Source organism: Pelodiscus sinensis, chromosome 30, assembly GCF_052426305.1.
Source record: "Pelodiscus sinensis isolate ZL-2025 chromosome 30, ASM5242630v1, whole genome shotgun sequence".
Taxonomy (NCBI): Eukaryota; Metazoa; Chordata; order Testudines; family Trionychidae; genus Pelodiscus; species Pelodiscus sinensis.
Window position 1 is genome coordinate 4,935,819 of NC_143081.1, and position 117,176 is coordinate 5,052,994.

The 117,176-nt window shown below is 52.5% G+C and overlaps 5 protein-coding genes and 1 non-coding gene across 6 annotated transcripts; 4 read left to right on the top strand and 2 right to left on the bottom strand.

The window, feature by feature from the left end:
* Window positions 1–1,171: 1,171 nt before the first annotated feature.
* Window positions 1,172–1,335, bottom strand: LOC149521029 (U1 spliceosomal RNA). The gene has a single exon (XR_016348130.1). It is a non-coding gene; the product is annotated as a U1 spliceosomal RNA (small nuclear RNA).
* An 18,951-nt stretch (window positions 1,336–20,286) lies between these two features.
* LOC149521030 (olfactory receptor 10A7-like) lies at window positions 20,287–21,228 on the bottom strand. Its single transcript, XM_089774195.1, has one exon. It carries the CDS (start codon window positions 21,226–21,228, stop codon window positions 20,287–20,289), a length of 942 nt encoding a protein of 313 aa, XP_089630321.1.
* Window positions 21,229–32,012: 10,784 nt separating this feature from the next.
* LOC142821243 (olfactory receptor 10A7-like) lies at window positions 32,013–32,984 on the top strand. Its single transcript, XM_075912087.2, has one exon. It carries the CDS (start codon window positions 32,013–32,015, stop codon window positions 32,982–32,984), a length of 972 nt encoding a protein of 323 aa, XP_075768202.2.
* Window positions 32,985–48,898: 15,914 nt separating this feature from the next.
* LOC149521031 (alpha-1B-glycoprotein-like) lies at window positions 48,899–88,519 on the top strand. Its single transcript, XM_089774196.1, has 11 exons — window positions 48,899–48,915; window positions 49,173–49,264; window positions 49,401–49,439; window positions 50,743–50,835; window positions 51,772–52,065; window positions 52,682–53,004; window positions 59,126–59,132; window positions 63,374–63,715; window positions 75,447–75,776; window positions 87,280–87,621; window positions 88,425–88,519. Exons 1-11 carry the CDS (start codon window positions 48,899–48,901, stop codon window positions 88,517–88,519), a joined length of 1,974 nt encoding a protein of 657 aa, XP_089630322.1.
* On the top strand, window positions 71,421–75,031 carry LOC149521032 (osteoclast-associated immunoglobulin-like receptor). Its single transcript, XM_089774120.1, has 5 exons — window positions 71,421–71,460; window positions 72,683–72,721; window positions 73,376–73,672; window positions 74,522–74,815; window positions 75,000–75,031. Exons 1-5 carry the CDS (start codon window positions 71,421–71,423, stop codon window positions 75,029–75,031), a joined length of 702 nt encoding a protein of 233 aa, XP_089630246.1.
* An 11,081-nt stretch (window positions 88,520–99,600) lies between the features above and the next one.
* Window positions 99,601–111,428, top strand: LOC149521033 (immunoglobulin superfamily member 1-like). Its single transcript, XM_089774197.1, has 7 exons — window positions 99,601–99,616; window positions 101,516–101,803; window positions 104,280–104,585; window positions 106,960–107,289; window positions 107,838–107,939; window positions 109,172–109,293; window positions 111,207–111,428. Exons 1-7 carry the CDS (start codon window positions 99,601–99,603, stop codon window positions 111,426–111,428), a joined length of 1,386 nt encoding a protein of 461 aa, XP_089630323.1.
* The last annotated feature ends 5,748 nt before the right edge of the window (window positions 111,429–117,176 follow it).

Here is a 117,176-nt window from a genome sequence, read left to right on the forward strand (position 1 = left end):
GGCTCCCCAGAGGGGCTTTAGAAGTCGGAGAGTTCGGGTTAGTGGCAGCTGAACAGAGTCAGGGACATTCGCGTGACAGGTTAGGAGAGAGACAAGGTCACTTCTGCAACATTAGCAACCAGGGGCGCCGATTTCCTACTTGCCGTGTGTGTGCTGGGAAGAATGTGCAGCAGCATCTGCCCTCCTCCCCCCACCCCGCCCGCACACAGAGCCGGAGGGATGGACACGGGCTGGGCGTTGGGAAGGGCCACGGGGCGAGAGGACGTAAATAGTCTGTGCTGGAGAGGAAACAAAACCCTCATTTGCATAGCGCGCGCGGCATTCAAAGCAGGGGTCGGTTCGTTCGCTCTTTAGTGCCCAGAGATGTGATGGAGAAACCAGGGACTCTCTGGGAAACGAGCCACAGGTGCCCCAAACCGGGAGATTCCTAAGCGCGTGTCCTTGCAATGACAGGGGGACATGGACATGCGGTTACTTCCCCGCACAGGAAGCAAAGGCGGCGCCCGGAGCGGGATTTGAACCCACGGCTGAGTTCGGAGACCAGAACACCCATGAGGGGACAGAGAGACCCTGGAGTGGGCCGCTTTGTTAGATCACTCCGCGGCCTGACAGCGGCCCGGGCAGTTTCTTTCGACATTCGTTTTCCTAAATGTCTGCGTTACTCGGGGGTGGCCAACATCCAAGCCAGGCCCAGAGCTGAGTGCGGGTGGGGAGCTTGCAGCTTGGACCAGAACTTCCCAGAGGGTAGGAGTACCACGCGGTTTCAGACCATTGTCCTACCGACAAGAGGAATACAAAGGAACAGAAACAAGCAACGAGCCCAACCCAGCAGGGAAATAAATTGATGATGCTTTACAGGGATGATAAACTGAATCTCGAGTGCAAGTTTCAAAGCGGAGAAAACACAACCCCCAGCATGAGACAGTGCCCCGCTTTACAGATTCCGACAGGGTTAGCTTTTGGGGAAATCTATCTCACAGTATTTATCTGCATGGCTACGTCTACACTGGCCCCTTTTACAAAAGGAGCATGCTAATTTTAAACTTTGTAATAGTGAAATCCGGGGGGGATTTAAATATCCCCCACATGCATGCAGAATAGATAAGAACCGTTTCTCTCGATTTAATCCTGTATTCCTGAAACAACATTATCTGTTTTTCAACAACAATACCAGGGGAAAGCGCGCACGCAGTTCCCCACTACCACAAATTGTGCAGTCGAGTTTCCTCTACTTGAGGAAATCGCAGGGGTCAGCTCACCCGTAGTGCAATAGATGGGCCTCTTCCTGGGAAAACCACCTTCCTGATCGTGATATTTCCCCTGCCAGGTAAGTATAAAGTCTTGTCTCGGAGCCCCCGCCAAGCCTGAAGCGCCCCGAACTCTCACATCACGGTGGCTCCCACTTCCACCTCCAAACAACCCCGCCGGCACCGCTTCCCGCTACTGTCAGCTGCCCCTCCCCTGACCCCAGACCCCACCCAGAGCCCCGCTTGCAAATTAGGGCCCCTCTCGTCAGCCCGCGCCCACTCCCACAGTGCTCCGCTCGCGCACACATCTGCATACGTGCACACGCGGCTCCGCCCCTCCGGATGGGCCACGCCCCTGACTGCCCTTGGTCTACACTCTCCCCTGTCCAGCCAGACCCGGCTCTTCAGCTGCTCAGCGCCCGATAGACAGAGCCCAGGACCCTCTCTCAAGTGTTCCCCCAGGGGTGGTGGGTTAAGGGAAAGTAGCAGGGCCGGGGACAAAGGGGCGCAGCAGGAGAGGGTGCACCTGGCAACATGCCCCGGCGCTCACTGTCACCGGCGGGGAAGCCACGTGGACACAGGCTTCCCACCGGTGTGGTCCTCTCCCCCTCCCCGGTACGAACCAGCAGGGGAGCAGATGGAGCCGGGGGCGTGTTGCTGTGCTGCTCCCGCCGCGGCCAGTGAGTGGTGGCGGGAGGGGGGAGGTGCTACGGGTGCCAGGCCCATCCTGCAATTACCGGGCCGCTCAGGGATTCGGGGCCTGGCACCCGCAGCACCTCCCCCCTCCCGCCACCACTCACTGGCTGCTGTCGGGTCCCTTGCTGCCCGGTGCTCAGGTACTCGGGCCCTGCCCCCTTGCCCATCCTGCCAGGGTACTGGGGCCCTGTGCCCCTTGTGGCCCCCACACTCCATCCACATTCCCTGTAGAATAGTGATAGAAATGTAGCCGTGTTAGTCTGGGGTAGTTGAAGCAAAATGCAGGACAATGTAGCACTTTAAAGACTAACAAGATGGTTTATTAGATGATGAGCTTTCGTGGGCTGAGGAAGTGGGTCTGGCCCACGAAAGCTCATCATCTAATAAACCATCTTGTTAGTCTTTAAAGTGCTACATTGTCCTGCATTTTGCTTCATCCACATTCCCGTCTCTCTGAACCCCGCATTTCTGGCCTTCCCCGCAGATCCTAGGAGCTCCCGGGAAATCGCATCGCCCCGGGTTGGTAAATAATCCGCTCGCCCCGCGTTCTAACAGCACGTGCTGCAGAGGGCGGCGGGAGACACGTTTTGGCGCCACCTGCCGGGCCAGCCCCGCAGTCTGAGCGACGCTGGTTTCAGCCGGGCTCTGTGGGAGACCGGGCCAGGCCCGATGCGCACGGCGGAGCGTCTCAGTCAGACCCTCCGTGCGGGGCCCTGCTCCGAGACAGGGGATTGGGCTCCGCGGAGCTTGACTCGCCTCCTTTCCCTTCTCCTCCTCACCCCCCTCGGCCAGTGTCTCCCCGCTTCTGATGCGGACTGAGTGTGACCGGGCCCCAGTGATCCCAGACAACGCGCCTCCCATTTTTGTACCAGCCCCGCTGCGCTCTGTGTCCCTGTGTCCTGGGCACCTGGGAACATAGATCGGTTATAAATATTGGTGCCAACAGAAGCGGAAATTAATAATTCTCCACCTCTGCCGTTTTTCAGAAGAAAATACCGTCAAAAGCCGCGACCGCCAAAACGACAAGGAGCAAAACATTCATTGTCCCTGGTGCTGGCGAGAAAGTTTTTTCTGGGATTGGCTGGTCACCGCCCAGACCCAAGGGGCTGCGAATTGTCCCACCGGGTGCAGCCAGGGCAGAGGGAGGGAGAGATTTAAGCAGGACACTGAGCCCCTCATTTGCATAACACCCCTCATGAGAGAGACACGCTGCTCCTATCAGGGATCTGACTGACGCTCCCCAGGGCTTCGGGTGCAGGAGTCAGACTGCCCCGGCCTAGGTGTCTGTGCACTGCCGGGCACAGGGAAGTGGGAGCCTCCTGACACTTTCAGACACTGGGAGGCAGGAGCAGCTCCTCACAGTGCCTGTGTGATAGAGGTCTATAAAATCATGCATGGTGTGGTGGATAAAGACAAAATATTCATTAGTTTCCATAATATGAGGACTAGAGGACACCAGATGAAATTAATGGGTAGCAGGTTTAAAACTAATAAGCGAAGATTCTTCTTCACACAGCGCATAGTCAACCTGTGGAACTCCTTGCCACAGGAGGCTGTGAAGGCTAGGACCATAACAGAGTTTAAAGAGAAGTTAGATAATTTCATGGAGGTTACAGGCTATTAGCAAGGGGGTAGGAATGGTGTCCCTGGCCTCTGTGTGTCAGAGGCTGGAGATGAATGGCAAGGGACAAATCACTTGATCATTGTCTTCAGTCCACCCCCTCCGGGGCACCTGGTATTGGTCACTGTTGGCAGACAGGCTCCTGGGCTAGATGGACCTTTGATCTGACCCAGTACGGCCATTCTTATGTGTTTCCTCACATAGGATTGAGGGGCTGGTGATTCTCACATGATGGGGGGAAGGATAGTTATCCCTGGTGCCCATCCTCAGAGCGGCCAGGCAGCGCCGGACAGTGGCTCAGTGGCCGGGGAGGAGCCGTGTCTCAGGGCATCACCTTTCCCTGCTTGTAAAATTCCCTCTTCGCCCTGAATAGCGGGCACCAGGAAACGCCTTGAGCCCCGCGGTAACTGGCTCTGCTGCCCCCTCGCCCCTGCTTCTCCCTTTGGCACAGCCTGGCTCCGAGAGGAAGTCAGCAGCTCCCGCTCTGAGCAGCGCCATGCGCTATGGAAAGGCGGGTGGAGAGAGGGTCTGTCCTGTGTTACTGACTCATGGAGAAACCCCCAAGCTGTCGCTAGTATTTGTTCCACTCCAAGGGCGATTCACAGGGCGATGCACCAGTGCGCGTCAGGGGATCCCGCTCTGTTCTCTGCGTCTCTCAGGAACGGTCCCCGCAAGCCACAACGCGAGCCTCGGTTTTATGTCTCTCCTGCGCGCTGCGCTCTCGAACCCTGTCTCCTGGATCCGTGCGCACTGGGCGGGGAGTGTTTCTATTCCCGACAGAACTTGATGCGGGGGCGGTTCTAGGAATTGATTCATTCAGGGTGAAAACTCAGACGACTCCAATTGCTCTTGCGCTAAGTAATTAGAAACTCGTTTGAACAGAGACTGGAGAGTCAGAGACTGTCCTAGACCCGGGGCGATAGAGAGACTCGCTTTCTGCCTCTCATACCGGGTACATATTACCCGCGAGGCACCTGGAGGATTTCGGTTCTTGCAGGCTGCAGGCTTTGAGGATCCTGCTGGTATGACGGATGTAGGCATGCCAGGAGGCGGTCTGGTGTCAGATTCCCCTTGTAAGGTTGCAGTATGTGAACTTTCAACACGTTAATTCAACGTGAGTGGGTAGATACAGGTACCGTCCCTCTCAGGAGTGTCCTCTTCTGAAAGTTCAAATATGGGACCTCTACCCTTGTGGGTCTAGCCCCAAGCACTGATTGCAAGCCCCAGGCAGTTGTCTGTACGCCTGCTCTGGGCTCCTACTGGAATTCAAACCGATAGCCGTCATTCCTGCAAACAAAGGAGGAGCCGAAGAAATGGGACATTGAGTTCTGGGACTCCAGTTATTTCGCCTCTTCCCTGTTCGAGCCCCCCCACCACTTGTCCCTGATGTGACCCAAACTCAACCGCTACTGATTATTGACGTTTGGATATTGGTTATTGATTTTGGATTGGAGGCACGGCTGTCACTAGGTAGGCAGTTAGGTGGCTCTATTGACTTTCTAGGGGGGAACTTGGCGCCCAAATCCCCTAGAGATCTTGGCAAATCTCCGCCTGATATTCCCAAGGACAAGGGGCTCCATTTCTCGAGAGGTTTTGGCCGCTGCTTTCCCCCCATAACCACAAGCTGGAAGAAGGGTTAGTGCCTTTTTATATAGGCCCGGAGAGCTTTGATGGCAGCGCTGGAGATCAGTCGCTTTGGGACGGCAGGAGCATAACTTCGAATTGGCCCTGGCCTGCCATCCCCATTTTGAAGGTGACCTGACTCAATGCGGATTCTATCCCAGATTCGAGCAAAATTCACTGAGCCCCCTATTCATGTCTCTGATGTGTCAGAACCAATGATTCACCGCCCGGATGAAATCGGCCAGAGCGTCGTGTCTGCCAAACCCTCCAGAGGGGCCTTGGGCTCTGCCTTGGTGCTGACGGGGAAGGGGGCGGAGCGGTCGGACCCTCCCTGGGACAATCCAGCCCTGGGCGCTGGGGGCGGGAATTCCCGGAGCCTGTGCCCAGGGTCAGTCTGCGGGAAGAAACGCTTCGTGCTCCCTTGTAGCTATGCCCCTTTGGTGCGCGTGGGAACCATTTCGCTCTTTTCCCTAAAGTTTCATGTAACTTGGCCGTTTCTTTTGGCCTCCTGTGAGGCACCGGGGGCAGGAGGTTTGTTTATTCGTTGTTTGAAGACAGTTTCCAGGCTTGTCCCTGGCCCTGCACCGCACAAACCGCATCTTTCTCCCAGTTCAGAGTGGGGGGCGTATTCAGGACACTAAACAGTTTATTCATGACGTCAGAATTTCCCCATCCTGACCTGCCTACGCTCTCCTGCGCCCCAGGCTGGGCTACTTTGCGCGTGTCTCTGCTGCCCCCGTGCGGCAGACGCGGGAAGTTCCGCAGCTCTGGTTTGTGTACGAGCAGCCGCAGGGATCGTGTCGCTGTGTGTCTCGCACAGTAATAGCGGGCGGTGTCCTCGGGCTTCAGGCCGGTCAGTTGCAGGTGCAGCAGGTTGTTGGGGTTGTCCCTGGAGATGGTGACTCGGCCTTGAACAGCCGGGGAATACCACTGGCTCGACCCAGCTGCGTTAATCGCAGCAACCCAGTGCAGCCCCTTCCCGGGAGCCTGCCGGACCCAGACCATCCAGTAGCTGCTGAAAGTGAAGCCGGAGGCTTTGCAGGAGAGGCGCAGAGAGTCTCCGGGCTTCTTCACATCCCCTCCGGACTCCACCAGCTGCACCTGGGACCGGGCACCTGGGAACACAGACAGGTTACAAATCACTGCAATGTCAGAGCCAACAGTGTGATGTCCCGTCCCCCCCTCCCCCCACTGCCGTTACTGGGCTAAAATACCTTCTAAAGCCGCTACAGTGAAAAGCAAATGGAGCCAAAGTCCCATTTTTCCTGTTATTGGAGGAAAAGTTCCCAGGGGACTGGCTGGTAACTGTGACAGGGCTGCGGATTGTCTGCCCGTGTGGAGTCTGGGCAGCGAGCGGGAGCATTTAAATAGCAACCCCTCACCCCTCTTTGCATATCCCCTCCTTATAACACAAACTCTGACCGTGGAAGACAGACAGCCCGGACTGTGTTTGTGCAGCGCCAGGCTCGGAGCGATGGGGGCCCCAGTGCGCCTGTGAGAAGGAAACACAAACAGCTCCCCGGAAGTCTCTGGATCCCTCAGAGGGGACATTCGGGGCCCGGTCACAGTCCCGTGGTTTAGCGGCGGGAGACTCCGAGATGCGGGAAGAGATTTGCCACGAGATGCAGAAAATTGTGTTTTAAATCTGATGTGAAATGAAAGAATGAAAATTGACCCATAAGGAAGAAGAAATATGAGCAAGGCGGAGGCAACTCTCAGCTCTACAGCCCCCAGCCCACCCTGCCGGGCTTTGGAAGCTCGGTCCCTGGGGTCAGTGACTGGGGGAGGGGCAGTTCACCCTCTCGCTGGGGAGCGCAGATAACCTGGGGCCGCTGGTCAAGATCGGGGGTTTCAGTCCCCATCCGCATTCTGCCCGGCAGTGCCCGGCTCCAGACAGAGCTATCCCCCGGCCGGCTGGTGTCACGCGCGTGGCCATGGAGCTGATTTCCGGGTTATTTGGCCTCCTCTCCCATCCCAGCCCCTGGGCAGCGGGTCGGTGCGGCTCTGAGCCGGCGCAGGGATGTTCGCCTGGGGACTGGGAGGTGGGAGATTAAGCTGGAGGGACGCGGAGGCGCGTGCGCCGAATCGCTGGGTAAACTGACTTGGAACCGGCCGCGCGATCTCCGCTTCGCCCCCTGCGCGGACACTGCAGGTTCGAGGCTCTTCTGACTCCACGTGGCGATCGGACCCCGGGTCTGTGACCCTGCTCCCAGCAGAACCCGCCTGTCAACTTTCCCGGGCAGTCAAAGTCCGCGGCTCCGTCACGCGGCATCTCAGTGCTGGGCCGAGTCCTTCCCAGCGCACAAGAGAGCCCCGGACCCCTTCACAGCCCCCACAGCTGGGTCCCTTAGTGCTCAGAAAGTCCGTCCCATTTGTCTCCTGCGCCCATCCATCGTGCCCTTAAGTAGAACCACTGACAGCGGTCGGGGAAGCAAACGGGGCAGTTGTCAGGGGCCTGATCGATTTAAACGAGACCGAGGTTTCCAGCCCCTGCCACGACTCTCCCAACCATCCATCCCTGTAGTGGGGGTGGTGTCTGCTCTGTAACCGGGGTCCCCCTGCGCTGGGATGGGAGATTCTCACTGACTCTCCCACATGTGTATTAACCCAGACACCTAAGCTCAGCCTCCCAGGAAGAGAGACAAAGGGGGGAAGGCGGAGACCAACACCTGGCTGAGGGGCAGGGCCTGGGGGGGCAGTGTCTGTCTGGGAAGCATGGAGAGGACAGGCTAAGCTGGGGGCCAGTGGTGATGGACCCCTGACCCAAGGGGCCTGAGACGTCCTGACCCTGTGGCCTGCTCTATGCTGTGCTGTACCCTGGAAAAGCAATAAACCCCTCTTTATTCTGCTGGCTGGTGGAGACTGTTCTGGCTGCTACGGGGGTGCAGGATCGGGGAAACCCCAACTTGCCCTCACACCCATACACATCCATCCATCAGTCTGCCCATCCATCCATCCATCCATCCATCCAGACTTTCCTATTAAAAGCATGAGCAGAAAGATTTTATTAACAGACAGAAACCCACCTAGTCTGCTTAAATTAGTAACAGAAGCCTAGAATACGCCAAGTCCCCACTCTCTGTACAGTGGACAGATGCGCTGCCTCTCCCTCGCATGCCGATGGCTGGGTTTTTGCAGTGGGATGTAGCGCTGTGCGGCTGTAATATTTATTTGCAGCACAATAATACGTGGCGCTGTCTGCAGTGCTCAGAGCGCTCAGCACCAGATAATCCTCATTTCTGGACGTGTCCCGGGACACGAGCAATCGGTTTTGGAATGACGGCGAAATGTGCGAACTACCCGCTCCGTTAATATGTCCCATCCATTCCAGCTGGCCCGGCCGTGCCCCACGGATACACGCCCAGTCATAGGAGTCAGTGATGGGGACACGGGCAACAGCGCAGGTCAGCCGGAGAGACCCTGAGGGTTTCAGAACCTGCTGTCCGGGCTGGGTCAGTTGCAGCTGAGAAACGGCACCTGGGGAGAAAGGGAGAAGGAGAATTTAGAGCGCAGGCAACTCTCTCTCTATATATATACACACACACACACACACACACGGCGTTAGACAAATCTCTGCATTCCGCTGCCTCCCAGCACAACTCACAGGGCCACAGCAGGAGGAGAAGGGAAAGGACCGAAGCTTTCCTCATTCTCCGCGGGAGGACGTTACAGGAACTGAGCCTCCCAGACAGTTTGCGGACGGACCAAAACCTCTGGGAGTTTCTGTATAAACAAGACCCCAGGTGGCTGATTTGCATGAAGTATCCGCTCTTCAGGGGCAGGAACGAAAACAGCCCGGTCGCTATTGTGTCGCTACATCCCCGCCCTTCTGCGCTTTTGGACAAAGGCTTTCAAAGCGCTGGGTTGTGCAATGCCAGGCCTTGCGTAGCGCTGCTGCAGGGTGACAAGGAGACTAAGGGGGTTGCTTCCTGTCTGTCCTGGCACCACGGTCCGCATCGCAGCCCAGAAGTGGCCAGCAGCAGGGACACTTGTGCTGTGCAATGATCACTGGGGAAAGCGACCGTGTTACACTGCAGAGTGACCACAGGCGGGTGGCTGCAACAGGAAGAGAGTGTCCATCTGGTGCCAGCACCCTCCACACTGCTGGCCACCCGCCATGGGTAATGAGTGGGCCCTCTGCTCAAAACTCTCCCTACTGGTCTCTGGCTGTAACATTAGAAGGGCCAGGCTGGGTCAGACCAAGGGTCCATCTTGCCCAGTGTCCTGTCTAATGACAGTGGCCAATGCCAGGTGCCCCAGAGGGAGTGAAGGCAACAAGTAACCACCACATGATCCCTCTCCTGTCATCCATTTCCAGACAAACAGAGGCTAGGGACACCAGTCCTACTCATCCTGGCAAACAGCCGTTGATGGACCTAACCTGCATGAATTTATCTAGGTCTTTTTGAAACCTTTTAAAGTCCTGGACTGTGTGTCTTGGGCAGTGATACAGGCCCATGTCTTCCGCCTTCAGGCCGGTCATTTGCAGGCTCAGCAGGCTGTTGGGATTGTCTCTGGAGATGGTGTGAATCGCCCTTAGGCTGCTTGGGAATAACGTATAGTTGATGCACTGGGCCACTAATGTAAGCGACCCACTCCAGCCCCTTCCCGGGAGCGTGTCAGACCCAGTGTAAGCCGTAGTCTGGGAAGGTGAAGCCGGAGGCTTTGAAGGAGAGGCGCAGAGAGTCTCCGGGCTTCCTCACATCCCCTCTGGACTCCACCAGCTGCGCCTGGGACCCGGCACTTGGGAACACAGACCTGTTATACATATTGGTGTCAGCACAAGGAGAATTGAATATGCTTCCACATCTGTCGTTATTCAGAGGACGAAAATACCTTGCAAAGTCGCAACAGACAAAATTTCTGGGAGCAAAAACGTCATTGTCACTGGTGCTGGAAGGGAAAGTTCTCAGGGGACTGGCTGATCGCTGCCCAGACCCAGGGGGCTGCAAATTGTCCTTGCGGGTGCTGCCTGGGCAGAGACAGGGACAGATTTAAAGAGGACACTGACTCCCATATTTGCATACCCTGGCTTATAAGAGACACGCGCTGTTCCAGTCAATGATCTGACTGATTCGCCCTAGAGCTCCCGGTGCAGGGGTCAGAGTGCCCCAGCCTGGGTGTCTGTGCAGCACCAGGTACGGGGTCCTGGGATCCTCCTGACAGTGTGACGACGCGTTGGGGTCCCCCATCTCCTGCACCCCGAAATGGCACAAACAGACTGCACCAGCCAGTAGAATGGAGATGGTTTATTGCTTCTCCACGATACAGCACAGCACAGATGTAATCTAGTTACAGGAACTGGGGGCTAAGAGGCCTCAGTGCCCCCCTTGAGATAGGGGAGTCCCAGCCCCCTCCCCAGTTCCTTCTCCCCTGCTTTCCAGCCAGGAACTAACTAACTCTCCTCCAGCCCTGCCCCCCAGCCAGGGCAGCATTCCACCTTCCTTTGTTCCTCTCCATGGGGGTCAGCTGGCCAAACCAGTTGGGATACCCTCTTTGCATAGTGACTCATCGCTTGTCTGCTCCGTGGAACTACAGACAGCAGCCAGAGAGTTAGCAGGTTACCCCCCACTACGTCACACTCCCACATTTGCATACCCCGGCTTATAAGAGACACGCGCTACTCCTGTCAATGATCTGACTGATTCGCCCTAGAGCTCCTGGTGCAGGGGTCAGAGTGCCCCGGCCTGGGTGTCTGTGCAGCGCCGGTACGGGGTCCTGGGATCCTCCTGACACTTTTGGACCTCTAGAGGGAATGAAGCCGGCAGTGACTGTGTTTCCTCACACAGGGATTGAGAGACTGGCTGTTGTCAGGTGTTACGGGAGCCAACGGCCTGGCTCCCAAAGCCCTTTTGGAAGAGCATCAATCTATGTACCAGCAGGGGGCTCTTCTCTGCGTTACAGCGCCACCTGCTGATAAACAAACACGCGGCACTTTCCCTGCAAGAGATCTTGCTAGATTCGATTAAGTCATTTTTCTTTCTTTCTTTTTATCTTTTCACCAGTGCGATCCCATATGAACTGAGTGAGGAGTCCGGGAATTTTCCCTCCTCCCCTGTCTTCCTTCTTTTGGCCAGAGTCTAACCCCGCTTTGACGAGAGGTGTGAAAGGCTCGAGTGAAAACAGAGGTGCCCCTTTACCGCCATCTAGCGGAAAAGGTTAGGGGTGATCTGCTGCTTATCCAGACAGATACTTGATAGCGTTAGAGGCTTGAAAGTCTGTGCTGCCTTCGCTTCCCCTTTTTGTACGGTCCCTGCGTTGCTCTGTGTCACTGTGTCTGGCGCAGTAATAGGTGGCGGTGTCAGCAGCTGTCAGCGAGCGGAGCTGCAGCGAGAACTGGTTCTTGGAAGAGTCAAGGGAGATGGTGACCCGGCTCTGGAAGGATGGGCTGTAGTCTGTGTTCCACTTGGAACTGCTGTAATATCCCCGCCCCAGCCATTCCAGCCCTGTCCCAGGGGGCTGCCGGATCCAGCTCCAACCGTAACCGCTGGTGATGGTGTAACCCGAGACAGCGCAGGTCAGGGTGAGGGTCTCTCCGGGCTTCACCGCGCCCGGCCCGGACTGGACCAGCTGGATTTGGGACCGGACACCTGAAAGACACGAACCGTTACAGTTAAATCCTCAGCTCGCTCCCTGGGGCTTTGATCATCCCCCGGGTTTCCCCTCCCGACTCACAGGGCGAGAGGGCGAGTAACAGCAGCAGCGACACCGCGGGGTCCATCCTGGGAAACGGAGCAACGAGAAGGAGGAAAAACTGAAACTCGCTTCAGCCCCTGGGCAGGCGGGTCCCGGGGAACCCAGGGGCTGCGATTTAACCCGGGCCCTGGCGGGAGATTTGCATAAAGTCCGACACCCCGGTACCGCCCTAGGAAAGGGGCGGAGAGCGCAGGAGTCTTAGCGCTTCTGCTCCGCTGCGGCCTTGTGGCTGGGTCACAGGACAGGGAAATGAACAAGCGACCAGAGACCGCTGCGGGCTCCGGCCCTTTTCTTTCTTTCTTTCTTTCTTTCTTTCTTTCTTTCTTTCTTTCTTTCTTTCTTTCTTTCTTTCTTTCTTTCAAGCTTGGGTTCCTCCCTTTTTCCTCTGGCAAGAACCCACAAGTCAGCAGTTGTGAAATCCTCATTTCTTTAATTTTTTTATGACCTGCCTCCCTTATCTATTATTTATCTGTATGGCCTCTGGCTGACTCTTTAATTGTTTCTGCCTCCTGCATAACGGATTTGCTGGATGTAGGACAATTAAGGCGGTGGGATATTATTGGTTAGATAACTATATTATAATATGTGAGGACTGGTCAGTTCATTTCAGGACCATGATTGGTTAAGTTATAGCTGAGGATATTACAGTTTGCATTGGGGGCAAGCAGGAAGTAATTTGGGAAAACAAAAACAGGAACATGGAGTCATGGTTGCTGGAAGCCAACCCGGTGAACATCGAATTCTCTGCACCTTTTGGCTTCTGCTGTGGCGGGTCTCTGTTTCCATGAGAAGAACCAGAGTGTGGGAGGCACCAGCCCTCTAACAACACACCTGCAATTGTAGTGTAGACATAGCAAGTGAGTGCGAAGTAACTCCCGGCTAAGTAGAACTGGAGTGAGCCAGCTCTGGTGATTAACTGAAGGGCTGAGCCTCTTCAGAACCCAAGTTCAGAACTGTCCCACCTGGCTCCCAATCTGCCCGCGGCTCTAGGGGCCAGTATCTAGTAAGGTGCAATCAGAACCGAGACAGTGTCAGTAAAGGCCAATCTCTAAAACGCTCCTCCCGATGTTCCGCCCTCCCATCCTCCCCACCGAGCACTAAGGACTCGCACAAACACACTGAACAGGGACAGTCCCCAGGGCCCCCAGGCTATTAAAATGGCCCCGGGGCCCGGCAACTGCGGAGTAACTGCAGTCGGAAGCCATTGGACGCCTTGAAATTGCCCAGGCGAGCCGCAGGCATGAGCGTGTGGGCGGTGGGTGGAGCCCCCTTGGAAGAGACCAGCCCCCTCTCCAGTCCTTCCACCGCACCCTCTCCCCGTGGCCAGAACTGCCCCCTTCAATCAAAGCTACAAGCATCCCCCCGCCCCGAGCAGAGGCCCCCAGCATACCCCTCCCCCACCAGAGGTGCCCCGGGCCAGAGGCAGCTGCGCCTCCGCTCCCCTCCCCACACCCAGCCTGCTCTGGTGATAAGAGTCTTCACCTTCAGCAGCTATGACATGGGCTAGGTCCCACCGGCTCCAGTGACCCCCAATACTGAGCAGTGGTACCATGTGCTGCTCCTTACGTGTCACAGCGAGAATAGAACCAACGACTCCCCCCGCCCGGGTGAAACGGGCCCGAGCGCTGCGGCTGCCAAACCCTCCGAGGGTCCCTGGGCGCTGCCCTTGTGCTGGCGGGGAAGGGGGCGGAGCGGTCGGACCCTCCCTGGGACAATCCAGCCCTGGGCGCTGGGGCGGGAATTCCCGGAGCCTGTGCCCAGGGTCAGTCTGTGGGAAGAAACGCTTCGTGCTCCCGCGTGACACTTTGCTGCCCCCTTGTGGCTCTGCCCCTTTGGTGAGGGTGGGAACCATTTCACTCCCTTTCCCTTTAAGGTTCATGTGACTATTTATTTTCCCCCAGACCCTACATCTGAGCCTGTCATACACTGGAACCCCCTGCCCTGAGCCCCTCACATACCACAAACCAATTTTCTGAACCCTCACATCCTAAAGCCCAGTGTGTGTAGCTCTGTTTAGCGTGTGACACAGTCGTTTATTAGCTCAGACATTTAGTCTCATTGGCCCTTATGGGGGAGGGGTTCTGCCCCTCCCTTACATGACCTGTGCAAAGCTCAGAGAAAACAGCAGCACTTGGGTGCCTGGTGAAGCTGGGTGGGGGGCGGGAAGGCAGGACATGACTCTGCTCTGTAGCTGGGGATTCAAAGGGGCTGAGACTTTTTGGCTTTGTCTAGACTGGCAAGCTTTTCTGCAAAATCATGTGATTTTGCAGAAAACTTGCCATCTGTCTACACTGGCCGCTTGAATTTCCGGAAAAGCACTGACGATCTCCTGTAAAATCATCAGTGCTTTTCCAGAAATACTATGCTGCTCCCGTTCGGGCAAAAGTCTGTTTCCGAAAGACTTTTGCACAAAAGGGCCAGTGTAGACAGCATAGTACTGTTTTCTGCAAAAAATCCCAGATCGTGAAAATGGCGATTGGGGCTTTTTTGCAGAAAAGCACGTCTAGATTGGCCACAGATGCTTTTCCACAAAAAGTGCTTTTGCGGAAAAGTATCCTGCCAATCTAGACACGATTTTTCCAAAAATGCTTTTAACAGAAATTTTTTTGGTTAAAAGCATTTTTGGAAAATCATGCCAGTGTAGACGTAGCCTTTGTGTGTGCAGTGTTTTGGGGTTTTTTTCCCCTCAACAAAAAATCCTGGCTGCCAGGGCCCCATCAAAACTGTTCAAATTGGGCCCCTGCACTTCCTAAAGCTGACTCTGTCCCAGGTTTCCCCCTCCCCTCTCCCACCCTCTCTCCTTTCCTGCCCTCTTCCCCCAGTCTCACCAGAGTTCATCTCCCCCCCCCCCCCAGTTTTGTTAAATAAAGAGAGTATGTGTTCATGAAAAGATGTGTACTTTATTTGACATCAGGAAGGGGGACGTGAGGGAGGAATGAGGCACAAGCACTCAGTGCAGGAGACCAGGGGGCTCTCAGTGCTCCTCAGGGTGGAAGCTCTCCTGCAGGGCTTTCTGGATACTGACAGACTCCCAATGGACCTCCCAGATGGCAGCCTGCAGAAAGTGCAGCCAGGCTCACAGCAGCAAGTCCATGAGTAGCATCAGAGTGCCCAGGGGCAGTTCCGGCTCCATGTTGCAGACTGTGGTGTCCTGAGTGAGGGCAACCAGAGCAGGAAGAGACAAAATGCTTTGCTGTCCCTCACTGAGGTAGGCAAGCAAGCAGGGAAGCCTGAGAATCGCCTGTGGGGGGGAGGGTCCCTTTAAGCACAGGCCTCAGATAGCCTCAGGCGGCAGCCACACAAAGTAAGTCCTGACCTGATGCCCTGCTGGACCTGGCTCTGGCTGGCCTTAAATGCAATTCAGCATCCACTCAGTGCGGACGTGCTATTTCGAAATGCATTTTGTGTGTAGACGAGTTATTTTGAACTAACTTATTTCAAATTAACTATTTTGAAATAAGATATTTTGAAATAACACTGTAGTGTAGCCAGACCCTGAGGCAGTGTTTCTCAAACTGAGAGTCACCGTCCAAGGCAACTTACAGGGGGGTCACAGCTGGATCCATTTTTTTTCTTGCATTTGTGTCTCCCTGGCATCTCCAGACAGTTCAGTATTTGCGGCTCCATCGGGTCAATTTTTCCCTGCCGTGTCTGGCGGGGGCAGGGGATTGAGGAGCACCGCAGAGTCTAGTGAAGGGGGGGCAGGAGGGGGCCGTTGCTGGGCTCCATGCTAGGGGGGTGCTGGGCTGGGTGGGAGTGGAGCACGTGCTGCTCTAGCCCTGACCAGTAGAGACTGACAGCTGCCACCTGATGCCTCCCCTACCAGCTGCGAGATGAGGCAGTTGGTCTGGGAGGCAGGAGCAGCCCCTTTTAAAAGTACGATTCTTCCTCCCTGCCTGGCTCTGCAGGAGGGAGATTTGATAGAGCGGGGCTCCTGATGCTGAGAATGCCTGCCTCAGGGGGAGAGGGGAGTGCACTGGGATGGGGGGGCACTAGGTGGACCTCAGTCTGAGGCAGTGAGGGGTGCACTGGGATGGGGAGGTGCTAGGAGGGTCTGGGTCTGAGACAGTGGGAGTGAACTGGGATGGGGGGCACTAAGGGGGCCTCTCTCAGGGGGAGGGGTGTGTGCATTGGTGATTAGTGTGCAGTCCCAAACAACTTTTTTGCTCCTACCCCCCCTCTTTTTTTTTTTTTTGCTTAACAGCTTTGAAGCAGTGAGGGAGGGGGTGGGGGATTTGAACCCAGGTCTCCTTATAAACGCCAGAGCACCCACTTCAGGGAAAGAAAAAGTCTTGAGGCTGGTGCTCTGTCTCTCAGTCCTAGTTTTCCTAATATTGGAGTTGCTGCTCTTGCTCGGGGAGGTGGTGGTGGCGGGGGTCTTCCCCTTCGAGCCCCTCCCAGCCATTGCACAGCGCCGCCAATGGACACACAGTCACCAGCCGTACAGCAGTAAGGTGCTTTGTGGTGAGCAGCAAGGAAATGGGCCGAGGGCGGGGCCAGTCGAACGGGGGGACCCAGGCGGGTGTGACGCAGCATCGCGTTGATCTGTCTCCTGGCGGGGGGGTTCCAGAGTCCGGCTGGACACGGAACGTCCCGCTGCTGGTTCCTCTGCCCGCCGGCCAATGGGCAGCTGGGAAATCGCTGAAGGGCGGGGTCTGTCTGTGTCTGTCACACACCGTATGACAGGACATGAGAACAGGCACGCAGCGTGGAACTTTCCCTACCGGGTCCGACCGCCAGGGCCGGATTAAAAAGGGTAAAAAGACCCGGAGTGACCGATCCCCCTTTAGAACCGCGTACCCCGAACGGCTCGGAGTCAGGTCCCGCAGGCTGCACTCCCCACCGTGGGGCCAGACCTACACAAGCTCAGCCATGTCCCAGCGCACAGCAGCTCCCCTTGTCACGCCCACTGCCTGCTTCACCCAGCAGCCGAGCCCCGACAGGCTACAGTCAATTCCCTGCGAGGCGGCTGCGGGTTCTGCAGCCTGGGTTTTTGTAGGAGCGTCAATAGGTTTCGTGTCGCTGTGTATATAGCGCAGTAATAGCGGGCGGTGTCCTCGGGCTTCAGGCCGGTCATTTGCAGGTGCAGCAGGTTGTTGGGATTGTCCCTGGAGATGGTGAATCGGCCTTTCACGGCATCAAGGTAGTTTATAGTACCCCCGCTGCCACTGATATCAGCGAGCCACTCCAGCCCCTTCCCCGGAGCCTGCCTAACCCAGCTCATGTAGTAATCGCTGAAGGTGAAGCCGGAGGCTTTGCAGGAGAGGCGCAGAGATTCTCCGGGCTTCTTCACATCCCCTCCGGACTCCACCAGCTGCACCTGGGACCGGGCACCTGGGAACAAAGGCGCGACAGAAGCATTAATATCAAACATGCAAAACAAAATCTCCGTCCCTCTCTCCAGCGTATTTAGCTAGAAAATACCTGGCAAAGCTGCCACCACGAACACTAAATAGACCCAAAATTTCATGTTCCCAGTTGCTGAGGGGCAGAGCTGGCTGGTAACTGCACAGACACCGGGGGCTGCGGGGTGTCTCTCTGGGTGCAGCCTAGGCAGAGAGAGACCATTTTAAGCAGGCGTCTGTCACCGCTATTTGCATATTCCCCGCCTTATCAGAGACACAAACACCTTCCCTGAACGAGCCGAGTCACTGCCATGGACTCTCCGGCAGGAGTCTCCGTCCCCCTCCCGGTGTGTTTGTGCAGCGCCTGGCACAGCGCGGGGGGTCCCGATGGGCTCTTACAGCTCTGGGGAGACACCGAGAAATGACGTCACTTAGCTCGTCATGAATGTCTAGGGGTTCCTGGGGATCGGCTGTGGTGAAGGGAAATATTTTCCCAGGCGTTAGTGGGTTTCGGTTCATTTGGGGGGGGGGGGCTGGATCCGTGTTTGTTGTGACCCCGGAGGTGCGAACATTTCCCCTCTCGGGTCAGGTTCGGCGGGATTTGCAGCTCCAGGCCAGGGGGCTCAGGGCGGTTTAGTGAGATTTCTGCTTCTTTACGCCGCTTGGGACACGCGAGCCCCAGTTCGCACCGTGTCTGTAACTCCCCCCCGATCGCTTCCCGCTGCGCTCGGTGAGTTCGATGCGGTGAGTAGCCCAAGCCGCTGGCCCATTTCTGGCCGCTCACCCGGACTGGGATGCGCAGCCGCAGCGAGGCACCTGCGTTGTCCCGATCGCACTCCCCCTCACTGGGGAACCCACATTTCTACCCCGGCTCCTTTCTCCGCGACTCTCCCAACGCCTGCCCCGTGCGGACCGCGACTCACCAGCGCCCCCTGCCAGAGAATTTCTCCCCCGCAGCCGTAGGCGGGTTTTGTCCGGGCGCAGGTAGGAATCAGCGATCAGTCTTCAGGAGTGAGGGGTCAGCGAGTCTGGGACTGTCCCTGCTCCCCCCCCCCCTTCGACCCCCAGTCAGTGTCTGCTCAGCCAGGCCCTGGGGGCAATGGCCCCGGCTCACACGCCGGGCGGTATCAGCCCGGGGAAGGGCGGTGTCTGACGGCGCTTTGCTGCCAGAAGCGTTTTCCAACCCACGTGGCATTTCTGCTCCTGAAATCACTAGTTCCTCCTCCCTTGGGACTGGAATCTCCGCGGGGGACGTGGTGGGACGGGGCAGCGGGGCAGCGCCGGGCTCCCTCGGGCACCTTTGAGATTCCAGGCCTAATTCACTCGGGGAAATCCAGCGTTCTCCGCCTCCCTGAGCCCCCTAGATACCAAGGGGCGGAATCAATCCCGGAGCCGGGCCCGATATGGGACGGAGCCTCCCCCGTTCCCTGCCCGGCTCGGCTCCCCCGGAATTCTGCAGGCGCCCGAGCGCACCTGGAACCGACATTTGCCAGGAAACGTTCCCCGGGCACCGACCCGGACACAGAGACGTGCCCCTGCCCGTCGATTGCAAAGTATCTGGCAAGCGGGGCGGGCCACTTGCTAATTCCCTGTTGGGTTCATTCCTCCTGACGCACCTGCCATTGGCCGCTGCCGGCAAACAGGACTGTGGGCTAGAAGGACCTCGGGTCTGACCCAACGTGGCCACTCCTATGGTTGCAGCTCTGGGCAGGGGATGGCGTTCCAGTCACTTGTCGGAGAAATGATAAAGGAACTCCCAGATACATCAACAGCTCAGGGGCCAGTGTGTCGGCCTTATAGGCCGAGAGTTGTGAGTTTAAAGCCTCGGGGACAGCGTCTACTTTTAAGTGCACCTAGATCCGTAGTGTGCAACACGCTCATCACTAATCTCTCTTTGGCTGCTTGAGTGTGGCTAGGTCGCAAGTTCAGAATTCGCTGGACACCGCGGATCTAGACGGTGCTTGGTCCTGCCGTGAGGGCAGAGGACTGGGCTTGAGGATCTTTGCAGGGCCCTTCCAGTTCCAGTGTTCGAGTCTATGGGTCCCGCTCCAACCTGGCGAGGCGAACACCTCCTGCGGCAGAGGGACGCTGGACTGGCGGCTGCTCCTCCCTGGGGCTGGTAACGCCAGACCGGTTCTCCACGCGGTTAGTTTCAGTCCAGCCTTTCCTAGGCTCCCTCTCGCTGTGTGTATCCGGCGAAGCTATACAGGGCGGTGTCTGCGGGTATCAAGGACACTGCCGCACGGTCACTGCTGCCCCCAGGCGGCGCAAGGCGGAGGTGCAGGCTGGGTTCTTGTAGAATCTCTACTAGGTTCTGTGTCGCTGTGTGTGCGGAACAGTAATAGCGGGAGTTGTTCTCCGCTTTCCCTTACGCAGCCCGTTCTGCAGCTATTCCATTTTTACCTACGCAACCCGCAGGGCCAGAATCTTAGAACCCTTAACTGAGTACTGAGCACAGATGTAGTTGCCTCATCTCAAAAATGATCTCTCGGCATTAGGAAAGGTAAAGAAAAGGGCAACACAACTGAGGAGGGGCTTGGAATGGGTCCCATGTGAGGAGAGATTAAAAAGACTAGGACTTTTCATCTTAGAAAAGAGGAGACTAAGGGGAGATATGACAGAGGTCTATAAAATCATGACTGCTGTGGAAAAAGCAAATAAAGAAAAGTTATTTACTTATTCCCTAAATATAAGAACTAGGGGTCACCAAATGAAATCAATAGGCAGCAGATTAAAACAAAGAAAAGGAAGTTTTTCTTCATTCAGCACACAGTCAAGCTCTGGAACTCCTTGCTAGAGGATGTGGTGAAGTGTAGGACTTTAATAGGGTTCAAAAAAGAGCTAGTAAAATTCATGGAGGTTAGGTCCATGAATGGCTATTAGCCAGAATGGGTAGGAATGGTGTGCCTAGTCTCTGTCTGGAAATGGGTGAGAGAGGAAGGATCAGTGAGGATTACCTCTTGTGTACTCTCCCTCTGGGGCACCTTGTACTGGCCACTTTTTTGCAGACAAGATACTGGGCTAGATGGACATTAGATTTGATCCAATGTGGATGTTCTTATGTTCTTAATTCTCTGCAAGCTTTGCACAGGGCCTCTTGGACCTCTCTGTTTCTCAGGGCGTAGATGAGTGGATTGACCAGGGGCGTCAGGACGGTGTAGGAGACTGAGAGAACTTTCTTGAAGTCGCTCAGGAGGTTGGTGGTTGGGAACATGTAGACAATCATGAGAGCTCCATAGTAAATGCTCACCACGATGAGGTGGGAGGAGCAGGTGGAAAAGGCCTTTTGCCTCCCAATCGTAGAGCGGATTCTGAGGATGGTCCTGAGAATGCAGATGTAGGACCCCAAGGTGAGTACGAAGGGGACGAGTAAGACAATCAAGGCGACTGTGAATGCCAATGTGTCCACCAGGACAGGGTCATTGCAGGAGAGTTTTACAAGGGGAATAAGGTCACAAAAGAAATGGTCGATAACGTTGGGGCCACAGAAAGTTAACTGGGACATTGGCACTGTGGTTATACAACAAGCAAGCAAGCCGCCTATCCAAGATCCCATGGCAAGCTGGAGGCAAGACCTGCCACTCATCCGGGGTGCATAGTGCAGTGGGCTGCATATGGCTAGATACCGGTCGTAGGACATCACTGTTAGGAGGACGCATTCTGAGGCTCCCAGAGCACCAAAGAAGTAAAATTGTGTGAGACACCCAGTGAAGGAAATTGTCCAGTCCCCAGTCAGTAGCCCGGCCAGCAGCTGGAGCAGAAGTGCGGAGCTGTAACAGATCTCCAAGCAGGACAAGTTGCCCAGGAAGAAGTACATGGGGGTGTGGAGGTGTCGATCAGTCACAACCAACACTATGACAACAACGTTTCCAGCCATGGTCACCAGGTAGATCACGAGAAAGAGCAAGAAGAGAGGAACCTGCAGGCCAGGAAGATCCCCAAATCCCAGGAGGATAAATTCTGTGACAGACGTTTGGTTTCCTTGTTCCTGGCTTGCCATGGGGTGTGTCTGTGGGACAGAAACAGGGTCACTGGGAGCAATAACTAACATTCATTGCAATATGGCAGCCTGTGATGCTGGATTTGGACAGGGGGTACAGACTTCCTGACGGATGTGACAGACGCTGGTTCAGACAGTCACTCCGGTCACTGCCTGGTGGCTAAAAGCTGAAGGAGAGAGGGGGAGCTGGGCCAGGAGGGAATATTTGACAGGGAGCTCCAGCAGAGAAACCAACCAAGCAAACAGGCCTGGGACTTGTAAGAGCCGGGTGAGGAGCTTCCCTTTGGCCTGGCACCCAGTTCTCCTCCTCATCCGGTCCTTGGATCTCTCGCAAAGCCTAGGTGTGACTCAGCTCTGGGGAACTCATGGACACATGCAAATAAGGCCAAAGAGGGTGGGGGAGAGTCAGGAGTGCTGCCCAATCTTGCATAACTTGTACAGGACAGCGAGACCAGGGCAATTGGACCTGAAACAACCTGGTCCTAGTGCATCCCACTTTTATAAGAACAATTCCAGAGACATCCGGAAAACTATTAATTAAGCACTTTTGCAATATTTTGGCCCAGCAAAATGTATCCTAAATATTGACATAATAGGTATCGTACACGATATGCAGTTGATTGGTAGTTATGACTAGAATCACCAAGTCTCGCTTTGCTGTAAATTGGGTTTAGTAAGGAGAATGATGGGAGGGAAGAAGCAGGAATGACCCACAGGTTTTGCTTTTGCTGTAACTAGAAATACTGGAGCCCTTCCCCATACCCAGCATTCAAAGGAACCCCGACCTCCTGCCTGGTACTGTAGGTAGCATACGGATGAAGTACAACCAAACTAGGCTTAATTATTGTATGTTCATCTCCACCTTGAATGTGCAAGCGGGTGTGGTTGTCCTATCCCAAAAAATCTACACTAAGTATGGAAAAGGTGCCGAGGGGGCAATAAAACACGAGGGGCTTGGAAACAGTTTCAAAAGCGGGGAGAAGAAAAACATCGAAATTGTGCAGTTATGGATGGTCTGTGAAATCATGAATGATCATCGACTGCAAGGGTGGGGACTAAAACGGGGCCATTTCACCAGGGTTAGCCCCTGCTGGGCTGCCGCCGCCATATTTACCTGCACCTCCCCTGGTCCTGGAGATCGCAGCTCCCAGTGGCCAGAAATGGTGATCCGTGGCCAATGGATGCTGTGCTCCCCGTACCTGAGGCGGTGCAGGTAGATATGGTGGGGCCGGGGCCTACAGGGGTTAACCCCCAGGGACCGAACCCAGCCACAGGCCAGTATTTGCCCACCTCTGCCCCAGGAACACGTCCAGCCTTGATTTAAATCTCAGCAGAGCAGGAGAATCCCCCACAGGACTGGGCGGGTTATTCGGATGGCTCACTCCCCTCAGTATCAACACTGGGAACCTTTGCTCCAGTCTCTGTTGTTCTAGCTTCCACTTCCAGCCATTTCATCACGTGACATTTCGGTTTGCTGGACCCAGCTCTATGTTCCCCGGGTAGGTACCTACAGGCCAGGATCAAATTACCCAGCCAGCTTCTCCTTGCCAAGAGGAGCGTATGGAGACTGTTACTGCAAGGAAACTTCCCAGAGCTTCAGCCACTCTTGTGGCTCATTTCTGAACACGCCTTAATTTCTCAGTAGCTTCTTTCAGATGGGCACCGCAAAACGGGACGTGGGATTTCCGCATGTGCCAAACACAAGGGAGAAAGGACACCTCTTCTCCTAGTAACTATTCCCCTGATTTAACAGCCAAGAAAGCAGTCAGCCTGTTAGGTCACAGCGTGACCCCCGCACCTGCTGGGTGTGGTTCATTGTCCCATGTAGTGGCACCGACACCACCTACTGTGAGTGAGAGAGAATGAGCTCGCTCTACAGCCTCAGCGGGGACCCAGCTGTTGTTTTGCTCAAGCAGTAGCGGTTATGAACCTTTTTCGGTCCACACACCCCTTGGTCTTAGCTAAACACATCACCTATCCCGCTGGGTGATAATATTTTTTATAACTAAATTCAATACATTACCTATAGTTGAACATACGTGAACATCATGTACCCCCTGACTGGGCTTCATGCGCCCCTTGGGGGTCCATAGACCCCAGGTTCAAAACCCCCACAGTAGAGCCTCATGCCCAGGTTCAGTTCTGCCTGTCGGAGGCTCATGTTCTGCTGGTTTTTCACCAGGACCCTGGAGATTTTTTTTCAAACTCACTTTTCCTGAAGACTCATCCTAGAACATCTCACACAAAACACTTTCAAATGCCCCATTGCCGCTCATGCGCTTTACACGGAACAATATTTTTCAGCATTTCAAGGCTGGCAAACCTTTCCATGAAAATATATTCAGAATCCCACCATGATAGATGTAGAGAATAAAATATTTTATCAGTGACAAGAAACCTGTTTAATACAACCACTATGTGTGACCTCAGAAACTCTGAAGCTTTTAATGATTCCAAATTTATTCTAAAAGATGTACTTTCATTGTATCAGGAAAATACAATGTGTAAAAATATCAGTGCCCTACAGCTACCCCTCTCGGACTGCCTTTCATTTTTTCTGCCCCCAAATTAGTTGCCAAATAAAGATTGAATCTTCTCTCAGCATCACATAAACCATACCACTGTATGGTAATTTCACAACTCAACCCACAATTTGGATTTTAAATAGAGGATATATTCAAGAAAGACATCCAGACTCAATGTAAACAGTTCATATGACGGCATATTTACCACCTCTTTCATCCCAACCCTAACTCAATTGTTAACAACTCCCACTCTTTAAAACATGCACCTTACCTCTTGTTTCAATGTGTCTAACTTCAGTTTCCAACCAGGGGATTTTTTTTTTGCTAGATGAAGCAGTTTTGAACTCTCAGAAATCTGTTCCCCGCAAAGTCTTCTCTCCGCCTGTTCTTAAATAATCTGTTTGGATTGAACTTCACTGCTACATTTTTTCCTCCGCCTTTCTGTATTCCTTGCTAAATTCTTTTTCTATTTCTCTTTAATTGAGCAACAACATCAACACAGCAGCCAAAGTGCCACTTACGTGTGCCTTGTAGTGACAGACTCAAGGAACTCAATCCATTCCGAAATGTCTTGGTTGCTCGTACGTAGCACCTACATCAGGAGTAAATTGGCTCTTCTAACAGAGACATTCAAAAATGCCGCACTGAATGGTGGTTGAAAGAAGACAAATTCACACTAGACATAAGATGCACGTTTTAACATTGAAGATAATTAACAATTTACAGAGGATTGTGATAGATTCCTCATAATGGACTGCTTTTAAATTAAAAGTGGATTTTTTTCTAAAAGTTCTGCTGTAGGAGTTTTTTTCCAGTGAAGTGTTACACAGGATTTCAGCCTAGAGATCAAAACGGTCCCTTCTTGTCCATGAAATTGTGAGCCATGGAACATCAAAGCGTAGGAATAGGTCTGCATAGTTATACAGATCTCACCTTTTCAGACTGGCTGTGATTCAGATGCTGTAATCAAAAATTAAGTAAATGCCTCTCTTATTTTCCAAATTACTCTCTGTCAGTCTTTGTTGCTCTACCTATCATGTTGCCTCTGCCCATCTGGGAAATAAACTTTGCCTGCATCCGTTCTATAAATACGTTTTTTAAAGTGGGATGGTTTCATCTGGGCTCTGCCAATACCAGTGGGAAATTACAAATGGAAAAAGTTTCCTAGGACTTGTTGAGCTATGTAAACAAATTGAACAGAAAAATGGTCATCTTCTTTAAGGATCACATTTTCAAAAAAACCTAAAGAAATTATGTACAAACCTCCCATGGAATTCAGATGCTCAAATCCCATAGGAATCTTTGGAAATCCCACTCTGTAATTTGAAAACAGACGTCGGTGATTAATTATTTTTTTTTAATTTCTCACTTTTTTATTTTTTTTTCATTATTTTTCCCCCCATCAAAGTTTGGAAGAATGTTCTGAGAACACACTGGAAAATATTTCCCTTCAACAGTCACCAATTCGTTATCCATTTTGCAAGCACTTCTATGGATTGCATTCTTAAGCACACAAACTGTAGGAGTTGTAGCAAATGAGTGTGTGTCAGGGTACCTGTGTGAATGAAGGTGTTCAGTGACCTCGCAAGTGAAAAATATATTTGAGGTTGAAATTAATTTACCTTCCTGAAAGCAAAAGTAAAAAAAAAAAACTTGCAAAACTCTTCTTAGATCAAATTCACCCCTGAAATGCATTGCTTCAAGTTTTACTGTTTTGAGAAACAACAGTCAGTTTCACACATACTGAATAGGAAATGACTCAAAAGTAATGGACCACAAGCCAAATATGAGCCAGCAGTGTTACATGGCAAACATGATTCTGCGATGCATGAACATAAGTGTTGTGAGCAAGACACAAGAAGTCATTCTTCCGCTCTACACTGCACTGAGACAAATTGTTCTCCTTGGCCTCTGATGATAGGACAAGAAGCAATGGGCTTAAACGGCAGCAAGGAAGGTTTAGGTTGGACATTAGTAAAAATGTCTTAATTGTCAGGTTGGTTAAACACTGGAATAAGTTGCCTAGGGAGGCTGTGGAATCCCCATCTCTGGAGATATTTAAGAGCAAGTTAGACAGACACGTGTCAGGGACTGTCTAGAATGTACTGGGTCCTGCTGTGAGGGCAGGGGACTGGACTCAGATGACCTCTCGAGGTCCCTTCCAGTGCTAGAGTTCTATGAAGAAGGGGTTGGTGCGAGGACAGTGGAACAGCCTGGGACAAGACTCTCCCAACATGTAAACCAGTGTTTAATTAGGAACTGAACTATTTTTCTGCATCAGGGGAAGCAAAAGAGACAATTAGCCAAGGCACATGGAAGGCAAGTGCCTCTATGCAAGTCCCGCTGGGCATTGTTAGCTCCAAAGCTCTGGAGACAAAACCAGTCAGCGGGGGAAAGGCTGGCGCTGGGCAGTCATGAAAAGTGTGAAGACATCAGAGGATACAAACTTCAGGATACGCTGAGTGGGGTCCCAGTGGGCCAGGCTGGGATTGCTCTGCTGGGGCAAATGGCAAAGAAGGGGGCAGACAGTCCCCCAAACTGTCAGTCTGATATTTAGATTGTCCAAACGGGGGAGCGAAAAGCTTCTGCAGGACTTTGCTGGTACCCAGGAGCCAGAAACACAGTTCCCTTAAATCAGTGCTGACCAACCAGTCCATGGGGATCTACCAGTAGATCCTGGAGCCTCTGGCAGGGGATCCCGACTGGTTTGGCCAGGAAGCTCTCAAGTGCTGGCACTAAAATTGCTCGTCCACCCACTGTCGTGCTGCTCCTGCCCTCTGCCTTGGAGCGCTCCCTTGGGAGCCTCCTGCTTGCTGGGCAGGGTGTGGGAGGGGGAAGAGGAAAGGAGCTGATGTCAGGGTGTCCCTCCTCCCCCCTCTCTGTGTGGGGTCAGGAGAAGGGGATGGCGGGAGCTTGGCAATGCAAATCTCTGCCACGCTCACAGTCTGTGTCTCTGTCATTTCTCTCTCACACACACACAGACACAGACACTGCCCTTCCCTCTCGTCTCTGGTCCCATCATGTATGGGGGGGGAGGGGAGAGGGGAGGTTACCACTTTCACTGCTTGCAAAGTGGGTTAGTTTGGGTTTGACTGGGCTGTGCAGACATCACTTTCATTTCTCTGGGTTGTTTAAATGTGACTCTGAGCAGTGAGCTCTAAAATGCCAAACCTGCCACGTCTGGAGTCATTATCCCCGTGGTAACTGCTGCTCCTGGGTGTGGCTGGCATGTCCCTGCAGCCGCTGAGAGGCAGAGCAGGGAGTCGCCACACGCTGTCATTGCCTGCGGACACCACTCCTGCAGCTCCCATTGATCAATATCAGGGAGCTGTGGCATCAGTGTCTGTAGCCCAGGGGCAGCACCTCAAACCATGGAGCCCTGCTGTAATTGCCAGCTGCTTTGAGGCGTGAGTCTGCCGTGGCTCTGCTGCTCCATCCCTGGGCCAGCTGTCCCCAGCCGTTCCCAGGCTATGTCTACACTGGTGGGTTCTTGCACAAGAACACGTCCACACTGCCATGTGCTTTTGAGGAAGAACATCCATGGCAGTGTGGATGCTCACTTGTGCAAGAAAGCTCTGATGGCCATTTTACCCATAGGGATTTCTCGCACAAGAAACCCCTGCCACGCGTCCACACAGCCCTCTTGCACAAGAGCTCTTACACTTGTTAGAACAGAGTGTAGCTCTTGCGCAAGAAGCCCTCTCTTCCCACACTTGAAGCTATATCTAAACCTGTGGGTTCTTGCAAAAGAAGAGCCGTTCTTCTGCAGAGTATCCACACTGCCCACCCACTGTTGTGCAAGAAGATTTACACTACGGCTTAGTAAAAGACGACCTCTTGCACAAGAGCTATGCTCTTTTCTTACAAGTGTAAGTTTTCTTGCGCAAGAAGGCAGTGTGGCTGCACAGCAGGGGTTTCTTCACAAGAAAGCCCTATGGCTAAAATGGCCATCAGAGCTTTCTTCTGCAAGGGTATGTCTACACTAGCCCCCTAGTTCGAATTAGGGAGTCTAATGTAGGCATTCGAAGTTGCAAATGAAGCCCGGGATTTTAATATCTCGGGCTTGATTTGCATCTTCCCATCTGGTTGCCATTTTTCAATCCCCCTAGTCCAAATTAACTACCCACGATTACACACGGCAGTGAAACATTAACTTGAACTAAGTCCTTAGTTCGAGTTAACTGTTACACTTCCTGGAATGAGGTCATCCATGTGTAGCCCCTGACAATAGAGGCTAGAGACACCTTCCCTGCCTATTCTGTATAAGAGCCAATGATGGACCAATCCTCCATGAATTTATGTAGCTCTTTTTTTCAACCCTGTTAAAGTCCTGAGCTTCACACCATCCTCTGGCAAGGAGTTCCACAAGTTGACTGTGCCTTGCATGCAGAAAAACTTCTCTTTGCTTGTTTTAAACCTGCTGCCTATTAATGTCATTTGATAGCCCCTAGTTCAAGTGCAAAAAATTCTTTGGGAGTTAGTTCCCCAGCGCGTTACAGCCCAGTGGCCAATACCAGGGTGACAGAACAGGAGCTGCAGACTCGGTCTGGCAGATCCAACTTCCCCGCAAGAAACTTCGACAGAGCTGGGCGAACAGGGCCAGGGCCACAGGTTTCTTTTCTCACTTCTCAGGCAGGCTCCTGAGCTCAGGCCCCGCTCGGGCGCTGTGCTGAGGTGTGCCAGGAAAAACTCCCCTTTCCTACAGATCATGGGAAGCGAGTTTCATTCCTCAGCCATTAACCATTCAGCTGCAGAGTTGCCACTTGACTTCGAAGTGACTCATGGACACTGACACTGTCACAGCCAATTCTTGCCCGGTCACAGCCCCTTGGGGTTTTGGAACCAAGAGCATAAAGCAGGGACAGAAACCACCTGGGGACATCACTGACCTCCAGCGAGGTACAGAGACCCCCAGAGCAGCACAGTCACTAGCGAGCAACCAGCCGGCCTGTCAAGCGCTGCTGTGTCGGACATGGCTCCATTCGCCACCTCTGGTGACAGGCTCTAATGACCATTTATACCCCGTTCTCATCTGCCTTTAGTGGCTGAATGTGGATGATGTAGCCTAGAAGTTTCCTGTCCCTTCCCAGCTCAGTATCATCGTCTGTGGGGACATTTTCACACACACTTCAGTGAATCTCGAAAGGAGTCGGTTGAATTTCAGCGAGGCAGAGACTGCTCAGCCCTAGCGATGAAGCCCCTTTGAAAATGGGATCCAGGCTCCCCAGTCACTTAGATGTTCATTAAAATGACACCTAAACTGAGCTGTTACTGACGCTGACAGGACAGGGACCTGGGTGTTTCTTTCTAAGGGCATCTGGAGGTTTCCAGACGGGGGAAGCTCAGCGAACCATGCTTAGATTGTCAAACCTGCTTAAGGGAATTGGATGAGAACTTTGTGCCTAAACCACTTAGGCAGCTCTGACAAACTCAGCCACACAACGTGTTTCTGGAAATCGGGTGTCATTTCTTGAGAGCCAGCGCAGCCTTCGCCCGCCACAGAGGGATTTGCTTTAGGGTTCAAAGTTTCTCTCCTCTCTGGGATTTTGCTTTTGAGACTAGAAGTTTGCACCTGCCGGTATCATCCAGAAACAGACCAAACACCAACCTCCCTCGCCGGTGACGTTCCCCGTGGGACTGGTACCTGGGGAGGCGGCCCCTGACCGCAGCAGGCTATACAGCGCAGCGGAGAAGATTTTCCACAATTGCCGTAGGGCTGAGGCGTGGGGCGCTTCACCCGGAGAGGGCGAAGGAGCCTCGGTCGCTGCTCTGGGCTCTGATGTTCCATTGACCGGGCCCGGGGCTCAGGCAAACGCGCCGGGCAGAGCAGATGGGCGGAGGAACCTGCCTCTGGCCCTGAGACGCTGCGTGCAGAAGTGAGAGCCGGGATCCCGTTGCTGCCCGACCTGCCTTGGAGGTAAATCAGCCGTTTCCTCCCGGCTCCCTGCCGCTCCAGGGTTGTGGAGCAACGTGGGTTTGGTAGGACACTAGTGGAGGCGGGGTGGATGGGGCTACGGGCGCTGGTCTCTAACAGTTCCCCGCCCCCAAAGGCGAGGATTTCAGATCACCAAAGAGCTTTCAGCTCACAATTTCCCTCGCTCCCATCACCCTGGTATCTGGGCTCCGCACTCTCTGGAACGTGTCTCTCCTGCCCCATCCCCCTGAGGTGCTACGAGACCAGTTTGGCAGATGGGCACACGGCGTGTAGAGGGATCGATCTCTGGAGGAGTTTGGGCAGCTACTGGTGTGAAATCAATGGGTGCATGGTATCTCCCCCACTCTGGCATTGAGCCCCATTCTGAGACAGTGATGGAGCCTTGCTAATGGGCCCAGTGAATCCTAGAGAGAGCTGGGAGCAAAGATGGGACGGGATTCATAGAATCACAGGAGACTATAAATGAAAGGGACCTAGAGAGGTCATCGAATCCAGTCCCCTGCCCTCATGGCAGGACCCAGTACCGTCTAGACCACCCCTGAGAGACATTTATCTAACCTGCTCTTAAAGAACCCCAAAGATGGAGATTCCACAACCTTCCTAGGCAAGATACTGCAGTGTTTAAGCACCTTGATAGTTAGGGAGTTTTTCCTAATGTCCAACCTAAACCTCCCTTGTCCAGTTTAAGCCTGTTCTTCTTGTCCTATCCTCACAGACCAAGGAGAAAAAATTTTCTCCCTCCTCCCTGTGAAATCCTTTTAGATAGCTGAAAACTGCTCTCATGACCCCTCTCAGTCTTCACCTTTCCAAACTAAAGAAGCCCAATTCTTTGAGTCTTCCCTCATAGCTCCTGTTGTCTAGACCTTTCATCATTCTTGTTGCTCTTCCCTTGACCCTCTCCAATTTCTCCACATCTTTCTTGAAATGTGGTGCCCAGAACTGGACACAATTCTCCAACTGAGGCCTCACCAGGGCAGAGTAGAGCAGAAGAATGATCTCTCGTGTCTTGCTTGCAACACTCCTGTTAATGACTCCCAGCATCATGTTTGCTTTTTCTGCAACAGCATCACACTGTTGACTCATATTTAGCTTGTGGTCCACTATGACCCCTACATGGCTTTTTGCAGGACTCCTTCCTAGACAGTCGTTTCCCATTCTGAATCTGTGAAATGGATTATTTCATCCCAAGTGGAATACATTTCATTTGTCCTTATTAAACTTCATCCTATTTACCTCAGACCATTTCTCCAGTTCATCCAAATCATTTTCAATTATGACCCTATCCTCCACAGCAGTTGCAACCCCTCCCAGTTTCATAGCATCCGGCGGGGAGGTAAAACACTGACAAGAGAAATGCCAGCCCTTGACCCACGCAGCCTCCCTCCTTGCCCCTCCCAAGGGGGACCAAAGGGGTGGGACACAGACCCTGACTCACCTCCCCCCCCAATGGAACATGATTTCTAGGAGGTGCCATCGGGGTGTGCACGGTGGGTGTCTCTGTGTCTGTGGAGGAGAAGGGTGGAGTGGGAAGGGGTTGGTAATCGGGGAATGGGGCACTGGAAATAGGGGAATGAGGAACAGAGACCCAGGCAGGGCTCTGCATGATTGGAGCCTGGGTACAGAGCAGAGGGACAGGGGAGCCCATTGGTGTGTGTGGCTGGGGGTTACAAGAAGGGGTCTGTTGGGTGAATAGCTGTAGTTGGGGAGAGGGAAACTGTTGGCCCACAGAGATACACCCGACAGGTGGGCATGGCGTGGGAATCCACCTGCTTGGACACTGGCCCCAAAACAAGTCTCACTATCTGCACTTCAGACTGTGCCCTGCTGCTTTCTGCCTAAAGGGGCAGAACCAGGGTGAAGGGAAGCCCCTCACACGAGCCCTTATGGGTCCCAGGACCGCTTGCTTGGTTTATTTCTCTGCTGGAGCGTCCTGTGAAATATCCCCTCCTGGCCCATCTCCCCAGTGGAGCGGCCCCTCCCTCATTCAGCTTTTAGCCACCAGGCAGTGATGGGAGTGACTGTCTGATCTGGAGTCTGGCACATCTGTCAGGGGGTCTGTACTCCCTGTCTGAGCCCAAGGCCACAGGATTTGAGTGCCTGGTGCCAGCTTTCAAGACGCTCCACAGGGTGCAGAGACACGGTCTGTTTCACCTGGGCTCTGCTCAGAAATCGGGAGACGGCGATTCCCTTCCCCACCCTCCATTCCCCACTTGGCTGCTGTGCCAGGGCTGGCAGCGGGAGGCAATGAAGACAAGGCTGCCATATTACAATGAATGTTAGTTACTGCTCACAGTGTCCCTCTTTGTGCCCCACAGACACACCCCATGGCAAGCCAGGGACAAGGGAACCAAACCTCCATCACAGAATTCATCCTCCTGGGATTCGGGGATCTTCCTGGCCTGCAGGTTCCTCTCTTCCTGCTCTTTCTCGTGATCTACCTGATGACCATGGCTGGGAACATCCTTATCCTGGCGCTGGTTGTGGCCCATCGGCACCTCCACACCCCCATGTACTTCTTCCTGGGCAACTTGTCCTGCTTGGAGATCTGCTACAGCTCCACCCTCCTGCCTCAGCTTCTAGCCGGGCTCCTGACTGGGGACTGGACAATTTCCTTCACTGGGTGTCTCACACAATATTATTTCTTCAGTGCTCTGCTGGTCACAGAATGCCTCCTCCTATCGGTGATGTCCTACGACAGGTATCTAGCCATATGCAACCCGCTGCACTACACAGCCCAGATGAGTGGCAGGTCTTGTCTCCAGCTTGCCGGGGGATCATGGACAGGTGGATTCCTTGCTTGTAGTATAAGCACAGTGTCAATAACCCAGTTAACCTTCTGTGGCCCCAACACTATCGACCATTTCCTTTGTGACTTTATTCCCCTTGTAAAACTCTCCTGCAATGACCCTCTGCTGATGGACACGTTGGCGTTCTCAATGTGCTTGATTTTCTCACTGGTCCCCTTCCTGCTCACCTCGGTGTCCTACATCTGCATCATCAGCACCATCCTCAGAATCCCCTCCAGCACCGGGAGGCAAAAGGCCTTTTCCACCTGCTCCTCCCACCTCATCGTGGTGAGTGTTTACTATGGAGCGCTCCTGATTGCCTACATGTTCCCGACCACCGACCTCCCGAGCGATTTCAAGAAAGTTCTTTCAGTCTCCTACACCGTCCTGACGCCCCTGGTCAATCCACTCATCTACGCCCTGAGAAACAGGGAGGTCCAGGAGGCCCTGTGCAAAACTTGCAGGGAATTAAGGTTTCCAAGATATTGGCCCATTGGGTTGCTTAGGTGACAATGGAATAGCTGCAGCATGGGCGGGGTTAGGGCCAGTATCAAAGCCGACCAAATAGAAGGTTTTATTTCCACTCCCATCTGTGAGCTTCTTGCCCTGCCCTTGTAGAGTCACAGTCTAGTGAGCAACGGGGGTGCAGGGACCTTTTCCAAACCCTTGCTCCGTTATAGTTAGGACCAATGGCCAATGCTACTGGGGAAGTACCAGCAGGCTGCAAGGGACATGAACTGGTGGCTCTGTGAAATGAAAAGAGCTGGAGAGATTGAGCCCAGAGAGAGGTGCAGGTGTCGGTCGCATGCTCTGTGCCTTGGGCCAGCTCTGCACCGAGAGCCAGCAGGGAGCATGTGACCGGTCCAATAAGACACTGACCAGGGGTAGCCAACCCGTTTGAGACGAAGAGCCACAATAGCAGTGGAGACAGTGTGAAGAGCGGGGACAAAGTTGTTGAGAAATAAAACAAACCACAACCACGTGGCGGGGGGAAATAGATGTTGGTACTTCCATCCCAGCGCACGGCTTCTCTCTCTTTTTTTTTTTTTTTGGTTAACAACTTTTCCCCAGGGTCTTTTTTGGGGAGAAGGGGGGGGGGGCGGGGAAGGGAGCTCAACGACTTTGTGCTGGCCTTTCATGCTGTCGCCACTGCTATTGTACCTCACAAAAAATGCACTGGGAAGGGATGAGAGGTGCCAGCTCTGGGAGGGAATCTGGATGCAGGAGGAAGGAGAGAAGAGGATGCTGGCTCAAGGGGTCCCAGGCTGCACAGTTTTGGTGTCAGAGGGTGGGTTGGGGTTGTGTGCAAGCTGCAGGCTTGTAGCAGTGAAGGTGCAGGAGTTTGGGCTGGGGTACATGAGGGGCTCAGGGCAGCGAGGCTGGGCAGGGACGGATGAGGGTTTTGCGGGGCCCAGGATGGCACAATTTTGCAGGGCCCCCCCTTTGGAGAAAAAACAGAAAAAAGGCATCAAATGTGCAAATTGAAGCTATTTGCATATTAAATGTGAATTGAGTAAATGTGATAGAATCTTAAATGTACTTGGATAATTTTTGTTTTAATGATATTGTAATTCATTCTTAAACACAATTCTGCATTAATAATTAAACACTTTCAGTTGTATTTAAATCTACTATAGCTGTCTAGCTCTTTTGGCAGCACATTCTTCAATTATGTCAGTAAAATCCATTTCTTTACACAGGTCTTTTTCAATCGATATAATCGAAAGATCTACAATACGCTCCTGGCTCGCAGTAGATTCTCTTTGGCTGCCCATGGCTGGTATTTGCCAGGCAGTGTTGGGTGTTCGGCAGCCAGGCAGCATTGGGACTTACTGGAGCCAGATGGAGTGTGGGTGTTGAGACTGGGGGGGGGGGGCAGGGGGCGTATGGGTGTTGGGGTTTGGGGGGCAGGCAGCATTGGGTGTTGGGGGGAGGCAGTATGTGGCTGTTGGGACTTGGGGGGCCAGGCAGCATTAGGTGTTGGGATTTGGGGGGGATAGGCAGCGTGTGGCTGTTGGGACTTGGGGGGCAGGCAGTATTAGGTGTTGGGATTTGGGGGGGATAGGCAGCCTGTGGGTGTTGGGACTTGGGGGGGCAGGCAGTGTGTGGGCACTCGGGTTGGGGGGCAGGCAGGGTGTCGCTACATGGAGGATGGCGCACAGATGGGCCATAGGGAGGACCAGTGGGCAGGGGTTTCTGATGCATCAGACAGGCCAAAATGACCATTTCAGCCTATTGAACAGCTCCTGGCTGGGTGGGGGCAGCTGGCAACTTCCCCTGCTCCCAGGGACAGGGGGGGAGGAGGTGGCGCTGTCTGTGGAGCTGGGTTGCGCTGCACCCATGAGTGGGGGGAGGTGGGGACTGGTGACAGGAGACGGGGATATTTCCTTTGTTTAAAAAATGAATTTTAGAGGCAAAATGTGTTTGGATACATGTTTGTTATGTGTCCTTCACATTTAAGGTAGCTTTATTTCATACAAAATTAAATGCTGGTTTTGTTTATTTTAAATAGAATTTCCCTCCAGACAGAAGTAGATGCAAATCATATGTTTTAAAAAAAGTAGGCACCACTTAGCAAATAATAAATGAGGTAAAACAGGAAATATTAGGAAAATATTTTAAAAGTATAATTTAAATGATTAATTACTCATTTAAACCTAGGTTTCCTGTTTGCCAGTTTAAATCATGATGAAAATTAGAGATTAAAATCAAAGCTATTTAAATCAATCCACCCTGCTTCCGAGGCTGTTTTGTCCGTTCCTGAAGGAAAAAGCACCGGGCCGCTCTCATGGAATAGGTCCTAGGCTAGTGAGGTTTTGTTGTGTGGTGCCTGTCTTGTTCTGGACAGTTGAGCTGGGGAGTTGAAACAAAAGTTCTCTTAATCCCTTTGAACTGTTTCATTGTAGAGTGAGGCTGATTCTTGTCCCTGGACACCAAGAGTCGGACAGTTTATGTGTTGGGGATGGAGTCTGAGTGATTATAAGACTTCTAATAAAATCCCTTTGCAGAGTGCGGAGTGGGACTCGGCCTCCAGCACTAGGTGATGTGAGCAGTTGCCTGCTTTGAAAGTCTGTAACTGACTTGCTGTGGATGAACCTGCCACAGCTCCCATTGTCCTCATGTGGGGAGTCCCTGGTGCTCCCCTAGGAGATGAAAATGCTCCGGGGTTTGCGCTGCCCCTCTGAAGCGTGTGCCCCACCCTCTAGGAAGCTGCACAAGCTGCATTTGTGTGTGCACCCTCCCCGGACAAAAAAAGGGGGCGGGGGCAAAACATTTTTTGCTTGGGGTGGCAGAAAACCTAGAGGTGGCCCTGATGCTAAGCAGGGTGCTTTCGGAATCAGGTCTTTATCCCATGCCTCGCCTTGCCCACCAGCCCCTCCCAGAACGATTCCAATGCCCCCCCCCCCTTCCCTAGAACCCCCAGCCTGAGGACCGCCCCATTGGCCTGCGGGCGGCGCTGGGCTAAGTGACGTCATAAAGGACTCGGGCGGGGCTTTTTCTCTCCTGGGAAAGTCTGTGGGATTGTGGGAAGGGACAATTCCTTTCTGAAACCTGCAGAGACGGCTCATGGGGCTAGGAGAGGCCGGGCGGAGAGTCCAGCCTGCCGGGTGAACTCCGGCAAGTCATTTCTCCGAGCCTCAGTTTCCCCTTCTGTAGGACGGGGCATGTCGGGAAAGTGCTGTGACACCCACTGACGCAAAGATACATTTATGAATAAACAACAGCAACGCTGGCAACTCCCGGGGTCGTTCTCTCAGTCACCTGTAGGGAAGATGCACCAGGGATGAGTCTCCAGTGCGGTTGTTTTGGACACATTTGCGGGGGGAGGGAGAATTAATTTAGTCTTTACAGATGGAAGTAATGACGAGCCAGCCACGAGCAGACGAAAAATTCAGAAATGCGCGTTTCGAAACCCGGGTTCCCAAACCCTGCAGAAGGGTCACGGAGCGATTCGCTATCAGCTTCACAGAGCCCCGCTGCCAACGGCTGGGTCCTGAGCGGTGTGACAGCGCTGTTCTCTCCCGCAGCGTTTCTCAACCTTTATTTATAGCGCGCCCCCTTTTCAAAAGAACAGTGGAAGTTCCCCCAGAACCTACAGTTTTCAGACACATTTTTTGTATCATTGTAACACATTTGTTTAAACCGCTTAATGCCATGTTTGGGTAGAAAAAGTACAAACAGAATAAAGTGTTTTAGAAATGAATTAAAAACAATCAGTTTTCTCCAAATTTCAGTTGTGTTGAATTACCCCCAGACTGCTCTCAAGTACCCCTAATGGTACTCGTACCACTGGTTGAGAAACGCTGCTCTAGTGCCTAACTAGAAAGCCCGAGCGACAGGGGCTCTATTCCAGCTGGGGAAGGGCTGCTTCTGTCTGGCACAGCTGTTCTCTTCCGCCCGGGAGAGGGAGGCAGATACGCCCGGGTGGAAAATATTCTTTCTTTTCATTGAGAGGGAGGTCGGTTCGGGAAATCTCTTTGCTCTGAGCTCATTTGGCCTCGCTGCGCTACTCAGAATCCGCTTCCCCTTTTTGTGCGAGTCCCTGCTGGGCTCTGTGTCACTGTGTCTCCTGGCGCAGTAATAGGTGCCGCTGTCTCCAGCTTCCAGGCTTCTCATTTCCAAATACACCTCGCCCTTGGAGGTGTCCCGGGAGATGCTCAAGCGGCTTTTCAGCGAGTCCTGGTAGTACTTGTCCTCATCCCAATCCATCTGGCACAGCCACTCCAGGCCTTTCCCCGGGGGCTGTCGGATCCAGCCCACTCCATACCAGGTAGTGGTGAGAGAGAATCCGGACACGGAGCAGGTGAGGCTCAGGGTCTGCGAAGGCTTCACCTGGGCGGCTCCGGGCTGCCGCAGTGTCACCTGGGAGCGGCCACCTGCAAAGAGCCAGGAGAAACCTCAGCCAGAGCGCGGGGCGCGGCGGGCTCCGCGGGGCAGAGACAGCTCGCGCCGAGGCACTTACCTGGCGCCAGGGCACAGAGCAGGAGAGACGGGAGCAGGAATTTCATCTCCCCGCTGGGCAGCCGGACAGACACAGGCACCGAGACCCGGAGGGAGCGACACGGGCTGGGCGTTGGGAGGGGTTGCGGGACGAGAGGGCAGAAATAGTCTGTGCTGGAGGGGAAACAAACCCCTCATTTGCATAGCGCGCGCGGCATGCAAAGCAGGGGCCGGTTCGTTCGCTCTTTAGTGCCCAGAGATGCGGCCCCAGCGAGCGGCTCGTGCGGTTCACACGCGTCACCAGCGAGGTGTCGCCTAGAAACCGAACCCGAGTCCACAGCCCCGTTGTGCTCGGCGCTGCACAGACCCGCAGTCACAGCGAGCCCGGCCCTTGGGAAGGGGCCACATCCCTCACCCTGAGGTGTCTGTGAGGGGCCTGCGCACGTGGGTGAGCCAGCGGGAGGGACACGGTTTATTATTATTCTAGTTATTGTTACTAGAAATCTCTGCTGGGATCTACTAGTCTGAGCTGCTGCTCCGCACGGGTCACGTGAGCATTGCTGAGTACAGAGCATGCTGGTTTGTGTGGACAAAGCACCGGGCTCGGACTCAGGAGATTTAGATGCGGATCCTGGCTTTGTCCCTCCTGCTGGGTGACGGCGGGCAAATCCCTTCAGCTCCGGGTACCTCAGTTTCCCCACCTGTGAAGCACGATATAACAGAACTGACCTCTCCTTACAAAGAGCTTCCCAGTGCGGTGAGAAGCAGGTACCAGGGCTGATAGGAACATACACGAGTCAGGGGTTCGTCCAGGGACTCACGGGTAAGGTAAACATGTCATGTGACTTCCGGTCGTTGCTTCAGACCAGCGGAGCGCAAATACTGGCCCGCGGTCCTGATTCGGTCTGCCAGGATCAGCCCCTAGCGTGCACCCCTGTGACATACTGGGGGGGTACCTTGCTGGTGGCTATGCTGGGCAGTGGGCTGTGGGTGCCCTCCACTGGCTGCTGTCTGTAGGGCAGGCGATGAGTCATTATGCAAAGGGGGCTCCAAACCAGTTTGACCAGCTACCTCTCAGGGAGAGAAACAAACAAAGGAAGGTGGAAAGCCGGCCCTGGCTGGGGGGGCAGGTCTGGAAGAGAGTTAGTTTCTGTCTGGGTGCATGGAGGAGACACCCTAGGGAAAGGGAGGTTGCAGCAACCAGAAGCATCTGCACAAGGAGCCCAGAGACTAGTGCTAGTGTAGGAGTCACAATAAGAAATAGCCCAGGGACTATCTATTGCCCCTACCACTATTGCTCCAGCCACTGGGCCACGCTGCTCTGCAGCCAGGCGTTGTCCCATTGAGTCTGTCCACTCAGCAACGCCACCCTGAGGCTAAGGGAAGCCAGATTGACTTATCCACGGGACTACCACACCCTTAGCTCACTCCAAAAGGCGATGACCTGCACTTGCCATGTGACTACTAAAAAAAATGGTGAAGAAAACACTAAGCCAAGTGGGGTAGAAAGAAAATTAAATGAAGACAGAACGGCTCGGTTGATTCTCTCTGGAACACACTAGATCTCACTTTCCTCCCAGATCTTGGAGCAGGACTAACCAAGTGTTTTGTCGTGTGATGGTCCATTTCTCTCATGTCCGCTGGACTCTTTTTCTGTGCAGGAAATAGCCCCTCTTCTGGCAAACTCATATTTAACCGTCGGCCAGGGTCTCTCCAGATTGTGTGGGCATTGACAGTGTCAGAGCAAACACTTACCCATCATGCTACCACATGTGACATGCGCATTACCAGTGAGATTACTGCAGGTGTCAACACACCCACATTTCCTAGAGTTTAAACATTACAGACACCCTTGTATAGTGTTAATCTGCCAGTTATGAACTTGTACATCCACCTTCCCTTGTCTAGGGCTGACTTGTATATCACCTGCCCCCATGGAATATTTCCAGCTCACAAAGAACTCTTTCTACACAGCCTGTACATAGTTCATGTGGTGATATCTATGGTGCCCATTTTTATAGGGTATCTGATGCTGGTTGGTGCCATATTTTGATAACAGTGACTTGAGTGAGCCCCTTCCAGAGTGATGTATAAGTGATGTTGGGGTATTAAAGGGTGAAGAATGCAGATGGCTGGAGGAGGTGAAGATGCAGGGAGATGCAAACACTGTTTCCCCTCCTTATTTGGCTGCCTTGTGGGTGGGCTTTGTCTCCTCCTTGCTGTACAGCACTGCAGCAGGCTGGGCTCTGTTTTTCGACTGGCTTGTGTGAGTGTCTTTGGCGGAGAACTCGATGTGTGTGTAGGTGACCTCTGAGCACCGGTGGGGGAGGACAGAGAAATGGTGAGGGGGAGGGGTGGATGGACACTCAATGCTTGAATGGTGGAGTGGAGAACTCAGCTATAAAATCAGAGCTAACCGGGACAGAGGAGGACAGGAGTGACATGATCTGAGAAAAAATGGGAGAATTGCCCTGAAATCAGTGATGGGACATTCAGGGAAGGGAAATGTGCAGCTCGTAGGATGGAAGAAACAATGCAAGACAGCTGTACCAAAGCAGGCATAACTGGCATGGCCTTAGGGCCACAGAAAAGGAGTTCTATGGGAGCACACACTGTATTTGGGTCAATAGAACATTTCTGCTCATGATAAAAATTACATATAAACAGGTGTGTTGTTGTTAGGACAGTCGAGATAATCACCCCTCTCTGTTCGGCACAGGTGAGGATGCATCCGTGTCCAATTCTGGGCATCTTACTTCAAGAAAGCTGGGCACAAACTGCAAACATTGCAGAGGAGAGCAACCAAGGTTCAGACATTTAGGGAATAAGACCTTTGAGGAAAGGAGGCGCGTGTGGGGCCTGGAGAGTAAAGAGATGAAAAGGCTGAGGACATGGTTGCCATATTCTCAGATGAGGTTGTAACCAGGATTAGGGTCAGTTTTTTCTCAATGTCCACTGAAGGCAGGACAAGATAATAAAGGACTTAATCTGTGGTAAGGGAGGTTTGGATTAGATATTAGGAAAAACTTTCTAACTCTAAGTGTTGTTAAGCTCTGGGACAGGCGACTTAGAGGGGTTGGAGAATCTCCATAGCTGGAGGTTCCTAGGAAGGGCTGAACAAACGCTGAGATGGCCTGTGTTTAAGTAATCCTGCTTCAGCACAGCGCAATGGACGAGGAGATTTCTGGACCTCTCAGCCCTGCCCTACGTGTCTGTGAGTCTATTGTGGTTCAGAGTGATGGGGAAGGGGTGACCAAATCTCAGCCCTTTCTCCTGCCTGAATAAACCCTGGGTAGCTTCCCCGTGGGGCTGTTCTCTGCCTGCCCGGCCCAGATGGGAAGCTGCATCTCAGGACTTGGCACAAGATTCCAGCTGGGCAGTCTCAAGGCAGCTGGACTGTGCTGGGGGATTGAATCTCTAAATCCATTCCTGTTACCTGTTCCACCTGCTCCACCCCAGCACCCGGGGCTTTGGGTCCCTTATTGTGACAGCCACGATTCACGTTCCTGGCGTGTTCTCTGGGCACAGATCCCTCGGTGCTTGTCAAAGGCTTTGGAACTAAAACAGAATCAGAGGAGAATGGAGCTCAAGTAGGGAGCAGCAGGAGGGAATGACTCCACCAATGGGTGACCCTGAGAAAGCAGAATCTAAACTCAGCTCTGTGTCTGTTTTCAGAATGTGCGTGAATCCTCGGCTTCTACCAGGGCACAGGGTGAAAACAGACAGAAATTGTCTCTGCATTTAAATACACATTGCTCCAGCAGAGAGTCATGAAGATACCTGAAAGTTTAAAATTATTTTACTCCTCCCTTAACCTTAACTCTAACCGCAGCCAATGACCATGGCACTCATCACTCACCACAGTGCTATTGTCTAGCCCTGTCCTGTGGCCACAACCCCAATCACTCACCCAAACAATCTGGAGAAGAAGTTGGGCCCAGAGACCAGAGTTCTTGCTTGGAACAAGGAGAAATTCAGATTCTCTGCTCTGCCCTCCACTTCCTGTGTGAGCCTGGACCCCAAGGGTGCATCTAGACTACATTTCTCTTTCGAAAGAGGAATGCAAATGAGGGAAATTGAAAATGCTTATTTACAAATCTTGCACTTCATTTGCATAATCACGTCCCATCGCTTTTTCGGATGAGATTTTTTTGAACCCCGCCCTGCATTCTAGATGGGGTTCTTTCAAAAGAAAACCCCTTTTTCAAAAGAAACCTTAGTCATGAAAAAATGAGGTTTACAGGGTTCTTTCAAAAAAGGGGTTATTTTCTAGACTGCATTCTTTTTTTGAAAATATCTTTTCCAAAAAAGCGATCAGAACAGATTATGCAATCGGAGCGCAAGATTTGTAAATCAGCGCTTCATTTGCATTTTTGATTTCCCTCATTTGCATTCCTCTTTCAAAAGATGAATGTAGTCCAGACACACCCCAAGGGAATTTGGCATGAAGGGGTTTAATCGGGAAGGCGAAAGTACAACTGAAGTTGCAGCTAGTAAAAGATGTGAGGGACGAGGAGGGTTTCTATAGGTATGTAAGCAACAAGGAGGAAGTCAGGGAAAATGTGGGGCCCCTACTGATTTGGGAAGGCAACCTAGTGACAGATGAAGTGGGAAAAGCTGAAATCCTAATTTTTTTTGCCTCTGTCTTCACAGACAAGGTTGGCTTACGCTGAAATGAGATCTAGGGCGAGAAACTCTCATTTGTAACAACATCTCTGAGTGCACTAGGCCTCCTTTGTGTGTGTTTGTTATATTTTAGCTCAGTATCTTACTTGGACCTGCCTGGTATCAGCCACAACTACTTAAATCCCTCTTTTTATACTTAATAAAATCACTTTTGTTTATTATCAAAGCCGGTGTAAATAATTGTTCCCTAGGGGGAAACAGCAACTGTGAGTATGTCCCCTTCATTGATGAATGAAGCCGACTTCATGAGTTTTTTCTGGGTAAAACAGATATACAGAGTAAGGCGGATTTATGGTGGTGTGGTAGTTTGTGGTTGTTAGTGGTTTAAAACTATTTACACCAATTACTATAGTCTCAGGGGGGCTGCCGTGTTCGTCTGCAACTTTAAAAACAAGGCCCAGCCCTGTAGCACCTTAGAGACTAACAAATGTATAAATAGCATCATGAGCTCCTGTGGGCAAAACCCACTTCCTCAAACTCTGCTCCCCTGAGGAAGTGGGTTGTGGCCATGAAAGCTCATGATGCGAAACGTGTATTAGTGAGTCTCTAGGTGCGGCAGCAGGACGTGTTGTTTTTAAAGAACAGTTATTGACTTGACCACATTGAAGGAGCTGATGGGAGGTCCCAGCCCCCAGCCACATTTCACCCTCCTCTTCTCTTCCCACGGCTGTAGCAGAGCAGAGCAGCCAGGGCTCCAGCTGGAGGCAAGAGGCTGCCTGTGGGCAGCAGGATACCCTGGGTGCTGAGTGGGGCTGTGCAGGCAAGAGACAAAGCAAAGGGAGGGAAGGGGACATGGGGACAGCTGGCAGCGCTGGGACAGGCTCTGGGACCACAGATTACACCCATTATGCTGTAATTTCAGTGGGCACAGAGAACAGTAGATCACCATCCTCTTCATACTATTGGCTTAGGAGATGGCCAGCATGTCCCCCCTCAGCCATGTCACCTCCAGACTGAACATACTCTCCTCTGGACCCGCCCCAATGTGCCCCCATGTGTCTACACAACTGGACACACCCCTGCAGCTGTGGCCTCACCAGTGCAGAGTAGAGCAGGACCATTATCTCCCTGGTCTCTTCTCGTTCATACACCAAGAATGCCAGTAACCTCCTTCTCGGCAGCAGCATCCATGCCCCCTCCCTCCCACCATTGCTCCTTCCTCCCCCAGCAGGGCTCAGAAATCACCTCTGTGCTCTTAGCTCTCCCGGCCTCACAGGCCCCACGACCCAGTCGAAACACAAAGCCAAGCCTGCTGAAGATGAGCACGTGATGTACAGCGAGGTGGTGACAACCCGCAGCCAGAAAGCAGCTAAATAAGAGGGGAATCCCCCTCTCTGCTCCTCTGCATCTTCTCCCCTCCTCAGACATTCACATCCTGAACCCTGCAAACCCCAACAGCCCTTGTATGGCATGTAGCAAAGGGCTCACCCAAGTCACTGCTGTCAGACTTTTTAGCCAACCAGCATCTTGGTAGGTATCATGGAAAAACTGGCACCATCATGGTCATGAATATGACTGTGTGATGTGTGCCTGGGTTGTGTACACAGGGCTGTGCATGTACCTGGAAATATGCTCTGAAGATTCTTGAGAGGCAACCCAGCCTGATTCACATGAATGTGGATTTATGAGTTTATGGGGATCAAGTGAACTGGCAGCTAAGAAACACGACATGGCTTGTGTGCTGCTTTCACTTCTGAGACCAGCGCTTGCCTCGGCTGCGGGGACTAGCTAAGAACTGAAGCCTCATAACTGGAGACTAGGCCAAGTCCCCTGGGTGTTAGTTTTGCTCTATGTCAGTATTCAACTTATAAGAATGTGTTTAATGTTTAGAGTCTGCAAAATGTGTGTATGTGGCTGCCTGCAATAAACTCACTGATCATGTCCATACCCCGTGTTATCAGGTGATATTTAAGTGTTGTTTGTTTAACTGTAAACACCCACACAGTCCAGAGAGAAGCGTGACCAAGTGAGAAATACGAGTTTGCCACAGGAAGTGCGGCCAGGTGTGAAAAACAAGTTCACCACAGGAGGGGTCATTTCCTGCCCAGTGAATAAAGACCCTAGACAGCAGGCAAACAATTGTGAAACATCAGAGGACAAAACACTTGGCTGTTTGCTCTCCAGACCCATGAGCTGGAGATGAGCAGGTAGCTTGTCCCGTCCTCCTGGTCTCTGTGGAAAAGGAATAAAAATCCCGGACAAGAAGAAACTAGTTTTAAGCTGTTTGAATTCTGAAGGGCTCGAGACTCTGAACTGAAGGCTGAGATCACCAGGGCTGCCTCCTCTTTCTGCCCAGAGAGAGTTTTGATTAGACAAAAGTCTCTGTCGCTCCTCAGAGTCAGGTGGTGACTCATTGCTGTAGATTTGTTTGCCTATTTTAACCCGCAGATCACTCGCTTATTCCTTTCTCCTAGTTAATAAACCATTAGAGGGTTTCTCACAGCTCTGGCCACTGGTGTGATCTTTGTAGGATCTAGGGAACCAAATGATCTGGGGGTGTGTCTAGATTAGATGGCTCCGTCAATGGAGCCATGTAGATTACAAAAGCGACGAGGAGTCCTGTGGCACCTTATAGACTAACTGAAGTGTAGGAGCATAAGCTTTCGTGGGCAAAGACCCACTTCGTCAGTGGGTCTTTGCCCACGAAAGCTTATGCTCCTACACTTCAGTTAGTCTATAAGGTGCCACAGGACTCCTCGTCGCTTTTGCAGATTCAGACTAACACGGCTACCCCTCTGATGTAGATTACAGTCGTAGGCATAGGGATATGCCTTAAATTTAAATTTAAATGGATTCAGTTAAATTTAAATGGCTGGCGCGCTGTGCTGATCAGCTGTTTGTCGGCTCAGCGCACTAGTCTGGACACTCCCCCTTTGACATCAAAGGCATTTCTCAACCTCCCCGTTATGCGTCGTGGGATGAGGTTTATCAGGAAGGTCGACAAATGCCTTTGATGTCGACAGGGGAGTGTCCAGACTAGCGCGCTGAGCTGACAAACAGCTGATCGGCACAGCGCACCAGCCATTTAAATTTAAATGAAGCAGCGATTATTTAAATCGCTGCTTCATTTCCCTATGCCCAGTAAACACGTCTACATGGTTCCATTGATGGAGCCATGTAGTCTAGACATACCCTAAGTGACTGGTGTTTAGGGCCTGGAAGCAACCAACACGTGATGTGATTTTTGGTGTCAGTGACCAATGTCCCAAGTTCCTGTGTGTCTGGGGCAAGATGGACTAGGGAGCCGAAAGGGAATAGCGGTGACTCCATGATTAGGCTGTTACAATGACCCAGGAGTTCACATTTTGATCCTGGCTTCGAGAAATCTCCTAGAACCCAGCAGTAGTTCGGGCCAGTGTCTGCCCTGGCTGTGAGAGTTGCTCTGAGGTTAGGACCCATGGCCATGAGCCGCTTCAGACAGTGTAAAACGCCCACAGTAGCACATTTGCATGTAAGGCAAAGGGCCTGTGATGAATGGGAGGGACACTGCCCTGTTCTGGGCAGCCCAGTCATTTGGTAACTTGAATTGCCTGTAAGGGTTAAACCCACACACAGAGGTGGAGCCGATTGAGTCAGCAGGAGGCCAGGCTGACTCACAGCAAGCCCCAAGTCCACAGCCTGAATGGCTGGATGGCTGCTAATTAGCAGTTCAGGGCCAGGCAGTAAACCAACCATTAACGAGTGGTCCGGCCGGCTGCCCCACAGATCAGGAGCACAGGTCCTGAATCAGGCAAACCCACAACTGAACACTGAGACTGTGGCCCTAGGGCTTCACCACCGTTCAGTGCAGGGATGGACACTGGTTTATCTGAATTGTATGGTCACCCAGCAAGCAGCTCAGCACTTGGAACAGGGGATGATGTTCCCGAGTGAGAGCCTCAGAGAGCTCCAAGTGATCTCCTAGGGAGAGCACCTGCTCTCTAGAGTGAGTTTCTCACACGCAGCCATGAATGGGAGCCGACACACGGGGATTTTCCAGGCTGATGCTAGTGACCAATGCCCCACCCCCGCCACTGCTGTGTTTGCTCCACAATAACCACGTCCCTGGGTTTGCCTGGGGCCCCTTTAGGTTTTACTTTCACTTTCTCCACATCTGGCTCAGACAGAATGTGAACCTGAGCTCCCGGGGCCAGTGTCAATAGGAGAAATGGTCCAACCCCTGCCCTGGGCCGTGTCCAGTCCCGCTCCTCAGACCCGCTAGACCCCAGTGTGTCTGGGAGACACCTCCCAGCTGGACTGTCTGCCACTGGGAGCACTTGACTGTCTGTGTTTGGGATCCGCAGCATTGAGCAAAGTGTTTGTTTCCCCTTATTCATGACAGAATTTCCCGGGGGGATGCACCGTTTGGGCCCGGGGTTGATCCACTCTCCACACCTGGTTTCACAGGCAGCTTTAATTTTCAGAGGAAGTTGGACCCTCTTGGATGGGATCTGTTCTAGCTCCATTCACTGGTACGTAGCACACGGGAAACCCCTTCTGGTGAATCCGACTCTGGCTGGTGCTGTCACAGTGTCTCCTGCCTGCATGTCTGGGGAGCATGTTCTGCAGTGAACTCTCCTGCACGGAGCCTTTTCTCTTTTCACACATTGTTAATACCACACGTGGGTCTGTCTCTGGCCAAGGCTCCATCTGTTCACCAAGAGTTTTCTTCACTCGGTGCTTTATGCTCCATGATGCCATGAGATGTTCGCAGGCCTTTAGAAAATGGCGTCTCTCCCGGGTTCGTTCCTTTTTGACTTGCTATTTTCTTCAAATTTAGTCAGTGTCTGACTTCCTGCTTTCACTGTGATCACACTTAAAATTGTTGTAAATGACCAAAGCTTTCTGCCTCCGACATTTTGTCTCCTCTGTCCCTGTGAGTGATAAATTCAATTCAAATACATGTAGGATTTGGGTTTTTTCCCCCGTTGTCTGCTGCATTGTCTGACAGTGTCAGACCTGATGGAGGCTGCACATTTAGCTTTTTTGTGGTCAAGCTATTTGTGTTCACCCAGCACATGCACAAGTATGATGCATGGGAGCAGTACTACCTATTCTAGACATTTGGTAAATGAAATGGCCTGCAAAGGGTTAAACCAAGAGACAGGGGATATCCAGGGAGCCAGGAGAAAGAATGGCAAGACAGTGAGAGATTTGAATAGAAAACCGTGTTCCTCCTGCTTTAGTTTTTATGTGAATTCAGAGCCGGAGCTGGGCTAATGGACTAAGCCAGGAGTTTTCTGCAATGTCAATGTCTAAGGAAAGGCTGAACCTTGGAACTGCAGATGTGAGTAGAAATGGGAATGCTGAGTAAGACACAACCATGTTACTTTCTAATTGTGTGGTGTGGGTCATCTTCTCTGTGCTTATCCTATGTGACCTCGGATCCTGATTTCAAGGGAAGCAATATCTGGATTTAAACTTCCTTTTTTCAGTTGCCCTATAACACACAGCAAACAAATTGTCTTCTTTGTTTTGTCACTAAAATCACCATTTAAGGACTGTGATCTGATTCCTGTGTCCTAGAAGGCAGGGGGGGTCTGTGTGAACATGACTGAAATGGACGGTCAGCTATTAAGAAATGACTCTTTGATTTCATGATCCCTTTTAGTTCTATTCTTCTATGAGCTTATGAAACAGAATGGAGGTTTTAACACAAGACACTAGAGAGCATCTGTGGTGACCTGCTGGGCCTGGGTTCTCCACCCCCAGCATCCAGCGCACATCTCTAAACACCTCTATTCCCTTAGGAGGGACAGTCTGCATTTTAATCTTCCATAAACACACGCAGTGACCCTCTGGTGAAGCTTGTGGCTTATTCTGGGTCTTGGAGCTGGCAGTGGGAGGCTTCTTCTTCCTCGTCAATATCCTCATCTTCCTCATTGCCCACTGCTGCTCCTAGAGCCGGGGAATTGTCTAGTTCTGTGAAGGGCCCTTCATTCTGTGCCTGGGATTCTCCCCACAAGGTGACCCCTTTGGGCTAGAAACGCCGGTTTCAGCCTGGAGGAGGAGACCCAGGTCTGAGAAACAGCCACAGGATCCAAAGGGGCTTTGGGCACCACCAGCACTTCAGTGAGCAACTAAAATGCAGCCGCATCCTGGGAGGGTTACGGCCGCCGTGTCACAGCCCTGTGGTCATTGTGCTCTTGAAGATGGAGCTTTTGAGCTGGGTCACATTAAAGACTGTCCCTGGGGGGGGAACCACCCTCCTCCCCCGCACCCAAAGGCCAGTAAACTAACCTCTGGTCAGCACAACTCTCCATCCCTCCCTGGGCTCCATAATCTGCAGCCCCATTGACACTCGCCTGGGCTCTGCAGGTCGTCAGCTGGTCCTGAACAGGCCAATGACTCCGAGGACTTTCTCCCAAACTCAGCAGCACTTCTCCTCCATCTGCTGGAGGATCCCGTCCACCTTTCCTGGGACTGGACCCAGGGTGCTGTGGTGAGAAGCTGAGATCTTAGATGCCTCTGAGCTTCCTTAGATGCGTTTGTACCTTGGATTCTTACCCAGGGCCCTGCACAGGTCCTCTCTTCTCAACCCTTTCCCAGTCAGGCTCCATCTCCAGCTGGGTATGGCCTGGACTCCAGCTCCTGTTCCCCAGTGTGGGGTCAGTCCCATGCCACGGGGTCAGGGTTTGGGGACTGGAAACCCGCCCGAGCCCCGTCACTCGCTGTCTGTGCCAAAGTTCCCTGCAGCCCAGCAGAACTTCCCAATGTTATTTTTAAACACACGGCAGGGCCCCAGCTGGATCTGGGCCTGGCTGGAGAGTTGTCACCAACCCCCCGCTGGGGTCAGTGTGTTGTGTCTCCTGCAGTCGATGGGGCCTGGTAGAAGGTAGAGTAACTCAGCTGAGTTTCTTTTACCCCCAGCTGCATTCCTGACCCAACCCCAGAGCTGTCAGTCACTAGGGGCTGCTGGTTTAGCTCCTCCCCCAGTATCAGAAGTGGAAAATCGGCAGCCGTCCCCCACACGCCCTGCGCAGCGAGCACCGAATTCGGTTACGCTGCCGAGCAAAGTGGTGACCACACCTGAGGCTGTGACTTCCTCTGCCTGCGTCAGAGGCGAGGGTCCCATCCCCCCCCCCCCCACAGCCAGACGGGGCCAGTAGCTGAGCTGAGAACCCAGCTCCCAGCCCAGAGTGACCGGCTCAGCATGGTGCTGCCTCTGCTCCTGCCCCTGCTGGGTAAGTGCCCCCCTCGGCCCCCGGCCCTTCTGTGTGTCTGTCTGGAGACTCCCCTTCTCTGCCCACATCTCTCCCCTCTCCTGCACCCTCAGCCCCTCCCCAGAGCTCTCACCCCCTCTCTGCTCTTCTCCTCCAGCCTCTCTCCAGAGTCTCCCCAGGCCGGTGACCCCCGCAGGTAATGACGCCTCCTGACCCTGCTGAGATGCTCACGGTGGGCTGGGAGGATTCAGTCCATGGGGGGTGGGGATCCCCTGCCCTACACATGAGGCTGATTAAATGGTAGGGAAGGGGGATTCCCAGGTGCCCCCATGTCATCCCCGGGGGGGTCCAGCAGCCCCGTTCACAGGTGTCACCCATTGAAACTGCAGCTGCAGCTCCAGTCCAGAGCCACGTCCATGGAGCAGAAGAGCAACCACAGCTGATGCCTACTTAGGGCACCAGTTTGGGGCTGTGTGTGTGGGGATCCCTCTGCCCCAGCTCTCGGCTCCCGCAGAGGGCTCAGGGCCAGGAGCACAGACCCAGCACCATAACTCAGGACAGGAAAAGCAGGCTTTGCTGAGACCCCAGGGAAGAGGCGGTGAGAGGAACAACTCACCCTCCCTACCCCATGTCTGGCCAGCCCTTCTCGCTTCTCTGCAGCACCTTCTAGCTACTGCTGGCTGGCCTGGGGTTGAAGCACTGGCAGAAACCACCCTGCTCCTTTTGGCCTCCTGCTTCCCCCAGAGTGTGGGATCTGGAGCTGCACTGGTGGGTGAAGGCCCCTCCCAACCTGCCCTCACCCCTCCCCTGGATGGAGAGGGGGCAGGCTGGGGATACTGGGACACATGAAGGAACCTTCCCAGCCAGGTCCTCTCCTGCCGCCCCTTGTCTCTGCTGGGACAGGCCAATTGTGTCCTGATTGCTCCTTGGCACCATCCCCTTCACAGCTCATCTGTCCCCGGGAGGGGGGAGCAACAGGTTGGGGGGAGGGCAGTGTCATTGGGAGTCGCAGGATGTGGGGTGCAGGAGTGATGATGCAGAGACTGGGGGGAGGAATTTGCCCAGCTGTGCAGAAGGCAGGTCCATGTTCTAGGAGAGACTCCAGGAGCTGAGCCTGTTCAGCGTCACAAAGGGAAGGTTTTGGGGGGACTGAATCCTTGCCCAGAAGTTCCTACATGGGGAATAGACACATGACAATGGAGGGTTCTTCAGGTGACGAGACAGTGATTGTACATAACCGGGTTTCTGGGAGCGGGATCGCCACAAATTCCAGCTGGGAATGAACTTCGGGTTTTCATCATCGGGGGAGAAGTAATGGGACATGAGAGAGACAGAATCAGGCCGTAGTTTATTTGCTGTGGGGTATTTCCCAGTGTGGGGGTAGGTGCTGGGCAATGAGCTGCGGCTGGTTTCTGTTTATATTTTCCTCTCACTTCTCATTTTCCCTTGATTGCATCCTGGCCTCTCCCTCTGCACTGACCCCTCTGCCTCTGTTCTAGATCTCCTGCCACCTCCTACCCTCATGACGAGAGCCACGAACCAAGCGTATCCCCCCGGGGAGCTGGTGAGGCTCATATGCTCCCCACCACACGGTGAGCAGGCTGGAGGATACAGATTCTCCTTTCGAAAAGGGCAGCAGCACCTCCTCATCCCCTCTGCAGAGCCCTGGCTGCATTTCCCAGCTGAGAGGGTATGGGCTGGGTCCTACACTTGTGCGTACTGGAGACAGGATCCCAAAGGAGCAAAGTCATCTCAGAGCAGCAACTCCATCTCCCTCACAGTGACAGGTGAGCCCCTTTCCTGCTGTTGGGTGGGTGGGTCACTGGGAATCTCAGGCTCATCCCAACACATCAGCTTTGGCCCCTGCTTGGATCAGGGCCCCTCCTTGCCAGGGGGCACTGCTGCAGGGAAGCTCACAGCACTGGACGCTGAGCTGGGCACTGTCAGGGAGACCCTGAATGAACATTGAGCTGCCTGGATTTTCCATTGTGACTAGTGTCAGGAGAGGGATTGGTCACTGTCCTGTTCCCCACCCCACTGCTGGCACCAACACCCCAGCTGGTGAATGGGCGAGATCCCAGCAGTGGTAAAGAGGATGGAGCTTCCCTGGAGTCACTGGGCCAGGTCCCAGCTGGAGTGTGGGAAGCTGCCATGGGGGTCACAGAGCCCTTAGTGCTGGGTATCCTGCCCTTTTCCTTCTGGGGGCAGCTCCCTCACACCCCAACCTCCTCTGTGCAAGCCCCTTTGCCCCAGCCCCTGCAGGCTGAGCTGGCCTGAGCAGGAGATGCCCCTCAGTTCTCAAGCAGGGAAGGTTGGTCCCACTGGATTCCCAGCAGGGAGATCTCTGCTGCACAGTGTTTGCATGGCCCAGCAGGGACGTGGTTCCTGGGCACGGGTCTGGCTCTGGCTCGGTCTGTGTCCAGGATCCCTTCTTCCTCTTTTGGCCTTCACTGGTCCTTCCCCTGCCGCTGTGGCCCCGGCCTCCCAAGTAGGAACCATCCCCTTCCCTGACCCCTTCTCTTTTCCAGCCCCCGAGCTCACAGTGTCCCCACAGCAACCTGTCTACATCACTGGGGAAGCCGTGACCCTGACGTGCTCAGCTGCCGGGGCACCTACTGTTTCTGGGATCCGGTTCTTCAGGTATGGCCAGAAAATCCACTCCAAGGAGCTCCAGTCCCCTCAGGACAGTTACAACCATCCCCTGCAGCTGTCGGGTCTGTCTGGGTCACAGGCCGGAGTGTACAGCTGTGAATTCTGGAAGACACTGTCTGGGCGAGAGCTCCTATCAGAGACAAGCAGCCCCATCAACATCACAGTGACAGGTGAGTCCCCCTTTCTCCTGCTGTTTGCTGGCGCCGGGGCAGGGAATCTTCTCATGATGCCCAGGATGAGATGCTGAGCTCAGCACAGGCCCGCTTCTCCCCCCCCCCTCCCGCCCAGCCCTGTCAGCTGTTTCTATTTAGCCCAGTTGTAGTGGAAGGAACATTCACTGGTTCAGAACAGGAACTGTAGAGACACAGTCAGGTGTGGGAGTGAAACCTGCAGGTCCAGATGCGAGGGGCAGGGAGAGCCCTGCCTGGGGAATGGTCCCTTCACCTCCTGAGGGGAGCCAATCAGACAGGGAGTTGCCGTGTCCCCAGACAGGAGGATGAAGCTCAGTGTCCTGCCGCCCTGAAGTGCAGGAGCCACCGTGTGAAATTAGGAGCTTTGTCAAAATTCCTCCATCCCAGCAACCCCCATTGTGTGTGAAGGGGCAATTCCCATCCCTAGCCCGGCCCTCGCTCATGTCTGTGGGGAGCCCCCCAGCATCCTGAGGTGAACCAAGAGCTCTGGGGAGAGAGTCCAAGTCAGCTCTGAATGCACTGAACTGTGGGCACCATCTTCACTTTCTCCCCTGTCCTGCCCCTGCTGATCCCTCCCCTTTCCTGCTCCCCACAGATCCCCCTCCCCAGCCAGTGCTGAGTGTGGATCCCCCGTCTGGAGCGGTGAGTGAAGGGCTCCCCCTGCTCCTCACCTGCACGGCCCCAGGGGACACCGGCGAGAGGAGGTTTCATTTCTACAAGGATGGAGTTGAGTTTGTCCCCAGGGATGCAGGGTCTGAGATCAGCACCATGGAGCCCGGCTCCCGCTCTGTGAAGGGCTCTGTGCTCAGCATCCCACGGGCCAGTCCCAATGACAGCGGGGAATTCACCTGCGGGTACGAGGACAACGTGAGTGGGAGGTGGGTCCTGTCCCTCAGGAGCCAGGCTGTGAATGTCACCGTGAATGCCACCAGGACAGGTGAGGTACCCCTAATACCTTAATTGAGCTGAGCTTGTTATTCCCATGGGAAGAAACCCATCCCCAGGAGCTCTGCTGGGAGAGGGAGGCTGGTTGGGGTAACATGGAGATAGAAAAGATATTGGAGGTGAAATTCCCTTCCCCCTGCTTTCTCTGTCCTTAACACTTCAATGGCCCAAGTCCCTCAGCACCTCCCTATGCCCTAAATGGACTGAGCCCTCCCCCATTCCCATTTGCGGAAGCAGAAAGGAGGAAGCACGTTTCACAGGGGCTTGTGCCACCGCAGGGAATTGAACCTCCCTTGTCAATCCCGTAACAACTGGATTTTCCTTCCCCCTCTGGGGCAGGCTGGTACAGATGGAATGTGCCATTTACAATGCAGTGGGGGGGGGGGGGGGTTCACCGGAATTATTTTGGAAGGGCAGGTCCCTGCATCACCAGGAATGTCCCAGTGCCAGGTGAGGCAGCCCATGGCTTGCTGGCCTCTACCTAGATAAATTCCCCTTCTCACCCAGCACATTTTCCAGTGGAGCAACCAGCACCCAGGCCCAATGGCTGAGCCTGAACAGGGCAGGGTACAGGGCAGGCAGCCAATAGTGGAACGGACACTAATGAGGGGTGAATGAGGGTCAGTGTCCCCCACTCTGAGAAGGGCTGTGGGTGGGTTTCATGTCCCAGATTGGGGCTGCTGAGATTGGGAGGGCGGCTTATCACGAGTGCTAGAAGCACAGACACACGGACACCATGCGCGTCCCATCAGCAGTGATGTTCACCGGCTGGTTCCACTCCGGATTCTCTCTCCACAGCTCGCAGCTTCCTCTGGCTCCGGGAGCTGGCCGTGGGCGGCTCCTTCTGCCTCATCAACGGCCTCATCTTCCTCGTCTCCTGCTGCTCCTCCTAGATCCCAGTTCCTGGTTTGTTCTGCGCAGGGTCCCTTCCTTTTGTGCCAGGAATTGTCCCCACAAGGAGACCCCTTCAGGCTGCACTTGCTCCCTTTCAATTCCAGCCTGGAGGGGGAGATGCTGTTGGGAAGCGCTGGAGTGAGAGCTGAGAAACATCCACAGGATCTGCAAGGGCTTTAGCACGGTCACCAGTTCCGGAATCAACCAAAATGCAGCTGTGTCTAGAGTGGGGCACGGCTACATATTCATCGGGGTAGCACCCTCGTGCACAGAGTCTGCTTGCTCAGTGAGAACTCCTGCACCCCTGTCTTCACCCCCTACACACAGACACAACGCCATGGGCACCCTCTGCCTTGTGCGGTATCACAGGACTCGACCCCGGCTCTGGCCAATGACATCACTGTGCACTATAGGAGGCAGTGCCACAGGCGGAGAGCCGGCTGCCCTCTGTACTTCTGTTTTATCATCTGTATCGGAACTGAGGGGAACCAGGCTGCCCGGGGTTAGAACACCAATGGGGCAGGATGCAAGGGTCCCCCTCCCCCGCAATGCTCATATTGATCTAAATATGCATCACTCCCAGACGCTTTGGGCAACATACCCCCTGTAACCGATCCAGTTTAGTGTCACACCCGGCTGGGTCTGTGCCTCTCACTTTGGTGCATGAATCATTCCCATGTGGCAGGTTGGAGCTGTGCGGTTTGGGATTGTCTCTGGTTTGAAATGGGCAAATGAGAGCCAGCAATTCTTCTCCTCTGGCAACCCTAATGGCCAGATGATCAAGTTAATGGCTTGTGAAAACCTCTCAGAGGGGTCGCCGTGTGAATCTGTAACTTGGAACACAAGGCCTGCTCCTGTAGGGTATGTCTACGCTACAGCACTAATTCGAACTAAGCTCATTTGAATTAGTGCATGTAGACCTAAAAACTAATTCGAATTAGCGTTTTGCTAATTCGAACTAGCATGTCCACATTGAGACGAAAGTTAAGGCTGAACCGAAGTTAAGGCTGGCCGGAAGCAGTGCCGGCAGGGCATCGGGTTAGGACTTAGAGTGTGGAGCTGCTGCCTCAGGCTAGCCGAGGGCTGTGCTTAAAGGGACCCGACCCCCACCCCGGACAGACAGTTCTCAGGGGTTCCCTGCTTGTTTGTCTACCTCAATGAGGGACAGCAAAGCAGTCCTGACTTGGAGTGCCCTGAATGCCCACACTCGGCACATCACAGCACTCGGCCATCAGCCCGGCTGCACTTGCCGCAGGCTGCCATCTGGGGGGGGGGGGGGGGGGTCAATCGGGGGGCTGTCAGGATCCAGGAGTCCCTGCAGGAGAGCTTCCACCCCAAGGAGCCCACAGAGCCTCCCCAGTCCTCCCCATTGGGGGCTCATGCCCCATTCCTCCCTCACCTCCTTCCACTTACCCCTCCCTAGCCCCCCTTCCTGATGTACAAAATAAAGGACACGTGTGTTCAAAAATAGAAACTCTCTTTATTTAACAAAACTGGGGGATGGGGAATTAACCTCTGGGGAGACTGGGAAAAGGAGGTGGGAGAGGGGAAGAGAGAGGGTGGGAGAGGGGAGGTGGAAATCTGGGACGAGGGAGCTGGAAGGGGGAAGCCAGGGGAAGAAGAAGGAAGGGAAGTATCAGCCTATGGTATGCCGTATCTTCAGTACTGTGTACAGATGTGGTCTCCTCACCTCAAAAGAGATATTTTGACCTTGGAAAGGGTTCAGAAAAGGACAACTAAAATGATGAGGGGTTTGGAACAGATCCCATATGAAGATAGTCTAAAGAGACTGGGACTTTTCAGCTTAGAAAATAGGAGGCTGACGGGGGATAGAGGTCTATAAAAGCATGAGTGGTGTGGAGAGGGTGAATAAAGAAAAGTTCTTCATTAGTTCCCATAATAGAAGGACTAGAGGACACCAAATGAAATTAATGGGCAGTAGGTTTAAAACTAATAAGTGAAAGTTCTTCTTCACCCAGCACATAGTCAACCTGTGGAACTCCTTGCCACAGGAGGCTGTGAAGGCTAGGACTATAATAGAGTTTAAAGAGAAGTGAGATAAATTCATGGAGGTTGGGTCCATGGAGTGCTATTAGCCAGGGGGTAGGAACGGTTTGTGGAAGGCTGGAGATGGATGGCACGAGACAAACTGCTTGATCATTGTCTTCAGTCCATCCCCTGCAGGGTACCTGGTGCAGGCCACTGTCGGCAGACAGGATATTGGGCTAGATGGACCTTTGGTCTGACCCAGTACGGCCGTTCTTATGTTCTTATGTTCTAAACTCAGGGCTCAGAGTCCGGGGTCTCACTGGACTAACTTGATTTTCATGCAAACTTGCTCCTGGGTTCACATGTGGCCTTTGGTGGCCAGGCTGGCAGCTATCCAGTTAATTAAGTTAATTCGAAATAGCACTGTAGTGCAGACATACCCTGAGAGAATTTCCCAAGGGGATCGCTGTGTTTGGGCCCAGGCAGTGACCCACAACTTCCACAGAACTGTCTGCACCTGGGTTCACAGGCCGTGTCAGTTTCACAGGAAGTGGCACCCTTTTGGATTGGATCTATTCCAGATGCATTCACGGGTACGTAGCACACGGAAAACCCCTTCTGGCGAATGCAACTCTTGGGCTTCTGCTGTCACAGCGTCTGCCACCCTGCACGTCTGGGGAGCATGTTCTGAACTGAAATCTCTTTCTTGGAGCCGTTTCTCTTTTCACACGTCGTTAATACCCCACACGGGTCTGTCTCCGAGCAGAGACTCTGTCTGCTCACAACAAGTTTTCTTCATTCTCTGCTTTATTGCTCCATGACGCCATCAGGTGTCTCGCCTTAGAAGAGGGCGTCTCTCAAGGGCTCATTCCTTTCTGACTTGCCATTTTCTTCACATTTAGTCAGTATCTGACTTCCTGCTTTCACTTTCATCACACTTAAAATTGTTATAAATGACCAAAGCTTTTTGCCCCCCAACATTTTGTCTCCTCTGTCTGTAAGAAATTAATTCAATTCACATTCATGTCAGATTTGTTTTTTCAATTCTCTATTCCACTCCCTGATACTGTCAGATTGGATGGAGGTTGCACTTTTAGCTTTTTTGTGCTCACACAGACCATGCACAAGTGTGATGGATGGGAGCGGTACTGCTGTATTTAAGACACTTTAGACATCCAGTTATTGTAATTGTCTGTAAAGAGTTAAACCAAGAGACAGGAATATCCAGGGGGCCAGGAGAGACAAGGCTGAGAGAGTAAGAGATCTGCATAGAAAACCGTGTTCCTTCCGCTTTAGTTCTTGTGTGAGTTCAGGGCAGGAGCTGGGCAAGAGATGGACTAAGTCAGGATTTTTCTGCACTATCTGTGCCTAAGGCAAGACGAATCTTGGAACTACAGGTGCATGTAGAACAGGGGAAGTTCAGTTAGACGCAACCATTTTGTTTTTATTTTGTGGTGTGGTTCAACTCCTCTCTGCTTAGCCCATGTGACCCCTGATACCAACTGAATGAATCTGTCCTTTCAATCTGCCTTTTTTGAGTTGCTCTGTAACACGTAGCAATCAAGTCTGTCTTCTTGTTTTGTTATTAAAACACCTTTTAAGGACTATGATCTGATTCCTGTGTCCTAGACGGCAGGGGGTTCTGTGCGATTGTGCCTGAAACGGAAGGTCGGCTGTTAAGAAATTACACTTTGATTTCATAATCTCTCCTGAGGAAGATTTAAAGAACTTGGGGTTACCCCACAGGAAGAAGTTCTCAAGTGAGTCATCTCAAGGGGTTTTGCATTTGGCTGATTGGAACTTACCCCACACAAGTTCAGGGGATCTGTGACCTTACAGGACAGTAACTGAAGCTTTAGTAGCAGGGAATTTTAGGTCTCTTGTGGGCCCGCAACTTCTGCATTCGAAGTGCCAGAGCAGGGAGCAGCCTGGACAAGAAGCCTTTGCTCTTCTCAGTTTGCATCCTCCATTTCAGTGGCAAACCCTGGAGTTAGTTCCACAGAGCTGTCAGTTTTCTTCTCATTCTCTGCTTCTGACACCCTGTCATGATCTCAGGGTTCATTCAGTAACAAACCAGCCAGTAAATAAATGGCCAGGGAGGTTTTGGAATCTCCATCCCTGGGGATAGTTAAGAGCAGGTTAGACAGACATCCATCACGGATGATGTCAATTGTGCTTGTCCTGCCATGGGGGCTGGGGATGGAACTTAAGGTCACTTTCTTCTATGAGGTTATGAAAGTGAATGGAGGTTTTAACACAAGACACTAGACAGCATCGGGGGTGATTTCCTGGGCAAAGCTACCCTGGGTTCTCCACCCCAGCATCCAGGGCACCTCTCTTACCTCCTCTGTTCTCTGAGAAGGGAGCATCTCTACATTTTAATGTTCCATAAACACACTCAGTCACCCTCTCTTGCACCTCGTGGGTTATTCAGGGTCTTGGATCTGGCAGTGGGAGGCTACTTCTTCCTCATCGATATCCTCATCTTCCTCATCGTCCATTGCTAGTTCTGTGAAGGGCCCTTCATTCTGTGCCTTGGATTCTCCCCACAACGTGACCCCTTTGAGCTAGAAATACCGGTCTCAGGTCTGAGGAAAATCCATAGGGTCGGACGGGGCTTTGGACACCATCAACACTTTAGTGATCAACTGAAATGCATCTAAAATGCAGCCGTGTCCAGGGAGAGAAACACCTGCTGTGTCACAGCCCCCACCTCCGTCAGGTGGCCCCCTGTCCTGCTCCTCTCACCCCCAGCTCCATCTCCAGCTGTACATGGCCCAGCCTCCAGCTTCTGTTCCCCAGAGCGGGGTCAGTCCCATCCCACAGGGTCATGGTTTGGGACCTGGAAACCTGCCCCAGTCCCGTCACTCACCGTCTGTGCCAAAGTTCCCTGCAGCCCAGCAGAACTTCCCAGTGCGATTTTCAAACACACGGCAGGGCCCCAGCTGGATCTGGGCCTGGCTGGAGAGTTGTCGCCAATCCCCCGCTGGGGTCAGTGTGTTGTGTCTCCTGCAGTCGATGGGGCCTGGTAGAGGCTAGAGTAACTCGGCTGAGTTTCCTTTACCCCAGTTGAATCCCTGGCCCAACCCCAGAGCTGTCAGTCACTAGGGGTTGCTGGTTTAGCTCCTCCCCCAGTATCAGCAGTGGAAAATTGGCAGCCGTCCCCCCCACGCCCTGCGCAGTGAACACCGAATTCAGTTACGCCGCCGAGCTGAGCGGTGACCACACCTGAGGCTGTGACTTCCTCTGCCTGCATCAGAGGGGAGGGTCCCATCCCCCTGCACCAGACGGGTCCAGTAGCTGAGCTGAGAACCCAGCTCCCAGGTCAGAGCGACCGGCTCAGCATGGTGCTGCCTCTGCTCCTGCCTCTGCTGGGTAAGTGCCCCCCTCAGCTCCCAGCCCTTCTGTGTGTCTGTCTGGAGACTCCCCTTCACTCCCCACGTTTCTCCTTCCCCTGCTCCCCCTGCCCCTCCCCAGAGCTCTCACCCCCTCTCTGCTCTTCTCCTCCAGCCTCGCTCCAGAGTCTCCCCAGGCCGGTGACCCCCGCAGGTAACGACGTCTCCTGGCCTTGCTGAGATGCTTGTGGTGGGTTGGGAGGACTCAGTCAGTGGGGGTGGGGCTCCCCTACCTCCCACATTGGGGGTGGTTGAAATTGCAGGGAAGGGGGATTCCCAGGGCCCCCCGTGTCACCCCTTGGGTGGTTCCAGCTGCCCATTCACAGGAGTCTCCCATGGACCCTGCAGCTGCAGCTCCAGTCCAGAGCCATGTCCATGGGGCAGAAGAGCAGGCCCAGATAATGGCTCCTTGGGGCATCTCTTTGGTGGGTCCCTGCGCAGGCCGTAGGGGAGAAGCTGCCCCTGCACCATGGGTGTTTCCCAGCATCAATATGGGAACTTCAGCAGAGACAGCGAGGGCTGGACGGGCTGTGGAGACTGAGCTCCCAGCTCCCCATGGCACTGAGCGCCCCTAGGCAAGGCCCATCAGTGTGGGGCCATGTGTGGGGGTCTATCTCCCCCAGATCTGCGACCCCACAGAGGGCTCAGGGCCAGGGGCACAGACCCAGCACCACCAGCCAGGACACTCAAAGCAGGTTTGCAGAGACCCCAGAGAAGACGTGGTCAGTGGAAAAACTCCCCCCTCCCTTCCCCATGTCCGGCCAACCCTTCTCACTTCTCTGCAGCGACTCTGGGGGGTCTGGGGTTGAAGCATTGGCAGAAACCACCCTGCCCCTCTCGGCCTCCTGCTTCCCCCAGAGTGTGGGATCTGGAGCTGCACTGGTGGGTGAAGGATCCTCCCAACCTGCCCTCCCCCCTTCCCGGGATAGAGAGGGGGCAGCCTGTGGACACTGAGACACATGAAGGAACCTTCCCACCCAGCTCTGCTCCTGACACCCCTTGTCTCTGCTGGGACAGGCCCGTTGAGTCCTGATTGTTCTTTGGCACAATCCCCTTCCCAGCTCCTCTGTTCTCGGGAGGGTAGAGCAGCAGGTTGGGGGGCAGGGCAGGGACACTGGGAGGCCACTGAGCATAGAGCAGCAAGTTGTGGGGTGCAGGGGTGAAGATGGGGGAAGGAATTTGCCCAGCTGTGCAGAAGGCAGGTCCATGTTCTAGGAGAGACTCCAGGAGCTGAGCCTGTTCAGTGTCACAAAGGAAAGGGGGGGGAGGGGACTGAATCCTTGCCCAGAAGTTCCGACGTGGGGAACAGACACGCGACAATGGAGGGTTCTGCAGGAGACCAGGCAGTGATTCTACACGATCCAGTCCCTGGGAGCAGGAGCTCCACAAATTCCAGCTGGCAGTGAAGTTCGGGGTTTCATCATCGAAGAAGTAATGGGACAGGAGAGAGAATCAGGCCGTGGGTTATTTGCGTTGGGGTATTTCCCAGCATGGGGGCAGGTGCTGGGCAGTGAGATGCGGCTGGTTTGTGTTTATATTTCTCCTCTCACTTCTCATTTTCTCTTGATTGCACCCTGGCCTGTCCCTCTGCGCTGACCCCTCTGCCTCTGCTCTAGATCTCCTGCCACCTCCTACCCTCACAAGGAGAGCCACTTACAAGGCGTATCCCCCCGGGGAGCTGGTGAGGCTCATGTGCTCCCCACCGCACGGTGAGCAGGCTGGGGGATACAGATTCTCCTTTCGAAAAGGGCCGCAGGTACTCCTCATCCCCACTGCAGAGCCCTGGCTGCAATTCCCAGCGGAGAGGGGACGGGCTGGGTCCTACACCTGTGCGTACTGGAGACAGGATCCCGAAGGAGCAAAGTCATCTCAGTGGAGCAACTCCATCTCCCTCACAGTGACAGGTGAGCCCCTTTCCTGCTGTTTGGTGGGTGGGTCACTGGGAATCTCAGGCCCATCCCAACACATCAGCTTTGCCCCCTGGCTCTGTTCAGGGCCCCTCCTTTGCATCTCAAACACTCCACAGTGGGCTTAGGGTCTCAGCTTATCCTCAGAGACTGGGCAATGCGGTGTGGGAACACACAGCATTGGTGTTCTGGGGGCACTGCTGCAGGGAAGCTCACAGCACTGGACTCTGAGCTGAGCACTGTCTGGGAGACCTTCTATGAATCTTGAGCCCTGCAGCTGCCTGGCTTGTCAGTCGTGATTAGTGTCAGGAGAGGGATTGGTCACTGTCCTGTTCCCCACCCCACTGCTGGCACCAATACCCCAGTGGGTGAATGGGCGAGATGCCAGCAGGGGTCAAAGGGCTGGAGGTTCCCTGAAGTCACTGGGCCAGGACCCAGCTGGAGTGTGGGAGCTCCCCTGGGGCACCCAGGGCTCTGCAGCATATGGCTGCCTCTGCTCTTAGTGCCGGGTGTCCTGCCCTGTGTCTGCTAGGGGCAGCTCCCTGACACCCCCAGCGTAAGCTGCACAATCCCAACCCCACCCCCTGCAGCCTGAGCTGTCCCAGGCAGGATCTGCCCCCTCAGGTACCAGGCAAGGCAGGCAGGTCCCCTGGGTTCCCAGCAGGAAGATCTCTGTGGCTCAGTGTTTGCATGTCCTGGCGGGGATGTAGCTCCTGAGAAAATAGCTGGGGCTGGCTGGGGTCTGTGTCCTTCCTCTGCCCTTCACTGGCTCTTCCTTTGCATCTTTCACCGGATAGGAACCATCTCCCCCCACTGACCCCCTTGTCTTTTCCAGCCCCCAACCTCACTGTGTCCCCGCAGCAACCTCTCTACATTGCTGGGGAAAATGTGACCCTCACGTGCTCAGCTGCTGGGGTGTCCAGCGTGTCTGGGATCCGGTTCTTCAAGGACAGCCACAAAATCCACTCCATGGAATTACCCTTCCCTCGAGACAGCTACACTGACTCCCTGCAGCTGTCGGGTCTGTCTGGGTCACACACTGGAGTGTACAGCTGTGAATTCTGGAAGACAGTGTCTGGGCGAGAGCTCCTCTCGGAGACAAGCACCCCCATCAACATCACAGTGACAGGTGAGTCCCCCTTTCTCCTGCCTTTTACTTGCCCCATGGCAGGGTATCTTCTCATGACGTGCAGAATGAGACCCAGGCTATGTCTAGGTTGCACACCTTTTTCGACTCAGGCTTTGTGGACAGATAGGGTGCGTCCAGACTACAGGCTTTTGTTGACAGAAGCTTTGTCAACAGATATGGTCGACAAAGCTCCTGTCAACAAAGAAGGTCTAGACTACATCCAGTTCTGTCGACAAAGCAAGCCGCATTGTCGACATGACAGTGTAGGCACAAAGGACAGTGTAGATGCAATAAAGCCTTCTGTCGACAGAACTCTGTTTGCAAAAGGCGTTATTCCTCAGAGAATGAGGTTTACAGAAGTTGACATAACTGCTGAGTTCTGTCGACGTTATGTTGATAGAACTCAATAGCAGTGTAGACGCAGGGATAGTTTTGTCCACAAAACCCTGTAGTCTAGGCACACGCCCACCAGACTGGCCACTCAGATCCACACAGGGAGACTCAGGTCAATTTGAATCCCCCAGTAATATCACTCCCTGGCTCCTAGTAGGTTTGTGGGGAGTTGTTGATGCTACTTTGGGGATCAGAGGCTCCTAGCCCAGAGAAACTTTAAATTCATTCAAGGACCAGCTGCAACTGATGACAAGCCTCCCCTTTGGTCAGTTTAGTGGGGTGCCAGGAGTGGCTGGAGGAAGATGCAGAGCTGGAGAACAAGGAACTCTAGAGGCACTGTCAGGATCAGGAGGGAAAACCTGCAGATCCAGGAGCAAGGGGCTGTGCCTTGGGAATGGTCCATTTGGGTCCCAAACTTCTGAGGGTGAAGGTCCCCCTTATCTGAAGGAAGTAATCCCCACCCCGTCCTGGATCTCACTCATTTCTCTGGGGAGCCCCCCAGCACCCTGAACTGTAGCAAGAGGCTCTGGAGACAGAGTCCAGGTTATCTCAGAGCACACGGAATTTTGGGCACCATCTTCACTTTCTCCGCTGCCCTGTCCCTGCTGATCCTTCCCCTTTGCCGCTCCCCACAGATCCCCCTCCCCAGCCAGTGCTGAGTGTGGCTCCCCCGTCTGGAGCGGTGAGCGAAGGGCTCCCCCTGCTCCTCACCTGCACGGCCCCAGGGGACACCGGCGAGAGGAGGTTTCATTTCTACAAGGACGGAGTTGAGTTTGTCCCCAGGGACGCAGGGTCTGAGATCAGCATCATGGAGCCCGGCTCCCGCTCTGTGAAGGGCTCTGTGCTCAGCATCCCACGGGCCAGTCCCAGTGACAGCGGGGAATTCACCTGCGGGTACGAGGACAACGTGAGTGGGAGGTGGGTCCCGTCCCTCAAGAGCCAGGCTGTGAACGTCATCGTGAATGTCACTGGGACAGGTGAGATGCCCCTCAATCCTTCATTCTACTCTTGTGTTGTTCCCCTGAACTTGGGAGCTCATCTGGGAATGGGAGATCAGAGGAAGTGACAGATGCCAAATAAAGATAGAAAACAAAGTAGAGGTTAAAATCGACATCTCCCCTGCACAACCTGCCCTTTCTCGCTGTGATACTTTGATGGCCCAAGTGTCTGAGCATCTCACAATATTTTTCATGGATTTAATCACCTCCCCTGATGCCTATTGTAGCAATGAGAAATGGAGGCAAGGAAAGAGAAATTGTCCTAAGGGATTTGTGGTACATCCAGGAATTTAAGCCACCTAACCAATGCTCAAGGCCAGCCCCATAACCACTGGACCTTCCTTCCCCTTTTCAGTATGACGAGAAGAATGGTACAACTAGACTGCGCTATAGACAAAAGTGGAGGGTTGTCATAATGTTGTCTGAGTCCCAGACTTGTTCTATGGTGGTCCAGCTGTTCTCATTTGTCCTCTCCCCCATTTCCTTGTCTCCTGCATAAACAGACTCAGACCTAACCCAGGATATTCTGCTGAAAACAGGAGGGGTCTTGCTCCCAGGTGGAGCCCTGGCTGCTCTGATCTGCTACTGCCATAGGAAGAACAAAGGTGAGTGAAAGGGAGCTGGGTGCTGTGACCTCCCAGCTGCTCCCTCGATGGTGTGTAGCCAATGCTGTAACTATTTTGTCATGATCAGTGTAAATAGTTTTGAACCACCAACATCCACAAACTACAGTACCATGAGGTGGGTATGGAGACCAACTCAAACATGCCTGGCTTAGGGTATATTTTGTTCTAAGTGACGCACCAAAGCAGAAGAAGAAGATGCCATTCTAAAGCTCTTAGTAGCTTTTCAAACATGAATTGGTCCCTGTTTGGTTTCTATAGCTCATGATGCCCAATAAGCAGCTCTGTGGCTGTTTGATTAAAGATAAATGACCCTCACATGACACTAGTCAGTCAGGAAAGACGGGAAAACCTGTAACCTCTGTGACCCGAGAGAATTTCTGGCACTTTCTTTCACTTCCCATTCGCTCCCCAAATCCATCCCACAGATACTGCTTGAAAGACAGAAAATCATTTCTCACGTCCTGATTCTATGTTGAAGTGGGAAGGGCTAGGCATTGCCACAGTATCTGTGTATCCCCACAAAGAACTGGATCCATTTCATGGGACGAGAGTGAGGTGTGAGAGCCACAACATTAACAGGACTGAGGTGGCCAATTCCCCAGAGGTCCAAGCTCACATGGGAAGTGGGGACACAGCAGAGAATCTGAGCTTCCCCTTGTACCAAGCAAGAACTCTGGTCTCCAGGCCCAATTCCTTCTCGGGTTGTTCGAGTGAGTTGTTGGAGTTGTGGCCACCAGGCCGGGTCATGGCTATGCAATAGCACTGCGGTGAGAGAGGAGCATTAAGATCATTGGCTGTGGTTGGTGATAATGTAAAGGGAGGAGTAAAATGATGTAAAACTTTCAGGAATCTTCATGACTCTGGACTGCAGAAATACACACACATACAGAGACAGTTTTAGGTGTTTTCACCCAGTGCTCTGGTGGAAGCCGCAGACTCACACACATACTGAAATAAGTATCAGAGGGGTACATGCATCTGACGAAGTGGGTCTTTGCCCACGAAAGCTTATGCTCCTACACTTCAGTTAGTCTATAAGGTGCCACAGGACTCCTCGTCACATACTGAAATAAACAGCCACAAAGCTGAGTTTGGGTTCTGCTTTCTCAGGGTCACACACTGGTGGAGTCATTCCCTCTTGCTGCTCCCCACTTCAGCTCCGTTCTCCTCTGATTCTGTTTTAGTTCCAAAGTCTTTGAAAAGCACCAAGGGATCTGCGCCCAGAGAACACGCCAGAAACGGGAATCCCAGTCGTCACAAGAAGAGACCCAAAGCCCCGGGTGCAGGAGTGGAGCCAGCAGGACAGGTAACGGGACTGGATTGAGAGATTCAACCTCCCAGCACTATCCAGCTGCCTTAAAACTGCTCGACCAGAGTCTTGTGCCCAGTCCTGAGATACAGCTCCCTGTCTGGGAGGGGGGGAGGGCAGGCAGAGAAGAGCCCCAAAGGGAAGCAGCCCCAGAGTATGTTCAGGCAGGAGAAAAGGCTGAGATACGGTCGTCCCTTCCCCATCACTCTAAACTTCCACTGACTCACAGAAACGTAGGGCAGGGCCAAGACAGCAAGTCGACGGGTACGTCTAGACTACAGGGTTTTGTCGACAGAAGTTTTGTCGACAGATACTGTCGACAAAGCTTCTGTCAACAAAGAGCGTCTAGACTACATTCAGTTCTGTCGACAAAGAGCGTCTAGACTACATTCAGTTCTGTCGACAAAGCAAGCTGCTTTGTTGACAAAACCCTGTAGTCTAGACGCAACCCTACAGGCAATAACACCTTCTGTTGACAGAACTCTGTTGACAGAAGGTGTTATGCCTCGTAAAATGAGGTTTACCAGCATCGACAAAACTGCTGAGTTCTGTCGACGTTATGTTGACAGAACTCAGCGGTAGTGTAGATGCAGGTATAGTTTTGTCGACAAAAGTCCACTTTTGTCGACAAAACTCTGTAGTCTAGACACACCCTTCTGAGTGTTACCTGCTGTGCTGAGGTAGGATTAGTTACAACTTCAGTGGACACTGAGAACAGCCGGTCACCGTCCTGTTTGTAACATTGTCTCAGAAGGGTTGTTCTGTTCTCAGCTTTCTCAGCTCCTGACGGAACAGGCTCCATTTGTGCACCTGTCACATGGGTCATATTGTATAAACATCTGGTCAGTTTCGTTGCTTTCCTCTGGGCTCTTTGCAGTGTGTTCCCATCTTTCTTGAAGTACGATGCCCAGACCTGGGCAGGGGCTCCCCTTGAGTCCTCACCAGTGTTAAATTGTGAGGGAGAATTCTCTCAGCTGCCTGACACGCAACACTGCTGCTCATTCAGCCCACAGCAACGTGAGACTTTTTCTCACCAGCAACTTTCTCTTGAACCAAAGGCCGTTTCAGCTCTTTTTCCGCAGTGCTCCAATTTTTACACCCACCTTTAATTTTTTCCTTCCTACATGTTGTTCTTTGCACCTCCCTAAATTCCACCCCACTGATTTCAGGGCAATTCTCCAGTTTTTAAACATCATTTTCATTCTATCGTCCAATGTCCTTGTAACCCCCGATTTCATAGAGATCCTTCCCAGTGCATCATTCAGGCACTCAGTGCCCAGGTACCCCTCCCCCTCACTGTTTCTCTGTCCTTTCCCACCAGGGCTCAGAGGTCACCTATGCGCACTTCGAGTTCTCGGCCTCGGACGCTCACACAAGTCAGTGGAAGAACAGAGCCCAGCCTGCTGCAGAGGCGCATGTGCTGTACAGCGAGGTGGTGACAAAGCCCACCCGGAAGGCAGCTAGATAAGGAAGGAGTCACTGTCTGCATCTCCCTGCATCTCTTCCCCCTCCCATGGGCACCAATATCCTTAACCCTTTATACCCCAACAGCCCTTGTGAGCCATGTGGCAAGGACAAGCCCAAGTCACTGTTGTCACAATATGGAGCTGTCATGTCAGGGATCATGTGACCCTGGTGCTGACTGTCCCTGTGTGTTGTGTGTATGGGGTGTGCAGACAGAGTTGTACGGGTGCACAAGATGTGTATATATTTGTGTCTCCACTGATAATGGCCACACCCCATGTTTTAAGGTTATTTTTAAGTGTTTGCTCTGACACTGTGAACACCCACAGAACTGCGGGATGATGTGTGAAGTACAGTGCTAGTTTGACACAGGAAGGGTGATTTCCTGCCCAGTGTAGGAAGGACCCAGACAGCCGTCAAACAATTGTGCAACTTCAGTGAAGAAAACACGTCACCAATTGCTACCCCGACTCATGAAATGGACACAAACATGTGAACTTGTCACTGCCTCTTGCCCCTGGGGGGGGAGGGATTCCCATACACAGCCGGGCCTAAAATTGGTGTCACCTTCTTTGACACGACAATGAATGGGAGCCTGGAATTGGGGTTTTTAAGGCTGATGCTAGTTACCAATGCCCCATCCCTGCCACTGCTGTGTGTGTTGCACAGTAACCAGGTCCCTGTGTTTGTCTGGGGCCCTTTTAGGTTTTACTTTTGGTTTCTCCTCATCTTGCTCAGACAGAATGTGCAGCTCAGCTCCCGGGGCCAGTGTCCGTGGGAGAAGTAGGGTCCGTAACCAGGGCGAGGCGAGCGAGGCACTCGCTGAGGGATCACGGAAAAATAACTCAGAAAACTACTTATTTGAAGACAGCTCCACTTCCCTCCCCCGCCCATTAGCATCCACTGGCCCACAGTTTACATGTCAGGCTGCACGTTGCTGCTCCGTGACGCAACAGTCACCAGCTCTGGCGGCCGCCCAGCACTTCAGCTGCTTCCGAGCACCGGCTCAGCCATGCCAAGTGATGCCTAAAGATGCCCTAGGGAATTCCCAGGCACAGGGCCAGGGAGAAGAGGCTGAGATTGCCCTGCACAGGGGCAGAGGTGCAGAGGGGGAGGTGGGGGTGTCAGGCTGGGATCCAGGACTCCTGCATCTTGTCTCATCTCTGCTATGGGAGTGGTATTTTATAATTATATGTATATATGAATAAAAGGATTGTTTATGCAGATCTCATAACTATAATAAATAAACATTATGTTGCTGTTGCTGTTGTTGTTATTATTATTAATAATATATTCCCCCCGATCCATGAAATAACTACCATGAAATTATACATGTGGGGGGGGGGGCAATTTTATATTCTTGCCTCAGGCGCACAATTAGCTAGTAACAGTACTGGGGAGAAATGTTCCAGTCCCTGCCATAGGCCGGGTCCAGTCCCAGTCCTCAGGCCTGCTCGATCCCAGTGTCTGTGAGACTCCTCAGCAGATCGGCTGGCACTGAGAGCACTTGGCTGGTCTGTGTCTGGGATCTGCCGCATTGTGCAAACTGATGGTTTTCCCTTATTTGTGATAGAATTTCCCAAAGGAAACTCAGTGTTTGGAACCAGGCAGTGATCCACAACTTCCACAGAACTGTCTGCACCTGGTTTCACAGGCCGTGTTATTTTCCAAGGCAAGTGGGATCCTCTTGGATTGGGTCTATTCTAGCTGCATTCACTGGTATGGAGCACACGGAAAACCCCTTCTGGTGAATCCAACTCTGGCTTGTGCTGTCACAGTGTCTGCTGCCTGCATGTCTGGGGCGCATGTTCTGCAGTGAAATCTCCTGCACGGAGCTGTTTCTGTTTTCAAATATTCTCTTTAATACCACACAGGAGTCTGTCTCTGACCAGAAGCTCTGTCTGCTCACCAGAAGTCACAGCTTTACTGAGTTTCCTGCATTCTGGGCTACATTGCTCCATGATGGCATCTGTTTTTTGCACACCTGTAGAAGATTGTGTATCACAAAGGGCTCCTTTCTTTGTGACTTGCCATTTTCTTCATATTTAGTCAGTATCTCACTTCCTGCTTTCACTTTCCGCACACTTAAAATTGTTATAAAGGTCCAAAGCTTTCTGCCCCTCCCACCCCCGACATTTTCTCTCCTCTGTTCCTATGACTGCTACATTCAATTCAAATTTTTGTGTTTTTTTTAATTCTCTACAGCATTGTCTGACAATGTCAGACTAGGAGGCTGCATTTTTGGCTTTGTTGTTTTCTTAATGTGGTCAAGCTATTTGTGCTCACCGAGTACATGCACAGGTGTGATATATGGGAGCCGTACTACCCTACTCTAGACATCCTAGATATTCAGTTAATTAAATTGCCTGTAAGGGGTTACACCAAAAGACAGGGGTATCCAGAAGTGATGGCAGAGAGCCAGGGAGACAATGGCAAGAGAGTGAAAGATTTGAATAGAAAACCATGTTCCTCCTACTTTAGTTGTTGTGTGAGTTCAGAGCATGGGCTGGGCAAGAGATGGACTGAGCCAGGATTTTTCTGCAATATCCATGCCTAAGGAAAGACTAAACCTTGGAACTACAGATGTGAGTAGAACAGGGAATATTCAGTTAGATGCAACCTTGGTTTTTTTTTTATTATTTTATGACGTGGTTGAACTCCTCTGTGCTTAGCCCTTGTGACCCCTGATGCTAACTAAATCCCAGGGAAGGAATATCTGTGCTTTTAACCTGCCTCTCTTTTGTTGCTCTGTAGCATGTAGCAACCAAGTCTGTCTTCTTTGTTTTGTTAATAAAATCACCTTTTAAGGACTATGATCTGATTCCTGTATCCTAGAAGGCAGGGGGTTGTGTGTGAACGTGCCTGAAATGGAAGGTCAGTTGTCAAGAAATTACACTTTGATTTCACGCTCTGTCCCGAGGAAGGTTTGAGGAGCTTGGGGTTACCCCACAGTAAGAAGTTCTCAAGTGAGTCATCTCAAGGGATTTTCTTGGGTGGTTGCAACTTCCCCCACACAAGGTCAGGGAATCTGTGACATTATAGTGTTTTTTAAACAGAAGTTTTAGTGGCCAGGGATTGAAGGTCTCTTGTTGGCCCCCAACTTCTGCACTCAAAGTCACAGAGCGGGGAGCAGCCTTGACAATAAGCCTTTACTCTTCTCAGTTTGTAGCTCCCCTTTTGGTTGCAAACACAGGAATTATATTCACAGTGCGTAAAAAACATTGCAAAAGGAGTAACGGTAGTTCGAATTAGGAGCTTTAATTCAGACTACCTAGCCTGTGCCGAGTGTAGCTGTGGGCAGAGAGTTCGAACAAACGGGCATTTACAATGGCGGCGCCCGGGAACATTCAAATAAAGCCCGGGATATTTTAAACCTGGGCTTCATTTGCAAGTTCGAATGACTACATTAGCCACCCTAGTTCGAACGAGGGTGGCTAGTGTGGACATACCCTACATGTTTTGTTAGACTTTAAAGTGCTACCAGAGCATTTGTTGTTTTTTAAGATTATCCTGCACAGACTAACGTGGCTCCCCCTCTGAAGCTTTTATTCACAGGGCTGTCAGTTTTTTTCTCATTCACGGCTTCTGACACCAGGTCATCATCTTGGGGTTCATTAAATAACAAACCAGCCAATAAATAAATGACCTAGGGAGGCTGTGGAATCTCCATCACTGTGGATATTTAAGAGCAGGTTAGACAGACACCTGTCAGGATGATATAAATGGTGCTTGGTCCTGCCGTGAGGGCAGGGGATGGGACATGGTGACCTCTCAAGGTCCCTTCCAGTTCTGTACTTCGATGAGCTTAGGAAAGTGATTGGAGGTTTTAACACAAGACACTAGAGAGCATCTATGGAGATCTGCTGGGCACAGCTACTCTGGGTTCTCCACCCCTGTATCCAGGGCACATCTCTAAACTCCCCTGTTCCCTTAGGAGGGGGCGACTCTTCATTTTATTCTTCCACAAACACATTCAATTACCCTCTGTTGCAACTTGTGGTTTATCCTGGGTCTTGGAGCTGGCAGTGGGTGACTCCTTCATCCTCATCAATATCCTCATCATCCACTGCAGCTCCTAGAGCCAGGGAACTGTCTAGTTCTGTGAAGGGCCTTTCATTCTGTGTTTTGGATTCTCCCCACGGGGTGACCCCTTAGGGCTAGAAACACCCGTCTCAGGCTGGAGGAGGAGACCCAAGTCTGAGAAACATCCACAGGGCCGAAGAGGCTGGGAAGGTTACAGCTGATACGTCACAGTCCAAGCCCTGCAGTAACTGTGCTGTTGAAGATGGAGCGTTTGAGCTGGGTCACAGTAAAGATTGTCCCAGGTGGGGAAACACTCCCAAACTGTTGCACCCAAAGGCCAGTAAACTAAACTCCAGTCAGAACAACTCTCCATCCCTCCCTGGGCTCCATAATCTGCAGCCCCATTCACACTTGCTTGGGCTCTGCAGCATCATCAGACCAATGACTCCGAGGACTTTCTCCCAAACTCAGAAGCCCTTCTCCTCCGTCTGTAGGAGAATCCCGTCCACCATTCCTGGGGCTGGACCCAGGGTACTGTGGTGAGAAGGTAAGATCTTAGATGCCTCCGAGCTTCCTTAGATGCTTTTGAGCCTTGAATTTCCTCTGGACACGTTCCCTTGGCCCTCCCTGGGCTGGTGGCACAAAGTGACTCTCCAGACTTCACCTCCAGCCTCCAAAGACCAGAGAGGGACAGGAGAGCTTCTCCCCATCCTCCATCTCAGCCGGGCTGGCCCCCTTTCTACTTACCCCCCATTCTATCCAGGCTCTATTTCCAGCTGGACATGGCCCGGGGTCCAGGTCCTGTCCTGCAGAGCAGGGTCAGTCCCATCCCATGGGGTCAGGGTTCGGGGATAGGAAACCCACCCCAGCCCCGTCACTCGCTGTCTGTTCCAAAGTTCCCTGCAGCCCTGAAGAACGTCCCAATGTTATTTTCAAACACACTGCAGGGCCCCTGCTGGATCTGGGCCTGGCTGGAGAGTTGTCACCAATCCCCCTCTAGGGTCAGTGTGTTGTGACTCCTTGAGTGGATGAGGCCTGGTATAAACTAGAGTAACTCAGCTGAGTTTCCTTTACCTCAGCTGAATTCCTGGCTCAGCCTCAGAGCTGTCAGTCACTAGGGGCTGCTGGTTTAGCTCCTCCCCCCATTATCAGCAGTGGAAAATCGGCAGCCGTCCCCCACACGTCCTGCGCAGCGAGCACCGAATTCGGTCACAACGCTGAGCTGAGCGGTGACCACACCTCAGGCTGTGACTTCCTCTGCCTGCATCACAGTCGAGGGTCCCATCCCCCCCTGTGGCCAGACTGGGCCAGTAGCTGAGCTGAGAACCCAGCTCCCAGCCCAGAGCCACCGGCTCAGCATGGTGCTGCCTCTGCTCCTGCCTCTGCTGGGTAAGTGCCCCCCTTGACTCCCAGCCCCTCAGTGTGTCTGTCTGGACACTCCCATTCTCTGCCCGCATCTCTCCTTCTCCTGCTTCCCCAGCCTCTCCCCAGAGCTCTCACCCCCTCTCTGCTCTTCTCCTCCAGCCTCGCTCCAGAGTCTCCCCAGGCCGGTGACCCCCGCAGGTAACGACGTCTCCTGACCTTGCTGAGTTACTCGCGGAAGGGTGGTTGGGAGGACTCAGTCAGTGGCGGGGGGGATCCCCTGCCTCTCACATCAGGGTGTTTGAAATTGTAGGAAAGGGGGATTCCCAGGTGCCCCCGTATCAGCCTCTGGGTGGGTTCAGCTGCCCCTTCACAGGCATCTCCCGTGGCACGTGCAGCTGCAGCTCCAGTCCAGAGCCACATCTGTGGAGGGAGAAGAGAAGCCCCTGATGATGGCTGCTTGGGGCATCTCTTTGGTGGGTCCCTGCCCAAGCCATAGGGTTGAAGCTGCCTCCAGCCCCATGGGCCCTACCCAGCCTCTTACTGGCAGTCCCAGCGAGAGAGCGAGGGCTGGACGGGCCATGGAGACTGAGCTCCCACCTCCTGTGGCACTGAGTCCCTCCAGGCAGCTCCCATCAGTGTGATTCTGTGTTGATGGGATGGGATCTCTTAGCCTCAGCTCTGGGCTCCCACAGAGGGCTCAGGGCCAGGGTCACAGACCCAGCACCAGCAACCAGCACCTTATAAGCCGGTTCTGTAGAGAACCCAGAGGAAAGTTGATGAGCGGAAAATCTCCCCCCTCCCTTCCAAGCAACCCGGCTTCTCTCTCCACTGACCCCTCTGCCTCTTTTCTAGATCTCCTGCCAGCTCCTACCCTCCTGAGGAGCGCCAAGCACGCAGTGCATCCCCCTGGGGAGCAGGTTACCCTCATTTGCAAGGCTCCACAACCTGACCAGGCTGGGGGATACAGATTTTTCTTTCACAAAGGGCAGCAGGGCCCCAGTACACTCCTCAGGGATACTGCAGAGTCCCGGCTAGTGCTCACGGCTGAGAAGGGAAGGGCTGGGTCCTACACGTGTGCGTACTGGAGACGTGATCCCAATGGGGAGATCTCCTCTAGCAACAGCAGCTCCTTCTCCATCACAGTAACAGGTGAGCCCGTTTCCTGCTGTTTGGCGGGTGGGTCACTGGGAATCTCAGGCCCATCCCAACACATCAGCTTTGCTCCCAGGCTCTGCTCAGGGCCCCTCCTTTGTATCTCAAACACTCCACAGCGGGCTTAGGGTCTCAGCTTATCCTCAGAGACTGGGCGGTGCGGCGTGGGAGCGCACAGCATTGGTGTTCTGGGGGCACTGCTGCAGGGAAGCTCACAGCACTGGACTCTGAGCTGAGCACTGTCTGGGAGACCTTCTATGAATCTTGAGCCCTGCAGCTGCCTGGCTTGTCTGTCGTGATTAGTGTCAGGAGAGGGATTGGTCACTGTCCTGTTCCCCACCCCACTCCTGGCACCAATACCCCCGTGGGTGAATGGGCGAGATCCCAGCAGGGGTCAAAGGGCTGGAGCTTCCCTGCAGTCACTGGGCCAGGACCAAGCTGGAGTGTGGGAAGCTCCCCTGGGGCACCCAGGGCTCTGCAGCATACGGCTGCCTCCTTCCCTTAGTGCTCTTAGTGCCGGGTGTCCTGCTCTGTGTCTGCTGGGGGCAGCTCCCTGACACCCCCAGCCTAAGCTGCACAATCCCAACCCCACCCCCTGCAGGATGAGCTGTCCCAGATGGGATCTGCTCCCTCAGGTACCAAGCAAGGGAGGCAGGGCCCCTGGGTTCCTGGCAGGGAGATCTCTGTGGCTCAGTGTTTGCATGTCCTGGCGGGGACGTGGCTCCTGAGAACAGAGCTGGGGCTGGCTGGGGTCTGTGTCCTTCCTCTGCCCTTCACTGGCTCTTCCTTTGCATCTGTCACCGGATAGGAACCATCTCCCCCCACTGACCCCCTTGTCTTTTCCAGCCCCCAACCTCACTGTGTCCCCGCAGCGACCTGTCTACATTGTTGGGGAAAATGTGACCCTCACGTGCTCAGCTGCTGGGGTGTCCAGTGTGTCTGGGATCCGGTTCTTCAGGGACGGCCAGAAAATCCACTCCCTGGAATTACCCTTCCCTCGAGACAGCTACACTGACTCCCTGCAGCTGTCAGGTCTGTCTGGGTCACACACTGGAGTGTTCAGCTGTGAGTTCTGGAAGACAGTGTCTGGGCGAGAGCTCCTCTCGGAGACAAGCAGCCCCATCAACATCACAGTGACAGGTGAGTCCTCTTTATCTTGCCTTCTACTTGCCCCATGGCAGGGCATCTTTTCATGACATTCAGGGTGACCCACAGTCTGGCCACTCAGCTCCACACAGGGAGACTCAGGTCAGTTTGAATCCCCCAGTAATATCACTCCCTGGTTCTTAGTACCTTTTGGGGGAGTTGTTGATGCTATTTTCAGGTTCAGAGGCTCCTAGCCCAGAGAAACATTGAATCTGTTCAAGGACCAGCTGCAACTGATGAAAAGCCTCCCCTCTAGTCAGTTTAGTGAGGTGCCAGGAGTGGCTGGAGGAAGATGCAGAGCTGGAGAACAAGGAACTCTAGAGGCACTGTCAGGACCAGGAGGGAAAACCTGCAGGTCCAGGATCAAGGGGCTGTGCCTGGGGAATGGTCCATTTGGGTCCCAAACATCTGAGGGAGAAAGTCCCCCTTATCTGAAGGAAGTAATCCCCACCCCGTCCTGGATCTCACTCATTTCTCTAGGGAGCCCCCCAGCACCCTGAACTGAAGCAAGAGGCTCTGGAGACAGAGCCCAGGTTATCTCAGAGCTCACGGAATTTTGGGAACCATCTTCGCTTTCTACATTTCCACGTCCCTGCTGACCCCTCCCCTTTGCTGCTCCCCACAGATCCCCCTCCCCAGCCAGTGCTGAGTGTGGATCCCCTGTCTGGAGCGGTGAGTGAAGGGCTCCCCCTGCTCCTCACCTGCACGGCCCCAGGGGACACCGGCGAGAGGAGGTTTCATTTCTACAAGAATGGAGTTGAGTTTGTCCCCAGGGACGCAGGGTCTGAGATCAGCACCATGGAGCCCGGCTCCCGCTCTGTGAAGGGCTCTGTGCTCAGCATCCCATGGGCCAGTCCCAATGACAGCGGGGAATTCACCTGCGGGTACGAGGGCAACGTGAGTGGGAGGTGGGTCCCATCCCTCCGGAGCCAGGCTGTGAATGTCACCAGGACAGGTGAGACACCCCTAATATCTTCATTGGGCTGAGTTTGTTATTCCCATGGGAAGAGACCCATCCCCAGGAGCTCTGCTGGGAGAGGGAGGCTGGTTGGGGTAACATGGAGAGAAAATAAAGTGGAGGTGAAATTCCCCTCCCCCCCCCCCCAGCCTTTTTCTGTCCTTAACACTGGATCTCACTTCCCCGTCTGGGGCAGGCTGGTACAGAGGGAATGTGCCATTTTCAATTCAATGGAGGTGTGTGTGGGGGGTGTCACCAGAATTATTTTGGAAGGGCAGGTCCATGAATCACCAGGAATGTCCCAGTGCCAGGTGAGGCAGCCCGTGGCTTGCTGGCCTCTACCTAGATAGATTCCCCTTCTCACCCAGCACATTTCCCAGTGGAGCAACCAGCACCCATACCCCAAGGGCCCGTCGCGGACAGGGCAGGGCACAGGGCAGGCAGAGAAGAGTGGAACAGACACTCGTGTGGGGTGAATGAGGGTCAGTGTCCCCCTCTCTGAGAGAGAAGGGCTGTGGGTGGGTTTCACATTGCACCTTGGGGCTGCTGAGATTCTGGGGGAGGGGGTGCTAGAAGCACAGACACACGGACACCATGTGCATCCCATCAGCAGTGATGTTCACCGGCTGCTTCCACTCCGGATTCTTTCTCAGCAGATCTCAGCTTCGTCAGTGTCCGGGAGCTGGCCGTGGGCGGCTCCTTCTGCCTCATCAACGGCCTCATCTTCCTCGTCTCCTGCTACTGCTCCTAGATCCAGGTGCCTGGCTTGTTCTGCGCAGGGGCCCTTCCTTCTGTGCCTGGGATTCTCCCCATAAGGAGACCCCTTCGGGCTGCACTTGCTCCCTGTGAATTCCAGCCTGGAGGGGGAGATGCTGGTGGGAAGCCCTGGAGCGAGAGCTGAGAAACATCCACAGGATCTGAAAGGGCTTTAGCACCAGCAACACTTCTGGAACCAACGAAAATGCAGCTGTGTCTGGAGCGGGGCACGGCCGCGTATTCATCGGGGTAGAACCCTCGTGCACAGAGTCTGCTTGCTCTGAGTGAACTCCTGCACCCCTGTATTCACACCCTACACACCGACACAACGCCGTGTGCAGCCTCTGCCTCATGACGTGTCACGGGACTCGCCCCCAGCCCTGGCCAATGACATCACTGTGCACTATAGGGGGCAGTGCCACAGGCGGAGATCCGGCTGCCCTCCGCGAGTCTGTTTAATCGTCTGTATTGGAACTAAGGGGAACCAGGCTGCCCAGGGCTCCAACACTAATGGGGCATCATGTGAGGGTCCTCCTCCCCCGAAATGATCATATTGATCTCAATATGCATCACGCACAGATGCTTTGGGCAACATACCCCCTGTAACCGATCCAGTTTAGTGTCACACCCGGCTGGGTCTGTGCCTCTCACATTAATGGGTGAATAATTCCCGTGTGGGAAGTGGAAGCTGTGAGGTATGGGATTGTCTCTGGTTTGAAATGGGCAAATGGGAGCCAGCAATTGTTCTCCTCTGGCAACCCTAACGGCCGGGTGATCAACTTAATGGCTTGTAAAAAGCTCTCAGAGGGGTCACGTGTGAGTCTGTAACTTCAGAAACAAGGTCTGGTCCTGCAGCACCTTAGGGTATGTCTACACTACAGCACTAATTGGAACTAACTTAATTCGAATTAGTTAATTCGAACTAAGCTAATTTGAACTAGTGCAGCTAGACCTAAAAACTAGTTCGAATTAGCATTTTGCATGTCCACATTGAGTGGACCCTGAACCGAGGTTAAGACTGGCTGGAAGCAGTGCCGGCAGGGCATCAGGTTAGGACTTAGAGCGTAGAGCTGCTGTCTCAAGCTAGCACAGGGCTGCTTTCCGCTGCTGTCTCAGGCTGTGCTTAAAGGGACCCGACCCCCACCCCGGAGAGACAGTTCTCAGGGGTTCCCCGCTGGCAAAGCAGTCCTGGTTTGGAGTCCCCTGAGTGCCCACACTTGGCACATCACACCACTCAGCCATCAGCCCAGCTGCACTTGCCGCAGGCTGCTATCCAGAGGAGAGGGGACAATTGGGGGGCTGCAGGAGAGCTTCCACCCCGAGGAACCCACAGAGCCAGCCCAGTCCTCCCCATCGGGGGCTCGTGCCCCATTCCTCCCTCACCTCCTTCCACTTACCCCTCCCTAGCCCCCCTTCCTGATGTACAAAATAAAGGACACGTGCGGTCAAAAATAGAAACTCTCTTTATTGAACAAAACTGGGGGAGACTGGGAAAAGGAGGTGGGAGAGGGGAAGAGAGAGCGTGGGAGAGGGGAGGGCAACTAAAATGATCAGGGGTTTGGAACAGGTTCCATATGAAGAGAGGCTAAAGAGACTGGGACTTTTCAGTTTAGAAAAGATGAGACTTAGGGGGGATATGATAGAGGTCTCTAAAAGCATGAGTGGTGTGGAGAAGGTGCATACAGAAAAGTTCTTCATTAGTTCCCATAATAGAAGGATTAGAGAACACCAAATGAAATGAATGGGTAGCAGGCTTCAAACTAATAACAGAAAGTTCTTCTTCATAAAGCAAATAGTCAACCTGTGGAACTCCTTGCTGCAGGAGGCTGTGAAGGCTAGAACTAGAACAGAGTTTATAGAGAAGTTAGATAAATTCATGGAGGTTGGGTCCATGGAGTGGTATTAGTCAGGGGGTAGAAATGGTGTCCCTGGCCTCTGTTTGTGGAAGGCTGGAGATGGATGGCACGAGACAAATGGCTTGGTCATTGTCTTCGGTCCATCCCCTCCAGGATACCTAGTGTTGGACGCTGTCAGCAGACAGGCTACTGGGCTAGATGGACCTTTGGTCTGACCCAGTACGGCCATTCTTATGTTTTTATGTTCTAAGCTCAGGGCTCAGGGTCGGGGTCTCACTCGACCACCTTGATTTTCATGCAAACCTGCTCCAGGGTGGCCAGGCTGGCAGCTATCCTGCCCTAGACGGCCACTTTCCTGTGCCTATTGCGGAGGTCATGGATGAGGTCCACGATGTCTGCACTAGACCAGGCAGGCACCCGCCTCTTGCGGACCTGGGCAGGCTCCCGGGAGCCGCCAGCCTGGTCCTGGGAAGAGGTGGAGGGCTGGGTGGCAGTGGGTGGCAGTGGGTGGCTGGCTCGTGCCGTGCCAGGTGCAGGGTCTGCTGGCTGGGTGCTGGCAGGCTTGCACCTGGCACGGGCACCGTAGCCAGCCCGTGCCCCTTTAAGGGCTCTGGGGCCAGGAGAGGGGCAGACGAGTTTCCCTGGTGGTGCCTAGAGTGGCCACCAGAGCAAGCTGGGGAGGGCTAGCCTCCCACTAGCTCGAATTAAGTGGCTACACAGCCCTTAATTCGAACTAGTTAATTCGAACTAGGCTTAGTCCTCGTGGAATGAGGTTTACCTAGTTCGAATTAAGCGCACCGCTAGTTCGAATTAAGTTCGAACTAGCGGTTTGTATGTGTAGTGTATATCAAAGTTAATTCGAACTAACGTCTGTAGTGTAGACATACTCTTAGGGTACATCTACACTACAACGTTAATTCGAACTAACTTAGTTCGAATTAGTTAATTCGAACTAAGCTAATTCGAACTAACGCATCTAGAACTAAAAACTAGTTCGAATTAGCATTTTGCTAATTCGAACTAGCGCGTCCACATTAAGTGGACCCTGAACCAGGCTTAAGGATGGCCGGAAGCAGTGCATCAGGGGAGGACTTAGAGCGTGGAGATGCTGTCTCACGCTAGCCGAGGGCTGTGCTTAAAGGGTCCTGACCCCCACACCGGACAGACAGTTCTCAGGGGTGCCCTGCTTGCAAAGCAGTCCTGGCTTGGATTGCCTGCAGTACCCACACTGGGCACATCACAGCACTCGGCCATCAGCCCGGCTACACTTGCCACAGGCTGCCATCTGGAGAGAGGGGACAATTAGGGGGCTGCAGGAGAGCTTCCACCCCCAGAAGCCCGCAGAGCCAGCCCAGTCCTCCCCATTGGGCGCGTACCCCATTCCTCCCTCACCTCCTTCCACTTACCCTTCCCTAGCCCCTTTTCTTGATGTACAAAATAAAGGACAATTGTGTTCAAAAATGGAATCTGTCTTTATTGAACAAAACTGGGGGAGACTGGGAAAAGGAGGTGGGAGAGGGAAAGATAGAGGCTGGGAGAGGGGAGGGCAACTAAAATGATCAGGGGTTGGAAACTGGTCCCAGATGAAGAAAGGCTAAAGAGACTGGGACTTTTCAGCTTAGAAAAGAGGAGACGGAGGGGGGACAGGATAGAGGTCTCTAAAAGCAGGGGTTGGGTGGAGAGGGTGCATACGGAAAAGTTCTTCATTAGTTCCCATAAAGAACGACTAGAGGACACCAAAGGAAAGGAATGGGTAGCAGGCTTCAAACTAGTAACAGAAAGTTGTTCTTCACAAAGCAAAGAGTCAACCTGTGGAACTCCTTGCTGCAGGAGGTTGTGAAGGCTAGAACTAGAACAGAGTTTAAAGGGAAGTGAGATCAAGTCATGGAGGCTGGGTCCATGGAGTGGTATTAGCCAGGGGGTAGGAGTGGTGTCCCTGCCCAAAGTTTGTGGAAGGCTGGAGAGGGATGGCACGAGACAAATGGCTTGGTTACTGTCTTCGGTCCATCCCCTCCAGGGTCCCTAGGGTTGGCCGCTGTTGGCAGACAGGCTACTGGGCTAGATGGACCTTTGGTCTGACCCAATACGGCCATTGTAAGCTCAGGGCTCAGGGTCAGGGGTCTCAGTGGACCCCCTTGATTTTCATGCACACCTGCTCTTGGGTGGCCAGGCTGGCAGCTCTCCTGCCCTAGCCGGCCACTTTCCTGTGCCTAGTGCGGAGATCGTGGATGAGGTCCACGATGTCCGCACTAGCCCAGGCGGGTGCCCGCCTCTTGCGGTCCCGGGCAAGCTCCCGGGAGCCGCCAGCCTGGTCCCGGGAAGAGGGGGAGGGCTGGGGGGCATCGGGTGGGTGGCTCTGTGCCGTGCCAGGTGCAGGGTCTGCTAGCTGGGTGCTGGCAGGCTTGCACCTGGCACGGGCACCGTAGCCAGCCCGTGCCCCTTTAACAGCTCCGGGGCCGGGAGGGGGGGCAGACGAGTTTCCCTGGTGTTGGCCAGAGTGGCCACCAGGGAAACCTGGGGAGGGCTAGCCTCCCACTAGTTCGAATTAAGGGTCTACACAGCCCTTAATTCGAACTAGTAAATTCGAACTAGGCTTAATCCTCGTGGAATGAGGATTACCTAGTTCGAACTAAGTGCTCCATTAGTTCAAATTAAGTTCGAACTAACGGAGCGCTAGTGTAGCGCCTATTAAAGTTAGTTCGAACTAACATCCGTTAGTTCGAACTAACTTTGTAGTGTAGACATACCCTCACTTCCTGGTTTCCCTTTCCTCACACTTCAAATTGTTATACATAACCGAAGCTTTCTGCCCCCTGACATTTTGTCTCCTCTGTTCCTATGACTGCTACAGTCAATTCAATTTTGTGTGTGATTTTTGTTTTCGGTTCTCTACAGCATTGTCTGACACTGTCAGACTTGAGGGAGGCTGCATTTTTGAAACTTTTGCTTTTCTTCCTGCAATCAGGATATTTCTGCCGATGCAGTATATTTACACGCTTGATGAATGGGAGCCCTACCACCCTACTGTGGACATCCTAGACATTCAGTTAATTAAATTGCCTGTAATGGGTTACACCAAGAGACAGGGGTATCCAGAAGCGTTGGAAAGGAGCCAGGGAGACAATGGCAAGACAGTGAAAGATTTAAATTGAAAACCGTGTTCCTCTTGCTTTAGTTTTTATGTGAATTCAGAGCAGGAGCTGGGCAAGAGCTAGATTAAGCCAGGATTTTTCAGTGATATCCATGCCTAAGGACAGACTAAACCTTGGAACTACAGATGTGAGAAAAGCAGGGAATGTTCAGTTAGATGTGATCAGGATTTATTTGTGTTTTTAATTTTGGGTTTGGTTAAACTCCTCTGTCCTTAGCCCGTGTTCACCGCACCACACTGTAACTGAATCCCAGGGAAGCAATGACCTGTGCTTTTATTCTGCCTTTTTTTAGTTGATCTGTAACATCTAACACCCAACATACTTTACCAAGTCTGTCTTCTTTGTTTTGTTAATAAAATGTTCTTTTAAAGACTGATCTGATTCCTGTGTCCTAGAAGGCAGGGGTTTCTGTTTGAATGTGCCTGAGACAGAAGGTCAGCTATTAAGAAACTACACTTTGTTCTCAAGCTCTTTTTTTTGGAAGGTTTAAAGAGCTCGGGGTTATCCCAGAGGGAGACATTCTCAAGTGAGTCATCCTAGCTTGCTATGGATTTTGCATTTTGGTGTTGGCAACTTCCCACCCTAGGCCATGGAATCCGTGACCTTACAGTGTTTTTTTAAACAGAAGCTTTAGTGGCCGGGGATTTAAGGTTTCTTGTGGGCCCTCATTTTCTGCACTCAAAGTGCCAGAGTGGGGAGCAGCCTGGACAACAAACCTTTTCTCCTCTCTCTTTGCAGTTCCTCTTTCAGTTGCCAAAACAATGGTTCTATTCACAGGGCTGTCAGTTCCTTTCTCATTCATCACTTCTCACACCATGGCATGATCTTGGGGTCCATTAAATGACAAACCATCCAATTAACAAATTGCCTAGGGAGGTTTTGGAGTCTTCATCACTGGAGCTATTTAAGAGCAGGTTAGACAGACACCTGTCCTGAATGATCTAGACCAAGACTACTCAACATTTACCCAATTTCCACCCATATAACGGCACTTTTAATGAGCAATGACAGTCCAAGAATTTTACTCCTAGAATGCATAACAACAGAAAACCATTATACTGACTTGCTGTTGTGGAGTGTGTTCCCAGTGGACTACATGTTCAAAGGATCCCACCTGAGGGCCAGGTGTTGAGTCCTGTGTAAAACAAAACTGCACTATGGGCCACAAATAAAGCGGGCTGTGTGTTGAGTAGCCCTGATGCACACAGTGTGTGGTGCTGCTGTGAGGGCGGGGGATGGGACTTGATGACCTCTCATGGTCCCTTTCAGTCCTAGGATTCTATGATCTTATAAAATGGAATGGAGCTTTTAACACAAGACCCTTGAGAGCATCTGCAGTGAACTGCTGGGCAAAGCTACCCTGGTTCTCCACCCCAGCATGCAGAACACATCTCTCAACTCTCCTAGTCCCTTAAGAGGCCGCATCTCTACATTTTAATCTCCCATAAACACATTCAAGTATCAGAGGAGTAGCCATATTAGTCTTGGTCTGCAAAAGTGAGGAGGAGTCCTGTGGCACCTTATAGACTAACAGATTTATTGGAGCATAAGCTTTCGTGAGCAAAGACCCACATCATCACATGCATGTAGTGGAAAAACTCCACCACAAACACATTCAGTTATACTCTGTTGCAGCTCATGGATTTCTCTTGGTCTTGAAGCTGGCAGTGGGTGGCTCCTTCTTCCTTCCTCATTGCCAACTGTGGCTGCTAGAGCCAGGGAACTGTCTAGTTCTGAGAAGAGGCCCTTCATTCTTGCCTGGGATTTCTCCCTGCATGGTGACCTCTTTGAGCTACAAACACTGGTCTCCGCCTGCACGAGGAGACCCGGGTCTGAGAAACACCCCCAGGGTCCAAAGGGGTTTTGGGCACCACAAACATTTCAGTGAGTAATTGAAATACAGCCGTGTCTTGGGAGGGTTACGGCTGCTGTTTCACAGCTTAAACCCTGTGGTCATTTTGCCACTGAAGATGGAGCCTTCGAGTCAGGTCTCCCTTGCGGGGGAGAACAAAAAGGACAGTGAAATAAATTCAGTTCAACAAAATTCTCCATCTCTCCCCGGGCACCTCCCTTTGCAGCCCCTCAACACCCACCTGTGCTCTGTAGGGTCGTCATGTGGCTCTTGAACAGATCAATGACTCGTAGGGCTTTCTCCCAGATTCAGCAGCATTTTTCCTTTCTCTGTTGGGGGATCCCACCCACCATTCCTAGGAGCCAGGCCTGTGGGGAGAAGCTAAGATCTGCTCTGTCAGCTGCCTCAGAGCTGCCTCCAGGGCATCTTCCTTCCTTGGTTTTCCTCTGGGCTCAATGCCTCCCCACCCCTGCTTCGCTCTGCCTCCAACTCCTGTTGCCCATTGCTCCTCTTAGTGCCAGTGTAGGGAACGTAACCATCACCCCAATGCTATTTTAAACACTCTGCAGGGCCCCCACTTTGGGCCTAGCTAGAGAGCTATCACAAGCTACCATCACTGTGTTGCATCTCCGAAAGTCGATGGGGCCAATCCCCATGTGGCATAAGCTGGAGTAACTCAGCTGAGTTTCCTTTAACCCAGCTGCATCCATGGCCCAGCCCCAGAGCTGTCAGTCACTAGAGGCTGCTGGTTGAGCTCCTCCTCCCAATAGCAGCAGTGGGAAATTGGCAGCCGTCCCCCACACGCCCTGGGCAGCGAGCTCCGAATCCGTTCACACCTCCGAGCTGAGAGATAACCACACCTGAGGCTGTGACTTCCCCTGCCTGTGTCACAGGCCAAGGTCCCATCCCCTCAGTGGTCAGACTGGGCCAGTAGCTGAGCGGAGAATCCTGCTCTCAGTAGAGAGCGACCAGCTCAGCATGGCTCTGGCTCTGCTCCTGCCTCTGCTGGGTAAGTGCATCCCTTGCTCCCCAGTTCCTCTGTGTGTCTGTCTGGAGACTCACGCATCCCACTCATTGCCCCATCCCTGGGCCATGGCTCTCAGCCCCTTTTTCCTTTTCTCTTGCAGCCTTTCTTCAGAGTCTCCCAGTCCGGTGTTGCCAGCAGATAACAACATCCTCTGTGCTGTGGTACCAGGGCTGGACTCAGGGAGAGGGACTAGGCACCGTGGGGAACAGACACGTGACAATGGAAGGTTCTGCAGGTGACCAGACAGGAATCCTGGATGAGCTGGTTTCTGGGAGCGGGAGCTGCACAAATTCCAGCTGGGAATAAGGGGCAAACTGTCAGCAGGAGGGGAAATAGTCCCTGGGACGATTGCCCAGGGGACATGGGGGATTCGCTAGCCCTGGGGATTTCTGACTAGAGCCTGACCGTGTTTCTCAGAGGCCTGTGCCATGCTGCCATGGAGCCAATACAGAGAATCCGGCTGGAGCGTAGTTCCCAGCATGGGGGCAGGTGCCAGGCAGTGGGATGCAGCTGGTTTGTGTTTATATTTCTTCAGGGCTGATCTCCTCTCACTTCTCATTTTCTCCTTGTTCCTTCCAGCCTCCCCTCGCCCCCCATTGACCCCTCCTGCCTCTGTCCTAGCTCTGCTGCCGGCTCCTAACATCTTCAGGAGAACCCCGTACCGGGTGTATCCCCCTGGGGAGCCTGTTATGCTCGTATGCGCCCCTCCTCATGGTGAGCGGGGTGAAGGATACAGATTCTTCTTCCAAAAAGAGCAGCAGGGCTCCAGCACACTTCTCCAGGATACTTCAGAGTCCCAGCTGCAGCTCACAGCTGAGAAGTTACAGGCTGGGTCCTACACGTGTGTGTACTGGAGATGGGGATCCAAGGGAGAGATCTCTTCTAGCAACAGCAGCCCCCTCTTGTACCTCAACCACTCACTAGCGGGCTTGGCTGCCAGCTGCAGGAGAGCTCCAGGTGGGTACTGCTACAGGGAAGCTCTCAGCAGTGAAATCTGTGCTGGGCACTGTTAGGAAGAGCCTCAGTGAACATTGATCCCTGCAGCTGCCTGGCTTGCATGTTGTGAGTAGTGTCAGGAGAGGGGTTGGTCACTGTCCTGTTCCCCACCCCACTGCTGGCACCAATACCCCAGTGGGTGAATGGGTGAGATCCCAGCAGGGGTCAAAGGGCTGGAATTTCCCTGGAGTCACTGGGCCAGGACCCAGCTGGAGTGTGGGAAACACCCCTTAGGCACCCCGGGCTCTGCAGCTTATGGCTGTCCCTGCTGCTAGCGCAGTGTGTCCTGGTCTGTGCTCAGTGGGGGCAGCTCCCTCACATCCCCAACCTCAGCCACACAAGCCACCCTCCCAACGTCAACCCAGGCAGACTGAGCTGCCCTGGGCACAGCTTCCCCCTCAGGTACCAAGCTGGGGAGGCTGGTCCCCCTAGGTTCCCAGCGGGGAGATCTCTGCTGCTGAGTGTTTGCATGGCCCGGTGGGGATGTGGTTCTTGGGAACGGGGCTGGGGCTGGCTGGGGTCTGGGTTCAGGATCCCTCCCTCCTCACCTTCACTGGCTTTTCCTCTGCCTCTGTGTCATCTGCCTCACATGTAGGAACCATCCCCTCCCCCGACCCCCTTGTCTTTTCCAGCCCCCCGGCTCACTGTGTCCCCGCCACAGCCTGTCTACATCACAGGAGAAAATGTGACCCTGACGTGCTCAGCTGCCGGAGTGACCAATGTGTCCTGGATCCGCTTCTTCAGGAACAGCCAGAAAATTCACTCCATGGAACTGCCCTCCCCTCGGGACAGTTACACCGACTTCCTGCAGCTCTCGGGTCTGTCTGGGTCCCACATTGGAGCGTACACCTGTGAATTCTGTAAGACAGTGTATACACGAACTATCCCCTCGGCGACAAGCAGTCCCATCAACATCACAGTGACAGGTGAGTCCCCCTTTCTCCTGCTGTTTGCTGACCCCAGAGCAGGGTATCTCTCCATATGCCAGGATGTAACACAGCCTGGCCACTCAAGACAGTTGGAACCCACCAGCGATACCACTCCTGGTTCCACAGAGCTTTGTGGGGAGTCATTGATGCTACTTTGGCTTCTGGGGATAGTTAGTGAAACAGGCACCACATCTACCCCCAGGCTCTGGTCAGAGTCAGGCCCAGGCCTCAGACACACTATAGTGGTTGGACTACTTCCTCTGCATGGGAGTTTAAGCAGGCCAGTAAAGTTTGGGGATAAGAGGACACTGCTGTGGGGTTGCTCATAGCCCTGGGTACCCCTATGGGGTGCTCGCAGCACTGTCATCCCACCTGACAGAGCACAAGTTCAAATCCTGCCTCCTTGCAGCTTTCTTCACTCTTACTACTAGCAGATGGATCAATTTATGGTTTCTTAATTAGGAACTTCAGAGAAGTAAATTGAGACAGTAAATTAAGACACTTGCCAGAGCTGGTTAACACAGTTAGGTTTGACTGTGACATCTGAATTCATTGAAGGACCAGCTCAAACTGATTAAAAGCCTCCCCTTTAGTCAGTTTAGTGGCACATCAGGAGTGGTGGGAAGAAGATGCACATCTGGAGACCAAGGAACTGTGGAGCCACTGTCAGGTCCAGGAGGGAGCCCTGCAGGTCCAGATACAAGGGGTAGGGAGGACTCTGCCTGGGGAATGGTCCTTTCAGGCTCTAACACTCTGAAGGATGAAAATCCTCATTGGAAGGAAACAAACTGCATCTCTATCCCGGCTCCCACTCATTTCAGTGAAGCAAGAGGCTCTGGAGAGAGAGTCCAGGTCAGCTCTGAGTACATTGATTTCTGGGCACAATAGCCCCTTTGTCCCTGCTGACCCCTCCCCTTTGCTGCTCCCCACAGATCCCCCTCCCCAGCCAGTGCTGAGTGTAGATTTCCCATCTGGAGCGGTGACTGAAGGGCTCCCCCTGCTCCTCACCTGCACGGCCCCAGAGGACACCGGCGAGAGGAGGTTTCATTTCTACAAGGACGGAGTTGAGTTTGTCCCCAGGGACGCAGGGTCTGAGATCAGCACCATGGAGCCCGGCTCCCGCTCTGGGAAGGGCTCTGTGCTCAGCATCCCACGGGCCAGTCCCAATGACAGCGGGGAATTCACCTGCGGGTACAAGGACAACGTGAGTGGGAGGTGGGTCCCATCCCTCCGGAGCCAGACTGTGAACGTCATCTTGAATGTCCACAGAACAGGTGAGACACCCGTTATATCTTCATTGAGCTGAGTTTGTTATTCCCATGGGAAGAGACCCATCCCCGGGGGCTCAGCTGGGAAAGGGAGGCTGGTTGGGGTAACATGGAGAGAAAATAAATTGGCGGTGAAATTCCCCTCCTCCTGCTTTCTCTGTCCTAAATACTTCAATGGCCCATGTTCCTCAGCACCCCCTGTGTCCTTAATGAATTGATCCCTTCCCCATTCCCATCTCCAGACGGAGGAAGGAGAAAGCACATTCCTCAGGGTCCTGTGCTACAGCAGGGAATTGAACCCCCATTGCCAATCCCATAACAACTGGACCTTCCTTCCCGCTCTGGGGCAGGCTGGTACACATGGAATGTTCCCTTAACAACACAGTGTGTGTGGGGGGGTGTCACTGGAATTATTTTGAAAGGGCTGCTCCCTGTATCACCAGGAATGTCCCAGTGAGGCAGCCCGTGGCTTGCTGGCATCAGCCTAGATAAATTCCCCTTCTCACCAGCACATTTCCCCATGGAGCAACCAGCACCCAGGCCCAATGGCTGAGTGTGGACAGGGCATGGTACAGGGCAGGCAGAGAAGAGTGGAACAGACACTCGTGTGGGGGGAATGAAGGTCAGTGTCCGCTAGCCTGGGGGAAGGGCTGTGGGTGGGTTTCACATTGCACCTTGGGGCTGCTGAGATTCTGGGCAGGAGAGGGGGAGGAGGGTGTGTGCTAGAAGCACAGACACACGGACACCATGTGCATCCCCTCAGCAGTGATGTTCAAAAGCTGGTTCCACTCCGGATTCTTTCTCAGCAGGTCACAGCTTCGTCAGTGTCCGGGAGCTGGCCGTGGGTGGCTCCTTCTGCCTCATCAACGGCCTCATCTTCCTCGTCTCCTGCTACTGCTCCTAGATCCAGGTGCCTGGCTTGTTCTGTGCAGGGGCCCTTCCTTCTGTGCCTGGGATTCTCCCCATAAGGAGACCCCTTCGGGCTGCTCTTGCTCCCTGTGAATTCCAGCCCGGAGGGGGAGATGCTGGTGGGAAGCCCTGGAGTGAGAGCTGAGAAACATCCACAGGATCTGAAAGGGCTTTAGCACCAGCAACACTTCTGGAACCAACCAAAATGCAGCTGTGTCTGGAGCAGGGCACGGCCACGTATTCATTGGGGTAGAACCCTCGTGCACAGAGTCTGCTTCCTCTGTGTGAACTCCTGCACCCCTGTATTCACACCCTACACACCGACACAACGCCGTGTGCACTCTCTGCCTCCTGAGGCATCATGGGACCCGCCTCCAGCACTGGCCAATGACATCACTGTGCACTATAGGAGGCAGTGCCACAGGTGGAAATACGGCTGCGCTCTGAGAATCTGTTTTATTGCTGGAACTAAGGAAAACCGGGGCTGCCCAGGGCTCAAACACCAATGGGGCAGAGTGCGAGCGTTCCCCTCCCCGACAATGATCATATTGATCTAAATAGGCATCACTCCCAGATGCTTTGGGCAACATACCCCCTGTAACCGATCCAGTTTAGTGTCACACCCTGCTGGGTCTGTGCCTCTCACATTGGTGCGTGAATGATTCCCGTGTGGGAGGCTGGAGCTGTGCAGTTTGGGATTGTCTCTGGGTTTGAAATGGGCAAATGGGAGCCAGCAATGGTTCTCCTCTGGCAACCCTAACGGCTGGTGAGCAACTTAATGGATTGTAAAAGGCTCTCAGAGGGGTCGCCGTGTGAGTCTGTAACTTCAGAAACAAGGCCTGATCCTGCGGCACCTTGGAGACTAACCAAGATCTACTGAACCAGGAGCTTTGATGGGCAAACCCCACGTCCTCGGGTGAATTGGAATGTTTCTTTGATCTCCACTCCAGCCCACCTGAGGAGGTGGGGTTTGCCCATGCAAGCACATGATTCTATCGATTTTGGTTACTCTCTAAGGAGCCACAGGGTCACTCGCTGCTAACGGCCATATTGTGTCTCTCAAGTTTGAGCAGTGTAGGGTCCTGGAAAGTCCTGTTCCCATGCCAGTTTGTGCAAGAGCAGTTTAATGAAGTAACTTTCCTGGGGGTAGAGAACAAAGGATTCCTGCACCAAAGAAAGTCTGGCGAAGTCTCTCTCTCTCGCTGGCATGATATTCCTGAAAGGAAAGCCAGGGACCCAAGTGAGAGGGGAAGGCTTTCTGTGGCTCATTGACTTGTGTGAGCTAAGAACAGTTGTAGGGTAAGTTTGCAATAAGCTTTGGTGTGTTAGAACTAGCCACGTGCTTCCTGTTTGAATTTTGTAACTTACTTTGCTCTGCCTGTTTTCACTCACAATCACTCACAGTCCTGCTGTTTGCAATTAATAAAAATACTTGAGTTTGCTCCTAAGCCTTGTGTAAATCAGTTACCTGGGGGGCTCAGTGACTGTGCTCATTCTCCTTCCGCTGCGAAGGAGCTGGCCTGAAACCAGCTACTATTGTGTAATTCCATGACACGTGGACTGAGGGGTTTATTAGGGGGCTGGTTTTCTGGGGGCTCGGCCCTAGATCTGCCTTTTCCTGGAGCTGAACTGGTTATGTGTCTGCATTGTCCAGTGGGGGAGGGGTGGTTACTTCAGTCCTGCGTCCTCTCTGGGAGGACCAGAGTCATGGGGATGGGGAGCCCCAAGGAGCAAGGAGGCGAGTGTCAGTGGCTTCTTCAGCATCCCGGGAACAGCCCCAAGGGGTCCTCTGTGACCCCCCCGTCACCCAGGGAAACCAGCGGGGGGAGAATGCGGCTCTGCCTGTGCGGCAAACAAGGCCGTGGAGTCACTGGGGGAGGAGATTTCTGCTCTGCTGCCCGGCTGGCGACCGGCCCTTCCTGCACCTTGAGCCAGGGGCAATGCCCTTAGAGACAGGCTCTCCGGGGCCATAGAGAGCCGGGCAGCGAACCCCAAGTTATCGCCCCCCTGGGCTGAGCAGGGAACCCAGCACCTCGTGCGCCAGTGGGCGGCTCCCAGAGACCCGTGCTCAGCCAGGCTGCACCAAGAGTAACTGAAAGTGAAACCAGCTGGAATGAGAGCCCTGCCCTGCCGCACTGAGGGCCAGCCCTTCGGCTGCTTGTCTCTGGCCTGGCTCCTTCTCGCTTGGCCCCTCTTCACCCAGGGCCTGGCAACCAACTTGGTTCATTTTACTCTAAACCAGCCCAGGGCTGGGTCGGAATTCATAGAATCCCAGGGCTGGGAGAGACCTCAGGAGTCATGGAGTCCAGCCCCTGCCCAAGGCAGGACCAACCCAACTCAATCAGCCCAGCCAGGGCTTTGTCAAACAGAGACTTAAACACCTCTAGGGATGGAGATTCCACCCCCTCCCTAGGGAACCCAGCCCAGTGCCTCCCCACCCGCCTAGCGAAATTGTTTTTCCAAATATTCAGCCTAGATCTTCCCATTGTAACTTGAGCCCATTGTTCCTTGTTCTGCCATCTGTCACCACTGAGAACAGCCTCTCTCCATCCCCTTTGGAACCTCCCTTCAGGAAGTTGGAGGCTGCTATCAAATCCCCCCTCACTCTTCTCTTCTGAAGACTTAATGAGCTCAAATCCCTCAGCCTCTCCTCGTAGGTAAAGTGCTCCAGTCCCCTAATCATTTTGGTTGCTAGACCCTATCCAATGTGTCCACGTACTTTCTGTAACGGGGGGCCCAGAATTGGATGCAATACACCAGGGGTACATCTAAACTACATGGCTCCGTCGACGGAGCCATGTAGATTTGTTTGTTCGGCAAAGGGAAATGAAGCCGCGATTTAAATAATCGCGGCTTCATTTAAATTTAAATGTCTGCCCCACTCTGCAGATCAGTTGTTTGTCGGCAGATCGGGGCAGTCTGGACGCTCCCCTGCCAACATGAAAGCCCTTTATCGACCTTCCCGGTAAACCTCATCCTATGAGGCATTACGGGGAGGTCAATAAAGGGCTTTCAGGTCGGCACGGGAGTATCCAGACTAGCGTGCTGAGCCGACAAACAGCTGATCAGCTGTTTGTCGGCTCAGCGAGGCAGCCATTTAAATTTAAATGAAGCCACGATTATTTAAATCGTGGCTTCATTTCCCTTTGCCGGTCTGCCTAATCTACATGGCTCCATCGATGGAACCATGTAGTTTAGATACATCCCAGATGTGGCCTCCAGTGGCAAATCTTATAAGGGTATGTCTATACTACAAAGTTAGTTCGAACTAACGGACGTTAGTTCGAACTAATTTTCATAGGCGCTACGCTAGCGCTCCGTTAGTTCGAACTTAATTCGAACTAACGGAGCGCTTAGTTTGAACTAGGAAAACCTCATTTTACAAGGATTAAGCCTAGTTCGAACTTACTAGTTCGAAATAAGGGGTGTGTAGCCCCTTAATTCGAACTAGTGGGAGGCTAGCCCTCCCCAGGTTTCCCTGGTGGCCACTCTGGCCAACACCAGGGAAACTCGTCTACCCCCCTCCCGGCCCCGGACTCCTTAAAGGTGCAATCCTGCCAGCACCCAGCCAGCAGACCCTGCAACTGGCACGGCTCGAGCCAGCCACCCGATGCCCCCCAGCCCACCCCCTCTTCCCGGGACCAGGCTGGCGTCTCCCGGGAGCTTGCCTGGGAACGCAAGAGGCGGGCAGCCGCCTGGGCTAGTGTGGACATTGTATACCTTGTCCACGATCTCCGCACTAGGCACAGGAAGGTGGCCAGCTAGGGCAGGAGAGCTGCCAGCCTGGCCACCCAGGAGCAGGTTTGCATGAAAATCAAGGTGGTCCACTGAGACCCCCGACCCAGAGCCCTGAGCTTACAATGGCCGTCCTGGGTCAGACCAAAGGTCCATCTAGCCCAGTAGCCTGTCTGCCAACAGTGGCCAACACTAGATACCCTGGAGGGGATGGACCGAAGACAGTGACCAAGCCATTTGTCTCGTGCCATCCCTTGCCAGCCTTCCACAAACCTTGGGCAGGGACACCACTCCTACCCCCTGGCTAATACCACTCCATGGACCCAACCTCCATGACTTGATCTCACTTCCCTTTAAACTCTATTCTAGTTCTAGCCTTCACAGCCTCCTGCAGCAAGGAGTTCCACAGGCTGGCTCTTGGCTTTGTGAAGAACTTTCTGTTACTAGTTTGAAGCCTGCTACCCATTCCTTTCCTTTGGTGTCCTCTAGTCGTTCTTTATGGGAACTAATGAAGAACTTTTCTGTATGCACCTTCTCCACCCAACTCCTGCTTTTATAGACCTCTATCCTGTCCCCCCTCCATCTCCTCTTTTCTAAGCTGAAAAGTCCCAGTCTCTTTAGCCTCTCTTCATATGGGACCTGTTCCCAACCCCTGATCATTTTAGTTGCCCTCCCGTCTCCCAGCCTCTCTCTTCCCCTCTCCCACCTCCTTTTCCCAGTCTCCCCCAGTTTTGTTCAATAAAGACAGATTCCATTTCTGAACACAATTGTCCTTTATTTTGTACATCAAGAAAAGGGGCTAGGGAAGGGTAAGTGGAAGGAGATGAGGGAGGAATGGGGTACGTGCCCCCGATGGGGAGGACTGGGCTGGCTCTGTGGGCTTCTGGGGGTGGAAGCTCTCCTGCAGTCCCCCAATTGCCCCCTCTCCCCAGATGGCAGCCTGCGGCAAGTGCAGCCGGGCTGATGGCCGAGTGGTGTGATGTGCCCAGTGTGGGCACTCCGGGCACTCCAAGCCAGGATTGCTTTGCAAGCGGGGAACCCTGAGAACTGTCTGTCCAGGGTGGGGGTCGGGACCCTTTAAGCGCAGCCCTCGGTTAGCCTGAGACAGCATCTCCACGCTCTAAGTCCTCCTCTGATGCCCTGCTGGCACTGCTTCCGGCCATCCTTAAGCCCGGTTCAGGATCCACTTAATGTGGACTTGCTAGTTCGAATTAGCAAAACGCTAATTCGAAACAGTTTTTTAGTCTGGATCCGTTAGTTCGAATTAGCGCTGTAGTGTAGACGTACCCCAAGAGGTCTTCTAGTCTGGCCTGCAGCACTGTGGTACAATTAGTTAAACCTTCAGTGGACACTGAGACATTTTTAGTCGGTCACCATCCTGTCTGTAACATTGTCTCAGAAGGGTTGTTCTCCCTCGGCTTTCTCATCTCCTGGCTGAACAAGCCCCTTTTGTGCATCTGTCACATGGGTCATATTGTATCAACATCTGGTCAGTTTGGTTGCTTTCCCAGGTGCTCCTCCCCCTCACTGTCTCTCTGTTCTCCCACACCAGGGCTCAGAAGTCGCCTACGCGCACATCGAGTTCTCGGCCTTGGACACTCGCAGAAGCCAGTGGAAAAGCAGAGCCCAGCCTGCTGCAGAGGCGCATGTGCTGTACAGCGAGGTGCTGACAAAGGCCACCCACAAAGTGGCTAGATAGGGAAGGAGACACTGTCTGCATCTCCCTGCATCTCTTCCTCCTCCCACAAGCACCGATATCCTTAACCCTTTACACCCCAACAGCCCTTGTGAGCCATGTGGCAAGGGCAAGCCCAAGTCACTGCTGTCAGAACATGGAGCTGTCATGTCAGGGATCATGTGAAACCTGCCGACCCCGGTGCTGACTGTCCCTGTGTGCTGTGTGTACGGGGTGTGCACACAGAGCTGTGTGTGTGCTGGGAATGTGCTGTGGGTGCAGCTGATACACAAGATGGCCCCAGACAAGGCAATGTGGATTGAGAAGTGTATGTGGGTCAAGCTAGCAGAAGAGAAGAGAACCTGGCTGGTATATGATGCTGGCACGTCCGATGCCTGCTGTTCCCTGGCTGCAGGGATTAACTAAGAACCGAGGCACTCACAGCTGGAGACTAGACCAGGGCACCTGGGGCTGGTTTGCTCTGTAGAGGTGTTAGACTTATAAAAAGGTCTTTGGTGTTTAAACTTTGTGAGATGCTTGTTTCTTTGTGTCTCCATTAATCTTCCTGATAATGGCCACACACCATGTTACTAGGTGATATTTCATCATTTGCTCTTGAACAGTAAACACCCACACACTCTGCAGAGAAGCATGATTAAGCGTGAACGATGAGTTTGCCACAGGAGGGGTGATTTCCTGCCCAGTGAAAGAAGCCCCAAGACATCAGACAAACAATTGTAAAACATCAGCGGCGAAAACACATGGCTGATTGCTCCCCGCCCCTCTTGACCCATGAAGTGGACACAAGGGTGTGAACTTGTCACCTCCTCTTGCCCCTGGGCAGGATTCCTACACTCAGACAGGCCTAAAATTGGTGTCACCTCCCTTGACACGACAATGCATGAGCCTGGAATTGGTTGGATTTTTAAGGCTGGTGCTCGTTACCAATGCCCCACCCCTGCCACTGCTGTGTTTTTTCCACAGTAACCACGTCCCTGGCTGCGTCTACACTGGCATGTGCTTTTGCGCAGAAGATGTGCCATTTTAGCCATCGTGCTTTCTTGTGCGAGAAATTAATGTGGCTGTTTATACTGGCCCTCTTGAGCAAGAACACTTGTGCCAGAGGGCGTATCCCTGCACGGGAGCATCAGAGTATTTGCACAAGAAGCACTGATTTTGTACAGTACAACGTCAATGTTCTTGCGCAAATACTTGCGGCCAGTGTAGACAGGCGGCAAGAGTTTGCGCAAAAGCAACCGTTGCCAGTCTAGACGCAGCCCCTGTGTTTGCCTGGGGCCCTTTAGGTTTTACTTTCACTTTCTCCTCACCTCACTTCGAATGTGAACCTGAGCTCCTGGGGCCAGTGTCAGTGGGAGAAATGTTTCAGCCCCTGCCCTGGGCCATGTCCTGTGCTGCTCTTCAGGCCTGGTAGACCCCAGTGTGTCTATGAGACTCCTCGCCAGATTGGCTGCCACTGAGAGCACTTGGCTGTTCTGTGTTTGGGATCTGCTGCATTGTGCAAACTGATCATTACCCCCTTAGTTATAATAGAATTTCCCAAAGGGATCGCAGTGTTTGGGCCCAGGCAGTGATCCACAACTTCCACAGGACTGTCTGCACCTGGTCTCACAGGGAGAGGTCGTTTTCACAGGAAGTGATACCCCCTTGGATGGGATCTATTCTGCCTGCATCCACTGGTACGTAGCACACGGAAAACCCCTTCTGGTGAATTCAAGACTTTGGCTGGTGCCGTCACAGTGTCTGCTGCCTGCATGTCTGGGGAGCATGTTCTGCAGTGAAATCTCCTCGGAGCCATTCCTCTTTTCACCCATTGTGTTTAATACCACACAAGAGTCTGTCTCTGACCAGAACTCTGCCTGCTCACCAAAAGTCACAGCTTTACTGGGTTTCCTGCATTCTGTGCTCTATTGCTCCATGATGTCATGGGTTTTTTTTTTTATTTTTATTTTTCACGCCTGTAGAAATGTGTCTCTCTCAAAGGCTCCTTTTTTTACTTCCTATTTTCTTCAAGTTAGTCAGTATTTGACTTCTTGCTTTCCCTTTCCTCACATGTAAAATTGTTATAAAGCTTTTTGCCCCCACGACATTTTGTCTCTTTTGACTGCTACATTCAATTGAAATTTGTGTGGGATTTTTTTTTCTGTTCTCTATAGCATTGTTTGACAGTGGCAGACTTGATGAAGGGTGCATTTCTTAATTTTTCCCTTTTTTAAATGTGGTCAAGCTACTTGTTCTTACAAACTACATTCACAAGTGTGATGGACGGGAGCAGTGCTACCCTTTTCTAGACCTCCTAGGCATTCAGTTAAATTGCCTATAGAGGGTTAAATCAAGAGATGGGAGCATCCAGGAAGGATTGTCAGAAAGCTAGGAGAGACAATGGAAAGAGAGTGAAAGATTCGAATAGAAAATTGTGCTCTTCTTGCTTTAGTTTTTTATGTGAGTTCAGAGCAGGAGCTGGGGGAGTGATGGAGTAAACCAGCATCATGCCTAAGAAAAGATTAAAGCTTGGAACAACAGATGTGAGTAGAACAGGGAATGCAGTCATAGGGTGGGAGGTCAGGGGGGAAAAACTCTTCTGTGCTAAGCCCACAACCCACCCCACAGACACTGTAACCGGATTTCAGGGAAACAATTATCTGGGCCTTTTTTAATTGTGTTACAAGTAACTGCAAACGAATACGTCTTCTTCATTTTGTGAATAAAGTCACCTTTTTAAGACTGTGATTTGATTCCTGTGGCCTACGAGGCAGGAGTTTCTTTGTGTGTGTGTCCCTGACTGAAAGTCAGCTGTTAAGAAACTACACTCTGTTTTCTAGCTCTCTCTCAAGAGAAGGTTAAAGAGCTGGGGGTTACCCCAGAGAAATTCCCATGTGCATTCCTGACTTTGAAAGAGTTTTTCATTTGGGTGGTGGCAGCGTAGCATCCAAGGTCAGGGAATCTGCGACCTTGCAGTGGTTTTTTAAACAGAAGCCTTCTCTGTGCAGCTCACAGATTCTTCTGGGTCTTGGCGCTGGCAGTGGGTGGCTCCTTATACCATGAATGGCTTCATCTTCCTTATTGCCCACTGCTGCTTCTGGAGCCAGGGAACTGTCTAGTTCGGTCTAGTTCATTGTGTGCATCGGATTCTCCCCATAAGGTGACACCCTTGGGCTAGAAACACCAGTGTCAGTCTGGAGGAGGAACCCAGGTCTGAGAAACACCCACAGGGTACAAAGGGGCTTTGGGCACCACCAACATTTCCGTGACCAATTAAAATGCAGCTGTTTCCTGGAAGCCCAAGCCCCTTCTCCCCCACACCTAAAGGCCAGTAAACTAAACTCCGATCAGCACAACTCTCCATCCCTCCCTGGGCTCCATAATCTGTAGCCCATTCACACTCGCCTGGGCTCTGCAGGGTCCTCATCTGCTCCTGAACAGACCAATGACTCCAAGGACTTTCTCCCAAACTCAGCAGCACTTTTCTTCCGTCTGTTGGAGAATCCCGCCCACCATTCCTAGGGGTGGGCCCAGGGTGCCGTGGTGAGAAGCTAAGATCTAAGTGCCTCAGAGCTTCCGCAGATGCTTTTGTGAATTAGATTTCCTCTGGACACGTCCCCTTGGTCCTCCCCGGGCTGTCTGCACAGCGCCTCTCTCCAGACCTTGCCTCCAGCCTCCAGTGACCAGAGAGGGAGAGGAGAGTTTCTTCCCCATCCCCCATCTCAGCCGGGCCATCCCCCTTTCTGCTCACCCCCCAGCTCCTTCCCATTCAGGATCCATTTCCAGTTGGACATGGCCTGGCATCCAGCTCCTGTTCCCCAGAGCAGGGTCAGTCCCATCCCATGGGGTCAGGGTTTGGGGACAGGAAACCCTCCCCCGCCCCGTCACTCACTGTCTGTGCCAAAGTTCCCTGCAGCCCAGCAGAACTTCCCATTGTTATTTTCAAACACACTGTAGGGCCCGAGCTGGATCTGGGCCTGGCTGGAGAGTTATCGCCGATCCCCCACTGGGGTCAGTGTGTTGCGTCTCCTGCAGGTGATGGGACCTGGCATAAACTAGAGTAACTCAGCTGAGTTTCCTTTACCCCAGCTGCATCCCTGGCCCAACTCTGGAGCTGTAAGTCATTAGGGGCTGCTGGTTTAGCTCCTCCCCAGTATCAGCAGTGGAAAATTGGCAGCCGTCCCCCACACGCCCTGCGCAGCGAGCACCGAATTCGGTCAGGCCGCCGAGCTGAGCGGTGACCACACCTGAGGCTGTGACTTCCTCTGCCTGCATCAGAGGGGAGGGTCCCATCCCCCCCCTGCAGACAGACTGGGCCAGTAGCTGAGCTGAGAACCCAGCCCCAGCCCAGAGCCACCAGCTCAGCATGGTGCTGCCTCTGCTCCTGCCTCTGCTGGGTAAGTGCCCCCCTCAGCCCGCAGCCCCTCTGTGTGTGTCTGTCTCGATACTCCCCTTCTCTGCCCACCTCCTCCCCAGAGCTCTCACTCCCTCTTTTCTCTTCTCCAGCCTCACTCCAGAGTCTCTCCAGGCCGGTGACCCCTGCAGGTAATGACGTCTCCTGGCCTTGCTGAGATGCTCACGGTGGGTTGGGAGGACTCATTCAGTGGAGGGCGGGGATCCCCTGCCTCTCACATGGGGGTGTTTGAAATTTCAGGGGTGGGGTTTCCCAGGGCCCCCCGTGTCACCCCCTAGGTTGGTCCAGCTGCCCGTTCACAGGCATCTCCTGTAAAAACAGCAGCTGCAGCTCCCGTCCAGAGCCACGTCCAGCTGATGGCTACTTGGGGCATCTCTTTCATGGGTCCCAGCCGAGGCCATAGGGTAGAAGCTGCCCACAGCCCCATGGGTCCTACCCAGCTCCTCACTGACAGTCCCAGCACAGACAGCAAGGGCTGAACTGAGCTCCCACCTCCCCATGACACTGAGTGCCCCTGGGCAGGGCCCATCCGGGTGGGGCTGTGTGTGGAGGGGGGTCTCTCTGCTATAGCTCTCAACCCCACAGAGGGCTCAGAGCCAGGGGCACAGGAACAGCCCTACGAACCAGGACACTAAAAGTAGGTTTTGCAGAAACCCCAGAGGAGAGATGGTGAGTGAACCCTTGTCCTGACCCTTCCCCACATATGGCCAACCCTCCTCACTTCTCTGCAGCACCTTCTAGCTACTGCTGGGGGCCTGGGGTTGAAGCACTGGCAGAAGCTGCCCTGCTCCTTTGGGCCTCCTGTTTCCCCCAGAGTGTGGGATCTGGAGTTGCACTGGTTGGTGAAGGCCCCTCCCAACCTGCCCTCACCCCTCCCCTGGATGGAGAGGGGGCAGCCTGTGGATACTGAGACACATGAAGGAACCTTCTCACGCAGCTCCACTCCTGATACCGATTGTCTCTGCTGCGACAGGCCAATTGTGACTTGATTGCTCCTCATCACAGTCCCCTTCCCAGATCAGCTGTTCCCGGGATGGGAGAGCAGCAGGCTGGGGGTCAGTGCAGGGACATTGCAGGTCACAGGGATGAAGCTGCAGTGACTGGGACTGGAATTTGCCCAGCTGTGCAGAAGGCAGGTCCATGTTCTAGGAGAGGCTCCAGGAGCTGAGCCTGTTCAGTGTCACAAAGGGAAGGTTTAGAGGGGACTGAAACCCTGCCCAGAAGTTTTAATGTGAGGAACGGACACGTGAGAATGGAAGGTTCTGCAGGTAACTGGACTGTGATTCTACGCAATCCGGTTCCTCAGAGGAGAAGCCACTCCAATTCCAGCTGGGAATGAATTTCAGGTTTTCATCATCATGGGAGAGAGATAATGGGACGAGAGAGAGAGAGAGAGAGAGAGAGAGAGAGAGAGAGAGAGAGAGAGAGAGAGAGCGCTCATTGGGCTGTGTCTACACTACAGATTTTTTTTGAAAAATGGACATTTTTCCAAAAAAGCTCATGGAGTGTCCACACCTCAAGCACATTTTTGCACAGGAAAATTGAAAGAGCGAGGGGGGGAAGGGTGAGAGGGAGTTTCCGGCGTAGGTATTCCTCATCCTATGAGGATGAAGGTCTTTTTGCCAAAGATCTTTTTCCCAAAAAGTTGTGTGTGGACTGGAAGCTTTTTTCCCTCAAGAAGAGGAAAGAGGGAAAAACACAGGTGCTCTGGAGGCCATTCTGCCCATAGCAATCAGAGCTTTCTTTCGAGAGAGCGTCCGTGCGGTCTGGATGCTCTGTCACAAAACAGCATCGCTTTTTCTATGAGCTTTGCAGGGTGGACATGGTCTAGTGTAAGAAGATCTCTTCCAAAAGAGGCTTGTAGTGCAAGAAGCCTGCAGTCTAGACATAGCCTTGCTGTGGGGCATTTCCCAGGGTGGGGGTAGGTTCCAGATGGAGAGATGTGGCTGGTTTGTGTTTCTATTTCTCCAGGGCTGATCTCTTCCCACTTCTCATTTTCTCCTCAGTGCATCCTGGCCTCCCCCTCTCCACTGACCCCCCTGCCTCTGTTCCAGATCCCCGACTGGATCCTACCCTCTCTGTGAGAGGCGGCTATATGGTGTATCCCCCCGGGGAGCAGGTTACGCTTGTGTGCTCCCCTCCTCACGGTGAGCAATCTGGGGGATACAGATTCGTCTTCCAAAAAGGGAAGCACAGCTCCAGCATTCTCCTGAGGGAAAGTCTAGAGCCCCAGCTCGAGTTCCCAGCGGAGAGGGGACGGGCTGGGTTCTACACTTGTGCGTACTGCAGATGGGGATCCAAAGGAACAAAGTCATTTAGGAGCAGCAGCCCCGTCTCCATCAGAGTGACAGGTGAGCCCGTTTCCTGCTGTTTGGGGGGTGGGTCACTGGGAATCTCAGGCTCATCCCAACACGTCAGCTTTGCCCCGGCTGTGCTCAGGGACCCTCCTTGTATCTCAACCACTCCCTAGTGGGCTTGGCTACGAGCTCATCCTCAGAGACTGGGCACTGCTGCAGGGAAGCTCACAGCAATGAACTCTGAGCTGGGCACTGTCAGGGAGAACCCCAATAAACATTGAGCCCTGCAGCTGCTTGACTGGTCTGTTGTGATTAGTGTCAGGAGAGGGATTGGTCACTGTCCTGTTACCACCCCACTGCTGGCACCAATACCCAGTGGGTGAATGGGTGAGATCCCAGCAGGGGTCAAAGGGCTGGAGCATCCCTGGAGTCACTGGGCCAGGTCCCAGCTGGAGTGTGGGAAGCTCCCCTGGGGCACTCAGAGCTCTTGTGCATATGGCTACCTCCTTCCCTTAGTGACCAGTGTCCTGGTCTGCGCCTTTTGGGTGCAACCCCATGCAGCCCCAGCCTCCACAGCACAAGCTCTCTGCCCCCATCCCATGCAGACTGAGGTCCCCTGCATAGGAGGTGCCCCCTCAGGTACTCAGCAGGGGAGCCTGGCCCCCTGGGTTCCCAGCAGGGAGATCTCTGCTGTGCAGTGTTTTCCTAGTGAAGAAGGGATGTGATCCCTCGGCATGGAGCTGGGGCTGGCTGAGGTCAGTGTCCAGGATCCTTCCCTGCTCTTCCCTTCCCTGGCTCTCCCTCTGCCTCTCTGTCACCAGCCACCCATGTAGTAACTGTCCCCTCTCCCAACCTCCTTCTCTTTTCCAGCCCCCCAACTCACCGTGTCCCCTCCTCAACCTGTCTACATCGCTGGGGAAACCGTGACCCTGACGTGCTCAGCGGCCGGGGCACCTGCCATTTCTGGGATCCGGTTCTTCAGGGATGCCCAGGAAATCCACTCCAAAGAACTCTCCTCTCCTCAGGACAGTTACAACCATCCCCTGCAGCTGTCAGGTCTGTCTGGATCACAGGTATACAGCTGTGAATTCTGGAAGACACTGTCTGGGCGAGAGCTCCTATCAGAGACAAGCAGCCCCATCAACATCGCTGTGACAGGTGAGTCCCCCTTTCTCCTGCTGTTTGCTGGCCCCAGGGCAGGGTATCTTCTCACAATGACCAGAATGAGATGCTCAGCTCCACACAGGGCCACCCAGGTCAGTGTGAACCCCTTGGAACATCACTTCCTGGTAGGTTCGGGGGGAGTTGTTGATGCTACTTTGGGATTCAGGGGTTCCTAGCCCAGAAAAATATTAGAAAACCTGGGCCAGCCATGGCCAGTGCTGTAGGGTGCCAGTTCTAAGCCCCCATCCCAGCAGCTCCCTTCATTATTATTGCGAGGAGATGGATCAGTTTGTGGCCTCTTACCCAATTCTGAATCAGCACCAATATATGAGGGTGCTCCACTGCCCAAGTACACTGGAGGAGAACACACTAGCCTGAGGTGGGCACAAGATTCCGGCTGTGCAGTTTCAAGGCAGCTGGACTGTGCTGGGATGTTTGAATTTATAAATCCATTCCCGTTACCTGTTCCATCTGCTCCACTCCAGCACCTGGGGCTTTGGGTCGCCTATTGTGACGACTGGGATTTGTGTTACTACAACTGAAGCAAATAGAAGCAGGAAAGCAAGTGAGACTATCACAATAGAAGTGGGGCCCCACAAGAGCACCCCAAAACCTTGTCTCTACAGGCTTTGGTACAAAAACTTCCCTCAAAAATCCTAATGCCCGGACTTGGAGGAATCTGCTGCCACCACCCAAATAATTCCACAAAAAATCAGTGAAGAAATCACTTGGGAAATTTCCTTTCTGAAGTAAAACTTACCCCCACCTTCCTTTAGCTTGGAGCTGGGAAAAACAGAGGGGACCCACAGACAGACCTTTCAGGACACAAAAATCAACCCGCACCGGTTAATTAGAAAAAAGAAAACAAACCTTTATTATCAAAATAAAACCACAGTTGCAAGCATAGTAAAGTGGCTAGATGGAAAGAGACACTAATTGATCTGGGCAGCCAGGGGGACCCCACTTCCCCCCCCCAGGCCGAAACTTTAGTTACAAAAGAGAGAAAACACAGTTACCAGCTGAGACATTAATTCCAAATTCCCAAACAAGGAAAACAATAAAAGCTGATGGACTAGCTAAACTTTTTCCTATTTACACATTGTAAGAAATCCATTCTGGGAGAGAGAAGTGTCTTCCATCTCCCTTAATACCTGGAAAAAAACTGCTCTGCTTTTCAGACAAAGGAGAGAAAGACAAAGACTCCTTTGTCCCAGTTTGAAATTCCTACCTGCATTGTTATTGGCTGACAAGATACCTAGCTAGAGACAGAGCTAAGTCCTTAGTCACGAGCTGCTGGTCAACACTCCTGATTATGACACTTTCTGGGTGTGTCTAGATTACACTCTCTGTCGACTGAGATGTAGATTAGGCACATCGAAAGTGCAAATGAAGCCGGGATTTAAATATCCCCCACTTCATTTGCATAAACATGACTGCTACTTTTTTTGAAATGGGGCTTTTTTGAAACAACAAGTCTAATCGGGGATCTTTTGAAAATAAAACCCTTTTTCAAAAGATTCTATAAATCTCATGTTTTGAGGAATACAGGATCTTTCAAAAAAGGGGTTTATTTTCCAAAGATCCCTGTCTAGACTGACATTTGTTTCAAAAAAGCTCTATTTCAAAAAAAAGTGGCAGCCATCTTTATGCAAATGAAGCACAGGATATTTAAATCGCAGCTTCATTTGCACTTTCGATGTGCCTAATCTACATCTCTCTGTTGACAGAGATGTGTAGTCTAGACCCACCCTCTCTCTCCACGAGCAGACTTCTTGATATATGTAAGTAGGGAAAAGTTTAGATAGTCCATCGGGGTTTATTGTTTTCCTTGTTTGGGGGTTTGGAAATCATGTCTGAGCTGACTAATTGTTTTTCACTTTTGTAACTAAGGATTACAGCCCAGGGGTTTCCCCTGAGTCTATGTCACTTCTTGGCTATTTACCACCTAGTCAATATACTATTCTTACAACAGTGGTTTTCTTTGGATAATAACAATTTTCCTTTTGTTCTGATTAACCGATATTGGTTTATTGTCTCCTAAAGTTTTTGTATCTAGTTACCAGGCAGAGTCCATTGTTCTCTGTGGATTCCCTCTCTTTGTTTTCCCAACTCCAAGCAAAGTGGAGGTTGGGGGAAGCGGGGAGAGCTTTACCTTAGGGAGGGGATTCCCAAGTGATCTCTTCCCAAGAAAAGGGTATATTTTATATCTTCTTTCAGTCACTTGGGTGATGGCAAAGATTTTTTTATTTTAGATAACAGGGAAACTGAGTCTGGACAAGTTTGTCTCTGGGAAGTTACAGAGGCAGGTTCTTACAGAGTTTACTGTGTTAGCTGGCCCTAATCTCTACACTCGATGTGTCAGGTTGGGGAATTGAGCTGTGACAGCCCTTCACTAGCTCTTCCTCTGTCTCTGTGTCATCTGCCTCACATATGAGAATGGCCTTATCCCTGACTCCCATCCCCTTTGCAGATCCCCTCCCAGCTCCCCAGCTCACTGTGTCCCCTCAGCAGCCTGTCTACATCACAAGAGAAACTGTGACCTTGATGTGCTCAGCTGCTGGAGTTCCCAACATGTCCAGGATCCGGTTTTGCAAGGACAGCCAGGAAATCCACTCCCGAGAACTCCCCTCACCTTGGAACAGTTACAACCACTCGTTTACACTGCCTGGGGTGTCTGGGTCACAGGCTGGGGTGTACAGCTGTGCTTATTGGAAGACAGAGTCTGGGCGAGAGATCCCATCAGGGACAAGCCAACCCATCTTCATCGCAGTGACAGGTGAGTCCCTGGACCCTGCTCTGTGCTGCCTTGTGGCAGCATATCGGCTCAGCTCTGGACAGGGCCCTCAGTGAGTCACTTTCCATCCACCCTGTGACGGACCGGGCCATGTATGGGCACAGCTGAGGGCGTCCGCTCAGGGTGAATTGCTCAAATCCAGGGCTCCTTACAGCCTCCAGACTGGTGACCTTTCCAAAACGGCCACAAACCAGTCCCACAGAGCGCTTCAGCAGCCTGCCTGAAGCCTCCCAAGCAAAACCCCTCCGACACCCCAGCAATATCCGTGCCCCAGATGGCCCCAGGCCTCATACACAGCTGGGGGGTCCTAACACCCAATCCCACCTACCCCGAACAAGTCCTGTCCGGTTCCAAGAAACCAGCCACAGATCCCTGGTCAATTTACCCTCTGGATCTTACCCACAAATCACGCTGGGCCAATCCTTTAGAATCTATATCTAAAGGTTTATTATGACAAGAAAGAAAAGCATGAGAGTAAGGTTGTTAAAGAATAGTACGTTACATGCACCGAATCTCCCACTCCTTGATGCAGGCACTAGCAGAGATGTTACAGCTGCTGGTTTAAAAGTCCTTGTTGCACATCCTAGCATCAGGATGGGTTCACAGGTCTTCCGGGCTCTTCAATCCCTGCAGTGCTGCCTCTGGGATGAAGTGCTGAGCTGAGAACAAAATGGCATTGAACGCATGGCCTCTTTATACCTCCTTCCTGGCCTCTTCTAGTATGTAGCAGGTCACCTGGACAGAGGCCAATCCCTGTGTTTCCTGATGGCTGCTCTCAGGTGACAGCCCCCATTCTTTAGGTGTGTCCATAGCCCATTGAGAGCCATTGTCCCACAGGGCCTCGGTAATTAGCATGTCCACAGGCTCGGCCCTGCCCAATGCTTAACCACATGCAGGGAAATCTTCAGTGTCCATACAAGTACATGCTAATAATTGCACACACAGACATTATACAATCACATGAACAGCGTACATAGGATTATCAGATAATAAGCTTCTATTCAATACCTCACATGGCCCCCTCCTATACCATTTTTGGGGCCAACACCCCCACCTATGGGTGCATCAGGGATCTGGCTGCTCCCCTCAAGATCCAGCCACGTGACACCCCCTCATTGGTCAGAGTCATTCCCTGGGCCTCTTGTCTCTCTAGTGGGTCCTCAGGGGGAGGCTGCTAATTTCTGCATCAGAGGCTTCAGCCATGAAATCTTCTAGTTATGGGGAGCTTCCCGCACCATCATCCTGGCTGCCCTGGCACCCTGCTCTGCCCCCTACGGCTACGTCTACACTGGCCCCTTTTCCGGAAGGGGCATGTAAATTTCACCAGTCGTCGTAGGGAAATCCGCGGGGGATTTAAATATCCCCCGCGGCATTTAAATAAAAATGTCCGCCGCTTTTTTCCGGCTTTTAAAAAAGTAGGAATAAGACCCTCCGGAAAAGGGCACTTTTTCCGGAGGATCGGGGCCAGTGTAGACGCTCTTTTCCGGATTTTTAAAAGGCGGAAAAAAGCGGCGGACATTTTTATTTAAATGCCGCGGGGGATATTTAAATCCCCCGTGGATTTCCCTACGACGACTGGTGAAATTTACATGCCCCTTCCGGAAAAGGGGCCAATGTAGACGTAGCCTACATGTGCAGGTTCATTCATAATTATAATCAGGAGCTGGGTCAGTTTAGAGCCTCATCTCTGGTCCCCTTCTCAGCATCAATGTGCCAGAGACCCCCCTGCCCATGGGAAGGGGAAGGGGGGGGAGTTGTGATCCTGAGGTGTTCAAAAACCACCATCCAATTCCAATGCTTCCACACTGGCAGGGATTTGGTCTCTAACGAGGTCTGTGGTCCCCGGGGAGTGACCAGGGATTCCCACCCCTGCTGTGCCCTGGCTAGCCCAGCCCAGGTGGCGGATCCCACTCAAAGAACCTGCCTCCTGCTGGGTAACCTGGCTGTTGGGTGACCATGGCTGCTCAACACACACAGACCAGCACATCCAACATGGCAGCACACACACCCCTCTCCTCTGGCACAGTAGGATCCCTGCAGAACCACCTAGTTCTTAGACTGTGGGAGCCCCTTACGCCGTGAGCTCCCATATGAGGCACCAGGAATGGAGGGCTCATGTTCTGCTGACTCTTGCCATAATCCAAACCCACCTCCCAGCCCCACACTGGATCTGAAGGAAGTCACCTCCCCAGCTGGGTTCTCTCTAATGTCTGTGGGGAGCCCCTCGGTGTCCCCTCAGAAACACGGCTCTCTGGAGAGAGCCCTGGTCAGCTCTGAACACATGGAAATTTGGGAACCATCCACACTTCCCCCTTGCCTTGTCGTGCTGACCCCTTTCCATTGCTGCTCCCCACAGATCCTCCTCCCCAGCCGATGCTGAGCGTGGATCCTCTATCGGGAGAAGTGAGTGAACGGCTCCCCCTGCTCCTCACCTGTGCAGCCCCAGGGAATGCCAGCCAGCGAAGGTTTCATTTCTACAAGGATGGAGCCGAGATTGTCCTCAGGGACCTGGAGTCTGAAATCAGTACCTCAGAGCCCAGCACCAGCTCTGCGAACATCTCTGTGCTCAGCATCCCACAAGCTGGTTCCAACTTCTCTGGGGAATTCGCTTGTGGGTACGAGAAGAACGTGAGTGGGAGGTGGGTCCCGTCCCCCAGGAGCCAGGCTGTGACCATCACTGTCACAGGTGAGAATTCCCTGATTTCTTAATCCAGCTCCCTGTGCTGCTCCCGTGGGAGGGGAACCGTCCCTGGCTGCTGTCCTGGCTAAGGGAGGTCGGATGAGGTGACAGCTGCCACATGGAGATTGAAAACAAAGCAGAGATGAAAGTCCCCCTCTCTCCACGCTCCTGCCCTTTCCGTCTGATACTTCAATGGGCTGAACCATCCTATTATGTGAGCTCCTCACAGAGCTATTCATGGATCCAGCCCTCTGTGCCCATTATAGAGATGGGGCATGGAGGTGAAGAGAGGGTACATCCCACAGGGGGCCTATGGTGCAGCAGGGAGTTGAGTCCCCATAGCCAATGCCCAAGGCCTGCCCTATACCCATGGGAGCACCCGCTTTGGAGTGAGGAGCAGGCTGGTACAGACAGAACATGCCAGAGAAACAGTGAAGGCTTGTTACAGCCAATGTTTCACAAGGATGGATTCCTGCACGGATCCCAGTCCTCGTCCCAGGGCTGCCTGCCTGGTCTCACGGCCCTGCACCCTTTCCTTTGCCCTTCATGCACAGCCTCACAGGAAATCCGTGATACTCTGCTGACAACTGCTGGTGTCTTGCTTATGGCCACAGCCCTGGCTGCTCTGATCTGCTACTGCAGGAGGAAGAAAAGAGGTGAGTGGCGGGGGGGGGGGGGGGGGGACACTCCCTTGATATGGCCTAGCCAAAAACTATTGTGTAAAGATCAGTGTAATTTTTTTTAAAGAATTAGCCAAGTCAAAGCACCATTCTATGGAGTAGATATGGAAACCAGATCTAAACCATGCACGGAAAAAGGAGCATTTCCTCTTGAGTGAGAAGACAAGATACGCAGACAAAAGAGAGAGTTGAAGATATATCCCTGAATTTTCAAATGTACATTGGCAAATGTTTGGCTTTTATTCACTCCTGGGCTGTGTCTACACTACATGCCTCTGCTGACAGAGGCATGTAGTTTAGATGTACCCCTGGTGTCAAATAACCATATAGCCCAAAAGAATTTCCTCTGGCATGTTCCAGTATGACCATGTAGCACTGTAGGAAATGACACAATGGAATCACAGCATAGTTGCTCTTCTGGCTATTGCTGGTCACTAATTTGCCTCCTTAGCCACTGAGGCCTGCGTATCACTGGAAGGTCAGATATGAGCACCATGTTCATTGGCTGGGGTTACTGTTAAGATTAAGTTTGTGGTGAAGTAACTTAAACCATTCAGACGTCTTCATGGCTCTGGTTGGGGGAAATACACATTGAAACACATGGTCTGCGTCTAGACTGGCCAGTTTTTCCAGAAAATCAGCCGCTTTTCCGGAAAAACTTGCCAGCAATTTACACTGGCCGCTTGAATTTCCGCAAAAGCACTGACGTCCTACTGTAAGAAATCAGTGCTTTTTGCGGAAATACTATGATGCTCCTGTTTGGGCAAAAGTCTTTTTCCAAAAGACTTTTCCGCAAAAGGGCCAGTGTAAAGAGCAGAGATTTCTTTTCCGCAAAAAAGCCTAGATCGCGAAAATGGCGATCGGGGCTTTTTTGTGGAAAAGCACATCTAGATTGGCCATGGACGCTTTTCCGCAAAAAGTGCTTTTGCGGAAAAGCATCCTGCCAATCTAGACGCTCTTTTCCAAAAATGCTTTTAATGGAAAACTTTTCTGTTAAAAGCATTTCCAGAAAATCATGCCAGTCTAGACGTAGCCCTGGAGAAATTGTTGGATTTATGTTTGTCCTGTGCCAAGGGACAAGCTCCAGAATCACACACATACTGAAACCAGTAGGTACAGCTGAGTTTTACTTCTTCTTTCTCAGGGTTGCCTATTGTACCTCAGTATTTCCTCACAGTATCTCCCCACTCCCCCTGGTTCTGTTTCAGTTCCAAAACCTCTGAAAAGCACCGAGGAGTCTGAGGCAGAAGAACTCACCAGAAACCTGGATCCTAGTTGTGATAATAAGGAAGCAAAAGCCAGGGGTGCTGGAGAACAGCAGATGGAGCAGGTAACATGAATGGTTTTATAGGCTCAGCCTCAAACCCCATCACAGACCAACCCCCTTGCAATTGAAAGGCCTGGATCCTTTGCCCAGCAATGAGCTACGTCTGCCTCTCTGGGTGTGGGTCAGCCAGAGAGCAGCCACAAAGAGCTGCTGCACAGGGTCTGCTCCTGAAGAAGGAAGGGCTGGGAATTCATCATCCCGTTCCCCCAAACATCCACAGAATCATAGAAATGTAGGACTGGAACACACCCCAAAAAAGTCATCTAATCTGGCCCCCAATACCAAGGTTAGATTCCTTAACCCTGGACCATCCCATGGGTGTTTGTCAGATTGTTCTTAAAAACCTCCAGTGACCAAGATTCCACAACATCCCCAGGCTCCTATTCCATAGAGTAACTAGTGCTAGAGTTGGAGCACTTCCCTTAATCGCTAACCTAAATCTCCCTGGCCTCACATTACACCCCCTACGTCTTGTTTTTCCTTCAGCAGAGCTAGAGAAGAATTGATGACTGTCCCCTTTATAACGTCATTACAGAAGATGGTCATCATGTCCCCCTCAGTTTTCTCATCTCCAAACTAAACATGCCCTATGTATTCATCCCTTCTCCAGAAGTCAGATTTTGTGAACATCTCTTTGTTTTGTTGCTCTCCTCTCTCTCCCTCCAGTTCCTCCACATACATGTTGCCTAAACCCAGACACAGTGCTCCAGCTGAATACTCACCAGAGCTGAGTGGGGAAAGTATCTCCCGTATCTTACATACCACATCCCTACTCACGCACCCCACAATGAGATTCGTTTTTTTCACAGCAGAATAATGCTTGGACTCAGAGGCATTTGTGTTCCACTAGAACTCCTTGGCTGTGTCTAGACTGGCAAGTTTTTCCGCAAAAGCAGCTGCTTTTGAAGAAAAACTTGCCAGCTGTCTACACTGGCCACTTGAATTTGCACAAAAGCATGGACCTTCTACTGTCTGAAATCAGTGCTTCTTGCGCAAATACTATGCTGGTCCCGTTTGGGCAAAAGCCCTTTTCCGGAAATGCTTTTGCGCAAAAGGGCCAGTGTAGACAGCTGAAAACTGTTTTGCAGAAAAAAGCCCCGATGGCGAAAATGGCCATCGGGGCTTTCTTGCGGAAAACCGCATCTAGATTGGCACGGACGCTTTTCCGCAAAAAAGTGCTTTTGCAGAAAAGTGTCCGTGTCAATCTAGACGCTCTTTTCCGCAAATGCTTTTAACAGAAAAACTTTTCCGTTAAAAGCATTTGCAGAAAACCATGCCAGTCTAGACGTAGCCCTTGGGTACTTCTAGACTACAGGGTTTTGTCGACAGAAGTTTTGTCAACAGATACCGTCGACAAAGTTTCTGTCGACAAAGAGTGTCTAGACTACATCCAGTTCTGTCGACAAAGCAAGCCGCTTTGTCAACATAACAGTGTGGACGCAAAGGACAGTGTAGATGCAATAATGCCTTCTATCGACAGAACTCTGTCAACAAAAACCGTTATTCCTCGTAGAATGAGGTTTACATACGTCGACAAAACTGCTGAGTTTTGTTGACGTTATGTCGACATAACTCAAAGGCAGTGTGGACGCAGGTATAGTTTTGTCAACAAAAGTCCACTTTTGTCGACAAAACCCTGTAGTCTAGACACACCCCTTGTGTACAGCTCGGCTATTATGCTGGCTAGACCCCTTTTGTATTGCTGCCTTGGATTTTTACATTCTAGGTGGAGAACTTCACACCTCCCTGAAATTCATCTTATTTTGAGACAATTCTGATTGTTTGAGATCACTTAGATCTTGTCCTCCAATGTCTTTGCAACCATTGGCTTTATAGTCATATCTCCACACCGTCATTCTAGTATGCAGTGACCGGTCATGCTTCCTCCTGACCATGTATTTTTCTTTCTCTGCTAGGACTCAGAAGTCACCTATGCAGTCATAGCACCTGCAGCCTTGAAGGCCCACACAACCCTGTCAAAAACCAAATCCAAGCCTGATGAAGAGGAGCACGTGCTGTACAGTGAGGTGGCGACAAAATTCAATAGAAGGCAACTAAATAAAGAGGGGAAACCTTCTCTTTGTCTTTCCATGTATTTCTGCGTCTCCTCCCCCTCCTCCAGGCATCTGCATCCTTAATCCTTTATACCCTACAAGCCCTTATCTGCCATGTAGCAAATTTTCCCAATATGCAGACAACCAGCTCCTTGGCCGGTATCATATAAAAACTGATGAGCCCCTGATCATGGCTATTACTACATTATGTATATACAAGCAGTGTATAAAGAGTTAAGTGCGGGTGCTGGAAATGTGATCTAGGTGCAGTTGGTAAACAAGATGGCTCTAGACAAGGGAATCTGCATTTGTGAGTTCATGTGGATGAAATGAGCTGGCAGATAAAGAAAACCACATGGTTTCTGTGCTGCTATGGGGCCGGCTCTTGCCCTGGCTGCCTTCATTCACTATGAACTGACAGTCTCACAACTGGAGCCTAGACCAGGACACCTGGGGTTAGTTTTGCTGGACAGAGATGTAACATTGATAAGAGAGTCTTCAATGTTTAAACTCTGTGAAATATTTGCAAGTTGCTGCCTGCAGTAATTTCACTGCTAATGTGCATGTTTGCTCTGTAACCGTAAACACCTACACAGTCTGGAGAGAAGTGTGACCAAGTGTGAAATACGAGTTTGCCACAAGAGAGTTTATTTCCTGCCCAGCTAAACCCCCCTAGACAACAAACAAACAATTGTGGAGCTTCAGAGCAAAAAACACTTTGCTGTTTGCTCCCCAGACCCATAAACTGGAGATGAGCATGTGAACTGGTCCCACTCTCCTGATCACTGGAGGGAAGGAGTAAAAATCCCTGACAAGGAGAAACTGTTTTTTGGCTGTTTGAACTCCTAGGGCCAGAGACTCTGAACTGAAACCAGAGATCCCCAGGGCTGCCTTGTGGGCTGGCTACAAATCCCCTTTGAAAAGACAGATCACTACAGCTGTGTCACTCTTCAGAGTCCAAAGGGAGACCTGTGGTGTATCTCTCTTTGCTGGTGTTAACCTGCAGCTCACTCGTTTATTTCTTTTTACTATGTAATAAACCTTTAGAAAGTTTCTCACAGCACTGGCTATGGGTGTTGTCTTTGGCGCAGGTTCTAGGGAATCAATTGATCTGGGGTAAGTAGCTGTGTCTTGAGCCTAGAAACAACTGAAATGTGATGTGAGGTTTGGTGTTAGTGACCATTATTCCTAGCGTACCTGGGTGATGAGATGGACTGGAGAGTCTCAGAGTCACTGTCTGTGACTCCACAGTAAGGGTCTTACAATATCCACATTTGTTACTGGCTGTGATGGATGGAAGGGGGATACTCTCCTTTTCTAATTAAAGGGTTAAACCCAGAACAGTAGGGATCCTGGAAGTGTTGGCAGGGAGCCAGGAGTCTCAATGAGGAGAGGGGGAAAGATTTTTCAAATAAATCAAGTTTTGCCTTTTTAAGTTTCCTTGGAGTGTGAGTGAAACAGGAACTGGAGAGAAAATGGACTGAGGAGGAAGAAGGCCTGGATTTCCCAGCAATAGCCATGTGTAAGGAAAGAAACCTAAACTTTGGAGTAACAGATGTGAGTAGAACAGGAAATGTCTAGTTATACACAATCAGGTTATTTTCTTTGTTTTTTTTGTTTGGTTAAAATCCCGTGTTAAACCCCCCTGAAAACTGAAACTGAAACACAGGGAAGCAATTCTCTGTGTTTTAATCTTTGTTGCTGTTGTTATGTAACACCTGGCACCCAAATGCTTTACAATCTGTGTCTTCCTTTGCTTTATTAATAAAATGAACTTTCTTGAGATTCTGATCAGATTCCTGTGTCCTAAGAAAAGCAAAAAGCAGGAGGTTCTGTGTGGACGTGTGAGTCTGAAGCTCCACTATTAAGAAATTACATTTTGTTTTCAAGCTCTCTCCTAAGGGAGAGCTAAAGAATTTGGGGTTCCCATAGGGAGAGTTTCCCAAGTGTTTTTTCCTGGTTTTCAAGGGGTTTTTGCATTTGGGTGGTGGGTGCATGTACAACTTGGTGCTTTCTTCAGTGAATGTAATGGTGGGTGCATCCAATGTATTGAGATTTGAGGCCTTTGCAAACAGCTGTAAGCTCTTCTCTGGGTGATGGTTTGAAATGTTTCTTTTGGCAGCCTGGGTGAGGTCTCCTGGATCTCAGTAGACGTGTGATTGGCCGTTGCTTTTCTCCACAGTAGTGAGGGAGCTCACCCGTCCCACTGGCTCCTCAACACTCTGCATGACTTGCCTTGCTCCTGCCCTCGCAGGCTCAGCCTTGGGTCTATCACGGCAGGCAAATGGCCCCTTTCCCCAGGGACGGATCCCCAGTGGGACCTGCCTGTTTATCTGGATTGTATGTTCACCCTGTCGGCAACCCAGCCCTGGAAACAGGCCGTGATGTTCCCGAGTGAGAGCCCCAGAGTTCAGTGTGAGCGTGTAGTGAGAGCACCCAATTCCCAGACTGAGTTCCTCACCCACAGCCAGGCCTGACACTGGTGTCACGTCTCTTGGCACCACAATGAATGGGAGCCAGGAGACGGGGTATTTTTAAGGCTGACACTACTTACCAATGTGCCCCTCTTCGTTGCTGCATTTGTTCCAGAATAACCATTTCCTTGTACTGAGTGAACTGGATGGACCTCTATAGTCAACATCCAAATGGCACCAAAAGCTACGTATGGGAAACTTACAGCCCACTCAACTAGCTTTGTTAGTACCAACACTGCAATGGACAGGAGCTTTTTTCTCCCCTACTCCCTTCATTTTCTGTTATAAATTGGGAGGTTCCTCTCTTTTTTTCCTTCACTCTCCTCTGAGGAAGTGGGTTAGCCCAGGATAGGTATAGACATGATAGTCTCTAAGGTGCTGCAGGACTAGTCATTGTGTTTTTAGTGTTAGAGACTAACAGGGCTCCCCCTCTGACACACCCTTGTCCGTGTCTTCAGCCCAGGTTTGGTTTTACTTTCGCTTTCTCCTCATCTCGCTCAGACAGAATGTGAACCTGAGCTGCAGAGCCGAGTGTCAGTGGGAGAAATGTTCTTGTCCCTGCCCAAGGTGGGGTCCAGTCCTGCCCCTCAGGCCTATCTGTGAGCGTGTCTCTCAATGTATCTGTGAGAAACCTCTCAGCTAGATTGTGGGCTCAGAAGAGATTAAAATTCCTTACCACTAATGACGTGTGTTAAAACTTCCCAAACTTTCAGATTTTCTATTCTTCGATTGGTATCACTGCCCCCACCCAAATGCAACAACCTCCTTTGGATGCCAGGAAATCCTCAATCTCTTTCATCTTCCCTCTGGAGAGAGCTTGGAACAACTCTTGTAATCGTTCTGAATGGCTGGCTTTGCCGCCTTAGGCAGGTGCACACAGAACCACCAGCCTTCTAGGGCACAGAAGTCAGAGTATGGCCTGACAACGGTGATTTTATTAACAAAAAGAAGAAAACATCCAGGTGAACGTCACTCGGGTGGCAGGTGTCACAGAGCGACTGAGAGAAGAAAGAGACTGAAACACAGAGACTTGCCTACCTGGGACTCACTTTGGAGCATCACACCTGGCCCTTGTGTAATCACACCCCATACGTGGCTGCAGCAATGTGCGTGCACCATCTGTCTCTTGAGGTACCTTTGACAATTCCCACTGCACTGGTTAATGACATCCCTGGGGAGTATCAGTGTCAAGCCCACAGATGGAACCAGTCTGTCTTACTGACTGGATGGTGAGAAAGAAGCACTGAGGTTGCCGAGGGCTTGCATGCAAAAGAAGCAGGGGGCCAGCAGCACCCCTCTAAGATTTTCCATCTGTGAGCTCAGTGAGTTTTGTCTTGTGACCCAAGATTGAGGCCATGTGCGCTGGTTCAGCTGGATGCCACCGTGGTACACGCCAGTTACTAACAAATAGCTGAGGCGTATTTATTTTTTAATTATTATAATAATTAATAATTATAGAAGAAATAATTAATAATTATAGAAGAAAAATATTAAAACAAGGGATAATGAACAATGTACCTGACTTTATTTCTTTATTTAATATGAAATCAAATAAAGAGAAAATTATTATTGCAGAATTTTCAGTAGCCATTTGGTATCTTACACGTATCTGTTCCTTTCAGGCATAAAACTAAAACTCTGCCACCACTGGAGTCATGGCTGTCATGTGCTAATGTGTGTTAAAGTCTCTATTGAAGCAAAGGGGAACCAGGTCTGCCCAGGGCTTGGTTACAAATAGTGAGAAGGCAACTGACATTTCCCTGTTAAGATCAATCAGGAATCGAGCCACAGTGGAGAGGAGGTGATGACCCAGCTATCAAACAGGCAGGAGGTGACCTGCTCACTCCATGCTGCTCCTTGAATCAGGATCAATTTACAAGCATGCCTGCAGGGCAGCAGAGATCACAAAACACTAAGCAGCCATCAGGGCAGGCATCATGGGATACTGGTGGAAGCCAGTTCTCTCTCAACAAAACAAACTGGCCATTTGTTGACAATAAACGGAGGGGAAAAGACAGATCTTTCTCGGGGAGGGAAGCTTTTTGTCACCAAAGTCGGGTGTTTTTCCCGACAAAAGTAGGGTGTATTCCCTCACTGTTTTGTCAATGAAAGGCAGGTTTTGGTGACAAAACATGCCAGTGTAAACAAGGCCAAAGTTTTTCACCCACTTTGCCCTCCCTCAATGCAGAGAGTGCAGTGCACTCTGTGACACCTGCCATCGCAGTGATGTTCACCTGGATGTTTTCTTCCTTTTGTTAATAAAATCACCATTGTCAGGCCATGCTCTGACTTCTGTGCCCTGGAAGGCAGGTGGTTCTGTGTGCACCTGCCTAAGGCGGCAAAGCCTATTTGTGAGCACATTGCCACTAGCACTTTGACAAATTCCCCAGCCCAGGTTTTCTTCCTAACGTGTTTCCAGGTGGTGAGTTGCAGAAGTGAGGCCATGTAGTGATGTCACCTCCTCCTTCACAGCTGCTCCTGTGTGGTGAGAACGTCGCTGTCCCAACCAACTTCCCCGCGCAGGTCGTGGGGAAGCAGAGGCACAGGATGGAGTCCAGTGTCCCATGAGTGGGTCACATCCCCTGTGGGCTTTGGTCTGTCATAGCAGGAGCCATTCGAGCTAGAACATTCACAGGAAATGTCATCAGATGGGATCTGAATCTTCCAAGGCCTGTTGTGTTTCCTAATGGGCCGTCCCCTGGAAAGGTTCGACCACTGGGTGCTGGTGGGACTGGATGTGAATGCCAGGAGCAAACAGATTGAAATGTGGGCACAGAGTCAGTGCTGATCCCGTCAGACACAAGGCAGCACACACAGCCCAGCCCAGCCGGGTCTGAGCACTTGGCAGGGGAGGATTCTTAGAATGATCCCTTATAGGCAACTTCGAACCAAACTTGCCATCATTCCATCACCACAGAGCCCTGGCCAATGAGGAGAGAGATCATAGAAGGAGCCAATCAGAGGGCAGCTGGCTGGACCTGACCTGGCTATAAGGAGCTGCATATCAGAGCAGAGGGCAGTTGGGAGCTGGCCAGGAAGGTGCAGGAGGGTTCCCAGAGAAGCGCCATGGAGAAAGCCGGGCAGGCTCAGGGGGCTAAGAAGAGGGACTCTCCGGCCTGACACTTGCCAGGCTGCTGGTCGTGATACAAGGTCCAATGAGGAGCAAGAGTCGCAGGGGAAGTGGCCCCAGGGAGAGGAGGCAGTTAAGGGAGAGTGAGGAAGGGCAGGAGCAGGCTGGGCCAGAGGGCCCCTAGGCTGGAACCCAGAGCAGTGAGTGGGTGGACTGAGTGGTGGGCACAGCTGGAGGCAGTGTCTTGGGGGGGGAGGCTGCCATGATCTGGGAAGGGACACAGGAACA

What these genes read in the sequence shown, in the direction of transcription:
- LOC149521030 (XM_089774195.1), bottom strand. Translation starts at nt 21,228, where the DNA reads ATGGCAAGCCAGGAACAAGGAAACCAAACGTCTGTCACAGAATTTATC.
- LOC142821243 (XM_075912087.2), top strand. Translation starts at nt 32,013, where the DNA reads ATGGCAAGCCAGGGACAAGGGAACCAAACCTCCATCACAGAATTCATC.
- LOC149521031 (XM_089774196.1), top strand. An exon ending in TGTGAATGTCACCAGGACAG is followed by an intron (nt 75,777 to 87,279) that starts GTGAGACACCCC and finishes TGCTCCCCACAG; the next exon opens with ATCCCCCTCCCCAGCCAGTG. An exon ending in CTTGAATGTCCACAGAACAG is followed by an intron (nt 87,622 to 88,424) that starts GTGAGACACCCG and finishes CTTTCTCAGCAG; the next exon opens with GTCACAGCTTCGTCAGTGTC.
- LOC149521032 (XM_089774120.1), top strand. Translation starts at nt 71,421, where the DNA reads ATGGAGCGTTTGAGCTGGGTCACAGTAAAGATTGTCCCAG. An exon ending in CTTCTCCATCACAGTAACAG is followed by an intron (nt 73,673 to 74,521) that starts GTGAGCCCGTTT and finishes TGTCTTTTCCAG; the next exon opens with CCCCCAACCTCACTGTGTCC. An exon ending in CATCAACATCACAGTGACAG is followed by an intron (nt 74,816 to 74,999) that starts GTGAGTCCTCTT and finishes TGCTATTTTCAG; the next exon opens with GTTCAGAGGCTCCTAGCCCA.
- LOC149521033 (XM_089774197.1), top strand. An exon ending in CATCTTCATCGCAGTGACAG is followed by an intron (nt 104,586 to 106,959) that starts GTGAGTCCCTGG and finishes TGCTCCCCACAG; the next exon opens with ATCCTCCTCCCCAGCCGATG. An exon ending in TGTGACCATCACTGTCACAG is followed by an intron (nt 107,290 to 107,837) that starts GTGAGAATTCCC and finishes CTTCATGCACAG; the next exon opens with CCTCACAGGAAATCCGTGAT.